The 112,135-nt window shown below is 39.6% G+C and overlaps 6 protein-coding genes across 14 annotated transcripts; 3 read left to right on the top strand and 3 right to left on the bottom strand.

The window, feature by feature from the left end:
• The first annotated feature begins 3,020 nt into the window (after nucleotides 1-3,020).
• On the top strand, nucleotides 3,021-13,670 carry adnp2a (ADNP homeobox 2a). Of its 3 annotated transcripts, none has more exons than XM_061254345.1 (4): nucleotides 3,021-3,273; nucleotides 8,426-8,543; nucleotides 9,579-9,671; nucleotides 10,166-13,669. In XM_061254345.1, the coding sequence occupies exons 2-4, from the start codon at nucleotides 8,436-8,438 to the stop codon at nucleotides 12,881-12,883; spliced, it is 2,919 nt and encodes a 972-aa protein (XP_061110329.1). In that variant the 5' UTR covers nucleotides 3,021-3,273; nucleotides 8,426-8,435; the 3' UTR covers nucleotides 12,884-13,669. The 3 variants fall into 3 exon arrangements, with proteins under 3 accessions (XP_061110329.1, XP_061110348.1, XP_061110339.1); XM_061254355.1 differs by lacking the exon at nucleotides 3,021-3,273 and adding an exon at nucleotides 7,294-7,402 and having other exon boundaries at nucleotides 10,166-13,670; XM_061254364.1 differs by lacking the exon at nucleotides 8,426-8,543 and having other exon boundaries at nucleotides 10,166-13,668.
• A 2,221-nt stretch (nucleotides 13,671-15,891) lies between these two features.
• On the top strand, nucleotides 15,892-21,564 carry rbfa (ribosome binding factor A). Of its 2 annotated transcripts, none has more exons than XM_061261499.1 (7): nucleotides 15,892-16,308; nucleotides 16,644-16,686; nucleotides 16,790-16,942; nucleotides 19,198-19,310; nucleotides 20,065-20,149; nucleotides 20,281-20,360; nucleotides 20,952-21,564. In XM_061261499.1, exons 1-7 carry the CDS (start codon nucleotides 16,058-16,060, stop codon nucleotides 21,328-21,330), a joined length of 1,104 nt encoding a protein of 367 aa, XP_061117483.1. In that variant the 5' UTR covers nucleotides 15,892-16,057; the 3' UTR covers nucleotides 21,331-21,564. The 2 variants fall into 2 exon arrangements, with proteins under 2 accessions (XP_061117483.1, XP_061117476.1); XM_061261492.1 differs by having other exon boundaries at nucleotides 15,942-16,308; nucleotides 16,772-16,942.
• Nucleotides 21,565-23,337: 1,773 nt separating this feature from the next.
• On the bottom strand, nucleotides 23,338-40,495 carry LOC133110445 (zinc finger protein ZFAT-like). Of its 3 annotated transcripts, none has more exons than XM_061220571.1 (16): nucleotides 40,233-40,495; nucleotides 34,477-34,644; nucleotides 33,631-33,897; nucleotides 33,303-33,488; nucleotides 32,559-32,712; nucleotides 30,555-31,945; nucleotides 29,779-30,011; nucleotides 28,939-29,026; nucleotides 28,457-28,606; nucleotides 27,301-27,474; nucleotides 26,894-26,982; nucleotides 26,457-26,595; nucleotides 25,942-26,066; nucleotides 25,390-25,510; nucleotides 25,125-25,273; nucleotides 23,338-24,980 (listed from the first exon to the last, which is right to left on the bottom strand). In XM_061220571.1, the coding sequence occupies exons 2-16, from the start codon at nucleotides 34,625-34,627 to the stop codon at nucleotides 24,756-24,758; spliced, it is 3,642 nt and encodes a 1,213-aa protein (XP_061076555.1). In that variant the 5' UTR covers nucleotides 34,628-34,644; nucleotides 40,233-40,495; the 3' UTR covers nucleotides 23,338-24,755. The 3 variants fall into 3 exon arrangements, with proteins under 3 accessions (XP_061076555.1, XP_061076545.1, XP_061076564.1); XM_061220561.1 differs by lacking the exon at nucleotides 40,233-40,495 and adding an exon at nucleotides 35,313-36,121; XM_061220580.1 differs by lacking the exon at nucleotides 40,233-40,495 and adding an exon at nucleotides 35,313-36,121 and having other exon boundaries at nucleotides 28,544-28,606.
• Nucleotides 40,496-41,081: 586 nt separating this feature from the next.
• On the bottom strand, nucleotides 41,082-49,855 carry LOC133130494 (serum paraoxonase/arylesterase 2-like). The gene is made up of 9 exons (XM_061245118.1): nucleotides 49,680-49,855; nucleotides 49,134-49,204; nucleotides 47,668-47,723; nucleotides 46,344-46,509; nucleotides 45,461-45,587; nucleotides 44,244-44,444; nucleotides 44,033-44,114; nucleotides 43,225-43,353; nucleotides 41,082-42,265 (listed from the first exon to the last, which is right to left on the bottom strand). Exons 1-9 carry the CDS (start codon nucleotides 49,823-49,825, stop codon nucleotides 42,104-42,106), a joined length of 1,140 nt encoding a protein of 379 aa, XP_061101102.1. The 5' UTR covers nucleotides 49,826-49,855; the 3' UTR covers nucleotides 41,082-42,103.
• A 1,109-nt stretch (nucleotides 49,856-50,964) lies between these two features.
• Nucleotides 50,965-74,245, top strand: dync1i1 (dynein, cytoplasmic 1, intermediate chain 1). Of its 4 annotated transcripts, none has more exons than XM_061220602.1 (17): nucleotides 50,965-51,215; nucleotides 54,853-54,966; nucleotides 56,054-56,168; nucleotides 57,445-57,502; nucleotides 63,988-64,047; nucleotides 65,236-65,351; nucleotides 65,745-65,834; nucleotides 65,940-66,102; nucleotides 67,187-67,286; nucleotides 67,390-67,515; nucleotides 70,513-70,659; nucleotides 70,892-71,005; nucleotides 71,331-71,464; nucleotides 71,782-71,926; nucleotides 72,443-72,583; nucleotides 72,845-72,970; nucleotides 73,360-74,245. In XM_061220602.1, the coding sequence occupies exons 2-17, from the start codon at nucleotides 54,859-54,861 to the stop codon at nucleotides 73,468-73,470; spliced, it is 1,854 nt and encodes a 617-aa protein (XP_061076586.1). In that variant the 5' UTR covers nucleotides 50,965-51,215; nucleotides 54,853-54,858; the 3' UTR covers nucleotides 73,471-74,245. The 4 variants fall into 4 exon arrangements, with proteins under 4 accessions (XP_061076586.1, XP_061076577.1, XP_061076603.1 ...); XM_061220593.1 differs by having other exon boundaries at nucleotides 57,412-57,502; XM_061220619.1 differs by lacking the exon at nucleotides 63,988-64,047.
• A 2,018-nt stretch (nucleotides 74,246-76,263) lies between these two features.
• Nucleotides 76,264-108,027, bottom strand: LOC133126844 (collagen alpha-2(I) chain-like). The gene is made up of 50 exons (XM_061239271.1): nucleotides 107,829-108,027; nucleotides 106,277-106,278; nucleotides 102,620-102,655; nucleotides 100,773-100,856; nucleotides 99,792-99,845; nucleotides 99,339-99,383; nucleotides 99,124-99,177; nucleotides 98,960-99,013; nucleotides 98,329-98,382; nucleotides 97,830-97,883; nucleotides 97,523-97,576; nucleotides 96,792-96,836; nucleotides 96,578-96,676; nucleotides 95,867-95,920; nucleotides 92,842-92,940; nucleotides 92,704-92,748; nucleotides 91,991-92,089; nucleotides 91,497-91,550; nucleotides 90,752-90,859; nucleotides 90,525-90,578; nucleotides 90,008-90,106; nucleotides 89,592-89,645; nucleotides 89,363-89,461; nucleotides 88,900-88,953; nucleotides 88,653-88,706; nucleotides 88,072-88,125; nucleotides 87,828-87,881; nucleotides 87,507-87,551; nucleotides 86,675-86,773; nucleotides 86,364-86,471; nucleotides 86,096-86,149; nucleotides 85,935-85,988; nucleotides 84,982-85,035; nucleotides 84,575-84,628; nucleotides 84,185-84,292; nucleotides 83,679-83,732; nucleotides 83,534-83,587; nucleotides 83,116-83,277; nucleotides 82,487-82,594; nucleotides 82,094-82,201; nucleotides 81,834-81,887; nucleotides 81,358-81,465; nucleotides 80,849-80,902; nucleotides 80,538-80,645; nucleotides 80,301-80,354; nucleotides 79,690-79,797; nucleotides 78,741-78,984; nucleotides 78,275-78,456; nucleotides 77,721-77,963; nucleotides 76,264-77,229 (listed from the first exon to the last, which is right to left on the bottom strand). The coding sequence occupies exons 1-50, from the start codon at nucleotides 107,896-107,898 to the stop codon at nucleotides 77,083-77,085; spliced, it is 4,050 nt and encodes a 1,349-aa protein (XP_061095255.1). The 5' UTR covers nucleotides 107,899-108,027; the 3' UTR covers nucleotides 76,264-77,082.
• Nucleotides 108,028-112,135: the final 4,108 nt, after the last annotated feature.

Genomic DNA, 112,135 nt, shown 5'->3' with positions numbered 1-112,135 from the left:
GACTGAACTGAAGAGGGCAGTTGATAAGCGCAAACCCAAGAATGTGAAGGATCTTGCAAGGATTTGCATCAAGGAATGGTCCAAAATCCATACAATTGTGTTCCTTAACCTTTTCAAGTATTACAGGAAAGGACCACTGTGTTGTCAATGCTGTTATTCTTGCCAGAGGTGGATGCAAGTTCCATCCATCATCTTAACTTGCTTATCCTGAACAGGGTCACAGGGGGGCTGGAGCCTATCCCAGCATACATTTGGCGAAAGGCAGGAATACACCCTGGACAGGTCACCACACACCATTCACTCACACACTCATATCCGCATGTCTTTCGACTGTAGGAGGAAACCAGAGTACCCAGAGGAAACCCACACGATTCAATGCCAGGACCTCCTTGCTGTGAGGTGGCAGTGCTACCTACTGCTGCTTGGTGAAATCCATTTTTTCTTAAATAAAAGCTTGATTTGAATTGGTTCCATTGAAACATTAATAAAGGACATTATTTTTCATGGTCAGCATTTTGAGTTTATCTCTGTAATCATATAGCTTTTTTTTTCCAATAATTCTGGAAATGTTCTTGTTTTAAATCACAAACATCTGAATGCCCTATACCAGGGGTCGGCAACCCTGGTCCTGGAGAGCCGCAGGGTGTGCTGGCTTTCGCTGTTACTTGGCATTAATTGATCAATGAAAGCCGTTGATTACACAGTTAACTCACCTCACCTGGTTTCTTGGGTCTGAATCGGTTGCTTATTTTAAGGTGGAGACGAAAGCCAGCACCCCCTGCGGCTCTCCAGGACCAGGGTTGCCGACCCCTGCCCTATACCAACCATTATAAAACCCCAGGGTATTCAAAACATCTAAAACATATCTAAAATATCCTTCATCACTTACAAACCCTGTCTGGGCCAACTGAAATACACTAAAACAGATATGATATAGTAAGAAAAAAACTCCAGAGCGTTAACTTTCGAAAGCAGGGATGGGCAAGGTGGGTCATATCTGTTTCTGGATATGAACAGTAACTGATAAATGTTTTTGTCTTGTAGCATTTTATTGTGGTCTACTTTACATTAGTGAACATGGTGCATATGGCTAATTAGCTGATTGAGCCAGGGTAACTGAAATGTAGCAAAATCCGGCATACACACTGGTCCTCCAGGACTGGAGTGGCCCATCCCTGCTATAATCCTGCATACACACTGGCCCTCCAGGACTGGAGTTGCCCATCCCTGCTATAATCCTGCATACACACTGCCCCCCCAGGACTGGATTTGCCCATCCCTGCTATAATCCTGCATACACACTGGTCCTCCAGGACTGGAGTTGCCCATCCCTGCTATAATCCTGCATACACACTGGTCCTCCAGGACTGGAGTTGCCCATCCCTGCTATAATCCTGCATACACACTGGTCCTCCAGGACTGGAGTGGCCCATCCCTGCTCTAAAGTATTTGTTTCCTGCAGATATTTGTCTTTTATGGTGACAATGCCCCCATCCCGAAAGCATGAGTATCTTCCTAGTTGTTTGAGGAGCGCAACACTGATTTTAGTCACGTGTCATGGTCATCTCAGTGATTAGATCTGAACTCAATTCAGCATGAGTGGGACATCCTGGAACAAAGCCTGAAACAGCATATTTATTTTGAATCTTGTAAATTGATTTCTGTCGAAGGGTAGCGTTGTATATCTCCTATAGAATTCCAGACACTATTAAATAATATTCCACAAAACATACAAGCCGTCTGGCTATTTTTTGTTTTGGTTCATTACCTTACAGTCAAGAATGTTACGAAATGACATAACAAACATGATCAAATTATTCTTACTACAGTAACAGTACGTTCCATGCAATAAAAGTGTTTAGTGCATTTGGTTTGTATAGAAGGGTGCTCCACTTTTGAAGAGGGAAAACTGCAATAACTAATAACTTGTGTGAATGTAACAGCATCAAATGATGCACATTAGTCAACTAATCAACATAAAATGCTTGAATGTGAGTAGAATATTGGAGAAGTGGTATGGTTTGTATGGTGAGAACAAAGGTTGATAGGGTCATGGAATTGTATTAAATTGAAAAAACATTTTCTCAAAACTAATACTCTATACTCACACTACACCAGGGTCCCTCTGACTCAGGTCTACCCTTGGCTCAGGTGTGTACCATATTTAAAGAGCACTTCTGTGAACTAATCACTGCTTGACTTCTGTTTTTGTATTAATTCAAGAATATTACTACTATTTTGGCAAACATGGTTATTGTGAAATGCTAATACTTGTAACTGGCGCAAGTTATCCTGTACAGAGCTTTCCATTTGAAATTGTATAGTCAAATGAAAATGTGAAACAAGACACATGTGGCAGCTGATGTTACTAAATTCATAAATACATTGTAAGGCCTTTGTTAACCACTTGTTAATGGCTTATAACAAATTAATGTAAATTCATCCTTGGTTTTGTTTTATTTTTCAATTAAAAAGACAGCATGTAAAACAATGTGGTCCTGTTATATGGCCAGAGTTTCCCATTCAGATGACCTTCATCAGAAACATCAGTAAATTTGACTATGATGAACTAAGAGTTCAAGTGACAAATTCCCCATTCCATGTGTCTCCATATTTAATACATTTCCCAATGTTATCATTGCCTTGTGTATTATTGGCTGATAATATATGGTAAGGTATGATGTCATGCCAAACTCTATTAGGCCCTCCCACTTGGTCTAGTCATTCAACACCACGTGACTTTTCTGGAGTAAGATTTATTGGACACGCCCAGTTTTAACACAGGAAATGACGTTTATTTTCACCAACCTTTCACCTTTATCAATTAACAATCAATCAAGAACGAATTGCTGTTGGGGAACAAAACAAATAGATTATAAACATACTTTTGGAGAGCGTTAACTTAGTTGTGAACCCTCAATATTATGGCAACTCATATTTTATTGGTGAACCTGAAACAGGCAGTATGCTAATTAGGAAAAATAACGTCATTTCCTGGTTATCTCGGGCGCCATGTTTCCTTTCAAGAGTAGGGTGAGGATGATGATGTTGTACAAACAATAGAAGTTGGCGCCGAATAAGATATTGCATTTAGTAACAACTGGTCATTTCTTCTAAACTGAATATTTGTTTAGAAGAGGCGGTAGGTTTAACGTTCGGTTCAAGTGCATCGAATTGCGCGTGTGCTGCGGTGACAGTGAACAGCTCGCGCCTCTGGATTGGTGAAAGTCGAGAGACACCAAAGCGCGAGCTCCCTCCTCCAGTACGCGAAAGGTAGCTATACGTAAACCTATCACAGAGGACAACTAGACCTCGTCTTTGATAATTGCGACATGATCGTTAGCTAGCTACTTCGCTAACATTTATTATCTGACCAGTAACTTCCACTTGAGTGGAACGTTGTGCATGCATACATATAACGTTAACATTTTGTTAGAGCCATGGCAACTTTCCGTGTAGTTAGCTTGCTTAATGATCAGCTTGAATGTTATCCATCATTCATAGTTGGCATAGATTTCGTCTAGTTCTCGAGCGAATTCGCTCGCTAGCTACGTTTCGTTCATCATTGACTGATGCCCAGCAAGCTATTTTAATGCACACCGCTACTGAAATGAAAGGATTGACGATTTCCTCAAGTGGATTAGCTAGCGAATTATGGCAGCAGTAGCGAACTTGCTAGCTGTCGATCTTAACATCCAGTTTGCTAGCGTTACCGTTACCAGTTTATTTTCGGCGAATTGGTGTAACGTTATATTAGCTAGGTTTATGTTGATGACGAACTGACGTTACCAGACAATTTAGGTTTGATTGCTGTGTAATGTAGCTAAGCCCATTTGTCATGAACTGTCATGAAGGCGAGATGTAACATTATATCGGATGTCTAGGCAGTGACTGCTTCAACTTTGCCAGACGCTGCAGTTCTGGCTCGTTTCATTTTAATCCCATCACATACCTTTATTACACGAAAACCTCACTGAACACCAGATGCATCCAAACTCTTTTAAATATAGTCTTAAGTTTTTCAAATACGATTGTAGCATGTTAATTTAGCAAAATTAGTGTGCAAGCTGACAGTATGTATGTGTGCCTGGTAAAAAAAACCCAACATTTTTATTATATTTTAAATGTTACAATTGGATTTTTGCATAACGTTATCATCGTTGGCAAGAGAGTTGCAATTTGCCGGATGACAGGACGTCAGGGACTTATTCTGAAGAATTTTAGCGCAGATCCGGGTTGTTAAAGGATGGTGGAGGACCTATAGAACCATATCCGCGCCAAATTTTTGAAATGAAAATGCAAACGTTAATGTAGCTAGCTAGATGTGCACTTTAGAACGTAAATGCAACCATATAAAGTCTACTTTATATTATATTCGCCCTCTACAACACAACCCTGTCAGAATTTAATGACAGTGATAAACCACATTTGAATTGGCAGTTTCTTATTGTAACCAACTTATCTTGAAATTATAATTCAGTTGGCCACTTGTCATTTTATTTTCATGTTTTTGAGGTGCAAGGGTGGCATGGCATTGCATCTGTTTGCATGATCAAAAACCAAATTGAAAATGTAATCCCTCCTTTTCATTTTCAAAGTCAAAAGACCTGTCATTCAATCTGTGTAGGCCACAAAGAAAAGGATGTTACTGTACAATCCAGTGTAATGTCTGCTGCTGTAAATACTGGCTAGCAAGAACTGCTAAGTTGTCCTAAATGAGCTAACTTTGTTAGTTAGTTGGCTAGCATCAGCACCCATCTTTGGTGAGAGGCAATATTTATAATCCATGTTGCTTTTAGTACTGTGTAAAATTTGTGATCAGGTTTTTTGCTCTGGTGAATGTGTGTATTTAGCTATCGTAACCCATGAAGCCTGTTGATGGTACACCTGACAGTGGTTTCTTGATGTACATTTACAATTGGATAAGTCAGTTATACTTTAGAAAATATTTCCTTACCCTTAACTTAGTTCTAATCTTAACCAATTTGAACATCGTTTTTTAATAATTTACATGCAATTTACGCTTAGTCAGTTTTGTCCAGTCAGTTCTCAAGGTACTTAACCACAGGTTATTTTAAAACTTAATACCCCAACATTAAGCTACTAATTTCCTGAGATTTGTACCAGTTTCAGTATTTGTGTTTGCGTGAGCTGGCGATTGGAGCAGTGGAGGTAACAATTGTTTGAGCCTGGATTTTATGGAATTGTAACATGCAACACATGGATAATGGAAAAAAGGCGAATGCTTGTTTCGTCATGTATTGGACCTGTTTCTTTAAGTTTGGTTTGTTTAGATTTTGGGGGCCAATTAACCAGGTCCTGGTATTCTGCTAAAAATAGTATTCCGTTAGCTAAGGGATACTACCCTAAGAAAGAGTCAGTTATGAGTAAATAACTGCCAGACTTATACGAGGACTAACTTGTCAAAGTAATGTATCTATGGACAATTTATTTTTAGTTTAGAAACACTTCATTGAAGTACAATGGTAACGGATGAAATAATAGTCCTTGTTGCTGAGAAAAAGAGTTTTCGCAGCCTAAAATTGCCAGCTGTGACTAAAAGCTAACTGCATCGCCAAAGAAAAGTTCACTAGCTCACCATCGCCAAATGGAAATATAAAGGCTATTAACTATGTTAGCTCGCAAAATGAGTGCAAGCAATTTCTATACATTTGACGCTAAATTCCAGACTTCAGTGCCATGCAATTGAATGGAGTATGGTTGGCCCTTCCTATTTTGAATTTGTATTAAAACAAAGCTTTCAGAGTTGCGGTGGCGCATGGCAAAAGTAACGGACCTTGATGCAGGCACACTGAGTCCCAGTCCTACCAAAGCTGAGTTTAGCCGGCTCTCGTGGAGCAGGATCATTTGCTCACCACTATGCTAGTAGTAGGATCACTGTGCACAATAGGGCACCAGGCACCTCAGAATAACCGTCACAGGCAAGATGATACGGCTTGAAGAAGGTGTGTAGTTTTCAGGATTGCTAGATCCATCTGGGTCACCGAGGGACAAGGTTGTCGATGGTGTATCCTCAGCTAATAGCAGTAATTGGAATAGATAGATAATTGGTACAATTGGCTGCCAAAATGTTTTTTTTGGTTTTTTTTAACAAAATTAGAAAGGGGGAAAAAAAAAAATCTTAAAAGAATGTTAAACAGGCGTGGTCATGTGCAGTATTTTCATTCTTTCAAGGTTCACAGAATGCAAAGATCATTGTTCCACATTAATATGTGAAAAATAAAGGAGTAGGGAGTCAATTAAGGAATGGGTTTCGACTAGATTAGGCTGCAAATTTGCCTGGCATTACTTTTTCTCAAAATCTTGACATCCTTTATTTCTAGACGGCTCTCATCTCGTAGTAAGGATTCATAAACCAGGTAGTCTGTCTTGTGACGTGGTGCTCATCAGGTAGGTTTTTATTAGTTTAAGTTTAGAGAAGGACCTCTCGGCAGTGGCAATGTTTAATACAATTTCAGCTCTGTAGCAACGTTGGGGACATGTTGGACTGGTGATTAATGAACAGGGTTTGTGTAATATATTTGAGCAGTGTTCTCTTTGCACTGAGAACTTGGATGATAAGCCTTCATACTGCCCAACGCATTTGCGGAGGCTCGCTAAAAGCTCACGCGGAACAGAAATTAAATTGGTTTTCATCTTGTCGGCCTGAAAACATGAAAATGGCCATTTAAATTTTTGTTATGGATAATGTGGCTACAATAAGGAACTGCTATTTCGAATGTGAATTGTCATTTAAATTGTGACAACAGGGTGGTGTTTTCTGAACAGAACTTTGCACTTACAGTTTAAAATTGTCAGATGTGTGTGTGTAAAGCGGGCGTTGGCATTTTCATTTGATTTATGTTTTGGTTTTTGTCCGCATTGAATTATAAAAATAATAGCTGATGTAGGATTTTCATTTCACTTCTGGTGCAGATACGCTTCTATTGACTAGGAAAGGTTGACCAGTTTATTGGACAAAGAGGGGCCTGCTGTTCTGTGTTATGCGGCCGAGACCAGTGCAGGCATAGCAGTGGTCACACAAGCCCTTTGGAATGCAGAACATTTGAAAATATGGGTTTTGCACCAATTCACTTGCGTTGTGATGAAAATAAAATGTTTTGCCTTAATATGCCAACTCACAATAATGGCACAATAAATATATGACGTTCATAATTGTATTATGACAGTTGCAACAGAAGTGGTAGAAGCTCATGTTTTGGTATTCTGATCTAAATGATAAACCCTTGGACCAATATGTTTCATTTATTGATGTTGCACAAGCTACCGGGCCCTAGACGTGATCATGAACAGCAGTACGTACCAAGATGTATAAATAACAAAACAATGCACATTGTGTTTATAAGATTTCCATTTTCATTTAAAAATGAAACTTTTGAAGGTAATTCACTTATGATTATCTGCTTATATAAGTACATGAATCATATAATATTCAGTATTAAATATTAAGTGTTTGTATATGAGTTTATACAGTTAAAATAATTCATTTTAATCATAATGTTGTGCCTAATATTACATTATTAGAAAATACTACCGCAAGTTAATTCTGATACTGTAGTAGCTAAAAAAAAAAGTTTTTCAGTGTAGCAGAATATGCATCTAAGCTAATGAAAGTGTTTTCATTAATTCAGCTGGCTACAAACCTGAAAGCGTTCTGTTCTGTTCAGCCGCTTCCCTTTGAGGAGGAAACCACATTTCTAAAATGGAGCACTTTGTAGCTGTAGGAGAGAGGTTTAGGCTCTAAAAATGAGCCTCTTTTGATAAAGACTCTTTTGATCGCTTGCTTCTGTTAGCAGAAAATACTGCCAACTTAAAACTCTAGGTAGCGTATTTGCCAGCCTTATTTGTTTGTCACTCATTTTTCACTGTAACATAACTAATATGTGTAAAAGTATGAATGTATGTTTGAGTATAACTCAAAGGAAAAAGTTTTTTTGAATTATTCTTCCATTTTGTTTGTAATTATACATTGTAGTTTCCTTTATTCTTTTTCATGTGAATTATACTTGTCACTGATGTTATGTGGGGTTGGGATTAGAGGAGTAAGGAGTGTCTATGCTGTCTACTTGTGACATCATTGGCTGGCGCCGGTTTGTGGTGTAGTTTCCTAAGGAAAATCGATCGGTTAGTTAGTCTTTAAATTAGGACAAAGTCTGGTCATATACTCAAATCATAGTGCTTTAAAAAAATTGCTGTGTGGCTTATTGTACAACGAACCGATTTGAAAACATGGATTTGCTTTAGCTGCCAAGAAAACCGTGGCTATCTACCTAATCCCATCCAGCATGCAGTCTGTACTAATTTTGGAGCCAGTTGTTGTGAAGCCCTGAGTACAAATGTCTGAATGTATCATTTTTGATTACTGTTCCATTTCTTGATATTGACACCTGTTTTCCTCTTGCAGGTAAGGGAAAATGTTGCAACTTCCTGTTGGAAATTTGGAAAAAATCAGAAAATCAAGGAAACGAGTAAAAGATGTTCTGTGTGATGTTGGACTTGGGAATTGCAAAGACTTGTTAAATGTAAGAATTTGTGGTATATACATAGTGTAAGCAGCTGGCCCCAGTTCACCAGCATTTATTTTTGATTATTGTATGATAGTGCATAAAATTTAAATTATTAAAACTAAATTACATATTAACATATTAAAAGTTAAAATTAACCAGGCTATATTTGTATAGATTGCTAGTACAATGGGATTGAAGATTGAACTAGCCGAAATGCAGTGAAATATTTCCTGTAAGAAAATGAAGGCACAAGACACAACCTCTTCAGGCTCAGTGGAAGGGATTTGATTGAGGTTTTTTAATGGAAATTCACCATTTTCAGGTTTAGTTCAGGTTTAAAAAGGCTGATAATGCAGAAAATATCTTTCAAAGACTTAGTAGAAGTTGCTCATAAACCCTTTGGTATGTCATTTTTCTAAATTAAAAAGGGATGTGTCCTGTTGAAATTCCCTGTTAGTTTATTCCCTATTAGTTTACTATCCTATGTCTGTGTAACCCTTGTGTTGTCTTCATATTGTATATATGTTTGCACCTCATGCCCACAGGATCATAAATGACTTTCTCTCAATACACCCCCTGTGATGAAGCCTCTTTTTTTTATTTTAAACCCTAAGTCAATGTTTTTAATGTAGAAATGACCACTGAATAACATTTTTTTAACTTGACAGTCCAGAGAGTCTGCCACGCTTGTTTTTACTACAAATTGCACGACACGAGAAATATGTAACGCATTTCAGGTACTCGTATAGTAGCCTGAATATTGTAAAAATATAAAAATATTCATGGAATTGCTGGAGCTCATGCATTACATTTTACCATCATTTTGGGGAAAATGCTTTATGCTGTCAAAAAATGTTTTGACAGTTTGATCAGCAAATGTGGGTGTTGGCGGGACAGCAAGTGTTAATATTGTCATTTTGAGTGGTGTGCCATGTGCTGTCAACTGCTGACTTGTATCAAATGGTTTTCTGTCCTTAGGAAAACATAATTCTCCAATCACAACTCATTGGCGGTTCCTGTAGTTTAACTTGATCCTCTTTTCTCTGTCAGGAGCTCCAGAGCTTTGATGTTGGAGATGAAGCCTTTGATAACACAGACTGGTTTGACTTCACTGAAGGATACCATGGGAAAAGGAGAAAAAAGGTATACTGACTTAATTGTATTTTGATAATGAAATATGCTATGGAAGATTTTTGACATGTTTGTACACACAATCTGTGTCACAGTAGTTTATATATTTTATGGATTGAAGCCACACCATGGTGGGAGTCAAAATAACTCCTTACAGATGAGCCTATGGATCTACCGGCAAAATGGCATAATTGTGTTGTGAATTAACACAGGCAAAATTGTTTGAAAGCCCAACCATTATTATTTTACATTCTTCTGGATTGTGAAATATTTACTTTGCATGACCGGGTATGTATGTGGGAATGATTCAATAATTTGCCTACTGATTGTCATGAACTATTTTTCTAAAGTAACTAATTAAATATTAGTAATAAAAAAATAAAATTCCAATTTCAAGTTAAATGTCTATAATATGACCTGTGGACCATGTTATAGTATGCAAAGTACATGCACAGAATGCTCCTGTACTTGATTTGAGGTTGATTGCCTCTGTTTTGTCTCTTCAGTGGCACTACCGCACACGGGGTCTCTGCTGCACCTTGTGTAGGTTTTCGGCACGCTCCTGGAACAGCTACAGGACCCACATGCTACGCTATCATGAAGAAGAGCAGGACATTGGCGCACTGGCTGTTTGCTCTTGTTGCTCATTTGTTGCCCATCCCAAGGTCGTCATTGAGCACTTCAAGACCTTCCATCCTGATTCAATGAAGAGCCCAAGTGCTCCCATCCCATCCGCAGGGGCTGCGAACACAAAAGGTGTCCCGGTCATGGTTGAAACCACTGTGACTGGAGACAGGTACTCATGTCGAAGGTGTGGGTACCAGGATTCATTGATTTACTGCATTAAGAAACATGTATTTGTAAATCACTACTCCAATCTCTTAAATCGCTATTTTGGGCAGCGGACAGATGCTGAGATAAACAGCGCTAATGGTGCCCGCACCTCCAAGTTTTACTGCAAGGTATGCAATGTGCCGGCTGAAAGCTCTGACCATTTGATCTACCACATCTTGACCTCAGAGAAACACAAAGAATTGGAGATTCATATCAAAGCCTTGATATATGAACACAGTAAATTTGGCAAGAAGTACTTGCAGCAGAAGCTCCCAAGTCTCGCCCCCAAGGTCATCCAGCAAAATGTTTACAATGTTCCGCTGGTCCATGGGGCCAACACCTCGCAGCTTGGAGGCACGGTGGCTAGACCCCCTTTTTCAGGCACTGTGCTGCGGGGCACCCCAAGCAACACAACCACTGTGGTGTGCAGCCCAGCGACTGGTCAGGCCTTCCTCCCAGGACAGACTTCTACTGTAGTACGACTGGCCAATGTAGAGGCCCAAAGCTTGATAAGAACCGGTCAGGCAGTGACCACTCTGAAAAATGCCCAACTCCCTAAGGGAATTTCCGCGGGGGGTGTGGCTACTACCCTGGTTCGGGCACCGGTTGGCACATTGCTGCCAACTGTTTCTCAAAATGGACCAAAACCACTGCCGATCACTTTGGGTGTCCCTACACAGACACAGCAGCCACGACAGGTCCTGCTGCCCCCGGGTGTTCAGGTCAATGTCCAAGGTAAGCTGGCCCTGCGAGGCCCTGGACCACAGCCCCTCCTGGTGACACAGCGGCTCCCAGTAACTCAGTCCACCTCACGTGGCACTGTGCTCACCACCCAGTCACTTTTCAGCCATCTGATCCCCACTGGAAACAAAGTAAATGGCCTTCCCACCTACACTCTTGCACCTGTCCAGGTCACAGTACCGGTCCAGTCCAACAGTGCCCAGGTGACTGGTAAAGGACCCGTGGCAGTAGTTCAAGGCAGTACTACAACCGTTACACCCCAACTAAACAAGCCACCAGCAGAGGCTGCTTCTAGCACCACTATTGTTTCAAGTACCACTGGGTGCGCACTGACCCAGAAGTGGGTATCCTGCCCTGTTTGTAAGGAGCTCTTCCCTGCTGATGTACACAAAGTCCATATGGAGACAGCTCATGGGCAGGTTCCAGTGACGAAAAAGGCCAGGGTGCATGGACTAGCTGCTCGGGCTCCCTTTTTGAAAAAGGTGAACAGTAAAATTTTAAGGTGTTTGACTTGTAACATTTCTCTGTCAGGAAAGGGACTTTTTGAACACCTATTGCATGGTCTGAAGTGCTTGCATTGCCCCAAAATGTTCTATTCGATTAAGCAGCTCCTGGAGCACACGGCCAAGGAGCATAGCACTTCACGGTTGGCTAATCGGAATTTCATGAAACAGGAGTACCATCTTCACATTAATGATCATGGCGACCTTCTGGTTCCACACTTTGACATAAACACAACTGCTCCCAAAGAGCTGTTGGGAGACAAGGAATTGAACCTTGCGCTGGTCACAGTCTCTCTTGACCTCATCTATGTGAAGTTGCTACCTGGTTCTGCTCAACCTGTGTGCCGCGCACCCATTAAAACTGTCCGTGCTGATTGCCCCTTCTGCCCTGAGAAGCCACAGACTGTGGAGGATTATGAACTCCACCTGAAGATAAAACACCACATTGTGCCCACCATACATGCAATCTTGAAATCCCCTGCTTTTAAGTGTGCATACTGCTCTGGGGTATATACCGGGAAGACCACACCCCAGGCCATTTCCACTCATGTGCAGCGATGTCGCTGTGCACCCAAGACTGCCAAGGATGTGGAACGATTGATTAACCCTGACCCCAAAAGACAAGTAGTTGCTGTGAATGGGGGGGTCTCGCATCCTGCTGCTTCAAAAATTGGGCTGCCTGCTTCTGAGGCAGAGGCCCAGATTCAGAGCAGGCTTGAGGCAGCAATGAAGGCAGCATTGGAGGCTAACAAACAGGAGAGGGATGCCAGAGCTGCCAAACGCAGCCAGTTGAGATACTCGCAAGAAAGCACGGTACAAAGTGAGGGAACTCCCATAACATCAGACACCACTGGCAAGGAAATGCTCCCCTTTGATGAACGAAATAAATTTCTCACTGACTACTTTCACAAGAACCCCTATCCGAACAATACAGAGATGGAAACATTATCAGCTCGCCTGTGGTTTACCAAGACCGATTTGGCCGGTCACTTTGACGCTAGGCGCTCCAAATGCATGCAGGCAATCCAAAAGCACAAGACTGTGGTTCTGCTGGGGTTCAACATGACCGAGCTGAAGAAGGTGAAGCATAACGTTCAGATCCCTGTTAAAGAACCAGAAACGTCTGCTGAAACGCTCTGCGTGTAATGTGTGTGAAGAGACTCCATCACGTAGAAGTCAGTGTGCTTGGATCATGCCTTCCTGCCATGCCATAAGCACTCGATTAGATGTCAATAAGTTTTACTGAGGAGAGACTATATTTGATTTTAAATTATATTTTGTAGAATTTAAGGCAATACTTCCTGGCCAATAAAATCTATAACATGAGCATCTTATTCAATGCCCCAAGTATGTAGACCAATAGGAATGCATTTAGAAATGGAAATATATATATATATATATATATGTGTATATATATATGTATATATATACTGTTGAAAATGAACATGTGTAAATATGAATATGCATAAATTGCGCTGGCTGTGGGCTTGATTTCCTTTTCATGTGGAACTTTATAGGAAATAATGGCTCATTACAAGAGACTGTTTAAAGAATGAAGGGTCCCTGGCCATCACACTTGGTTGGCTTATTTTGTTATTCAGTTAAATTTTGTGTATATATCCAGTTTTATACATGGATTTGTGTTCTTTTTTGTGTTGTTTTCACAAATGCAAACTACTTCAATATATTTCAGATTTGTACCTTTTATTCTTTATTTCAAGTGTCTGTTCAGTTTGATTGTCCTTAATGTTCTTGTTTTGTCATTTTTATTTCAAATGATACTGTATTCTGAACTGAGACATCATTGATAGTATCGTTCAGTTTATATAGTAAAGAAATTAAAATTACTTTGAAATATGGACGGATTTTCAGCCATTATGTAAACGCCCTGTGTATACTATTCACAGTATACTGCATATGCGTATTCTCTAAAAATATCGAGTCAAACATATGCCCACATACATTTTTATAAAAATATGTCCCAGTATAACTGGTTTATCTGTAAACACAAACAGACACAGACATTGCAATGCCCAGGTCAGGCATCTTAAATGCCTGTAGGACCAGCATGCACATGCTCTTCACCAGTGTTTCTTATTTGTGCTGTAATTGCATGCACTAGTGTGATGCAGCAAATATTTTTCATTTAAATGGTTTAATAGCATTTTTGATGTCTAAATTAAACTTGGCATATTGACAAAATTTAAATATATGGTTTTTAAAATTCTGATGAGGATCTGCAAATGGTTTGATACATGTTTAGTCTGCATTTATATCATGCACCACACTGAAGAAGCTCCACAAAAATTAATGTCCATAGCCTTTACATGACATTACATTAATGGCATTTTGGCAGACGCTCTTATCCAGAGCGACGTGTCCCAGTCATGTACCTTAACCGCTACGCTACAGGCCGCCTTGTGGTGTTATGACCACATTCAAGGTTACATTTGATATGTAAACTGAAGAAATCAAGCAGGGTCTGAATCGAGATGGGTGGATTGCCGAACAAAGCAGCAATGGCAGCTACTGTACACTATGGCTCTACAGTAGGCTGCCTGACAACACTTCGAAGGCATACGTTTTGATGGCTGTTAGGGCTCCATGAACATGAGTTTTATCACTGTGTTCAATTCGGAATTTTACATTGATGGCTTTCGTTGTATACACTCACTAAGCACTTTATTAGGAAGAGTAATGCTGTACTACTTATTCATGCGATTATCTAATCGGCCAATCATGTGGCTGCAGTGGAATGCATAAAATCATGTAGATACGGGTCAGACGCTTTAGTTACCTCGGTGATTTTGACCGTGCCAACATGACCGTTGGTGCCATATGGGCTGGTTTGAGTATTTCTGTAACTGCTGATCTCCAGGGATTTTCACACACAACAGTCTCTAGAGCAGGGGTGCACAACTTCTGTTCTTAATTATTTAATTGACTCAATCATATCTTATCTGAGGCGGCACGGATGGTGCAGTGGGTAGCACTGCCGCCTCACAGCAAGGAGGTCCTGGGTTCGAATCCCCGTCGGCCGGGGCCTCTCTGTGCGGAGTTTGCATGTTCTCCCCGTGTCTGCGTGGGTTTCCTCCAGGTACTCCGGTTTCCTCCCACAGTCCAAAGACATGCAGGTTAGGCCGATTGGAGAGTCTAAATTGCCCGTAGGCATGAGTGTGTGAGTGAATGGTGCGTGTACCCTGCAATGGACTGGCGACCTGTCCAGGGTGTATTCCTGCCTTTCGCCCAATGTATGCTGGGATAGGCTCCAGCCCCCTGCGAGCCTGATCAGGATAAGCGGGTTCAGATAATGGATGGATGGATGGATATCTTATCTGACATGTGTATGAGTACCGGCTACCGCTGAAGACTGCAAATCAGCTGTCAGCAAATGAAAAACAAGGCAATTGGTTGGAACAAAAACCAGTACGCTATGCACCCCTGCTCTAGAGTTTACTCAGAAAAAACATACAGTGCGAGACAGTTCTGCGGGCAGGAACGCCTTGTTAACGAGAATGGCCAGACTGGTCAAAGCTGACAGGAAAGTGAGAGTAACGCAAATAAGCACACATTACAACAGTGTTATGCAGCAGAGCATCTCTGAACACACAACGCGTCAAACCTCTTAAGTGGATAGGTTACAGCAGCAGAGGAAAAAAATAAAGTCGAATTATAGCAAATAAAATTCTCATTGAGTGAAGTACTCCCTAATGAATATGATCGCGTGAAATACACCACGAAAAAAGGCACGAAAGAAAAACGGGTTGGGATTTGGTGAGCTCAAGGTTGTCGAATACATCTGTTATCATTTGGTTTTCCCTGTGAATACTACATATCTCAAGCCCAACGGTGGAGCACAACGCATGTCGACCATTTCCTATGAAGACGAGTCCCGACAAAAAACATAGCCTACATTACTACTTTTAGTGGATACTCCGAAGATATGGTGGCAATATTGCAAACCCTCTTTAGAATTAAAATGATGGGAATGAGTGTTTTCTATGGGTGCTTATGTGGGAGTTAAAGGAAATGCTAGTTCACATTTGCAAAGCAGTAGGCCTAAATAAGAATTATGTGCATAGAACGGAAGCCTTAGCAAACAAATATTTGTTTTATTTCCGTATCTTCAAAGAGCTAAGTTAATTCAAGTAAGTCAAATGTAGGCTACGTTTTTTTGTCCACCTCCATTCCAGTAGGTGGTGGCAATGCACTTGTGTGTGTTTCTAACAACCACGAACAAGAAGAGGAAGACGATATATGCTAACGGATATTAAGCACAGAACTGTATACAGGAGTTAGCTACACGTTAGCGAGTTGGTCATGTTCATTTCAGTAATATCGACCTATTTAAAACAATGTATTTTTCGCCAACAATGCAGGATACACATTGGGAACAAATATATCCAAGAATCTACGAAAATGCATTGCCACCAGATTCTTCACAGAAGACGAGAGCTCACCTCGACACAAAACGGCATGCTTGTTTTAGGTTATTTGGGCAGAGCGAACATCCACACATCTTGCTTTCTGTATCGCAAAAATCTATTCAAGAAGTTCGCAAATAAATCGAAGTAAGTTGGCTTTAATGCAGGCAGCACCCATGCATGAATCTCGTAGGATTAATCTCCATGTGTGGTTTAACCTGTATGCGTTTTTAGGTTTTATTAACAACGTTTGAACAATTATCAAGCCGATGAATTGATAGTTATATATATATATATATAGCTGCTAATAAAACTTTCCACAAAGCAGTGGTTGCATTCCAAACATCATTTCAACAATTGAACTTCTGATGAATACATGTGACCAGTTCCTATATAACTGAACTTGAGATTCAGTTGGATGTATACTTTGAATATTACAAAATAAACACTAAATATTCTGTACTTCTAATCTGTCATTACAGAAAGAAACTGTGGTATGAATCCCCTACTTTCGGTCCTAGACAAGTAAGTTTAAATGTTATCATCAAATGTTCCACTCCTTCCTGTTGTTGCGTTTTATGTTTTAATCAATATTAATTATATGTGATAGATTTCGCCTTCCATTCAGATCGGCCCCTTACAGCACACCCAACCAAAGAAACGAGATGCGACCAAGCGAACGAGAATCCTCAACACGATTTTGTTCAAAGCTATCAGTGATTTTCTCAATTCATATGAAATCGGTGAAGAAATCTACAACCTCAATGTAGAAATTTCCAAGGTAAGATGATGCATCCCTGTCAGTGACATGACACACAATCCGGCTTTAAACCATCTCACACACGCGATGGTTACCTAAATATCGCTTTTAGGTTTTTACACTGATACGTTTGAGGACAAGGCACAATCACAAAATGTTAATATCTTGACATGACATTTTAATAGCTGCTGCTTTTGTGCTTACACAGCAATTCCAATGATACTGTCACTAAAGTCCATTATGTCTTGATTTGCCTGTATATACCTTTCGGGGCACCCTAATGTTTGGGACCCATGGCTTCACAGGTGTTTGTAATTGCCTCCATAAATCCCTTATAAGAGAGCTCTCAGCACCTAGTCTTTCTCTAGTTTTTCGATCACCTTTGGAAACTATTATTGCCACCAGTTGTGTCTATGAAAGTCAGAGAAGCCATTATGAGACTGAGACTTCTGATAGTGCTGATACAGGCAGGTTCCAGAAAGAATCTTCCATGGTCATGCCTACCCTTTAGATACTTATGGAGTTCATGAAATAATTGAACGATATAGATTTCAACGGCATGAAATATTATGTTTATCCAACCTTCTTGACCAAAATCTTAGGTCAGTCACTAACAGGAGCATGACCTTCTTGTTTCAAGTTTCCCTTTACAAAAAGTAGGGTACATAAACGTTTTAAGTATATGCTGTTTATGCCTACTTGAACTCTATACATTTTCACATGTTTAAGTTGGCAAATTCACAAAACGAATTTGTTATTTATTTAATGTAGCCTAATATGTAGGCCTACATGTAGCCGATGCAATTTATTCTAACATCTGCGTACTAAATATATATTGGTAAATAAGTGCTTGCATCCACAGCCTTGTATGCATGTATGCGTGAAAGTATTTTCTGTCCTTTGGTTGTAACAGGATTTAAACTGAATATTGAACAGACAAACCCAAATCAAAATTACCAAAATCATAACAAAAACTCGACAGCTGCGGCTGCTGAATGCCAGGCGTTCAATTGTGGAATTGGCTCCATGAATCCGATCAATGTCTCCCTGTAGACAATTTTTAGATGGCCTTTTTAGCTGCAATGAGGCCAGCCAACCATACACGTTTTTGAGTTGGAGATAAATCAAGTTTCAAATTGCCATTCAATATTAGTACTCGTGGACAGCATGGAATATCTGTGTTAACAATATTGGATAAAGTTGCTGCCACTTGACTCCACAACTGATTTGCATTGGGGAAGGTCTGTTCCCCAGGGGTTTGTTTATTTATTGTTTATATGTTCAGACATTATGCACATAATATTACACCACTATAAAATAAATACTCTACTCTGTCATTACAGAAAAACTGTGGTACATAATAGGTCATAATAGGGCCTGTAGCGTAGTGGTTAAGGTACATGACCGCAAGGTTTGTCCTAAACGTTGAACAAATGACAGACTATATCTTTCTTCATTTGTTTCTGAATGCATTCTTGATTCCTGCAGCTTTGTAAATTAAAAAAGGCTGACTGCTGATGGGGCCAAAACAAACTGCAAAAATCCTAGTTTTTAATTCTTATCCAAGAAAAAAGGGTGAGGGTAGAAGGGAGCGTGAGATCGACAGGCAGATCAGTGCAGCGTCAGCAGTAATGCGGGCGTTGCGCCGGACCATTGTAGTGAAGAGGGAGCTGAACCGGAAGGCGAAGCTCTCGATTGACCAGTCGATCTACGTCCCAACCCTCACCTATGGTCACAACCTTTGGGTAGTGACCGAAAGAATGAGATCACGGATACAAGTGGCCGAAATGAGCTTCCTCCGTAGGGTGGCTGGGCTCAGCCTTAGAGATAGGGTGAGGAGTTTGGACATTCGGAGGGAGCTTGGAGTAGAGCCGCTGGCCCTTCGCGTCGAAAGGAGCCAATTGAGGTGGTTCGGGCATCTGATCAGGATGCCTCCCAGGCGCCTCTCTTTGAAGGTTTTCCGGGCACGTCCAACTGGGCGGAGACCCCGAGGTAGACCCAGAACCCGCTGGAGAGATTATATATCTCTCCTGGACTGGGAACGCCTCAGGATACCCCAGGAGGAGCTGGAATGTGTTACTGGGGAGAAGGACGCCTGGAATACCCAGCTTAGCCTACTGCCACCGCAATCTGATCTGATAAGCGGGTGATGATGGATGATGGAAAAAAGCATCAAACTTTTGAGATTCGGTTGGATTTTTATAAAAAGTACATTCATTCTTTATGCAGTTCTCATAATTGTCACTTAATATTTTGTTTCCTTCTGTTGCTGCAAGGTGTCATTGCCGTCTGATTTTTCCAACTGCCGCATTTACTGGAAGACCAGTGGGACATTTGAAACAGACTGTCAAATTCAGCAACTATTGGACAAATGTGCCCCTCGTCTACGGTAATGCCTGTTTGAGCAAGCAACGTGGGCTCTAGGAACTGCACTGGAATATGTTGCATTTACAATAAAGCATGGATGTTTCAGCAGAACATATTTTTTGAATTGCTTATTTACCTTTTTTGTAAATAGGTTATTTAGTAGGTTTCGATAACATGAAAAGATGTCTCCATCTTGTGATTTATGGTGGGCGATTTAACGAAGCTAATCGATAACTGTATCATGTAAGCCAATATGAGCCAGCTTCCTTTTTACATTTTGGGCACCTGTTACTTTCCTATTCATTATTTAAACGTGCACAGTGAGTACATCCATTCATTCAGAGTATTTATTAAACCACAGTTCAAAGATTTACAGTTTTTCCAAATGTATCAGTGGGAAAATAAAATATGCCTTTGATGTTATGTTACTATGTTACCTGAACATGAGAGCTGGAGGTCTAAAATTGCCCATTTTGCAACCTCTGATACTGTTCACTGGTTAAAATGTACATTTTCATGTTACTTATGTACCCAACTAATGACTGCAAATGACCATCTTAAAAAAAAAAAATAATAATAATAAAAAAACATTTTATTAGGCATTGTAAGAATACATATTATATTTATATAGGATTATATTTATCTGATTTGTGAATGATTGTAACATGGCATCCCTCAGTATATTGCATTGTTTATTTTAGCGGGTGTCATGTTCATCATACACTGACAACGCTAACATATCAACACTAACATTTACACCTATAACTGTGTTGTAGGCACCTTCTCATTTCACACCATGTTCTGGGCAGTGTACCTGCCTTGGTATTCCTGAGAGACAAAGAGTATGCTGCCCTTGTTGAGGTACAGTATGGCTTTTTTTTTTTTTCATTTTTTACCCTTTATTTCATGCCTGAACTAAATTCCTTGCGTACATTCTTAGTGCTGTCACTAAGTCTGTTCTGAGTAAAGTGAGCTTTCCCCTCCAATACCAGATAGAAAATCTTCTCAAGATAGCTGACTTTGGTGAGGAAGAAAATGCTGAGATCTTGAACAACAATGTGAAAGATGGAGGGTGAGCATCTTTTTATGTTATCTACTTTTGTTTTATTTCCATGGAGCTTTTGAAAGGAGCGTTATTTCATTTAACGTCTTTATTGATGCAGTTTAATGGCAATACATTTTTGTTGTAATTATTTTGTTCACATGCATAATGTGAAGAACAATGGAACAAGTAAGAAGGACCATGTTGAACGTTAAATGGTGAAATGGCTCATGCACAAATGCACACGTTTTTTTGGCATGTTTCAACACCATGACATACAGTAACTCACAGGCACTTTTCCAAAAAAATGATTAATTGCTATCCACTTGGCTAGAGGGCTGCATTGTTTTAATGAACCTTTAATAGATGCTAGAGGCAGATGCCACCTGCCATACACTGTTAGAGAGGTGATGTTCCAGTGACGTCCTCATTTTCCCTTTTCTCTTTATTTTGGTGGAAAGTCCATTCAGACCAAAGTCCAAGAGATCAGTCTTATGTATATTTTCACCTACTCTTCGTAAATATAAGTTGAATGTTGTTGAGACACAAAGATTTGTCTGAGGAAAATTATTAGGATATTTTCCGATAGTTTCACGACTGTTCAACTCTGACTTTCTTCAGGGAATCTGCCCAGGCCGATGCTTCAGAGCAGTCTGTTCCAGCGAAAAGAGCGTCTCTGTTTGGCATCGATCACGAGGCCCTGAACAGACAGATCCTGGATTACAAGCAGCGGCCTCCAGAGGCCTGGCGCATGAGCAGCGCACCAGCACCGTCAGTCACTCAACAGCAGCTGGACGTGCTGGGGGAACTGAGGAAGCAGAAAGTGATGGAAAAGAAGAGGAAGTCCAGACAGCCTGCTGATGATGACATCACGCCTCGGGCTTACCTGCAGGCCAGGTACGACCAGGAGACAGACACTGAGAAGGGGGAGCATCCAGAACATGACGATGAAGAACTGCATGTGCAGGACGGCCTGGCAGGAGATGATCGTAGATCATAACTCGAAAGGATTGACTGGGTCATAGTGACTTAAAGGCTTTTTTTATTTAGTAAATGCTTATTTGTAATGTATAATTATCATTAAAAAGAGTGCTTGTTGGTGGTGGTGTGTGTGTACAGAAACTGACATAACTGCCACCTTGAACTTTGAAAAGCAATACCAATCAAGTATTTAAAAAAAACAAAAACAAACAAACCTTGCACTGTTCCTCCCCACAATAAAACATTAATGAAACGTTTTCAGAAATATGGTTTGGCTATAATTATGGGCAGATCAGGAGACCTCAATCATTCTGGAAAAGGGATACTAGTTGGGCCACATGTTGGGGGGAAACTTCAGCGATGGTCTGCTTAATTTGCAGATTCCACAAGGGGCAGTGTAAAGTTGTAATTTTATGCAACTCTGAGGGAAAACCTGAGGGTGAGAACATAGCCCATGATAATGATGTGCATTAGTTAGAGGTACAAGGCTAAATGGGCAATTAGTTAAAAGCATTTAATCAACTTATCAACTTCAACAAAATTATCATTAACTTATAATTAACAAAACTGTACAGATAGATTTTGACTGTTTTTTACTCTTAAAAACTACATTAGTTCATGCCAATTCCAATATAACATTATTGTAAAGTGCTACCATTACATTATTGGCATTTGGCAGACGCTCTTATCCAGAGCGACGTACAACAAAGTGCATACCCATAACCAAGGATAAGTTCGCTGAAAGACCCTAGAGGGAAGTAAAATTTCAACTGCTACCTGTACAACAAAGATAAGGACGAGGGCCCTTTTTTTTTTCTTTTTTTTTTTGAGAACAAACAAACAAACAAACAGAGCAAAAGTGACCAAAGTTAACTATCCAAACACTGCTTACCTAGCCAACTAAAAATACCGATACACAAAGCAAGTCACAGAGACAACAATTAAGGTTCACAGGGAGGTAGGGAGGGATGGGGAGAGGTGCTGCTTGAAGAGGTTTGTCTTCAGCTTGCGCTTGAAGGTGGGGAGAGATTCTACAGTTCTGACCTCAACGGGGAGTTCGTTCCACCACCGTGGAGCCAGAACAGACAGTAGTCGTGAGCGTGAGGTGGAGGTTCGGAGAGGGGGAGGTGCCAAGCGGCCTGTGGAGGCTGAACGAAGAGGTCTGGCAGGGGTGTAAGGTCTGATGATTTTGTGTAGATAAGCTGGGGAAGACCCTTTAACTGCTTGGAAGGCTAGCACCAATGTTTTGAATTTGATGCGAGCCATGACAGGCAGCCAGTGGAGGGAAGTAAGCAGGGGGGTGACGTGTGAGTATTTGGGAAGGTTGAAGACCAGACGAGCTGCTGCATTCTGGATGAGTTGGAGGGGTCTGATGGCAGACGCTGGGAGGCCAGCCAAGAGGGAATTGCAGTAGTCCAGGCGGGACAGAACCATCGCTTGGACCAGGAGCTGGGTCGAGTAGGGGGTGAGAAAGGGGCGGATTCTCCGTATGTTGTATAGGAAGAACCTGCATGACCGGGTCACCGCCACAATGTTCTCGTAGAGGGACAGTCTGCTGTCCATCACCACGTTGAGGTTCCTTGCACTGGGTGACGGCGTGAGTGTGGTATCCCCGAGGGAAATGGAGAGATCCAGATGGGGAGAGCTACCACATACAGTTATACCATGTGCTCTGTGCTGCTTGATGTAATGTGTCCTGCTTTTGACATTGCGGTGATGTACAGTAATATCTTCATGTCTTTGTATGCAAACCTGTTACTCACATGCTCCATTCCAAATTCTTAAAACAAAAATGAATTCAGAAAAAGGTTTTAATTAATCCACACAACTTACAAAGGTTGCCTGTTGTCAGGACCATCAAAAGAAGACTATATAGTCAACCTGTAGCATTTTCTGTAAGAATTCTGATGTGCTTGGTTTTCTTGGTCTAAAAAAGAGGCACGTTTCTCAGGCTGTTGTGGAGCTGACAGTATTTCAGAAAGACAAAAAAACATTAAACTGAATAACAGCAGACTGGACAAAAACCTGATGTGTAAATATTTATACAGATTAAAAGTATAAAGATACTGTTATGTTTTTCTAACCATGTAGAAATAAATACAGTTACTAATTGGGGCCATGGTAAAATATTTTGGTGTTTTTCTGAAAATCACAAGACAGTGGTGGTGTCCAATCCAGAGAGTTGGGGTTGTCTCCCAGTGGAGAGCACACACCTGGGTTGTGTTAAATCAGCCCAGGTCCTCACAGCTGTGCCGCTCTCCACAGCACGGAGCTGAGAGTGAGCCTTTGGGAGAGTTTTTACATTACATTATTGGCATTTAGCAGATGCGACGTACAGTTGATTACACTAAGCAGGAGATAATCCTCCCCTGGAGCAATGCAGGGTTAAGGGCCTTGCTCAAGGGCCCAATGGCTGTGCGGATATTATTGTGGCTACACCGGAACCACCAACCTTGCCTGTCCTTAACCACTACGCTACAGGCCGCCCCCTGTAGTTTACTCACATACTATTGGGTACATAAATTAAGTGCACTGGATGAGAAAGTCATTAAGTAGGCAAAAAGCTTCTCTAAATGTTATGTAGATTATATATGTATTTCCAGGGTTCCAATGAATGTTGTTGAACCTGAAACTACGGTGTCCTCAAAATATGAAGTGTCTATTTGTAAGAACTAAGTGTAAAAGGCCCTACCTCTTCCTCTATGATCTTTACAGTGCACTCAATTTACATATGCAATAGTAGGCAGGTAGGCTGATTCAGACATGGCCAATGTAGGTGCTGGGTAGCTGAAAAGTTGCTCAGCTGAGAAGATTGCCCAGAACCTGTGAGGGGGAAGGGTGAAGTTTTATTTGTTTTCATGTCTATGTGAGTGTGGAATGGACTCTTAGGTGACAAATTGTGGTGAAAACCCTGAACTGCCACATCCCCCTCACTGGAGTGTAGCACTGTGTGAGACAATAATTATCTCAGGATTTCAAAATACCAAAGTTGCTACTTCCAAGGTAACATCCCAAAAATACTTTATCATGGCTTTAACAATGCAATGTAACACAACATTTCACTGTGATCAAGTTGTTTTTTTTAAAAGTATAACATCTTCAAGAATAAAGCCCTTTATAAAAGCCAAACAAGTAAATGACACATTTCAAGACAAGTCCTTTTAATTGTGTGAATGTGTGACTATCTATAACCTGACATGAAATTCTTTTGCAGTCATATTGGCATGATATAGTTGTAGACATTGTTAAACTGGCAACCTTCATTTGACGGTAGACCTACCTACTGTTTCAATATAAACACATGATACTAACACACACTGTGCTGTTATTTTCACCACATACTGTAGCTACATCATTGGGAAGTGCGGAGGTTGATGTGCCAGTCCAATCCAAGCCAGTCTCTTTAACAGCTGGTTTACGATTGGTTGCTAGCTGTTGGACAGTTTAGGAGGTCTCCACCGTCTGCTCTGCTGCTTGCACTGCTTCCTGGACATAGACGATGAACTGCGAGGCGTCCTCACCCTGAGTGTACACTGTGACCGTCTCTATGCCCTCCACGTCGTCAGAAGATACGACGAGGTGGTGCTCTTCCCCCAGCCCCACAGAGGCCTGCTGGAAGGCGTCTTGGATCATCACTGTGTGGTTGGCCTGCTGCTCCTCTTCTGCCACCTGTAAGCAGCACAGGTAAGCATGGGTTACATGATTGTTTCATTGGGAACACAACAACAACAACATAATAGCAATCATGTGCTAAAAGGCTAGAGTTTTCCAGTTCAATAAATGACCAAGTTATACAAGAGTACAAAATCTCACCTGTTCCACTACAGTCACTGTGCCGGGAGCCATGGCAACCACAGAAGCGACAGTGGCGTCATGGTTCTCTGATCCGAGTTCAATGATCTGCTGGAGAATATTGACCGCTGTGGGATCCAGTCTTTCCCCTGAGGTGGTGGACACCACACCTGAACAAATCCCAGGTAGAAGAGACGGAAAAGGATCAGGCATTACACAAACCTATGTCCAAAAAAACAGACTTTGAAAACTGGGATAACCACAGTAAAGTTTCTGCATCTCGCACCATTTTCTGTGTTGTATCGCAGGTCCTGGAGGGCAGATACAGTAGCCTCAGTGCCCTGCAGGTTCTTGGTTTCTGTGATGTGGAGGTACTGGGTGGAGGGCTCCTCTAGTGACTCCACCACCTGGAAGAGAACAGACATGAAAAAAAGACAGCCAAGTGCTTTTGTTATTGTACCCTAAGATGTATGTATTTTAAAGTATTATATGTAATATATACCCTAATTGGGATATTGGTTTTGTGCCAACAGTGTTTTAAGAAATATCCCAAAAAAGACTTCCGCAAAGGATGCACTAGTGCATCCTCACTGAAGTCTTCTCCAGGAGCTTCCTCGCTCCTCCAAGGAGCATTTAACGGATTGGAATCTCCTTAAATATGGCAGACCTCCATCAATTTGTGGGTTACGCAAGGGCCGAGGAGACATGGATGGATAAAATAAGTGATTAGAATGAACCCATGGTTCAAGGATGTCTGAGAAAAAACACTTTAAAAATAATGGTGACCCTAATTATAAGAAAATCATTAAACAAGGACCATGTGAGGCAGTTCTTATACCTCCCACTGGTTCATCCCGATTCCATCATTTTCAACCAGTTTGAGGCCATGCTTGTTCTTGAGGTGTCGGTTCATCTCCCACTTGGTGCCATACACATTGACACACACCGGACATTTTACACCACCTGAAACAGACAGTTTTTCTCATTTCTGTCCTACTCCAGCTCTTAAGTCAATCAAACAAATGTGTTATACTAACACGGTCTGCATACAGACAAGTGTTCTTTGTGCTAATAACTGATAGCTTGAAAGTTACAACCAGATTGTGGGCATCCTAGAACAAACACATCCTAGAATTCACTTTGGTGCGAATGCCTCCATGGTGTAAACATTTTAACAGCTGGACTGAGCAGATTAAAATAATAAAAAGGTTCAGCAAGGTAATTTGTTATCTCAGAAATCAATGGTGTTCCAATACCAAGACAGGCATAAACCAGGCCCTTTGGTACCAGAATCAAGATCCATGAAGACTGAGACTAAGGAATATTTGGGCGTTGAGATGGTTTTAGACCCACCTTGCTGCTGGATGGCCTCTGCAGCGGGGATCCCAGGCCCCGTGTTACAGTACTGTTCATTGGGGTGTTTCTTGTTGTAGTGCCTCTTCAGAGTGCAGGACATGTTGCAGGAGTACAGGCAGTGTCCACACCGGAAAGGCTTAAAGAAGACCATCACATCGTTACCTTGCGTCACCATTTTCTACATACTTACACAGCTCTTCAGTGTGATGTGGCATACTGACCGAGATAATGTCAGCTATTTAACCTTTTCCCTTCAAGATATTTCCCTTCAGCTTTTGTTGTTGTTTTTGTTGGACATAGCAGGATATTACCAGCAGGCAAAAAAGGCAAGTTTGTACAAGGATCCTCATTTTTAAGCCAGGCCACAGGGATTTAGTTTGCTAGGATGATTCATTTAAAAAAAGAAGATCAATGACCACTTCTACTCAATCTACCTTGAAGGAGGCATGTTGTTCCATGTGACGCACTAGCTGGGGTTTCTGTGCAGCTGTGTAATCACACTTAGTGCATTTAAACTGCCGGCCTGAAAGACAGAAACAAAGCCACAGTTATGAGCAGCTCAACAAAGCTGATAAATGCCATTCTCTTATTATGCATTTCTCCTTCTGCAGGTGTAATGGAAAAATGAACACACGCATGTATAAAAGACATGCATGTGAAATATTGTCAAGCATACAACCATTATGAGCTCAAATTCAATCTCTCAAGCTCCAACTATGAGAATAGGCTAAATTTAACAATCCCATACTACATCCAAAATTTTTACAACAAAATTTATTTTAAAATGATAATAATGATAAAAGAAATTAGAATCATCCTAACAGTAAGTAAAGAGACTGACCATCGGCCGTGTGTATCAGCTTGTGGCTCTTCAGACTACACTTGGACTTCAACTTCTTCCCACAGAGATCACAGAGGTGGGTCTTTTCTGTGTTGTGCCGGTTCATGTGGACCCTTAGGTTGCTCTTACTGCGAGTAGCGTAGTCACACTGTGAACACTTGTAGGGCTTCAGTCCTGATACCACAGATCGAAAAGTTAATAAATTAACAATGAAAACCTGTAGGAGATGTATACCAATGTATAACTATGTAATGCTTGAATTAATATTCAAAACATCATGACAGATAACTCCACAAAAAATGACATTGTGGTTTTATGAGTACAAGATCAGTGTTCAGGGCAGATAGCCCTGAACACTACCGATACAATGGCACCTCGGCTTGGTCTGCTCAGAGGTGCTGCCTGCGATGCCCCACTGATGCCTACCCTCATGAGCCCATTCATGCTGCTGTAGTTCTGTGCTATTCCTCATGAGCCCATTCATGCTGCTGTAGTTCTGTGCTATTCCTCATGAGCCCATTCATGCTGCTGTAGTTCTGTGCTATTCCTCATGAGCCCAGTCATGCTGCTGTAGTTCTGTGCTATTCCTCATGAGCCCAGTCATGCTGCTGTAGTTCTGTGCTATTCCTCATGAGCCCAGTCATGCTGCTGTAGTTCTGTGCTATTCCTCATGAGCCCAGTCATGCTGCTGTAGTTCTGTGCTATTCCTCATGAGCCCAGTCATGCTGCTGTAGTTCTGTGCTATTCCTCATGAGCCCAGTCATGCTGCTGTAGTTCTGTGCTATTCCTCATGAGCCCAGTCATGCTGCTGTAGTTCTGTGCTATTCCGCATGAGCCCAGTCATGCTGCTGTAGTTCTGTGCTATTCCTCATGAGCCCAGTCATGCTGCTGTAGTTCTGTGCTATTCCTCATGAACGATGCCCCATTGATGCCTACCCTCATGAGCCCAAACATGCTGCTGTAGTTCTGTGCTATTCCTCATGAGCCTAGTCATGCTGCTGTAGTTCTGTGCTATTCCTCATGAGCCCAAACATGCTGCTGTAGTTCTGTGCTATTCCTCATGAACGATGCCCCATTGATGCCTACCCTCATGAGCCCAAACATGCTGCTGTAGTTCTGTGCTATTCCTCATGAACGATGTCCCATTGATGCCTACCCTCATGAGCCCAAACATGCTGCTGTAGTTCTGTGCTATTCCTCATGAAGTAGCTGTCACAGTAAGGGCACTTTGACGCTCGCTTGCCTATCAGCCCCTGCAGCTGCACCGGCTTCCCCAGGACCTCTGAGAAGGCATCCATGGACACGTCTGCAGTAGAGAGGGGATTGCCACATGGATCAGTTAAATGTGAGCCTTACAGTATATCTTGAAATTAATATCCTTGGTCCGCATATATGCTTCTTCATGGCAATACTAAAATATGTTTTCTCTATTATAAGGTGTATTTCTTCACTAGGAGGCACGCTGCTGACTCATATAGGCTTCAAGTCTTTATGCTAAGCTAACACGTTATGCCAACATGGAAACCGAGCCAGTGAATGCACAAAAAATAAAATGAAATCGAACATCTCGTCTAAGTTTGAGTAAGTCAGGAAAAAATGTATATAAACATTCTATAAACGTCTTCCCCTGTTTCTCACCTGGATGGAAAGCTTTGATATGGAATTTTATGAGTTTGTCCTCAGTGAATGACTCTCCACATGCAGGGCACTCATAGGTTCTCTTGTCCTGGAAAACGCAGGCATTTGAACACACATTACATGACATTATATTTAGCAGACACTTTTATTCAAAGTGATGTACAGAACACATGCATGCAGACACCCACAAGCACGAGAAAGACCATGCTGAAAAAGAAAAAGGATACATTGCCATGCATTTGCCCCCTTCCCGATTTCCTCTATTACTGCATATTTGTCACACTGAATGGTTTCAGATCTTTAGACAAAATGCCATTATTAGAAGCTGGTGTTCGATAATTTATTCATTCAATAAATTAAATCATAATAAAAAAAGGGTTTTGTATTCACTCAGGTTCCCTTTGTCAAATATGGTTCCCTTTGTCTAATATTACAATTCTCTAAAGATCTGAAACCATTCAATCCGACAAATATGCAATAATAGAGAAAATCAGGAAGAGGGAAAATACCTCTTCATGGCATTGTATGCCTTGATAAAAATCTTCCAACATCTTGAGATTTAAAGTTCATTGTAGCCGTGGGGATGGCCAATAATTAGTTGTCAGTATTAGTGACATTGTCAGAAGAAAATAAGAAGTAAAAACAGGCCACTAAGCCCTAGGTGGTTGACATTTTGATGAACATACATTAATGAGGATTTTCATTTCATGGCCCCATGCCTGTACTAAAAATAGAAATAGAAATATGGCAGTGCTTTGCCAATCTTTCATAATACATGGTATATAGTTGAGAGATGGTGCCTGTGTAGAGGAGGGCTGATGCCTATGTCATGGGACTCACCATTTCAGAGTGGGTCTTGAGGTGGATCTTCAGCTGGTACTTGTCCCGGGTGCAGTACTCACATCCCTGGCTGGGACACTTGAGCAGGATGTCGCTGTGCTTCTGGATCACGTGCCTCTTCAGGCAGTTCTTGGTGATGGAGGAATAGCTGCACTTGGAGCAGTAGTGTAGGTGCTCTCTTGTATGCGTGCGCACATGCATGTCGTAGTGCACCCGATACCAGAACAGTTTACCTGCCGAGGGTAAAACAGAGTGGGGACTTCAGCTTTGCTTTTTTCTCTTGCATACAAGTATCTGCAAAGTAAACTCAGACAGACTGGTTATGGACTTGTCTGTGCATTATAGAAGCTAGATCACAATGACACACAATGGTAAATGTGTGCCGCATTTGTAACAACTCACCATCAGGTGCTTCTATCAGGCCTCACATAAACCTATTATCTATTATCAAACCTTATCACTACTCCTGCTGGACCAATTCTTGTCTCATACTCTGTTCATCTTGTAGTCCCCACCCTAGAGTCCCTGCTCTCCATCACAGCTCTTCTCTACTCTCACTCCCTGGTGAATGAGCTACAGACAGGACAGCCAGGTCACCATCTTCTACCGAAAACTGTAAACACGCCTGTTTACACTGTATGTTACCTGAACTAACACAGAATTCACAATATGGCAAAATACATTTACATTTACATTTTAGTCATTTGGCAGACGCTTTTAATCCAAAGCGACTTACAAGTGAATAGGTTCTACCATAAGTCAAATAAATGTATTACCGCAGTATTCACACTCTAGATCTCCGTAGACTTTTCTTATCCTTTCAAAGACTTCAAGGTTGAGCTGGCGTTTCTGCATGCGGTCTATGATCTGCCTGAATGCTGTCCTTTCCTCTGAGGGAGCTAAGGCCGTGCCCCTATCTTCTCCAGAAACGCCACTCAGCTGCGGTGCGGCTGTCACTTCCATGCTCTTGTTCAGGTGGGAGGCAAATGAGGAGCTGGAGTCCTTCTCATCCCCCAGGAGCTGATTGCAAGACGATTCCTCTGGGTTTGTCAGGGGACTCTTCTCCAGAGGCACCTCCGGAGGGACTTGAATGGGCTGCAAGTCCATGACAGGGTCATTCTCAGTCTTATGGTCTCCTCCATCCTGCCTCTCATGGCTGACTGCAGGGATTTGGTCCTGGATCAGACCTTCCTCAGTCACAGGGGCCTCACTGGCTGGAGGGACGCACACTTCCTGAGGGAGCCCTTTAATCGTTTCATTGAAGGTTGTGTCCTGTACCAGCAGCTGTGCCTCCACAGCTAAGCTGCTGCAGCCCTGGTCAAGAGCCACTTCCCCGGATGAGTCCACGTTATCCATGCGCTCCACCTTCATATTGAGGAGGGACAGCTCCTTTGTCATCTGCAGCTCCTCCTGCTTCAGTGCGTCCCGCTGGATGTCCCCGCCCGGCTCCAGCAGGCAGAAACTGTGGTTGATAGAGTCCGAAAATGCAGCCACCTCCTCAACCTCTGGATGGGCCTGTCGCAGGTGCGCCCTCAGCCGGATAGAGCTGACCACTTCATGCAGGCAGAAGGCGCAGACGTACACGAAGGGGTGCTTGCGCATGTGCACCTGCAGACCCTGGAACTTTGTGGAGCCGTGATCGCAGAGCTCGCAGCCGAACGGCCTCTCGGTGCCGTGAACCATCATGTGACGGTCGCGTTCCAGCTGATTCTTGAACTTGCGCTCACAGACGGGGCAGTCGAAGAGCAGCTGCCTTTTGCCCTCCCGAGTCAGGAGGTTGAGCTCTTCGTAGGAGACCATGATGTTCCTGTCATCCATGTCGTGGCTTTCGCGCATGTGCTTCAGCAGGGTCTTGATGTCAGAGTACTTCTTCTTGCAGAAGCGGCAGTGCTGCTTGATCTTCTTGTGCACTCGCTCCACGTGCACCCTGAGGTGCCCTTTGCTCAGGCAGTTGAAGGAGCAGTGCTCACAGCAGAACTTCTCCCCCGTGTGCTTGCGCATGTGGACTCTCAAGTTGGCCTTAATTGCACTGGCATATTCACACTGGGGGCAACTGTAGGGCTTCTCATTGGTGTGGATCCTCAGGTGGGCCTGCAGTGAGTGCTTGAACTTGAAGACTTTGTTGCAGTACTCGCAGGTGAAGATTTTCAGCTGCGTCTGGCCCAACCTGTTTTGATGGAGAAGGGGAGAAATGTTCCTTGCTGTATATTCTGGTTACTTCCTGTCAGCAGAGGATGACTCAGCTCTTCTTCAGAGTTTGTCGCACAAAGAGTAGCACAGTTGGAACAATTTGCTTACTGCTCACAGCTAAGGTCATTCCAGTGGAAAAAAAACATATCCACAATTGCAAGATTTATCATCTGATTAGGACGTTGTGTAGAAAAGAATAATAAGTGAGCAAAAAAGGAAAAACTCAACAAAAACAACAGAAGTCTTTACTATGCATATTTTTTTTAGTGTCCTAATAAAATCATATTTTTTGCAATCATAGACATGACTTATCCACTGGATGACTGTAAGTAGTACGTTTTTCTTAGATTTCTACATGTTTTGAATCCTCTTAAAACTAAAGCTACTACATGAACAAAATGGCTAACAATAATAATGGAAAAATGAGAGTGAATAGTCTCAGAATTTTTCACTATTTGACACAAAATTGAAGAAAATATGTTTGGCCGCTATTTACGTTTGGAAACAAACCCTATGGAATGCATTAATAACCAATGTAAAATTGTAAAATGTAATTCTGAAGTATGAGACATACTACTCTACAAAAATACCTGAATGACTTGAGTGGCACTTCATAAGCAGCTTGTTGAATGGCATATTCCTGGTAGCCCCTTTTGACCCCCGTTGCCTGGTCACTGGGGGAAGGTTCTGTCGAGGGAGCAGTGTCTGCAGGAAAGGCCTCAATAGGAACAATCCTTGTGGCACCTGAGAGAACATTTGGACAAAAATATATTCCATATCTCTACTTAAGGCCATAATTAGTAGAGCATCTAAAGCATTATTCAATCTATGTTGTAGAAACAAAGTAACATCCACTAGCACGAATGTGGGTCCAATCAAGAAAATAGTTTTTGATGTTCTGCTTATCTTCACTTTCACTGAGATGAAGGCCTGAACAAAGTACTAAACTTCTTCCACAGGGCATCACAACAAATGTCTATTGCCAAATGGGGAATATGGGGGAAACTATACCCTCACTTCAAGCAATGACAGTGGAAAAACAGCAAAACTAAGGAATAGCATAAAGTTGAAATTAAATTAAGAAGCAACAGTAGGTATAACAAAAGCAAAAGTAATAACAATTGAAGTAGGACAGAAGTTGAATTGTCCCGCATCACTTAGTGCTACTGTCTAGGAAGATATTTAATGAGCTAACTAGCAAGTTCATTAAATATCTTTGCAAAACAGCCTTCAGGTTCTTTCTTTTGGACTGTGTGGTCACTAAAAACAGAAAGGTTTTTAATTTCAAGACAGTAACCCCATACCCAGAATGACCTCATACCCATCTCTCTTACCTGGAATGGCCTCATGGGCTGTCAGTACGACGCTGATTATGGGTTTTTTAGTGCTGTCTCCTTGATCCACGTCTTTAATGCTAGATAGTTTTTCAGAGCGCAGACCACGCGTCTTTGCGTTCTTTGAATGCCTCTCCCTGTCCTTCTCCCTGCCATGTGTTGCCAGGTTACCATCACTGCCATCATCTCCAGCACACAGAAATGAAATAAGAGCAATTAGATGACCACCTTTAAGATTCATCATACTCATGAGGCTCAACTCACTCTTCAATGTCAAAGAGACCAGAGATCACATAACTCATAAAGTAGACAGTACACCCCATAATACCATTATCTTCCTCTTCGTCACCCTCTTCTCTGAGTCCGATGAAGCAGATGTGCTTCATAATCTGGCGCCTATTGCAGAACTTGCGTTTGCATTTCTTGCAGTCCAGTGCATCACTGCTGTCATCCTGTTGCTCCTCTGTGGCCTGTGCCTGGACCTCAGGCCTGTGACTGGGCTTTGCATTGGGGAGGGTGCCCAGCAGAGTATCCTCTGTGTGGACCTTTTTGGTGGAGCCCTTAGGCCTGCCCCGTTTCCTCTTGACTGTACAGTCTATTAAAATAAAGTTACCAAGTGGAATTTTATTATGTACTATGTATTCACTATTGGCAGACAATCATATACTTACAGGGTTAATAATTCACTTACTGTATACTTACGTGATACAGTAAGTGCATATCATAGGGGCAAAATAAACAACAAAAAAATACAGTACTGTTGGAATCAGAGTAAATAAATATCAAGCTAACAAACAGATCAACCTTTGAGAAAAATGTAATAAATACATAAGAAGCCATTGATTAATGTGATGATTCTCAGGGAAAGTGATTCTGATCTTTAACTAATCAGTTTTAACATCTTTAACTATAAAGTTTTCTGTGCAACTACCCTCCCCCGCAGAAAACAGAATCATACAAACACATTTACACTATATGCTTCAGAATATTTAATTGCAAGTAAAGTCCCTGATAGAAATAAATATATATAAACTTTTGATGTTTGACTGGAGCTCTCCTTCACATCAGTATAGGGCATGTTCTGTAGCTGCTCATGGTACCCCTCATTGGGAACAAACCTCAGGATTACAAATACAGTTCCACTGGTCCATCTAAATGGAAGCAACTTCCTCACCTCCACTGTTCTCTGGTTGGACCGTGGTTGATAAAGGTCTGAGTGGAACTATGATGTTGTCAGGCGTGACACCCTCAACGGTGTGTGTCTCAGAGACATGAGTGAGCAGCCTTTCTTGACTGGGAGAGAACCGGTTGCAGATTTTGCACATAAATATTGAAGCGCCATCTGTGGAACAGAGCAAAGTATTCTACGATGACAACTTTTCAAGTGTACTCAGAACACAGTGTGAGTATAGAGGTGCGGGGATTATAAAATATTGTAGTCGTTTTTTAGTTTTAATATTCAAGTCATTGCATACTATATCGATAATACGAAGCTGCGTTAATCTGTTAACGAGCTAATTGACTCGGAGACTTGACGGAAGGATAAAATGACAACTGAGGCAAATATGTTCACAGCTAACTAACGTTAATGTAGTTTGCAACGCATCTTGTTGGGCGCAGTCAACTACACATCCCAAACGATAGTACACCGAGTGAGCTAGCTAGCAAAACACTTACGTTTTTCAAAATCAGTTTCGTGACGAAAACTCAACGGATGCGCATGAAATACACGAATTTAATCATCGCAACAAACGCGTCGCTAAGGTATTTGCTACGAACCAGCTCAACTATAGAAAATGATAGCCATTAAAATAAAAACTACAGACAATAGATCAGTATATATTTTATTTTTTACAAATGCAATGTCGCATATCTTCTCGGTGCAGTGTACGAACTAAGTATACCTACTACTTTTACCTTCTTCGCTCAACATCTAGCCAGCTATCCAACTAGCAGACTAGCTATCTGCAACGGCGAAACTAATACATTAAAGTTTTAGATGGTGCCTACCTGCATGCGAAGTATCCATGCTTCTTGGAATGAAAGAAAAATACTAAAACTGGATCATTACATTTAAACTATATATTTATATTTAATTACAGAAATAAATTATTTTATTCATATTGTTTTTAAGAGGCTTTCTGTCGAATCTGCGATACCAAACATGGCGGATGATGTCTCCTGACTTGGTTCTGTGGCGGATGCACAGGAACCGCCCACGTTATTTTTACATGGCGCCCTCTCTTGGAGGGATGTATACGGATTACAAAAATGAAGGTAACCCATGAGCAGTGGTCTCAAACTCAGTTCAGTTGCTGAATATGGGCTGTAGGTTTGCACGTAATGCATATAAAGTGAAATCTGTTATTTGTGTTGTCTAAATAACAGTTGCTTGTAGCATGCGGTTTAACCACTGAATGCATATGGATGAATGGCAAATGGTTGGCATTTATATAGCGCCTTTATCCAAAGCGCTGTACAATTGATGCTTCTCATTCACCCATTCATACACACTCAGGGACACTTCAACACACCCAGGATGGGATCGAACCGGCAACCCTCCGACTGCTCTTACCACTGCTCTTCAATGACAAATTGCAATCAATGAAGGCAGCATTCATTGGTTGGAATACAAACCAGCATACATATGGCCCTCTGTGGCAATGAACAACATATTCCTTTGCCAACCCTATTGGAAAAGAAGAAGAAGAAGAAAACTACACCCAGAGAGGCAGGCTTCAATTAAAGTGGCCTAGTCATTCAGCTGGGGCTGGTGTGCCTTATGAACAGAAGCAAGAATAGGCATCATGTGAATTGGAGGACTCACCTTGGCAGATCAACAAGCTCGGTTGAGTTTGGGTTGGGGAAAATATAATTGAAAAAGAAAGAAAGCCAGATGTCCCTTGCTTTATTTGACTAAGAGGCTAAGTTTAGACAGAAAATAGTTTTTCCAACAAATTCAATTAAATTATTTTCAAGAAAGAGATGTCATATTGCACTTAGTTGCACAGTGAGGCAAGTCTTGATGGTGACATCTTTAATTATCGTGTCTTGCATGTTTGAAAAACTTACTATGAACGCAATCCATAAAACAGTGACGTGTCCATATACAGTGCCCTCCATAATGTTTGGAACAAAGACACATCATTTCTTTATTTGCCTCTGTTATCCACTATTTGAGATTTGTAATAAAATAAATCACGTGGTGAAAGTGCACATTGTCAGATTTTAATGAAGGGCTTGTTTATACATTTTGGGTCAACCATGTAGAAATTACAGCAGTGTTTATACATAGTCCCCCCATTTCAGGGCACAATAATGTTTGGGACACAGCAATGTTATGTAAATAAAAGTAGTCATGTTTAGCATTTAGTAGCATATCCTTTGCACGCAATGACTGCTTGAAGTCTACGATTCATGGACATCACCAATTTCTAGGTGTCCTCTCGGTTGATGCTCTACCAGGCTTGTATTGCAGCCATCTTTAGTACATACTTAGTTCCCTCATTAGTTTCTCATCAGCATATGAAAGGCATGCTCAATTGGGTTCAGATCGGGTGATTCACTTGGCCTTTCAATAATTTACCATTTTTTAGCTTTGAAAATACTAATTTGTTGCTTTTGCCTGCCAATGAGTTTTGAGGCATTCACTTGTGCAGACAGGATGTCTACACACTTCACAATTCACTTTGCTACTACCATACTTAGCAGTTATATCATCAATGAAGATAAATGAGCCAGTACCTTCGGCAGCCATATATGCCCAGTCCATAACACCCCCATCCCATGGTATGCTTTGGATCTTGGGAAGTTCCTTCTCTCCTCCATACTTTGCTCTTGCCATCACAAGACCTTTTTCCAGAACTGTGGTTGCTCTTTTCAGTACTTCTTGGAAAACTGGAACCTGGCCATCCTGTTTTTGCGACTAACCAGTGGTTTGAATCTTGCAGTGAAGCCTCTGTAATTCTTTTCAAGAAGTCTTCTGTGGACAATAGTCATGGGAAATTCCACACCTGACTGCTGAAGGGTGTTTCTGATTCCCTTCTGAGGGATCTTTCTTTATTATGGAAAGAATTCTTCGGTCATCAGCTGGATCACATTTTGGGCCATGGGGTATTTTTCATTGCAACACCCAGCAAACTCTAAATGGCTCTACCGGGAAATCAAAATGGAGTATGAAGCTCAAGTTTTCAGGAATTTTATATTTCATAATCGTCTATCAACACATAGAAAAAGGGGTGCTGTGGAGCAACCTCTTCGAGTTGGCATGGAATGGCCCATAGGATATTTTATACATTCAGTTGCATAGGATGATTTCACATATTCTGTCATTGCACAATCTTTAAATACTGTAAATAGCCTATTACTCAAGACAAAATAAATGATATATAGGCCTATATCAATCTCCCACAGATGCTTAGGGAGTAAAAAAAATCGCTTGACAATCGTGCCTGCCATTACGAAGCAATCTGTAAAGACAAAAGCAAGCATAGCAGGTAAAAGAGATAAGAGGGTTCAAATGAGACAGTTAGGTCCATTTAAAAGAACCATCAACTTTTTCCATTTGTTTTGGTCTATAGACAGATAGCACTCACTCCTCTCCATAGAGCTAGAGGAAGCCTACAGCACTCACTCCTCTCCACAGAGCTAGAGGAAGCCTACAGCAGCAAACATCCGACTGAAAGCTCCACCATTTCCAAACAGCTTCCAGTCGGGGATGTTTACAGCAGCAGACAACCAGGAAGGGGCAGGTTGAGGCACTGCTGTACCCTTGAGGAAAAAGAATCTGAGCTTGAATTACTTAATTATTAACCAGATGTATAAATAGTGCAAGCACTACAAATCTTAGTTTATTTAATAGAAAGGACAAATCATTCATGTATTGAATGGAAATGGGACTGAGATCTCCTTTTCATGTGTACTTATAGGAGACTTCACAACTAAGTGATTTTGAAGACAGGATTAAATAAAATACAGATGGGTGTCTCGTGGCGCAGCCTGTAGAGCACTGACCGCATGCTCATTGCGAGCCGCGACATCGGCGGTTCAAATCCGACCGTCTGACATTTGTCGCATGTCTTCCCCTCTCTCTCGCTCCCATTCTTCCAGTCTCTCTATACTATATACTGTCCAATAAAGCTGAAAAAAGGCCTAAAAAATAAATAAAATACAGATCATGTAAAATAAAAAATACAAAAATCAGCCAGAGCAGTACCACAGCTAATCATAATCTGCATTAAAAAAATATTGTAGATGCAAAGAAAACATATTAGTTTTCAATGTTCTCGCTGAAAGGCTGAAAAAAATGTATATGCTTTGAATTTTTTAAAGGTGATTGTCCATAGAAAACCAGAAACCATAGAAAACCTGCTACTGATGTCCTAGTTCAGCTGGACTGCTCAAGCTCAAAGAAACGAACTATTCTTTACTTAGGCAGGGTATTTTGTCTGCTACCATTTCCTATAATCCTCACAATGCAAATTTGTTGTCAACAAATGGGCAGAACACATTTTGATTACAAAACAGTCAAATATGAAATCTGAAATAATCCGACTTCAAACATGTAGTCCTAGTTGACATTGAAACAATTAGAATCCAGACAGAGTCCTGAGTTTTTGAGCTTAAGTGTACTCTCTTAACACTGCACGTATACTGCAATTACAACAATTAAATGAAAAACCAGGAAAGGTTTCAGTCCCGTCAACAGCCACGAGAACCTTAGACATTTTAATTTTTAGAAAAGATTTAATTAAATTTAACAGCTTGAACTGTTAAATAAGATGGTATGTTAGCATTTCATTTAGTACCTGAGAGGTGTTGCTGCTGTTGCTTTTATTTCATGAGGTGTAAAATCCTGAATCACACTCATTGCTGAGGAAGACTGAAAAAAGCAAGGAGGATCATAAGGACATAAAATATGGTCTGTGCACCTGCACCATTCAGCCCAGACTTTAAGCAAGGTCTTTGCACAGGTACCAATTCCTTCTTGGCAGCATGTAACATTAGTCAAATCTACATTTCTTGGAATACTGTCATACAAGTTCTAAACAGTGTGTAGCTACTGGGACATTGGATCGTTATTCCGAAGTCTTCTTCTGTTCTGAGGGAAGCAGGAGGTAGTAAATGACTTCATGCTCTGTGCTCCAGAATGTCCCATAAAGGTTTAGATCTGGTGATCATGGAGGCCATCAAGGAATTTCAATTCATCACAGTATTCACTGAATTTGTGAAGCAGGGTGTATGGGAGCATCATTCTGCAGTACGGGGACACAATGAGGGTTATACCGTCCTGGTAGGTTTTCACTTCAACTCAAAGAAAGCACCCATCGTTCAACAGCTAGAAATCTTGTTGCACGGCCAATTAGGGTTGATGTGAAAAACTACAAGATGGTAGATCTCCTGAAACACAGTTGACCAGCCCTGCATTAGCCTAGGCAGAGGTGGGGAACTCAGACCAATTACCCTTTCCATTGCACAAGTGTCTGGAATTCATGCTCCTTACACCAGGTATTTACATTTACAAGCTTTGTGAACCTCACAAGTTTTTCTTCAGTCTAGGTCACTGAGGTGCGATTCAAATTCTTGGTAAATGTTGGTTGCAAAGACTAGTTTTGGGATTTAATAACAAGAAAGTTGTTATCTGCCCACCCTGCCAGTGCTCAGCTGTCCTGGTGGTGATTTCCGAATTTCACTTGGAAATGCCGATACAGTTCAATTGTGTTTGGTATATAATTTCTTGCCACGTTCAATAATTCAACAGTTTTGACGGATGCCCTGCAATTCAGGGACTGACGATTTGGCCTCAGGAACTCCCGTTACGTTGACTCGCGTTGCTTTCGAAACTCGAACATCAAAGTAAGCGAACTGATTTGTCAGACCTCGGTCATAGCTGACACACTCCAAATTGATATTCAACTTGTTACTACTCACCCGTATAGCTGCCCTTGTAAGTGTCATTTAGTTACTTCAAAAGTTCGTGCTTTTCAAGTGTTTTCGTTATTTTGTGTGACACTTTGCGGAGTAACTTTGCTTAAGTGACAGGCGGAATCCTTGCAGCGACCTCCATGTCCAAATTTTAATCCGGTTTTCTCAATGTAAACAAATTGAAGTCTAAGACGTGTATATCAATCGGACTATTTCAGCCCGTTTGAGATTACCCAACTCCGCCATTCCGTTTCCTTCCGTCCCTTTCGTCTTCGGTTTGACCTTTAGTTACCCGACACTGATATTGACGTAATTGTCATGGAAACACAGCTCCGCCTGCTGTACGCATTTATACGTACGTCCAAGAAAGTGACCACTGATAATCCTGAATAACGGTAACACCAACCCTTTGGATGTTTCCGTCAAGCAAGTCTTCTAAACTATTATATTCACGATGATAATGACAGTTTTTTTGATTACATTAAATCTCATTTTCAAAAGGAACAATGTCCAATGACGCATGCAATCCGAGTTTGTGTTTATGTTCAGAATTGTGAATAGGCCTAAATGCCAGAAAATTAGTGCTAATATGTACAGCCCCTGATGACATAGCAGTACTGTATTTACCGACTATCTTTAGCGCACAGACCTCCAAATGCTCCTATAACTCAATTGTAAAACCAGCTGTTCCAAAGTAAAGCAAAATTGTAAAACATACGGCAATTACACTGTATCCCATGGGTTGTTAAAGTTAAATTTAAAGTCTTCAATTTTTCATTAAAAAGCTAGAAATCCAATTTTATCCCATTTGTTAAAAAATGGTTAAATCTTTTGGTATATTGATTTCTTGCAAGCTTTTTCAATCAATCAAATTTTATTTCTATAGCAGATTTTACAAATAATCTCACAATATGCTTCACAGTATACCCTGGCCTAAATGCCTATACCAGGGGTTTCCCAACATTTTTCTGAAGTGACCCCAAATGAATGTTAACAAATTTACACGACCCCAACACCCTACCCACACACATCTTTTGCCTAACATTAAATTGCATTACATTACATGTAGACGCTCTTATTCAGAGCGACGTACAGTTGATTAGACGAAGCAGGAGACAATCCTCCCCTGGAGCAATGCAGGGTTAAGGGCCTTGCTCAAGGGCCCAACGGCTGTGCAGATCGTATTGTGGCTACAATGAGATTCAAACCACCAACCTTGCCTGTCCCAGTCATTTACCTTTACCACTACGCTACAGGCCACCCCTAACAACACCCTTTAGCCATGACTATACTAGAAATATACCACAACCTACCTCATTGCTTTATTATAGTTGGGTTGTTGTAATGTTAAACATGCAGTGGCCTCTATTCATTCACATATTTTAAAGAGACAAAAATTTTTCAAGATTTTCAGGCGACTCCATCCTGAAATCGAGCGACCACACATGGGGTCCCGACCCACAGTTTTGGAACCCCTGACCAAAACGGTGTTATCACTGGTAATACTGATCAGTGGTGATGATGGCAGAGAAAAAAAAAACCCTGCATGGCATGTAGGAAGAAACCTTGAGGAGAACCAGACCTAGCAGGTTCTGGAGTGCCCCACTGATGGGAGAGGTATGGCTATGATACAGTAGAAGAATGAGTGGAGATGGCAGGACAACAACTAGAACATACAGATAACCCGCACAGAAATAAGAAAGGCAAGAATCAAGTAACCTACAAAACATGGCAACATTATCATTTTGGTTAAGGATGAATGCAAGCCCAATTCTTATTCCCATAGCTGAAATGATCTATTCAGTAGTCTAATGATGAATTAGTTTCCTTTTTTTTTTTTTACTTGAGCAAAAGAAAAGAAAAAACTATTCAAGCATTTACTTCAGGTCGCAATACAGAGCTTTGTGATAGACTGTGCCAATGATAAGCTTTCCTTTATAAACTGAGGCCACGGAGGATCCCTGGATCACACTGCCATCATCAGCATACACCACAGTCACAGTGGGCTTCTCTGAGTGGATGTCCTGGATCTTAAATACCTGTAGGTTATACATTCAGAATGAGATCATAGATCTGACTACTGTTTACCGAATAAATATTTAAAGATTTAAATTATTGCCAAATTATGAATTTGAAAAAAGATGTACACTAGGAAAATAAATAACACTTGCATTTGCCAAATAATGTATTATGTCTGGGCACATCTGGACATGCATTGTGTATGGACATACTAAAAATACTTCTAACTACATTCTTTTTTTAATTGAATACATCAAAATTGAAAATTTTAAAATTAAAACAATGCAGGTGTCAATATATGGGGAAAAAAATAAAATAGCCTGAAATTGGCACACAGCCAGAAACAAAAACATTAGTTGGAACATATGTTGGATCATACAATGAGCTCCACTTTTTTCTTGCATTTTTTTTTTCTTGATTTGGCTCTCTATTCCACAATTCTTGATCACAATTTACATGTGGTTAAAGTGTAGATTTACATTTTTTGGTTTCACCAAGTATAAATTACAGCACATTTTATTCATAGTCCCCAAATATATAGTAATAGATACTATTTTAGCCATCTATTACTATGTACCCGGAGATGTCATTTTTGGGTATGTTTATATAATCTGTTTAAATTTATAAAACTACTCTTTAATAAAAGCTGAAAATTTGCACTTTACCCACCTGTTAATTACAAATCTTTATGTTATGTTATGTTATGGTTACAAATCTAAAATCAAGAAAATGTCTTAATCTTTAGACTTACTAAGCTCACTGAATTTTGCTGTATAAACAGATTATATAAACATATTAAAAAACTACATCTCCAAGTACAAACACATAGATACAGAGCTAAAAGATACAAGGTACAAGACAACTATTCAAAAGAAAATGCACACATAGAGATATGCAGATTTGTCTTCGTTCACACAATCTTCTGAAACAAATGCACCCCCATTCCTTAAATGGTTATGTTCAAGTGGATGTCACTTACCTCAGATCCAGGTGGGTCCTCTGGATTATAGGATGCAAGTTTCATACCATTTGGGTGACAACCTGTCCACAAGTCACCTGTTTCAGGATCCACCTCTATGTTGTCACACAGTGACCCCACAGGCACCGACTAAGTATGTATCAAGAATATATTCAATTACAAAAACTGAGACATTGATGACATTAATTAGATATATACTGATAAATAATAATGTGCAATCTGATGTTTGCTAAGAAATCATTACAGAAACTGAAATATAATTTACCTCTATGCAATTCTGCAATACCAAGACTGAAATATCTTATAATGATAATTTAAAGACAGTGATGCTAATGTAAAGCAAAGGAAACCATGTTTAACATTGTAGGTTAACCCTTATACAATGGTTTATACATTACCTAGGGGTGGAAACTAGAATATTATTGGAATATTATTGCTGATGATATCTGATAATGTTCATCAACATATCAAATATTAATATCAATAAGCAATCAGAAAAGCATTGCACTCACATTATTTCCAGATTTAAGTAACTATTAGGCTTCACCATCTCTGTGGCATCAGTCCTTATGTAAATTGTGTGCATTACATCCACAAGTAATTTACTCAATACATAACTTATGTATTATCCTGGTTCATACAACCCTCACCGTATTTCTCATACTGTGATACTTTGTACCACAGAAAATAATCAGTAAGGGGAAATCCTTACTGATTTATTTTAATTATTCTTTCAAAATATTTCCATATTTTTTCAAAATATTTCATTCTTTTTTAAAGACTATGAATGCTTTTTTAATTGTGTTACCTTCACATGGTGTAAGGTCTTGTTTTCTTGTATCTCCATGACTTTAAAGGCGTGATCCATAATATCTGACACGTATAAATACCTGAAACGGGTAAAGAAAAAAAAATGTATCCTCTTTTTCTTGAATGATACTTTGCTCATATCACATGCAGTTTGTAGATGGCTTCAGACACAAATAACAGAAAAGACAACAATCTCATTTCAAACTGACTTGTTATCAGGGGAGATGTTTATGCCGTTGGCTGAGTAGAAACCGCTTGCCACCTCCTTGACCTCCTCAGGGCTGTAATAAACTACAGTGCACCAGGGCAGCAGCAAACATGACCCCAGATCTCTCAGCATCGTGTTAGTGAAGTAGTGATCATTTGTAGCATAGAAGCTCTCTGGGCCCACAGCCACAATGTCGTTCACACTGCAAGAGACCAAATGGGAAGCTCCATTATCAAGAGTAGGCAAACACAGATCAAGAAAACCCAGTTATCAGCAGGCACCAAGACAAGTCAGTTAACTGTATTTTTTAAACTATAGGTATGTACCAACATAATCCTGACTGTGGAAAGGAAGCAGGTGTGCATCAAAGTTAGGAACTGTTCAGTCTTGTTCCAATCATGCACCAATGTTTTGTTTATTTGTGCAGCTATATAGGAAGTGTAGAATACAGTATACCTAAAATGTATTATATAGTTCTAAAGCAAAAAATATATCCTCCTATTGATTGATTAATTATTTGCACATAACCTGCAACCACTTTTGGTGGGGTCCAAAAGTCTGAGACAACCAGTGAAAATGTTTCTATTTTGGATTATTTTCTAACTGAATACAAACTTTTAAATCACAAATTATATCATCAGCAATTTGAGTGAAAAGTTAAATCATTGAAAAATGTACATGCATTTCATAATTTCTTAGTGTTTGCTTTAATGGCAGTGTGCACTCAAGCTGTCTTGGACTCCACAAATGTGAGCAAAGTAACTTTAATTTGTTTTAAATTAGGGCGACAGTAAGAGCAGTCGTCTGGCAGTCGGAGGGTTGCCGGTTCGATCCCCCACCCGGGCTGTGTCGAAGTGTCCCTGAGCAAGACACCTAACCCCCAAATGCTCCTGACAAGCTGGTCGGGGCCTTGCATGGCAGCCAATTGCCGTCGGTGTGTGAGTGTGAGTGTGTGTATGAATGGGTGAACGGAGAAGCATCAATTGTACAGCGCTTTGGATAATGGCGCTATATAAATGCCTACCATTTGCCATTTCAAAATCCTAAAACTTTGTTTATTTTGTCATTACAGATTTTCAATGCGGTCTCAGACTTTTGGCCATTTTTCATTACTCTTTCTCCCCTGGATGTCTGTCCCGGACAGGTTTCACTGACCATGTATTTATTTTATTAACAATGGTGCATTTATCATATGTCCCATTGGTCAGTCAGATATACCTGTGGAGAAATTCATGTTGGATTGTTTTCAGGTGCATAATGGCATTTTCCTCTTGAACCAATTTGAATATCTCAACCTGGCTTTTCCCCTCAGGGTGATTGACAACGAACAAGTGTACAGATTGATCTGGAAATGGATTAGAGGATATTGTGAGGGTACATACATACCCCAGCCAACATACAAATAATGGTTATTATTTATTCATTTATTGTTTTACTTGATGTAATGCTTCACTTTAGTGCAAGTAAATATCAAAGCTTGTCATCATGTTTAAATGGTTAAATATTGTATACTGTATTAAAGCATGCAATATGATGTGACCTTTCACAATTACAGTATTTACAATACAATGATTAGTTAAGTTTACAACATTTATTTCTCAACCCCTTACTTCAGTAATTAAAGCCACAATGCTTGCATTTTGAAAATGTTGACTTTTTGAATCATGGTAGGAAACCTACCATGGGAAAATACAAGCCAATAGTGGTAAAAAGAAATGTTAATCTAATTCCAGACCAACAAAAAGAGACAAAGTAAATTCCTCTATCCAAGTGGTTTAACATCCGCACTTGTAGTGATATATTTTTGCCCTTGTGGCTCCTTTAGTCTCTTTTTGTAGGTATGTAATTAGATTCAGATTTTTCTTTACCACAATTGGCTTTCATTATTAGTTTCCTATCACGATGCAAAAAGTCCAAATATTCAAAATGCAAATATTGTGGCTTTAATTACTGAATTAAGGGTTGATGAAGGTTGTAAACCCCTTAACATATGATTAATCATTATTTGAACAGGCAGCATTAACATACTGTGTTAACTATTCACCGGCTAGCAGAACCAATATTTTTTTTCATAACCTTTCCAATTATCCCCTACTGTTACCCTTCTCATCAGTGTAAATGCTGATTCCATGAGGATTGAAGGATGTGATGTCAAAGCCGCGTCCAATGCGTAGCTCCACAGGTTTCAGCCTCTCATCCTCCAGGTCCAGCATAAAGATCTTTCCAGGACCGTCAGAAAAGAACGGCATGCCTGGGTACTTCAAGCCCTAATGTAAAAAGTGGGAAAATGTAACTTTAATTGTAGCATTAAAAGTAGGAAGGTCACAAACTCCTATGTCTGACTGGGTACCTGTAGTGTATCTGCCAGCTGTATAAGCTGTGAATATCGCATAAAGTGCTCAGTGTACACTCACTGAGCACTTTATTAGGTAGACCTATACACCAGCTTGTTAATGCAAATATGTAATCAGCCAAACATGTGGCAGCAGCTAAATGCATAAAAGCATGCAGACATGGTCAAGATGTTCAGATGTGTTTCAGACCAAATGTCAGAATGGGGAAGAAATGTGATCTAAGTGACTTTGACTATGGAATAATTGTTGGTGCCAGACATGTTGGTTTGAGTATCTGAAAAACTGCTGATCTCCTGGAATTTTCACACACAACAGTTGCTACAATTTACAGAGAATGGTGCAAAAAAAAAAATCCAATGACCAGCAGTTCTGCGGGCGAAAAGGCTTAGTTAATGAGCGAGGTCAGAGGAGAAGGGCCAGACATGGCCAGACATAGCTGACAGGAATGTCAAATAACAGTGGTATGCAGAAGAGCGTTGCTGAACACACAACGTGTCAAACTGCGTAAATCATGTGATGTTCCAATTGATTGGAGTGTGCATGTTCTGTTGGTTTCTACATCACTCCAGAATGATGCTGCCTCAAAATGATACTTGATGATATCTTTCCTTGGTTCTTGTTTTTTTCCCCAACTCTCCTCTCCTTTTATATTTCCTTATGATGTGTTCAGATGTAAAGGAAACAAGGAAAACATTTAAACAATTTGAATGCAGCCTTGTTGCACTTGGACATTGGGTTTCTACTTCTGTAAATACTGCTTCCTCCTGTTACACTACTGAATCACTTCCAACACCATTGTTATTTTACCAAATTTCCGATCAAAGCACCAAGAAAGACTAATTTTGCATAGCTTCAGTCATGAGGCAAGATTGTTGAGTAGCTACAGGGTTGTATGGTTACCCTGTATCGAACAACAATCATTCAGATCTTCTTCAAATTGCCAATAAAAACAAAACACATTGGTACTTTTTTCAAAATATACCCAATAAATACTGGAAGTTTTAAAAAGGTAAACCAACAAATGGGGCTTAAACATGCTGCAGCCCGGCAAACTAACGTGCATAAACTTACTGTGCTAATAATAGCCAGCCCATTTGGAAGTATTTGGAGATCTTCCGAGCCATATTCTGAAAAATAAAGGGAAATTCTGTGATTATCTGCAAAGTGGATCTCCAAACAAAGATGATAACTGTGAAAGTCCTAAACAATATTAGTGTTTTCAGAAGCAAAACATTAAGGTGGGTCCATAAGATCACAACACTCCTCGTCAAGGTTGGGTTTAACAGATTTGTTCATTTTAATTAAAAACATTTTTTGTTTATTCATAATGAAGCCAATATCCTTCAGTACAAAGACTATTGCCACTGTGTGCTGGGTACCCTGCAAAGCAATATCTCTTTACATTCTTACTTTCAATATTTATTTGTATAGAATGTGCAAAGTATGACAAGTTAGTACAACCTGCACAACTTGCTTAGAAAAGATACAGTGCAGTATCTTAGGCAAAATGTAATATTCGACAAAGAGAAATGGAGTAATTATGTTTTTATTTGATTTATTTCATGAAAAAAGTTATCAAACACCAATATTACCCATAACATAACATAAATTTTAGCCTGTTCCTCTTTGCAGAACTTTTTTTTAGTTCAGACAAATTGTTAGGTTTCCGAGCATGTACTCTTTGTTTCAGGTCCTGCCACAGCATCTCTACTGGGTTTCAAGTCAGGACTTTGACTAGGCAACTCCAAAACTTTAATTTTGTTTCCAGTTACGTGACCGTAAACAGACTTTAGCTGAGGACAGAGAGGCCTGAAGTTATTTGGATCTTCTGGGATCATTTATGACTTCCTGGATTAGTTGTCGCTCCGCCCTTTGAGGAATCTTGGCAGGCTGGCCAAGGAAGGGAAGATTCACCACTATTCCATGTGCTCTCCTTTTGGAGATAATGGCTCTTACTGTGACTTTCACGATGAAAATCCTGCATAGTGTGACTTTAATTGGTTGACTGAGTAACTACTGAGGTAATTACATTTTTACCATGGGTGATATGGATGTTTGGTAACTTTTTCTAATAAATACAATAATTTTGTGTTTACTCAGATACCCAGTTTACCAAGATTTGCCTATTATTACATTTTGTTTGTGACAAATATGCAATTACAGAGGAAATTAGCAAAAGGCATATACTTTTTTTTACAGCACTGTAATTACATTGAGCTAATTTTGTAGATATGTTTTATCAGGAAAGTAGCATTGTTGCTAGTGAAAGAGAGAGCTGCAGTTATAGCCTACTGCAGGGGTCGGCAACCCTGGTCCTGGAGAGCCGCAGGGTGTGCCGGCTTTCGTTGTTACTTGGCATTAATTGATCAATGAAAGCGGTTGATTGCACAGTTAACTCACCTCACCTGGTTTCTTGGGTCTGAATCGGTTGCTTATTTTAAGGTGGAGACGAAAGCCAGCACACCCTGCGGCTCTCCAGGACCAGGGTTGCCCACCCCTGGCCTACTGGTTCAGTTAGGCCTATGCCTGGCACTTACCAAGACCTTTAATATGTTGACAGTTCGGCAGGTGATTTTGCCGAAGTTCTCCGTCTACCAGAGCTATTCTCCTGAAGGAAGATGGACATTGGCATGACAACATACAGCTTAGTTTATTGTCGTTACCATGGTATGAGAAAAATAAAACGTAGCCTAATGCGTAAGGCGCAGACGAGATCTTTATCGAATCTATTTGTATTGCACTTAAATTGCATTTAATACATGAGCTAATATACAACCAGCGAAAACAGGCAAAGGTAAACGAATTAAGTTCTACGTCGCAACCTTCAAACAGATCGATGAACCAACATCACAGTTCACCTCCGAAGTTCATTACTGTATCATTTAAATAGCCTGTGTTAGCCACGACATAGAACCGATACCAATATCTAACTAGATAACTAGCTATATTAATAGATTGCATGTTGTCTACATTACATTAATGGCATTTGCCAGACGCTCTTTTCCAGAGCGACGTACAAAGTTTAGTGCAAAGTGCATACCAATAATCAGTCTAGCGTCAACTTAACGAACAAACAAACTCACTTAAGTTCGAAGAATCTGTTTCCAATAAGAACCGCGAGAACTGCCAGAACAATACCAGACACTATTAGCCGACCCATATTGCTCATACACTTCACAGCCTTAAAAAGACTACGGACGGTATGTCCTGAACTCCCTCTCTGCAGCATGTGGGCGTGAACATCACTGTCTGGCCAGCCGCCAGAATTATGGACATACCTTATGCAGAAATGCACAGGTCTTCGCTGTGACCTGGGGGGATCTTGGGGCGGAGCAGCACTATAGGTGGATAACTTTTCCGCATATAAAAGTAGCGGTCCCCATATCTTACTGACTTTACTAGTTGAATCTATTCTAGTGTGTCTCTAACTTGCCATTGTCAACTCAAAAAGAACGCGTGCACACTACTGGAAATCCCACATAACAAGGGTTCAGACTTGTTACAATATGTTAAAACATATTACATTACATTACATTACATGGCATTTAGCAGACGCTCTTATCCAGAGCGATGTACAACGAAGTCCAAATCAAACACAAGTATAAGTGCGAAGACATATCCCTAACCCAGGACAAATGAGAGGGAGAAATAAAGCAAAATAAATTTAAAACCACCTAATATGATATGATTCATATGCATTCAATTTTTATTTTGCCAGATTAAATTCAAAAAGCATGTTATCAGCTGTCAAGTTCTTTGACTTTTATTGGTAAAATGAGAGAAACTAGCCAATGAATGAAACAGGAAGTCCTCCCTCTTCCCCTTTTAAATGCGGTATGAATTTACAAAATAAAAGTATTTCCTTGTCCACACAACCATGCAGTAGCCTATCTTTAAAATTACCTTCTTTACTATTATACAGATAAAATGCCACATATTCTTCTCAACACTTTGGTCACAAACAAGTAATAGTTTCATGTGCCAACTACAATGGCCATAGGGGTTGCAACCTCTTATGTTTCCCACTGAATACATTACAATGGGAACAGCTGGTAACAATTGGAATGCCAGTCCCATATTCCATGGATCCATTAAGTCTTATATGTGATGTCAGTAAACAACCACAGATTTATTGACAAATTGTTCTGTCATTTCTAATGGTCCTTTTTTGCAATGGACGTCCATTTTGAATAAAATTATGATGTTATGTATAAAATTATGAAATGTATTTATGAAAATATGCGTCAGTCGTGATTGTTGTCTGAATCATTATTAACACTTAATAATTATATTTATTTTGTCAATTTATTTTGAAAAATTCATACCTATGTTCACAGGAAGTAGGACGCTTCCCAAATCCCTTTTGTGGATTCTCAGCATTCGGCTCGCCATAAATCGCTAACCTGCTTTGTTGTCAGTCTAGATATTTATTTTTGCCAAGATAAATGCTGCTTGCAATAGATTATGTAGCCAACATAGTTTGTTCCTTCTAATTTCATATGAAAGTAAGAACCGTTATTATTGATGTTCTGACTGCATCTATTTTTCTGGGATGATTGTTTGAGCCTCGCCCCGCAGTGATACAGCATTTTTGGACAGCAAAATACCATCAAAATAAGGTAAGGTTCCTGTAGAGATGAATTTTGAAGTGCACGGCCATTAGAATAAAATGAATGCCACTGTCAGTTGTCAGTGAATTATATTAGGCGTTGTGTGCTGATATTTGTAGCGATGTATCTATAGCTCATAGGAGAGAAGTTGGTCACATCACGATTAGTCAGCCAACGTTATCCTTGTTAATGGGTCCAACAGCTAACGTTAGTGAACACATTTGGGCAAGATTAGTGTGGCTTGCCCCAAGAATACTTTAGGTCATCTAATATGATGTACATATGGACAACCAAATAAACAAGTTAGGGGGAAAAACAGGTTATTGTAAACATTTTTGAAGCTAGGTTTCTATAAAAACGAAAGCACTTTTTCTCGACAGATTTTTCTATCTGAACCAGCTGCAAGCGGCTTTGTAGGATGCGACGTTTATTGGGATATGTTGTGAAAAACAAACCATCTCGCTAGCTGTCGTTAGCCTGTATTGTATTATTGAGGCAGATTTGTTTGTTGGACAAGAAGCTCAATTGCACACCGGCTTGGCTGTACCGTTGTACTGTCGTCATTATCTTCCATTTTTACGTTTTCTTTTCTTTTTGTTTCAGACCAGTGTCTAAAAAGTATTTTTGTGTAGGAATGATATAGTGAAGTAAATATTTTTACATTTGGAATTTCTGCTCCATTACGAATACCAATTGAAAACACTAAACATTAACAGTTCAATTGAAAATGAGCTATTACTTCACCTACTTTTATGTTCCAAATAGTTTTAGTGCAATGTCCAAAGGCAATCGAATGCCAAAAATCGAGCCTGGACACAGCAAGCGCTCATACATGCACGAAGGAAGCGATTGAACACACCTAACTCATCAAAAACACACGGAGCTCAATAAACTGTGGGCTCCAGAATTATTGGCACCCCTGACTGGCAATACACAAAACACACTAACTTACTTAAAAATAATGTAATTTTTGAGAAACTCAAAATGCCAAAAAAAGAAAAGAAACGTTTCAATGGAACCAACCAAAATCAAAATCAAACATCGCTGGCCCATTGGATTGGTTCAGGCTAGTTGATTGCTTTGTCACTTGCACAATCAGGCCAGTACCTTAAGTAACGTAAGTCTTACATAGGTCGAAGAGAAAGTTGGCTCTCTCTGATATCCTGGTAGCAGTGCGAGGTTAACAAATAAATCGCTTAATTTGAATGAAAAGTCGATTATTATTATTATTATTATTTGATTAGCCTCTGTGGCCAGAATTCCTTTTGATCAGAGCGACAAAACATTAGCTAGCATATTTGTATCTTATTTCATGCCGCCGTTTCATTTTGCTTCTGTTTAGCTACAGGTCACCATTAAATTATGTCTATCTATTGTTTTATTATTGACACTGAAGATAGGCCTAATTATTTTTTATCAGAACGCAGGGGGCGGGGGGGAGAAGCTTTTGAAATGTCACAGTCCAAAGACGCTACGCGACCATGCAGCATCCTTTCTCTGCTGAAGCGTGCTTATCAATAGCCAATGTTACAGGTTTACGATTCCTTCTTTTTTGTACCGACACTTCCTTACTAGTACCGATTAACGTCTGTTTGAGATATTTACTCATAAGATATAAAGTAATATAGTAAAGTAAGATTAAACCTATAATATAGCCTTCTAGCCAACTCATAGGCCTATACCTTTATTTAGTAAAACGGCCAAGGCCTTTGAACGCGAAACGTTAAGCAGCTTTATTATTAAATGGCACATAATATAATAATGGGTAACAATTATTAGAATTGTTTGTGGGACTGGGCCTACCTGTTTTTAGCCATTCATTTTCATTTATTTTCTGGGTTGTTTTGTGATGTATTTTTTGAGTTGTGTTTCAAAATAAATTTTATTTCAAAACATTCATTTGGTTCTTTTCTTTGGCACAATTAATTTGATACCATTGTGTTTTTCCATTTTCCATGTGTTACACCTGTTCTTTCATTAAAGGTTCCAGGCATCATCACATGTTCCTCATTATGACCAGAACTATAAGCAGCAGAGCTGTAATAGATATGTTTATGAGCTCTTATATTAGTTGTGTGGTGGGTACCCCTCTCTATTGGAATCTTTATGTAATCTAATAAAGATTTTAGCATGAATTACTCACACATTGTATTCCAACTTGTGCTCTCTGGTTAGTGGGATACAACAGTGCAATGCAAAATAGTGTACACAATGGTGGTTTCATATTGTCAAATGCATGTATAACATACATACCAAACAATACAGTAGAGGTATTATGTGGCCATATGAAGTATTTTGAAAAACCACGATGGTCACAGTAAATGAAAATGTCCTAATCCTCATTGTCCTGCAGTTCTCAACAAACAGCCTGATATTTTCCTACTGCTTGTTTCAAACCTATCCCTAATTAAGCAGTACATCAATGCAGCAAGCTAGCTGCTTTATTATTTACAGAATGAAAATACTTGCACTTTCTAATTATCTGATTGCACCTGTTTCATTATCATCAATTTAATAATATTATTTGTTTTTTAAAGACAAGCCAAATTATATATATATATATATATATATATATATATATATATATATATATATATATATATATATATATACACAAACACACACCTTTTCTATTGTCACATTTAACTTATTTTCATAAATGAAATGTTCACCCTCTCATTACAGCATGTTCACCCTCTCATTATTTCAATACATGAAAAGTTACAATTTATGCTTTACACATTGTATCCATGATAACAAAATAGCTCTAATACATGGTGTTGCCTTCATTTATGTGAGTAATTGCTATATGGACTGATGTTGGTTGGTGTTGATTTTATTTCAAGGTAGAAAAGGGAGATGATGTGAAACAATTAACACACTTCCAGTACTGTACTCTGATCTTCATAACCTTTTCTATATAAAGTTTTTGGAATGTTGCATGAGGAAGATATATGTTCAGTATACAAACATAAATCTAAATTCATTTTCTATGATATCGAGACATGGTGGATGCAGGATCAGTGCTGACCTGTCACAAATTTACAGCATTTACCTCCTATAAAACTTGATCCTCATTGTTAGCATTGCCATGTCAAGTGTGACCTTGCCCAATATAATCTCATACTGAAATCAAGATCACAGGGTACAGTTGATGGTTAATTAAACAAATGCATGTCAGTGAGAACCAGAACTAATTGTGAACACTTTTCACCTGTCACTTGTGAATATTGGGGTCCTACACATATTCTGAAATGAGCCTATATTTTTCAGGCAGTGAAGATTAATTAAAATATGTTTCACCTCTAAATCCAGCAGTTCCAACAATTAATTCTCCTTTATAACAAGGACCACCCCATCTAAGATGACAATAGCGTCTCTTCATGGGCAAAGTCTGCAGGAGGTAATTCATAGATTGCAAGCCAAGAGTATCTGTTTGCCTTTGATGTTTGAGGGGGGAAGAGCAGCAGCATTCTTAGTAGCAATATAATACGGGCCTGAAACAAGTCTACAGGGTTTATCTCGCTGAGGCCTTAATCTCAGCACTCCTAATCTTACAAACTCTTAGAAACCTAATGTTACAAAATAAATATTACTTGTGTTTACAGCCAGGTGAGTATTGTGGATATAATGCTTCCTCCAACAGTGGAAGATGTCAGACAAAAGTGACTTAAAAGCGGAGTTAGAGCGCAAGAAACAGCGCCTGGCCCAGATCCGCAGGGACAAGAAACTAAAGGAGGAGGAAAGGAAAAAGAAGGAGGTAAGAGTGCTTGTCAGTAGCCACACCTGTTCACTAGTCTCATAATTTTAGCTCAAGTTTATTATAAAATGGTATACCATATAAGTTGGTAAGAAAGCATAATGGATATTTCACTAGTTCCCACCCACATATGTCAAAGCTATACATACATATGTCAAAGCTATACATGGTCAGGAGAGGAATTGCAGCAGCAAATACGCTCAAACCACAACACTGTTTATCCCACCCCTTCTCTCTGAACGTGCTGTACAGCTATACAAGTGCCGGCCTGTCTACTGCATATTTTGAAACCCGAATTTAAGGACTATAGACACAGGTAGAGGGTGAGTCAACATGTCAGTGAGCCTTTTTCAATGATAGGAAGGGATTTACAATGTTTTTGTAACAATATTTTAACACAAAAATCTATTGTACCTTTAACAACCCTATACAGTAAAGACACTCTTGAGTCTACCTTAGGTACACATACAGTACTGTGCAAAAGTTTTAGGCACCTGTATAACATACAGATAAGATTCTTTCTAAAATAATTCAATGAAAGGTTCTAAATGTACTATACATTTTATGTTACATTTTAGTAATTTGGCAGAATTGTTCGAAACTGAATCAAATCAATGTTTTTGTGACCACCCTTAGGCGTTAAAACTGAATCACTTCTCTGAAATAGCCAACGCTGTCTTGCAGTTCCATAAGACAATCAGCAGGGAGGTTGTTCCAAGCCTGTTGGAGAACTTGCCACAGTTCTGCAGGCTTTGGTTGGCTCCTTGCTTCTGATCTCAGACAGCCTTGATCAAGTTTTTATGTAAAAAGTAGTCAATTGCTTACAGTAATATGTTACTTTTTTAAATGAAATACAAACATGTCTCTGTAAAATTAAATCTTTTGGAAAATGAATATTGGGAAATCTCAAATGTGTGTTCTTTTATATTGACACACAAAAAAAAAAAAAAAACATATATATAATAAAGTCTAGGGTGCCTAAGACGTCTGCACAGTACTGTATATTTGATTCTGTGGAAGGAACTCGGAGCTGTGAATATTCAGTGGTGTTTTGTCACTGCCCTCCCCTTCCTATTGCAAACTCCAGTCAGAGATGCAGCAGAAGACGGAGACTGTTCCGGAAGATTCTGATTTGGACCGCAAGCGAAGAGAGACTGAAGCTCTACTACAGAGTATTGGGATCTCCCCAGAGCCCCCTCTAGGTACACAACCCCCTGGCTGCTGTTAATTTCCTAATCAACCAAATTGCTCGTTTGGCTTATCATTATTTTAAAACAGAAAATGATACATTATAGCTAAAAATTGTACCAGTACTATACTAAAATACTAGCCATATGCATATACAAATTCATTCTCACGTAGTTCAAATCAGCTAAAGCTAAAGGGTATAAAGCTTGAAAGTATGAAGAATTTTACTATATCAGTTAAGTGTGTTTGTATATACAATTAGAACAAAAAAAAAGTGCCCGAAGAAGCTACTCTTCTAGCCTAGGTTCTCTTAAAAACATGGTTAGACAGAAACATGGGGTTCCCGGGTAGCTCCAACAGGAAAGGCACTTTTCAGGAGTGCAGGCTGGTGCACAGGGAGGGTAGTCCTCATCTCTTCCTGCAACATACACTGGTAGATTTGGTACATGCAATCTACTTGCACCAGGTGTGCTTAATGTACTCCTCTGATGCAGTGACTTGCACAGCTCTCCTGCTGGCCTGCGCAGTAAAAGCAGCAGTTGGTTGCATGCATGCTAGTCTTCAGTCTCTCAAACAAAGGCCATGGCAGCAATGGGATGGGATTACAGATACTGCTCTAATGTGTGAAGGTTGGATAATGTCCAATGTGTAAGTTTGGGTTGTATGGCTTCACTTTAGTGACTGTAGAAATGAATTAACATTAGAGATGCACAGCGATATTCACAGGCTGAAGATGACATGAGCATGTACTGTAATTTGTACTTTGCTTTCTAAGGTTCCGTTAATATTTTGTTCTTTTTATCTTTGAGTAACACATTTTTAAAGTGTTTTTTTCACTTTGTTTCACGCACAAAAGTGTAAATCATATGTGTATTGCAGTTACAGTAGATTATATTCGATTTGGGATATGTTATCTAACCTATCAGTTTGCAATCTGCACAAAATGTAACTGCACTTTTACATTTTAAAATGTAATGTTGTAAGCTTTGTTTATGTTTGGTGAGTGCTATTAAACACTTCACTGGACTTTGTTTTAGGCACATATTGGCTTTTCTCCAGATTATTTACAATTGTAAAAACATAGGAATACATTTGACTTTCTTTCTCCCTGTTTTTCTTTGAATTTTTTGATTTGACCATTCCAATCCATCCTGTTGATTTGGAACCCTTTTTTCTTTGGCTGTGTCTGACACTGCTGGTCCCCAGTGCAGCCTCTGCAGCTCTTAACATGGGATACCTGTTATTTTCATTATTTAGTCCCAACCCCTATGTCTCCTTCTTCGAAATCAGTGAGCACGGCCAGTGAAGCCGGCAGCCAGGAATCAGTGGACGGGGGGACAGTCGGAAGGTACTATAATCTTTCTCACCTCATACCATACCCCACTACATGTGTTTCCAGGTAACAAGTGGGCTCATTTAATCCTTGTGGAAAGGTGTTTGGTTGTGACCATCAATGAAGAATGAATGTAGATTCTATGTTTTGGGCAGGGGTGTGGTAGTATATGTTGTCATCTTGAGTTGTAATGAGACGGGTGCAGGTTGATGCACACAGCCACAATGCAAGCAATGCAAGCTGTACACCAGCTTTTTAAATGCATACTATGCAGGATTTCTTTCCTTGCTTCACCCCCGTTTTACACGCAAAATATGTCTAAGACCCCATTCTCAACCCCGTCTACATCCCCATGCAGACTGCTGGAATCATGTCTCTTTCAAAAATGCAGTAATAACTACGTTCATAGCTGCCAGACAGTCGAAAATGTACCAAAATACTCAATTGACATATCCGATAGCAAAAATATATCCAGAAAAGTTACAGCGTATCTAACCTTCGCTAAATGTTTGTGGTGATTGAATGAACCAAGGCTAGGCACTGCTGCTAGCACAAGACCATTGCATTTCAGTCTGCTCTAGCCTGACTGGAAGGATGAATTGTACAATTCTGTAACAGAAGCATGCATACTTGCTAGCACATCAATTAATTTAAGCTTTTATTTAGACATCTCAAGTCTTCTGCAAGATTCTTGTGGATTTAGGCATGAGCATATAAGCAGTAGTACTGTACAGTGGGACCCAGCGATCATGGCTGACATACAAAACGGAATTTAATTGGCTAATAACTGCAGCGACTTAATGTTACCAAATGCTGGCCAGTCACTTGGCTAACGGTTAATCAATAAGGCTATCCCTCAAAACCCAGCTCATCACTATAGTACCCAATAGATACACATCACCTCTTGCTCTCCTCCTCTTCCTCCTCCTCCTTTTATTGGAGGTTTTTAGAATAACAAACACAAGCAGACATACAAGGTATTCTGGAGAAGAGAACACAGGCACAGGTTGCCAGTCTATCATAGTAATGACTGAGCATGTTTGTTTTATTTTCATGGTGAAAATCCTGCGTAGAATGCCTTTAATACAAATATCTAATCAGCCAAACATATGGCAACAACTCAATGCATAATGGTATGCTGACATGGTGAAGAGGTTCAGTTCAAACATCTGAATGGGGAAGAAATGTGTTCAGTGACTTTGACTGTGGAATGATTGCTGGTTCCAGATGGGGTTGCTTGATCATGTCAGGAACTGCTGATCTGTATGGGATTTTCACGCACAATAGTCCTTATTTCACAATTGTCACAGTGCCTACTTGATGCCTGATGTTGGTAGGATACAGTACAGTTAAGCAGCTTTTAATGGAGAAACAGCAGATGGGCACATTGTACTACAGTGTGACAAACAAATGATCAAACAAACTGATGGAGCCCTGTCCATAGTCCTCCCCCTCATCGGGTGGGGAAAAAAAATATCCAGCGACGATAACTCAAAAAACCATGCATTACAACAGTGGTATGTAGAAGATGCTTTATCTGTAATATAAATAGCAGAGTTTGCCGAGAATGGTGCAAAAAAACTAAAATCATCCAGTGAGCAGCAGTTCTGCGGGCAGAAATGCCTTGTTAATGAGAGTGGTCAGAGCAGAAGGACCAGACAGGAAGATGACAAATACCTAATAAAGTGCTCAGTGAGTGTGTCTATATATAACTCAAATGTATAAATATATAATAATAAGTATGCCTTTATGATATAAATTATCAGATGAATTCATGCAGAAATATGCAGTGCTATAAGTAAGGGCAGTGTCATTTTGTTGATATTTGGCTTTGTGCTCATGCAAAATGAATGTGAGGCTAAAGTGCAGACTGTAAATAAGTGGGTGTATCAAAAAGAACAGTTTGACACATTATTTGGAAGCAAGAATGCACTGGTGAGCCAAGATGTAGGCCTCAATCAGTTAAGACCACTATAAAGAGATGTAGTCCCTGGTGTAAAATGTGAATTGTTTGATTATAAATCTAAAATACCGACAGAGAGAGCCAAATCAAAAAATCCAGACATACTGTATGTCGCTACATATATTCATAATTATTTGCATTGGTAACTCAACAAGCCTTTATATTTATCTTCCATGTATGTGTATTAATTCTTGGGATATTTTTCTGGAAAGACTAAGTAATGGGATGTTTTGAAGCAAACTTTATGATGAGTTATTATTTGTTAGATTAATCACAAAGACAAACTGAGTTTTATCTTTGCTGGTCTGTTATCTGTACTGCTGGGCTGTGATTGCTCTATATTGCAATGTAAGGCTAACATGATAACCAAGGCAGGACTAGGCATATGGATTTTGTAATTTTTTATACAGCAGCATGCATTAAGTCCCATTCTCTTGTTCTTTACCTATTCAAATGGGGACATCAGATATAGGTAAGGAAAATGGTTGTATTGTTGGTGTTGTGTCAGTTTTTGACATTCAGTTAAATTTCATACTTCATATAAGGTTCAGTCATTACATTGTTTGATGTTTTTTTTAAATAGTTGATTATTGTGTTCAAATGCAGTAAAAGTACTGTTTATTGTGCAGTATATTTTATTATGCAATTAATATAAATCATTTTGATTATTATGTAAAGAATAATCCACGACAAGGTGGAGTACATAAATGGATTTATTCAACGCCTGCCATCCAATCAGAATCGAGTATTCACCGAGATCATTGTATAATCCAAATGACTCATCACAGCCCTTGTGTCATTGTATCATGTGTTTGACTTTCCATTTATCCTGCATTTATCATTTTCATAGATGCGACCAAGAAAGAAATGACTATACAGTGGTCCAATTTGTGAAAACAGGAACAGCAATATAGAGTACTATTAATGATGACTGATTTTAATTTATTGTGCATTAATGCACAATGTTTCTACAATTTAGGAAATGGCAAACAATGTTGGTCTTAAACATGGGGTTGTATGTTTTGGAGCAGCATGGTTAAAATAGTTTGGCATTTCCTGAATTATGTAAAGTTCTCCCTATGCAGGTAGGGCGATAAGAGAAAATGAGTAAAAGTGTGATTTAGAAATGGAAGATGACTTTAAATGAATATATCCAAAAGTGCTGCAGTAGTAAACAAGGAAAAGGATTTTGCAAAAGGGTTTTACATGAGAATATAACGGAATAGCAGTTGCTTCAGTAATATCCAGCTGTGTAAATAAATATTGTGTTAAAATTAATTAACACAAGCATTAGCAGTAGCATTGGCTAAATTCCAAAATCTTGCGTGAGGAAAAAGGAAGTCCTCCTAGTCAGAGACAACTGATGAAATATCCGAGTCTTTGGCTTGAACATGTAGTCATAGGGTTCAATCTGTGCTTGAACACTTTTCCTAACTCAACCACTCTGGAACCCTGTACATATTTCTAAAAATATAATTGTGCGGTGATGTCTGTACCTAATTTCAATCAGGGTATCAGTTCAACTAAATCCCCCAATGAGCCATACTTCTACTTGGTAGCTCCTTGGGCTTAGCTACTGTCTTCCAGTATGTAGGGTTTCCATATAGAGATGGCTATGATCTTGAAAGTTTCTTAAAAATATTTACAGTCCAACTATGAAAAAGTGAACAACGCTTCCCTGGATTTTTGCAATGGGTTTTTTGCAATGGGATTTTTGCAGTCTCCTAGACTTAAACTCTATTGAAAATGTATGCTTTGAATTGGAGGCAGTCCACAAGCACAGATGGAAGGATCTAAATGTTCTCTGAGCAGCATGTATTAGTATGATATAATACATATCATATACAGTGGTGTGAAAAAGTGTTTGCCCCCTTCCTGATTTCTTATTTTTTTGCATGTTTGTCACACTTAAATGTTTCAGATCATCAAACAAATTTAAACATTAGTCAAAGACAACACAAGTAAACACAAAAAGCAGTTTTTAAATGAAGGTTTTTATTATTAAGAGAGAAAAAAAAATCCAAACCTACATGGCCCTGTGTGAAAAAGTGATTGCCCCCCCTGTTAAAACATAACTTAACTGTGGTTTATCAAACCTGAGTCCAATTTCTCAAGCCACACCCAGGCCTGATTACTGCCACACCTGTTCTCAATCAAGAAATCACTTAAATAGGACCTGCCTGACAAAGTGAAGTAGACCAAATGATCCTCGAAAGCTAGACATCATGCCAAGATCTAAAGAAATTCAGGAACAAATGAGAAAGAAAGTAATTGAGATCTATCAGTCTGGAAAAGGTTATAAAGCCATTTCTAAAGCTTTGGGACTCCAGCGAACCACAGTGAGAGCCATTATCCACAAATGGCGAAAACATGGAACAGTGGTGAACCTTCCCAGGAGTGGCTGGCCGACCAAAATGACCCCAAGAGTGCAGTGACGACTCATCCAAGAGGTCACAAAAGACCCCACAACAACATCCAAAGAACTGCAGGCCTCACTTGCCTCAGTTAAGGTCAGTGTTCATGACTCCACCATAAGAAAGAGACTGGGCAAAAATGGCCTGCATGGCAGAGTTCCAAGACGAAAACCACTGCTGAGAAAAAAGAACATTAAGGCTCATCTCAATTTTGCCAGAAAACATCTTGATGATCCCCAAGACTTTTGGGAAAATACTCTGTAGTCTGACGAGACAAAAGTTGAACTTTTTGGAAGGTGTGTGTCCCATTACATCTGGCGTAAAAGTAACACCGCATTTCAGAAAAAAAACATCATACCAACAGTAAAATATGGTGGTGGTAGTGTGATGGTCTGGGGCTGTTTTGCTGCTTCAGGACCTGGAAGACTTGCTGTGATAAATGGAACCATGTATTCTGCTGTCTACCAAAAAATCATGAAGGAGAATGTCCGGCCATCTGTTCGTGACCTCAAGCTGAAACGAACTTGGGTTCTGCAGCAGGACAATGATCCAAAACACACCAGCAAGTCCACCTCTGAATGGCTGAAGAAAAACAAAATGAAGACTTTTTGGAGTGGCCTAGTCAAAGTCCTGACCTGAATCCTATTGAGATGCTGTGGCATGACCTTAAAAAGGCGGTTCATGCTCGAAAACCCTCCAATGTGGCTGAATTACAACAATTCTGCAAAGATGAGTGGGCCAAAATTCCTCCACAGCGCTGTAAGAGACTCATTGCAAGTTATCGCAAACGCTTGATTGCAGTTGTTGCTGCTACGGGTGGCCCAACCAGTTATTAGGTTTAGGGGGCAATCACTTTTTCACACAGGGTCATGTAGGTTTGGATTTTTTTTCTCCCTTAATAATAAAAACCTTCATTTAAAAACGGCATTTTGTGTTTACTTGTGTTGTCTTTGACTAATATTTAAATTTGTTTGATGATCTGAAACATTTAAGTGTGACAAACATGCAAAAAAATAAGAAATCAGGAAGGGGGCAAACACTTTTTCACACCACTGTATATTACTAATTCATTTCCAGACTTGTTTTTTTTGCATACATACTGTACATGCAGTGCATTCCATGGCACAATTTGAGTTGTTTTGGCTCTGTACCCCAACACATTTGAAATGAAACGATGATTTTTTTACGTGTGTATGTACTTGGATGATCCGTATAGGAATTACAGTCCTTTTCACACACAGTCCCCCAGATAGAGGACTATGTATTACATTTTTATATGGTGATCTTCATTCCTGGTCCTTCATTCCTGCTACATTCCAGGCCACAGGGTCTTGCTGGTTTTTGCTTTTGCCTTCATATCTACAAGCAGTTCAGACTCAAGAAACCTGCTTTAATTGATCAGTTAAGTGTCGAGTAACAACAAAAACCGACGCACCCTGCAGCCAGCCAGGACCTGGAATGAAAATCACTGGTGTCTATGTGTTGGAGACTTCCAGCAACAAATGCAAAGGATCTGCTACCACGTAGTAGATATGATATGTTTATTTCAGATTATGTTCATTGGTCACTATTAATATTGCTTTTCTAAAATGGGGGGGACTATGTATATAAAAGGACTTTAAGTCCTTCATGGATCACTGGATATGGAGGTGCCCTTAAATTAAAACAGAATATCTGCACTTGAAATTCATATTAGTTGTTTTATTTCAAATCCAATGTGCTGGAGCGAATAAGCAAAACAACAGAAAAATGTGTCCTTGTTAAATACTCCTGCATTTAACTAGATCACACACAACCATTTTCTTTTTATTTCTGTCATATCTTTTATGTAACATTTCCTGGTGATATTGTCTATAGTACGTATAATTTTTAATTACTTGCTCTATTTTTGAAAGATCTATTATTAGATCTTTCTTCTGCATTTGTATTCTGAAATACAGTTGTGTTTTTTTTTTCTCCTTGCTTCGCTTCAGTAAACATAAAGTTTATGATAGCAATTAATAAATTAATTATGTTCTGTGTCTCCTGCCTTGCATGTATTTTTGTGTTGGTTAGTTGGCAGTATATTGGCTAATGGTGCATGTTCTCTCCCCTGCGCAACACCTTCTGCTGCCCTCCCAAAGGACCCTACAGTGGGACACTGACCCCTCTGTTCTCCAGCTGCAGGCTGACTCTGAGCTCGGGTACACCTGCTCTTTCCTTTCTTCTTCCTTTTTTATGTGTCAGTTATACCCGGACATCCTGTATCATTTCCTTTTTTTCGACAACTGGGCTGTGAGGAAAGACATGGTGAGAGTATGGAATAGTCCTATGGAGATTACATTTGGTTTGCTCCATGTTGAAACTTGAATGGTGCTAAAGTTGTGTTGGACTTTGGATGATTCCATTTCAGCCTTTTTGGAGGTGGGTCAGAAATAAAATAAATTATCCAATTTCCCAAATAGAAGTCCATTAAAATTGTCTGAATTAATTGTGTAATGTGGTGCAAATTTGTTTTCGTTTCTTATTTTGTAAAAGGTTTATTTTTCTTAATTTCATTCAGTTATATAGTAGCAGGTGAAATCACTGGGGTTGTAATTTTTTAATAAGGCTTTTAATTATGGAAATCTGGTCACTGTAAAAAAACAAAATGTGAAGAAAGAAAAATAGGGTTATAGAATTGTTAGAATTGTGACATTTGAATTTGTCTTTGTTTGAAACATATTCCAATGCGTTAAATATATAAATGCAGTGTTCACAAATTTTGGTTTGGTAAAATAAATTAAATAAATGTAATTGTGTTGGATACAATTGAAACCTAAGTATACACAGTCCGATGTTTGTAGTTGGTACGGTTGTACAGTAACAGAGATGCAAGATAGATCCCTAAGTGTTCTCACTGCCAAGAACTGAAGACTGACTACTCACACTATCTTGGTTGGGCAGGGAATTGGATTTGATACTTTTATCCTTGTAGAAACTGTGCCTTGTCCTATTTAGGGGGGGGGGGGGGGGGGGTAGCTTGCATTTTGTCTCCTGGCTCATAGCAACGAAGAAATGGTTGTGAATGTAATTCACAGTGAGAGAGATTTCACTGCCAATGGGAAAGGGTGATACAAAATAACTGCTTGAAATGCACAGTTACATCTTGTTGCATAAATAAGGACAATGTATTTATTATTTGTTTATCTGTGAATTTACAACAAACCTAAGCAATATCAATGAAAATATTGTTCACTATTCTTTTCAATTAGTTTTGCACTCAGCAGGGTTCAACCCCCTAGTATTGCATTTGTGCACATACTGAATTACTGCTGAACCAAAACATCTTTCTTGTGTTTTGAAAATTGTGTGTGGTCTCTGTGGTCATTTGTATCTCTCTCCACCTTTAGCCGCAGGATGCATAGACTGGGGGCCTCTAAAATCACACAGGTGGACTTCCTGCCCAAAGAGGTAGTGTCATACTCCAAGGAGACCCAGACTCCACTGGCAGCTCATCAGTCTGAAGGTAAAAACGGATATATCCAGAAACACTCAGATTGCTAGTGGTATGGCTGGCTGTGGTTATTGAAGTGAGATCAAAGTGACTGATTAATTGCGTTCTGAGCTGAGACGGGTGGGTTAATTGGAACCATAATGCAGAATCTCTTTGATTTAGGCCATCTATGGTTATTAGGTTGTAAGGATTATAGGCTAGCTTCACTTTCAAGATGAGAGATCTGAAAAATGGTGTGAGGTGAGGAGCTTAGTCTCCTGTTAATTTATGATTCTCTCCCATCTGAAATGCCCCCAATGTCATAGATATTGTGACAGTATAGGTGACCCTACTGTTTTTTGATGTTGCATTTAGTTAGATTGTAGGGGACAGTCAGGGGTTCAAATGCCTACCCTTTGTCCTCAGAGGAAGAAGAGGATGAAGAAATCACTGAACCTAAACCTGGTCCAGAGATTGATCAGCAGGAGGAAGAGGAGAATCGAGAGACCAAAGAAAGTAAGGATTAAAGGCCTGACGGACTTAATGGCTGCTAGGGTCCTGGTGTTTTACTCACGCTAAGCATTGTGTGTGTGTATTTGTGTGTGTGTTTGTGTGTGTCAGTCCACCCGAGGGAGCTCACAGAAGAAGAGAAGCAGCAGGTTCTTCACTCTGAGGAATTCCTCATCTTCTTCGACCGCACCATCCGCGTGGTGGAGCGTGCGTTGGCGGAGGAGTCCAATATCTTCTTTGACTACAGTGGCCGTGATCTGGAAGACAAGGAAGGGTAAGATCATAACTTCTGTGACAGTAAGAGGAGAAAGCAGGAAGGGAGCTCTGATGGGACTGTGAAGCTTCATGAACCACAAAATGGAGGGTGCTACTACATGCCAATAGACACTCTGTATAAACATTTATAGTGTTTTCATATGGAGAGCAATCTATTTTTTATTTATTTAATGAGGTTTCTTTGAAGAAAGCATTGTCTAAGACAGTTTCAATATTTGTTTGTACTAATGGACATTTAGCAATTCAAGTTCAAGGGCACACAAGTAGTGTTCATCGAAGATTCAATCCTTCAGTTTGCTTGCATAGGTTCTGCCCCTAGAAATGAAGTAGCAATCTTGCCTATGAGAGAATTGTTCAGTTTGCACAAAGTGTGTTGTATGTTAATGGCCTGAGGATAAATAATTGGTTATCTGATATTACTCAGTGATCTCCATAAGTCTTGGGACAAAGACATTTGTTTTTGTCTCTGAACATGGTTAAAGTGCACTTCTTAGTGATGTTCCAAATGGTTTATTTTGGTAAGCCTATTGTTTGGCCTATTTCTTTGAGGTTTTTTTTTGTATTTGTATTTCTCAGCCTCATAATGCCTTCCATGACTGTTATGGGCACCAATCATGTTGACAAACGCCAACAGACTCCAATGGCAATCAAACGCTATAAACAAGACTAGATACTGAAAGCCCTCTTATATCTGCACTATGGAAGCAACTGAACACCCCTGACTAATCGCCTGTAAGGCCTTTTGTCCCAAATATTTTGGTGCCCTGAAATATGTATGAAAATTGCTGTCATTTCTACATGGTGAAACCAAAATGTGTAACAATACTGTGCTACAAAAGTTGAAAATCTGAACTTTAATCACATGTCACACATTATTACCAAATGTATTCATTTTATTAGTTTGTCCCAAGACTTGTAGAGCTCACTGTATATTCTTATATATTATATAGGTATAATTATTGTTATTGTTATTAAAAGATGCTATACTGTTCCAATGCATGCCCTCTAAAATGTCCCCTAAGTGTTTGGTACAAGTTGTATTACCATTGAATTAAATAATGTTAATGTTTTTTTTAACTCAGTGATGTTCAGGCTGGATCAAATTTATCCTTCAACCGCGTGTTCTACGATGAGCACTGGTCCAAACATCGAGTAGTCACTTGTTTGGACTGGTCTCCGCAGGTATTTCTGATCTATGCTTATACCGGCACACATCTAGAATCATTTTCATGTTTATCTGAATCTAGAAAAAATCTTACTGATTGTGTTTTTGTTCAATTCCCAGTACCCTGAATTGATGGTGGCCTCTTACAACAACAATGAGGATGCCCCACATGAACCAGATGGGGTTGCACTTGTGTGGAACATGAAATTCAAAAAGACCACGCCCGAATATATCTTCCACTGTCAGGTGTGTGCACAGTCCTCTCTGTGCTGTTGTGAAATATTGATCCGGTTACACTTTACAATAAGGGCACAATTGACATTAACTAATGTAGTTATTAACATGAATTGATGTACAAATACATTAATTAAGCATGAAATTAACATTAGTTAATGTATTTCTTAAATACTAACTAATGTATTAGTTATTAATATTTATATATTACAAACGATAGGATAAATGTATTAACAATGTATTATGTAATTAACAAATACATTAACTGTTTTCTTCATTCCAATATGAATTGGCATTAAGTAATGTAGTTAACATTACTTAATGATGTACAAATGCATGCACTTTACAGATTGAATTCTCACTAGGTAGTTAGTTACAACTACATTAATTAATTCCATTCATTCTGTCCAATTCATTGTAAAGTGTTACCAATAATCATGCAGTAGAACACTGTGTGGTCTCCCTGTCTGTGTGTGCGTATGTGTGCTTGTATTTTGTTTGTTGTGTTTTCACACCTACGTTTCACACATTTTTTCATGCCAATACTCAAAACACGATGCATATGAATCATATATTATAAACCACAATATGATTAAAAAATAATACAAATAATAATAATAATAATTTCCATGATAATAATAATAATAATTAAAAAATCAGTAGCCATTTTCCCACATAATTTCTACCCTCAAAGTACCCACTATGAGGGACATAGTCACAGAAAGTGTAGAATCAGAAGATCCATTTTAAGATGCAATGCCTATAACCATCTAGTTAATAACATTTACATGAATAGGGAAGTAACTACATTCCCCATCAAAGTTTTAAAATGAAAGCTTTTCAGTCTGAGATTATTGAATAACAGAGCCTGGTGACTCTCAGAATTTCCCTTGGCCTTGTGGTCTAGACAAATAGTAACAGTCACATTGGGTAATAAAATATGAGTAATGGTGAAAGACTCTTGTTTTGTGAGCTATTTTGAGAGTGGGATGGCGTGACCCCGTTTCTCCATCGACAGTAGTGTGATAACAGCTGCTGCAAGCTGTAATCTTGTAAATAGTACTCAGAGGGGTACCACCAATGGGTGGACAGAACAGAGCTGGCATTACAAGGCTGAGATGAGAGTCTGTCTCCTTTAAGCAATTTTGAGAAGAGCCTGATTACAGGTCTGCAGAGCCAACTTGATTTTCGTTCTTGAATATTGTACGTGTCACACAGTAATTTCCTCTGGCAATCTGTACTTTAAGCCTTCTATAACAAGGGCAAGGGAGAGTGTTCAAAGACTATTCACTTGCTCTGTGCCTTTTCATCTCTAATAATGGTTTGGCTTTGCTCATTATTCACTGCAGTACATTTGATTATTTTCAAGTACACTATTATTCTTTCTATGGTAAGCTCTTATTGTTAGAGAGTAAAGAGTAAGTCTAATGGATGTAGCAAAATTGATTTTCTTATCCTTTTGAGGGCTCTACCTTGGACTCTGTGCAATGCGTGGCAACCCATACACAAGTTTCTTTGCTAGTTTCTGTACTAGTTTCAGACAGTTTTACGGTCCAGTGCCTACGCTGTAGAAAATGAACATGCGCCTATGTGGGCCAGGTGGTCTTGATGAGGTGTGGTTATGTTAATTGCCGGCTTATTGCTATTTTGATGCAGCTGCAAACATTGAGTTTTTAGTCATATCGCAGCCTCATTGTTATTTTAATGCCAAGATAGTAATGTGCCTACATAGACGGGGGCAACACGTGTACACCTTCTTGTCTGTTATAGGGACATAAACAAACATGCATAAAAATATCAAGATTATTATGATCTATTTTCATAATTAATTATATGAATGCACCATCATAATGAATGGTTACTATATTCATCCAAATGAGACATTTGCAGTAATGACTAATAAAATTGTGCCAATTAATGACTAATAAAAAAGTGCCAATTTTGGGACATTGGTTATCCATTAATGGCGTCTGATGAAACATACAGTATATAGGGTATTAATTGACATTCAATAGAAAACTCATGAAAACACACTCTGCCACCTAATAGACCTAATGGAGTTTTACTGAAAATGCATGTCAGGTGGAAAGTGTTTGTAGCATGATGTGGCCAAAAGCCAAGGATCTGTTCATCTATTGCCTGATATGTGGGCGGGATGGTTTATTTGATTGACTAAAGTCCAAAGCTTTTTCTTTTGCTTGTATTTGGACATTTAAACCACCTTTAAAAAAAAAAAAAAAAGCATTGCCCTGTTTTTCAAATATGGTCCCAGGGATTTGCTGTGGATGACTTTAAATGTTTTTATTTGGATACAATTTAAAAAAAGCATTAATTGAAACTTCAACTGATGCAGATTTCAAAAAAATTCTTAGTTCTTCACATTTTTTAATTACAGTGACCAGATTTCCCAACGCAGGGGCAAACTCAGTTGGCATTAAAGGGAATGGAAGATGACATTCTGATTGGTTTATTGCATGTTACACCCAATACACATCTATGCCACTAAGTCCAGCCCTTTTGAACCGTGTACCTTACTTTTCTCTTGAACTATGAGCTATTGAACAATTGAAACTAGCAAAAGTGTGTCTGACCATGTCCTAAATGGACTTGCATGCTCGCTTAAGACTAGCACATAGACAATGATGATTGAGCCTGGAATCTGTGATCATATTGGTTGAATAATAATGAACAATAGCCACCAAAACAGTGCTGTTTCCATATTGTACAATGCATTATAATGCATAAATATTGCTTTTTATCTCTCTTTAAGTGTAAAATTGTGTTGTGCGATTAGGGTTCTGGGGTGCAGTTAATGCTTAGATTTAATTTAGATTTCTGATTAGGGTTAAACATGTACCCTATTGTCATTTGGGTAATGTGTGCAGTCATATTATAAACTGGAAACCTGTGTAATGGGGCTGTACACACTGAGTACTGTAGTAACTCTGTTTACACATCATCACCGTCATCATGGACTAAAACTGTGCCTCTCCATTTCCCTCCTTGCAGTCCTCGGTGATGTCAGTTGGCTTTGCCCGATTTCACCCCAACCTGGTTGTGGGGGGTACTTACTCGGGGCAGATTGTGCTTTGGGATAACCGCAGTCACAGAAGAACACCGGTGCAGAGGACACCACTGTCTGCTGCTGCGCACACAGTAAGCTCTATTATTATGACCGAGATGTTAATGCAGTGCTCATTCTTTATTAAATGACTTTTGGAATATTATTACAGTCTGTGGGCATCTCTTTTCCCCAAACACACACATACACATTAATAACTGCTTAACAAGAGAGCTAATAGAGAGCTAATCTGGGCATTTACATTAATTTAAACAACTGCTGATACGCTGCAGTTAAGCATATTTCCTCTCTCTCCTTTTCCTCCAGCACCCTGTTTATTGTGTGAATGTTGTGGGGACTCAGAATGCCAACAACCTGATCACTGTGTCCACTGATGGGAAGATGTGTTCCTGGAGTCTGGACATGCTATCACAGCCACAGGTGAACAGTAATGACGATGTGTCTCTACTGCAATAATTAAAGCTATGGTGTTTTACATAATTTATTTTATATGGTTGAATATTTACTGGAGCAGGTTTTTACACATTTAGTACATTGGCTAGCGGTACAACTTGAGCTCCACCTCAGATTTGGTATGTGATGTTTAAGGTAAAGTGTCTTAACCACTGATCATCTCCAGTGAAGTGTTTAGCTGTGAAGTGTCATTGGTGATTGAAACGGTTATTTCATGTGTGATGGATAGCGCGTTGGAGGTCCTCCCATAAGGGCTGGTAAAGTCTGCCTCTCATGACCGTTCTTCCAACAGGAGAGCATGGAGCTGGTGTACAATAAGTCCAAACCAGTGGCGGTCACAGGCATGGACTTCCCCACTGGAGATGTGAACAATTACGTGGTGGGGAGTGAGGAGGGGATGGTGTACACGGCATCTCGTCATGGCAGGTCAGTGGATCCACAGTGAGGTGGGAAAGAGGTGCACTCATGCTTGTATGCACATATCACATTTATTTGTATCTGTGTCATGATATTTTAATCATGTATGTGGACTAACATCTAACAAAACAAACCCTAGACAAACAATTTAGTGGAATGTATGTAGCACTTTTTTATTAGGCTGATTTATAAATCCTTCTGTTCACCCAACCACTTAGCTATCTAATAACTGGGGATAGGATCACCTTACCATGTGCCTTTAACACCTGGGAATCGCATTGGGCATTGCTGAAAGTTGTCTTCCTGCTCTGTTTTCTTCCCCTCAGTAAGGCTGGCATAGGGGAGATGTTTGAGGGGCACCAGGGGCCCGTCACCGGCATCAGCTGTCACAATGCAGTCGGCCCAATTGACTTCTCCCACCTTTTTGTCACCTCATCTTTTGACTGGACTGTCAAACTGTGGTCCACCAAGGTAGAAGAAAAAGTATGACTGGTGCTATAAATCAGGGAATTAAAAATCTTATGCAAGCATTAAATATTCAAATATTAAATTGAGAATGAATATCATTACGGGAATACACACACAAGTTCATGCTTTCTCTATAGATTTTACTCATCCATCAGATTGAAGACTATTGCTATATATACAATATGTAACAGCAGCATCTAATATGCATATTTTTTCAAGCCAAAGGCAGAAAGTTGTGCCTGGGTGCTTATTTTAGAGTCAAAGCTGAAATTCATGTTTGCCATGTAGCTCCTTATTGGGAAATATGCTGGTGCATTTTCTTTTCAGTTGTAGCTATGTTGTGTGGCTACATGGAATGATTTAAATGTCCACATTATTATGGATTTTTATTATCCTAATTATTATATATTATTATAGATTATGTATTTATATAATTATTATACTAATAATTCACATACTCACAGTATATAGTGCAGTAATAAGAGAAATGTAAAATGAAATTCTCTCCTCCATCCCCAGCACAATAAGCCGCTGTACTCCTTCGAGGACAATGCTGACTATGTGTACGATGTGATGTGGTCTCCCGTGCACCCTGCGCTGTTTGCCGCTGTCGATGGGATGGGTCGATTGGATCTGTGGAACCTGATCAATGACACAGAGGTGACATTTCTGTCCTTTATTTTATTGTGTTTCACTGATGTGATGCTTTAATGGAGAGCATCAATATCCTGGAAATCATTTTTAAAGTGGGATTATACAAGTGTTCATAGGAGCAGTTCATAGAACTGAGTTACTCATGTTCAATCAGTGGAGGGCCAAGGCTGACTTCTATGACAAACAGCTCTAGACAGGCTACAATTGACTTCACTGAGATGCTTATACTGTATGCAATGACATTGTTACATGGAATGTGATCTCCAGGTTCCCAGTGCGAGTGTGACCATTGAGGGTGCGTCTGCCCTGAACCGAGTGAGGTGGGGGTCAGGGGGCAGAGAGGTGGCAGTGGGCGACTCTGAGGGACGTGTCTGGATCTATGACGTTGGAGAGGTGAGGGGAAAAAAACTCTGTGATGAATGTACATAATGAGAACATCTGTTTCACTGTTCTGTGGGCATTCTACTGTTAAGGTATACTCGGAGGTATTGTCAGTTGGGGCCTGGGCTGTAGGCTGTAGCATGGCCCTTGTCTGCCTTTGATATCGAGTCGTCTGTAGGGCTTGCGGTGTGTAAGGGTTTAGTGTTTGAGGAGTACAGACAGAAGGTCTGTTTTTCTGTGGACTTTCTGACTGGGCTTCTGCATACAAGTCGCCAGAAATCAAGTAGGAAGAAACATACTTATACCCGTGCTCTAAAAATACGCAGTGCTTTGTACCTTTGTCGCAGATTTTATTTCAGTGTAACAATATTGAGGTTAACTTTGGATCCTGTCTCCCGCAGCTGGCTGTGTCCCACACTGAGGACTGGACTCGCTTTGCTCGCACTCTGGTGGAGATCCGTGCCAACCGGGGGGATGGGGAGGAAGAGGGTCCCATGGAACTGCCAGCATAAAGCACAGCAGTGCCACTGATCCAGCGACAGGGCTCCCTGCTTTCATTACTGCACTAGAAAAGGGCCCGCACTGGCAGCGGCACACAGGCTCACACACACACTTACACTGTAGATTCCCAGTCTTGACCTCTACTGTAATCCAAGCATGCATGAAAGTGTTTTCTTGTGTTTGTTTCATAAACAAATATCGTGGCCAAATGTTCTGTTGCATTAGCTCTAAAATGGCAGTTTATTCTGTTGTCTGAGCTTGTATTGCACTGTACAGTAGATTATGGCTTTATTTAATGCCTGGAAATGTATGGTGAAATATTAACAGGTTGTGCAGCTGCTAGGAAAATCATGTTCGGCTTTCAATGACAAATGTGCAAATGGGTTGCTTGCCCAGTGTAGAAGAGAGAGCCAGAAGTGATTAGCACTAGTATCTCACTTATGGCATGCTTGTAAAGTGTATATCTGTTCATGTACTTAACTCCTGCAGCTTGCTGCATAAAAAACTGTGAAATAACTGAAAATGTTGTTGTGCGAGATAGATGTTGCAGACTTTGCTCTCATGTGAATGTTAATAAGGTGAAAATTAAATTAAATTGTGATTAACCTGTTACAGTATATATATTCATGTTTTCAGTGGGCTGCAGTTGAGTATATTGTTTTGAACATTAGATAATATACGACTAAAGCTTATGTTTGAAATGAAGTTTCAGTATATAGTATTTCAATTGAGATATGGTCAATATACTGTAATGTGCCTATTAAACTTTTACCTGTATACACACTATGATAATGTGTATTTCAGTATGTACAGATGAATGCATACAGTATAATGATTTTCTAGTCTTGGTCTCAGTTAATAGAAATTCAGTAAATGGTTTAACATGAAATTACTACATTGGGTGGTTGTGACTGTACAGTATCAATTATGTGGCATTGTAGATTTTTTTCAGAGATTCATATCTAGTAAGTAGTAAATATATTTTTAATATCATGCTACCGGTGGACAAATCAATGTGCCATCAGAACTTTCCCCTTCAAGATTAATCCTCGCACACATGAACAAGCATGCACATACTCTATGCACTCTTCATATATATTTGACAGACATGCTCTTTAACTGTGTTTCATATACGTGCTCCTATTTCACATATAGTCTGGAGTTTTCCAATAGAGAACTTATGGTTACAGAGACAAGGTCAACCATCCCTCGGCCAGGATCCCGCAGAAGAATACACCATGGCAATTCAGATTTATAGATTTATTCATATAGCAATTTTATCCAAAGCGCTTTACAATTGATGCCTCTCATTCTCCCATTCACCCCTTCACACACCAACAGCAATAGGCTGCCATGCAATGTACCTATCAGTTAGTTGGGTGCAATTGGGGGGTTAGGTGCCTTGCTCAGGGACACTTTGACACACCCAGGGCAGGGGGTCCAACCGACAACTTTCTGACGGCCGAACGACCGCTCTTACCTCTTGTGGTGATGTCACCCTATAATATCTGATCTTTATTATCGATCGAGCTGAGGCAACAGTCAGGCAGTGCAGTGAAACTGAGAGCATGCTCCAGGTCCATTTTTTACTCCACAGATAATGTGTCATTCTGTGTGAATTTTGTATTGTGCTGCCATCAAGTGGAAGTTTAGCTGACGTAGGCCAATACCTCACTCAGTGGTTTCCATCCTGGTCCTAGGTCCTGGTATGCTAGTTTTCATTCCAACTACAACTGCAATCCCATCATTTTAACATGCTGTACATTTTTCGGAATCACTGGGGGTCACTTCAGGATGTCTCATATGCAATGATAGAGGAAATCAGGGAAGTACTTTTCATTGGCACTGTAGGTGTTTTCCATATTTAGAAGGATTATTTACCCTCTTACACTACACTAGATCAGAAATAGCTATGCATGCCATGAAGAATAACAGCTCAATGTCCACATTGTACTAATTTTGCTATATTGCCAACAATGACATAAAAATAGGTAAATTGATCCACATTGTTCAAATTTATCAGTTAAAAATGTTTGTTACTTCTATGTCATTGTTTGAAATATAGCACAATAAGCATAATGTGAACAAGGGACTTTTATTCTTCATGGTATGCATAGTCATTTCTCACAAAATGGGGGCAGTTCACCCGAAAAACTGAAATGCTGAAATGTAACATTGTTTTCGCAGCAGCTCTCCCTGATGAAACGATCCATCTCCATGTGGCCTCTAAGCGACAAATATTTGCACACTTTCCTGATATAATTCTGTAGTTACTCATGAACATCCACAGACCTTAATTTGTGCATCGTTTGATTGAGAACTTTCTACATGGCGAAACTAAAATGTATATCCTTTAGTAAAAGCTGAGGATCTGAACTTCAACCAGATGTGAATTGTTTGATTGCAAATCTAAAATTGTGTAGTAGAGGCAATACAAGAAAAAATGTCTTTGTCCCAGACATTATGGAGCTAACTGTGCGTAGTGTGTAAATGGCGGTAATAGGAATCAAATGAAGGTTGATTGATTCCACTCTCATGATCAGTGAAGTAATCTCAGTTCAACAAATAATGCCTCACAAAAATGTACAATAGCCTCCGCACATGTCAAACGAGTGCAGAGACTATTGCAAACACTATTATTAAATTATCTGTGGTAGGGTATTGTCTTCTTTTCTAATATGTAAATGTTGTTGATAAATATGCCTGTGTAGCCTATTTTGTTGTCCAAAATAATTGTTTATTTTAACAGACCACCAACAGCGATATTTTATACATAAACATAGAGCACTTAACTCAATGAGGGGTGTGTTGGAAAATTGGACGTGCTTTATTTCAGTTCTCTTCACAATTTATTTAAACATCTCACATATACAAAATAGGTACAATAAACGTTCTGTTTGTTTGAGACAGATAAAGAGGCCTTTTACCCATTTGAATGGGGAGAAATATACTTAAAGCATTAACACTGGGACTGAGGGAAATAAAGGGAGATGGGGAGAGAAGGTGTTACGACGCTAAACAAAATGAAACAAAATGAAACAAAACAAAACAAATGACTGGAATGATCCACCTGCTTAACAAGGGGGTTATCAGCAAGACAACTCCGTATCCTAGATGGCACAATGCAATACAGTAGAGTGCTTTCCTGTGCAGTTTGCACATATAGCACCATAATACTGCTTCAAGTTTTTGAGCCACATAATACTTAGCTTTGCACCTTTGACGGAGGGCTAACCTTGAGGCATTCCGACTCGTACACTTAGGATGTGTGGATCAGACTTAATACATACGAGGTAGCTTAAACCTTTGGAAGCTGTGGTTTTAAACTTCCTCCTCAGTAAATACACAAGGACCACAATTGACGTGTGATTCTTCCTGATCTTTATTACACTTTTCTTATTTTACAAACGATGGCATGTCCGCTTGACAAGGTGTTCCCTGTACGTCTCGGGCTGCTGTGTTAATTTGCATTGCACCATGCTCCATTCAGTCCAATTCTGTCTTCGCCAATAGGCCCCAGCTTAAGCACATAGATGAGTAGAAAGTGTGAACATTTGGTATCAAAATAACAGAGAGGAAAGGGGTTTCATTTTTAATTTTGTTTTAAGTTATCGTGGGTCCTTTCATTTGAAACAGACTGGGCCAATGTCCAAACCAAATTCCTGATCGTCTCCTCCGATGTCCAATGGTGCGATGTCCAGGATTGGGAGGCGGGTTGGTTTCGTCGTTCTGTACTCGATGACTGTCTTGGCCCACTGGCCAGTGTGCCTCTGTGGAGTCAGAAAATTGCAGATAGTATCAGAAAACAACTGTGAAAGGTCCCTTCTAGGTCGTGTCTTGTTCTCTAATGACTCAATAAGATTATTTTAAAAGTCTTCTGTAAACTGAAGGATAAGTGCCTAATTATTCATGGAAATGCATGGTTGTGGGAAGTAACCTGAGTCAACTGTAATTTTGGCTTTGTCAACTGTAATTTTGGCAGGAAGGTATGAGTGCACTTCTAAAAATGCAATCCAGGTCCTCATGCTAAATCTAGCCACCCGCACTTTTAGAAAATATCATTTTAATATTCTTTCCTGAGACCATTCTAATATATCCATCCATTCATTACTATTCTATTATTCATATATATCGTTTTTTTATTGTGTGATGTAATGTGTGGCGTGGCGTGATGTGGTTTATTCACACTGTGATTTGAAGTCTGATGTGGCGTGGTGTGGTATGGCTGTATGTAATGTGAGGGGCTGGCAGAGGAACGTACAGTGCACCCATCCTCCAGCACGTTGTAGGTGAAGCGGCTGTTGCCCTCGGCCCTCAGTTCCACATCGTTGGAGCCCATCAGCCGAACGGCCTTCTTCAGGTCACCGCCCTCGGCATCCATGTAGGCGATGCTGTTCTTGCAGTGGTAGGTGATGTTCTGGGAGGCACGGTTGGCCAGCAGACGCATGAAGGCCAGTTGTGTAGCCATAGACTGAGTGCTAATGGTGTCATCGTTGTATGTGAACTAAAAATATGAAAAAACAAAAATATAAAAATATATTCAATAATTTAATATATAACAGCTAAGATATTTTCATGTGTCGTTACAAATGGTAGTTGCCCTGAAAGCATTTAACAAAATGCATGATTCCTTTCCAGTATAGTGGGATGTCACAATGTCTGTGCGATCCTTATAGACATAGATTATGTCTGCCTTAGAGTGTTGTAAAACCAAATATCTAAACCAGCCACTGTGTCCATTTGAAATAAATTCAAATGAAGCTTCGTTCTTTCCCAACTTGGCATTTTAACTTGGGGCTGTTTCACTTGACGCACCTCTGAGCCACCGTTGATGGTCTCCCCAAAGAAGACATGGCTCTTCTCGGTGCTCTTGTACCAGTTCTTGCGGTCGATGCTGGCGGGCTTGGCGTGGATGCAGGTCTCTCCGGTGGAGAAGTCGCAGTAGGCCTGAATAGCGTCGCTGATACAGCCCTCATTGGGATCGATCCAGTAAAATCCTAGAGGGGGAATGACTCACATTAAGAGCTATCGAGCCAAGTGATTTTACCTGGCCACACCACATGCTATTTTGTTATTTATTTCTCTAAGACTGATTTTTATCTTTTTAAGCTTATTGATCATAAACCTCTCATCTCAGGGTCAGATGTGGGTGCAGACTTAAGTATTAATTTAGGTTATGGTACACTCTCATAAGAAAAGGTTCCAAAAGGCTCCTCTGTATCTCCATAGAGGAACCCTATCTAGTTGAAGTGTTCTTGTACACCCTTGGGCGGGGTCTCACCATTGGTCCATTCTGGGTGTCCGAGCCTGATGTCACGGCAGGTACGGGCGGGGTTCTTCCTTGAGCCTTCTGGGGAGAGAATGCTATCGATCTGGGTGTTCAGAGACTTGATAGTGGCATCAACCTCGTAGTCCTTAGCTCTGAGGGCTCCCTGGTCAGCTCTGTACTCATCATAACCGCCAAATTCATAGCTGCCGCCTGCGGGACCAGGAGGGCCAGGGACACCAGGGGATCCAGGGGGGCCCTGCAATCAGGTACAGCGCTATTACATCTGATGTCCCCCAGGGCTCAGACACAAGACAGACATGACAATCTTCTGTAGTGTTTCATAACTGACAACTTTTCTAGAAATGAAATTTCCTAAAGATGTTTATGTAGAAACATATGTAGAAAAAATGTTTAAAAGCTTTTTTTAATTATTATTGTTAAAAGATATAGAAGTGTTTATGATTTTCTCAGGTTGCAGAAATGTCCATAAAATGTATTTCTGTGAAAAAGCTTAGAAGTGGGATCTGGACCTTTTTACTAAGTAGCTGTTGAACTGGTATAACATTGTTATTAACCACAGATGTTTTTAAGTTACAGTAATGTTTTGTGCTACCTGGGTAAGTTAAATTTAGACTGTCTCCCTTTACCGGCAGCAGGGGAGCCATATGCTTCCATATTCCTGGGAATTCCAAAACTATAATTTGGTTGCTTGGTAACCTTAAGCTTTTGGAAAATCCCTAGTTTTATATTTTGTTGTTGGGAGTCTGGTGGTGTCGTTTCCTCACACTATGTATAATCTGAGCAGCCCGCTGTCCTCAAGAATGGCAATGGAGTGTGGTATACTGACAACACTCCGCAAAAATACAGTGTATAAATGCAGCCAAAACTCTGCTGCTTACAAACAATTCCTGCTTACAGATACATCTTCGGTTGTTTTCCTTCATTGATAGGGTGCACTTACAGCAGGGCCCATGTGACCAGCTGGACCACGGTGGCCAACAGGTCCAGAGGGACCATGAGGGCCAGCTCTGCCGTCCTTTCCGTGGGGACCATGGGGACCAACTGGGCCCTGTGAGGCAACAGTCAGGGGACTTTAAAGATACTTATCTATGGAAGATTGTGCATACATTGTTGTCACATTTAAAGATTGAGGATCTATATTCTTTACTTCATCTCACAGGAACATAAGAGAGCGCATTCACATATGAAGTGTATTTACTGACAACATAGCAGTATGATACAGTATACTTGACATGTGTGATCCAATATAACGGTATGTGAGATAATGCCCGTTTTAATCATTATGAGCAAAATTTAAAAACGGAAAACCAAAGGTTGTTTTCTTTTATTCTGCAGCTGACTGCAACTGTGATAAAACTGCAGAAGTGCATGTTTTGTAGAGCAAATGGTATTAACAATAGTTGAAGGTAAGTTTTAGAAATACGGAAAATTATTAGGAAAATAAGGAATGATAATACGAGCTTGAAATCAGATACCTTTTGGTTATGTTTGGTGTTCAGTGTTGGGAGTGTTTTGAGGGCTTTTCTACTCAGAAAGCCTATAGATACTTACTCTGGGACCGGAGGGGCCAGCAGAACCTGCAGCACCTGTCTCACCAGGAACACCCTGCGTTACAGAAGTGGATGAGTAACAGACACCTGGCAGAGGTCATGTATACAGAAAAGGAACCACAAAGTTTTTTTTAACAGAATAAATCAGTGGAAACCGCTGTACTGTAATACGGACAGGCTAAAATGCATTGCTTTTCAGGCAAAGCTGGTCTTTGAGTCGAGTTGAGAGGATACTCACAGCAGGCCCGTTCATTCCCTGCATTCCCGGGAATCCACGCAGTCCCTTCATCCCTCTGTCTCCCTTGTCTCCGCCAACACCCTTCTCACCACGGAGACCACCAGCGCCCTGAAACAGAGACAAACACACGGCTTAAAGTACTGGCCCAAAACAGACAATATAGCCTGTTCAGTGATTAAGCCAATCTCCAGCCCTGTGCACACTGAGCCAAGTCTCTATGGAAGGCAAATATATGTAATATGGTACATGTTATCTAATATGATATATTTACATGATTCAAAGACAGTTGCACCATTGACTTGGATACTTACAATTGCACCTGTGGCACCAGCGGCGCCAACAGCTCCAGCAGGGCCAACTGCACCCTAAAGAGAGGCAGAAACAACACACCACCTTACTCTCATGCTGTGGGACATTAGGTATTAGCTTTATGACTTTATCAGCAGTCGTCTGTCAGTCGGAGGGTTGCCGGTTCGAACCCACACTGGGTTAGTTTAGGTCTTCCCACCGAAGACACCTAACCCTCAATTGCTCCTGATGAGCTGGTTGGTGCCTTGCATGGCAGCCAATTGGTGTTGGTGTGTGAGTTTTTGTGTGAATGGGTCAATGAACAGTACAGCGCTTTGGATGAAGGCGCTATATAAATACAAACCATCATCCTCAATTTCCAGTGGTTAAAGTGCTATTGTGCCACTGGCGAGAACAGACAGACAGGTTGTGCCAAATGCTGTTCCCCTCAGAGGTGATAATTAAATCTGAAATGTTTTCAGAATGGCTACATTTATAGGTATACTATATCTTGGATGTATTTGAGACTTACAGGCTCTCCACGGTTGCCAGGTCTGCCCATGGAACCAGTGGGGCCCACAGCTCCAGGACTTCCAGTTGAGCCGACAACACCATGAGATCCAGGCTCTCCACGATCACCCTGCGGAGATACAGACAAGAACTTTTAACCACTATCTTACTCAAGGTTTTATCAGGTTGTGTAAGTAATTTTCATGCATTTATTAATATATCCTTTATATATTATCATACTTATCGGAGGAGCTTGATGATTTAGTATACTGGATAATAATTATTAAATTAAAATTCCTACAAAAATGAAATCCGTCTTATACATCTAACTTTGTATGTTCATCTAAGGATAGATACAAAGAAAGAAACTATTACTCCATCTGCATTTATGAATGATTTTCAAATAGAATAGAAGAAGATTAGTATCCCTAATTTAAAGCAGCGTTTGAACAGTCAGTGTTTGGGTCATTTATTTTGTATTCAGCTGTTCAGTTTTACCTTGATCCCAGCAGCACCAGGTCGGCCAGGTGGACCATCGTTGCCAGGGCTACCCTGAGGACGAACAGTAGAAAATGTCATTCCTATGCTGACATGCATGGATCCAGCTCCATGAACATTGTGGTGATGAGATGAATGGTGAAAACAATGGAGGAATTATATGTTTAATATTGATGGTCAACCTGTTTCCCGAAGGTCAACCTATGGGAACTATAGGCACCTACAGTGAAGGTCCCTAATTGTGCTGGTGTGATTCTCACCTCACGGCCAGCATCTCCAGGAGCACCAGTCATACCAGGCATGCCGATGTTTCCAGCAGGACCACGAGGGCCAGTTTGTCCAGATGGGCCTCCCCTACCGGGCTCACCCTGAACCACACAGGACACAAGATTGTTAGTACGAGTGTTAATATTATGTTCCAACTGTACTGTATTTTTAGCCATCAATCTCATTAATTGATCTTTCATATACAAGATAATGCCTGTAGAGTAATGACGAGTCAAATGCTGTAACAACTCCTTATCATGATCTTTACCAAGAAATATTTTCTGCAGATTGCATTAAGCTTTCTTCAGGGGATGGGAGGAAAACTGTTGTCTTACAGTGTACAGTACAGTGTCTGCTATCTGATTTAGTTTATTCACTGTACTCACCACAACTCCAGCACCACCGGGAAGACCACGTTCACCTCTTGTGCCAGGAAGACCAACAAAGCCCTGAGAACCGAGCACACCCTGGGGTCCAGGGGAACCAGCGGGACCCTAGAGAGAGGAGAGATGACAAGAACATGAGGACACAAGGCCAAATAAAAACACTTGCCACTAGTGGGGTGTCCTGCAAATGTAATGCCACTGATTAACATTTCTGAAATTAGACACAATACAAAAGTCAGGTGTGGCAAATACATGCTCACCATTTACACAGCTGTAAATGCACACCTTTTACATTGCATAACATTAATGCCATTTGGCAGACACTCTTATCCAGAGCGACATACTGTGCGGATCTTATTGGCTGTGCGGATCTTATTGTGGCTACACCGGGGATCAAACCACTGACCTTGCGGGTCCCAGTCATGTACCTTAACCACTACGCTACAGGCTGCCTCACCTGCCCAACCTTCAGGGAGTGTTACTTTGGATATTCCACCATACACTCAAGTCATTTCTAGCCAAGTGGAAGCGTTTTTTTTTTTTTATGTAGAAAGCAAACAGAGAAGATGAATACTGAAAAAGAGTGAAGGGTTAGCGAGCACATGTTGAGCAGCATTGCGTAGACTTACTGTGGCACCGGCCTGTCCAGCAGCTCCTTTCTCTCCTGCAACACCCTGAGGTCCAACCATACCCACAGAGCCCTGGGGACCGCCGGGGCCGGGGTCACCACGAGCACCACGGGGGCCATCCTTGCCAGCGGCGCCCATGTGACCAGCGGGTCCAACAATGCCCTGTGTGTACACGAGAGAGGGCCGTCACATTACTCAGTCCACATATCCAATTTGAGCTGCAGTGTGGCAAGAGATCGAGGCATATAACTAAGTAGATGCAAATCTGAAGCATGGCATCACATAATTGGGCATGAGCCTAAGCTGAATACACTAATATTGTGTGTAGATATTACATAAACTATGTGGTCTGACACTGATAACTGGAATGTGCTTTATTTGAGTGGTGTGAAACTTCAATAAAAACATAGATACGCACAGCTGGGCCAGGAAGTCCAGATCGTCCAGCAGGGCCTGGGAATCCAGTCAGACCCTGGGGTGGAAACAAACACAGGTGATCACCTGCAGGCTTTGTCCTCTCAGTTGAGCCACTGAAAACGAGGTTCTCTAAAATGGTTACTTACATGGGGACCGGTATCACCACGGGCACCTGGGGGTCCACCAGGACCGGATGGGCCCTGAAGAGAGGAGAAAAACATGCTAATACTCACATAGGCAATAGACAATGCACTGAAACAAGGAACATTGTCTTTGAAGAATCTATACCTTATGTTCAATAGTTTTCAGATATATAGTACATTATTATTTCATGATAACATCTATAGCACACAAGAGGAGCTCACAGGGGAAATGTTAGCATTCCTTCACACATTCGATCATAAGCCAGCAGCTGTTTTACATGCTGCAGGCCACATGGTACTACAGGACAATTAGCACCATTTTTATCAATCGTTGGGATGATGAACTAATACGGCAGTAAGTTCAGGAACCCTGAGAGCTTAAACTCATTCTAATTTAGAGATTAAACCAACTGTGTATCCCTACAAATATACATCTGTGTGCAGAAGAATGAACATTACCCATCTTCAGTGAACATTAATAACACCATGATATAAAAATGAAGCCTCACAGAAGGTCCAGAGCTTCCGGCAGGGCCAGCAGGACCAACAGCGCCCACTTCTCCCTTAGCGCCACCGGGACCTTTCTCTCCTCTGACACCGGTCTGGCCATTGCTACCCTGTGGAGGACACAAGACACATACCACTTCAGCAAACAGGTACACACCAACAAATTCCAATATCACAGTAAGCTGAGTGTGTGTTGGAGTGACAGATATGAAGAAATATAAATAAATTGCATAAAGATATGAATCTGTATGACTGTGTAGTTATGTGAACACATGAGGGGAATATACAATCCTCAATATTTTCAAGTGAAAAGTGCACAGTAAGTGTATCCCATCTTTAAGTTGTGGCCTTTATGTTCTTCTGTTGGTTGTCGCGTGTGAATGAGTACGTACAGGGGCACCAGCAAATCCAGAAGCTCCAAGAGGACCGCGTTCACCACGCTCGCCCTAGAACAGACAAAAACAAAAGATTCTAATCCAGTCCAAATCAGCATGAGCATTTTTGAATGGAAAACCAAATCCCACTATTTGTAGCCTGTCCAAATGCTTCAACATCTTCCATCTGTTCAGAAGATCATAAACTAGCGTAATGGCTTGCAGGTGGCTTGCTGCTTTGGCACAGGCAGTCTGCAGTTGTCTAACTGACCAGGGACAATCCTGCTAACTGAAGCCCTCCCTCGCTGGGAGATGCAACAGCCAGTTGTGTCCAATAGCACTTATTCATGGCGTGGCGATGATGAAACAGCGGGCCAAGTTACTTTGACAAAAAAAGAGTTTTAAGGCACAGGTGAAATACTTACAGGTGAACCACGAGGACCAGCAGGACCATGTGCTCCAGCAGCACCAGTTTCACCCTAGAACACAGAAGAACCCTGTCAAAATTGCTCTGATCAAACACAGAGACAACAACCACACAACCCATTGACGTGATTGACCTCACTGACATTGATATTAGATAGGTGACTAACTGTATTTTCCTTCCTAACTAATAACATCATTGGTGGCTGTTGAGTACTGTACATGTGCCAAGCTGCATCTCAAATAACACATGAATTCATGTGCCAATGGTTCATTTAGAGGTGAACATTATGCTGTCACTTCAATAATAGAGCTTACACAATATGTGTAGGAAAGGCTTCAGTATAAATATGTGTAGGAAAGGCTTCAATATAAATATGTGTAGGAAAGGCTTCAATATAAATATGTGTAGGAAAGGCTTCAATATAAATATATTCTAACTGTAACTTCAAAATGCATATGATCATTTTAAATTATGAATAATATGAAAGAGATATTCTAGTTTCTCTCGCATTTAAACTGTGACCTGAGATTCTTTGGTTGAATATCATGATTAGTGACATGATGTTCCTGCAGAACAGTAAGCCTGGCCTCACCATTCTGTGAACATTCCATGACAAACTATAGATTGATTTATCAACTTTCAACTGTCCTAAATTCCACAAATATATATATTCATATATTCATCCTTCAGATGTTTTATGGTTTAACAGATGATGCTATATGATATGAACAATTCTTCCCTGTGGGATCTCATTTGCCCAATGAGTTTTTTGTCTATTTTGCCTATAAACTACAGAAGTAATTTGAATGAAATAAAATTGAATTCTTGAATGACTCTCTGTCTTTCCCCAAGAACAAATTACCTCATTAACTGATAACCTTTCTCGTGGCATAACCTTTTCTTTGCTAACAGCACTTATTCCTCAGCACAGGATTCCCAGGTAAACTGTACCTTATCACCATTGGCACCAGAAGGTCCGGGGGGTCCACTGGGGCCAGCAGCGCCCTATAGACAGAAAGGGTAGGACTTTAGTTCAGCATGACTATCTTTTCTTTAAATAAGGGGATGCGTCATTACAAATATAAGAATGGTCTTATATTTAAAGTACTTACACGAGCACCATCTCTGCCAAGGTTACCCTCAGGCCCTCTGTGTCCAGCCTCACCCTGAAGGACAAAAACAAAAACTTTCAGCTTTACATTAGACTTATTCTGTAGAAGTAACTAAGTTATAAAGTAGCAGTAACTAAGACTAATTCGTTTTATTCCTTAATCATTCACTCAGCAGCAGGTAAGGCTTCATGTGGGCTGTCTCTAATGGTAATTTGCTGTCTCTATTGGTAATGTTCTGGCATCTTGGCACTGAACGACATGAGCTCACCTTCTCGCCTTTACCTCCAGGGGTGCCGGCTGCACCGCGCTCGCCGTGCATTCCGGAGGCTCCTTGGGGCCCAGCATTACCAGCGAGTCCAACGATACCAGCATCACCCTGAGGGTCAGATAAGCACAGTCAGTCCATCCAGCTAGCCTTGCTCATCTTAGCATCCAGGTTCAGTTCAGTTCAAAGGTGGTGCATTTTCTTAAGACAAACTTAGTCCAGAGTGTCTTACATTTCATATTGTATCTATTTATACAGCAGCATGGTCTCAGGAAAATGAATAATAAAAAGGCAATGTTAAGGTGAGTGCTTACTGCTCCTCCATCGACTCCGGGGGGTCCAGTGGCACCACGAGCTCCAATGGGGCCCTGAGAGCCAGTTGCTCCAGCAGGACCAGGGTTACCACGCTCTCCCTGAGCAGAGAGGAAGAGGAGGGTAGAGGACAGTTACTTCTTGGGCATCTGGCCTATATGCTATACATTCACGATAAGCATTGTTTGTAGGGTGCTAGTGTGGCATAACTGGCAAATATCAGAACCTGTGGGCTGAGGATTACAGGTCCTTTAATCGGTCAGCATTCACAGGGTAATAGCTGCTCTTGTTTCCTGGTCCGTGATCATCAAGACCCCCCCCCCCCTCCCTCAACACAGTTTGGACTACTTCTGCCACCCCCCACATCAGCCGCATCCTTCTGCCACTAAAATCCTAAGGCCGAAGCTTGTTTGAGCCTGGATTTTTAGAAAGTACACAGTATATACACTGAAATAAATCCCCCATATTTATACACCGCAATAATATTCAAATCGATATTAATTAATCAATTAGTATATGTTGGTATTAGTGTTATGATTGATCGTATTATAAGAATTTATAATATTATTTACATATTATTTATATGAATTATAAATGCTAATAATACTAATGATAAAAACAATTACATACATACATAATACCAACAGTGCCTTGTGATGCTAGCACTGGTGCTACACTGCATAATGCATCATGCTAAACAATATTCTGTAATTATAATGAACAGTATTTATTAGTCTATAGTATTTCAGAAGAACAACATTATTTGATAAAGAATATTCACATAAAATGTGTAGGCATAGAAAATGATCTAATAAGTGAGAACAACAGGGTTACCTTGGCACCAGCAGGGCCATGTTGTCCCGTCTCACCAGGAATACCCTAAAGAGAAACCATACAGATCAGGAAAAAGGATCAGCCATCTTAGAGCAGAGCAGAGGTGGAGATAATGAGATAAGAAAGAAATCTGTTATTTGTAGTGTTGCTGACTGAATGTAAGGTATTATGTTGGTCTCGGTTCCCTTATTCCATTGTGACTGTGAGCTGAGTAGCTATAGTGACTGACTGACCACTGTGTGTCAGGGTCGATGTAGATACGTATGGTAATGGGCCTTAGTGGGGTTTAACAGCAGTCAGACAAGTTCAGAGAACACTCACCCTGTTGCCAGGTCTTCCAGCCTCACCAACACCTCCAACTGGGCCAGGGAGACCCTAGAGAGACAGTAAAAACACTTATTACTAAAATGTATTACTTACTCACTCCCTCATAATAAAACACTAATTGACTCACTCACTGACAGTAACTCAAGCACTCGCCTTCTCGCTCAAAGCATGACATATATTGACCATACTTTAAAGGAATGTATTTTTGAGGTGACATATGATGAATATGATGGCTTACCTGGAAACCAACAGAACCAGCAGGACCTGATTCTCCCCTTGCTCCTGTGTTACCCTGTATTGGGATAACAAGATGTATTTAAGCATCCAGTTTACCACAGCTTCTCCTTTAACCTTCACGTTGTAGCATTATGATATACCTATAATATAGTATGTGGCAAATAGCAAATAATATTTTAGATTTATTGGGGTCCTTACTGCCATAACTGAAAAATAGAAAGCAGACATTAGGAATCTGTTGATTTCTCATAATATCTCAACACTTTTAAATTGGTTTACACAAGGTAATGACAATATGTTTGTCTGCTGTGGGAAGTCTATTTCATAATCAATATGACTTTCATGTGCCAATATATAAACATAAATAATTATTTTGGAAAACAGAACTAATACTGGGATATACTGTATATGGTATATAAATTCAAATATGGCCAAATACTTCCATCTTGGATTAAACACTGCACATGGGCAATGCAATTTGATGATTTACGTTACAACTGGAATCACAACTCACAGTTTAATTTTTAATTACTTCATTAATATTTATTTAAGGTGCATGGTTGCTGTGCAATCAACACTTACAACAGCTCCAATTGCGCCAGCAGGTCCGTTATTGCCATCAGGTCCGGGGGCGCCCTGACCAAAGAAAAACATTTCATTTAAATCAGTGCACCTTTTATATGTGGCTGAGCAAAGCTCCTCTTAATCAGTACACTAAAAGAAAATCTCTCTAGTGGTCATTTAAGAGGCCCTAAACAGTAAAATGAGAGTATATTGCATTGCATATTTGCATATTACAGCAGAACACTGACACCCATGAGATACTTACTCTTAAGCCAGCTGGGCCAGTTGCACCTTTGTCACCAGCCTTTCCTGGAGCACCCTGAGAAACAAAATTAAGCTCTTATGAAATTATTGTATCTTTTTGTACAGCTATGCCATGCATCTGACTTTGAAATGCAATAATTACAACAGATCAGACTATTTCCAGAGACAATGCAATTTTTACATACAGATTAAAATGCCAAAAAAGCAGTTAATAAAAGCACATTGGACAGGTATTTCTAGAATCTAGCATTCTACTATCTAGTATCTAGTATTCTAGTATCTATATATATATATAAAACATAAAATATAAAATATAATATTGATGTATATTTCAGGAAGAGGAAGAACATAGGTAAATATATTATGACCACGTATCATATTTCACGTATCTAGTATTGTAGAAAACATATTCAGTTCTATTCTATCAAAAAGAAGAGTTTTCTGGAGAACACGGCTGTACTTACACCAGGGCCCTTGGGACCGGGGAAACCAATGGTACCAGCCAGACCTCTGGCTCCAGTAGCACCAGCAGGGCCGGTGCGACCGTCAGCACCAGGGGCACCCTGGAGAGGGAGAGTAACACCACTGATCAGGAGGAGGTACATGACAACATATTCAACAATATGGCTTTTGAAAGAAAAATGCTGAGTCCTCGGACTGAAATGGTCTTCAGTAGAGGAAGTGCATACTCACCATGGGACCTTCCTTTCCTGGGGGACCTCCGACTCCAGAACTGCCAGGAAGACCCTGAGATAACACAACACCCTCTCAATAACAATACAACTGTGTTTTTTAATTAATTAATTTTACATGAAACTGTTTTGTGAAATCACTACATTTAAAAACAGATTCAATGGTGTATTTCAGACGTATGAAATGTGAAAATAAAATGCTTCATAAGTTCTGCCTGCCATTGTGATTGCTTATTGTCTGAAGTTTTGCCAAGAGCTACATGGAGGTGCTTTGACAGTATCAGAGCAATGGGCACTTGTTTCCTGGTTTAGAAAAACCATGGGAATACACAAGTGTCAATTACCCATTTAGTGTGTGCACGTGGATCTGGTACAGGATGCATGTATGCCCTCTGGTGGCCTAAGAGAGGTACTTACTCTTGGGCCAACGGCACCAGGCTCTCCAGCACGGCCTGCATCACCAGGGGGCCCGCGAGGGCCACCGCTGCCAGTAGCCCCCCGGGCACCGGGCATACCCTACAGGAGAAACAGGGGAACATCTCACATCTTTATGTGCATACCAACACCATAATGAGTCACCATAGGCAAAGAGAAGTTACCTAAATTTCAAAGGAGGAGCAAAGATTTCCATGAGGGTGATTGGTAGTGATGAAAGAAAGGGCTTTCATGAACCCCAATATAGGAGGAGCTGTCAGTCACTGAGTCTACAGCTAAACAATGACTGGCTGAAATTACTGAGTTACTGATAGCCAACGGTAGCTACGCCTAATTTCGCTGTCAGGAAGCCTCATTCTCCCCTCACAAATTATTGAGTTAATTTCATCCTTGGCAATTTAATTAATGTAGTGATCAAGGAGGTTCTGAAATATGCACCACTAATTGATTTAAACATAATCCATTCATGATAGAATAGTACTTATGTTCACAGACTTACCATGGGACCAGCTCTACCCTCAACCCCAGGAAGACCACGAGCACCAGGAACACCCTATTGTAAAAAAATAAAACAGTAATTACAGCGCCGATTAAGAAATAGCACGACACACAGTAACCATTTTCACAGAGGATGGGGGGGGACCTTAAGCCAAGTGGTTCAAAACAGCAACAAGTGATTCTAAGGAATCTCGGAAAAAGTTATCAGAAAGAAAACAAAGAACGTACTCTCTCTCCACGGCTGCCAATGGGCCCTGTTGGGCCGACCTCTCCAGTAGGGCCACGTTTGCCTTCCTCACCAGCAGGGCCGAGGGGGCCCTGTGGCCCATGACTACCCTGTATGGGAAACAGATTTTAGTACAGCTGCTGGTTCACAGAGAGAGAAATCCTGCCAATTACCCTGCGATCAAACCTTAACATCATTGGTTTTGTTAATAGGCCTACTAAAACCGTAGTATATAGTAACTTAGAACATCCATCTATCCATGGGGAGTTGAGGCAGGAATAGACCCCGGATAGCTTTCCAATCTATTGCATGGCTTACACACCATTCAGTCACACATTCATACAGTAGCTGAATTAATTCATAGCCAATTAAGAGTCTCCAATTAGCCTATTGCATATTTTGACTGTGGGAGGCATTTTAGACTAGTTTTATTATATATGGCTTGGCTAGATAGCTCTTTGCACTCCTTAACTCGACATTCTCAATTGACAAATAGGACCACAACGGTATAGGTTCAATTCTAAGATGGACAATTATACCCTTGAGGAATAAAATCCAACTGCGCAAATGGAAGCAATTATATTGTACCATATGTCACTCTGGATAAGGATTAAACAAAACAAAAACATAATAACTACCTGATCAACTGATAATTATCTTTCAATTGTGACATTCAATTAATATGTTTAGTATTTCCCATGCCAGTATGTCATTATGATAATGACCACAGAGACCTTGAATACTTACAGGCTCTCCCTTAATACCAGAGTCTCCCTTGGAACCAACTGCACCAGGATCACCCTACAGGTATAGTATAGAAAAGATTCATAAAAAGTTTAGATTGAGCATTTTCCTCAATTGATCTCATCCATAGAATATAAAGTCAGAACCACCTTGAATTGTATGCTGTGTGCCTAAAGTTCAGTACATACGACCAAGTGAAATATTCAATATGCACATTTTCTGACTAAAACCTTAGTTTTGGTTATGAGCTAACTAACCTACAGTAACTAATTCAATGAACAGGAAAGTCCTGAATTACGACTGTTAATAGATTCATGTGAATATTAATGTGACAGAAAGGTAAAAATGTCAGTGCTGTGGGTTATTCTGGTGATCTGATGACAATAAATTATATAATGTGCAAAAATACTAGCAATTGGCAGCATGTTAGATCTTAATAATGTGTGAAAGAAAAGTGAAGTGAACCTTGTGGTGTTCAGACTTGCGCTGGTACTTACACCCAGACCTCTAGCTCCAGCAGCTCCAGTTAATCCTTGTGGTCCAGGGCCACCGCGTGCTCCACCTAAACCAGGGGCACCAGCAATACCAGGGGCGCCCTAGGAAGGAACACAATCCCTCATCCTTAAACTCCAATCACAGGAAGTACTTCACCTTTGTCAAGTTGTATTTCCTGTTGAAACTCCTGCTTGCTTAAAGATAGCTGCTTTAAAAGATTCAAAAGTATGATACATATAATGCCACAATAGTTGATGCAATTGTAATTATTAATTATTAACATTCATGTAATCCAATTTGACCAACTACTTTTATAAATGTAACTTCATAATGAATAAACTATGAAGAGTTTTCATTTTTATATTTATTGTGGACAATATTTATAAGTATATAATTTTGTAGTATAGTAGCACATTAGCAAGAGTATTTGAATATATGAATATTTGATGATAAAGCTACAACTGCTCATTTTATTGTAAAAACAAATTATAGATTTGGTTAGCTTACACTAATGTAGTGTAGTGTAAATGTAGTGTTGACATCATCAATACTTTTTTTTACTGTATTTTATTTCTTTTTAAAATTTTAGTCTGAACAGGAAACCACTCTACTGATTTGATACACAATCTGTGCACATAGAATCCCATAAAATATCTGATCAACACTACCCATAATGTAGTGTATGCAGACCAGTACAATGCAAATTAATACTTACAGTAGCACCTTTGGCACCAGCCAGACCATTGTTACCAGGGTTGCCCTAAAAAGGTAAGGAAAGATGAGCAGGTTAGTGAGAGCACTTACTGTGACCACAGAGGCTTCACCAGTGATGCTGATGTAGGCAAATACGTACAGCGGGACCAGCTGGACCAACAGCACCATTGACACCAGGTTCACCTCTTGTACCTTGAGCACCCTGGGGGCCAGGGGCACCAACAGCACCAATCTCTCCCTGAAAAGAACAAATACACTCAGAAACAAAACACACTTTACTCCTGTATACATAATCTAAAATTCAAGCTCTTCCCTGTCCTTGTAATGCTGTTTTGGAAAATGTTCAATGTTTTACATGGTAATTAAATGTGGATTTCTAATTATACTAATTGTAATTTGGGGACAGTAAGGATCTACTTAATGCTGATTCATACAGTTTAAAGTCTATTTGAAAAATTCTGTTATTTCTGACTTGCAACTCTGGATTGATGTATATAGTGAGGAATTGTTTAGATGAGCAGCAGTGAATCCATGGGGAAGCTTTTTTCCAACTACCAAATTATTTAAGGGAACACTTAAGATAAATTAATAGTTAAGGGAAATACTTCAGTACATCCTTAAATAAATACATACAGTAAGTAGTGCTATGCAACTCACTTGAAGTTAAGTGGACACTTAATGGACAAGTTAGGGGGAAATCTAAGGCGATGTATGTAATCTTGACTTGAGGAAGTGCTTTTAAAGGTCCATGAGACTTCTGAGATTGTCATTTGAGACCCACAATCTCCAAAATATGTGGTCCATGATGAGTTGCACTTAACATGATTAGATTAGCTCATCACAACCTATGCCACAAGTTGAGTAGAGTTCCCATTCTATTGCCGTCTGTTCTTCATGATGAGTTTTATGAAGAACAGACGGCAATAGAATGGGAACTCTACTCAACTTGTGGCATAGGTTGAGGACATAATAATAAAATAGTCTGCAGTGGGAATCCGTTAAGCTTAAGCATAAGAAAAGAGTTCTAGTTTCATAGTTCTAGTTCCCATTTAAAAAAATATCTTAACAGGAACAGAGGCAATCAGTGATCAAGTTCAACAAAGTCATGAACCTTTAAAATGCTATGTTTCACGAAGGAGGTACAGTTTTACTACTTTACTACAGAAGATAATGAAAATATGTGGGAATAAATCACACAAGCTCATCATCTCACAACTGTGGCTCTTACGTGTAATGTCATTCTAACAATCTTTTATTGTAGGGTAACTAGGTTATAATGGACAGTTTCTTGCATTAGTAGGCTACATATTTAAATGACTAGTAAATACTACACATCTTATAAATGCATAAGCCAATTAAATGAATTATAGAGCTAGAATACAATAAGCCATTCTGAAAGCAGGTATTTTTAAAACTCTGGGCAGTGGGGAAATCAGCAGTTCCACTTCTGCCTCCATGATTAAAGCACCAAAACAAGGGTGTGTTTATGAAAAAGGTGCTTACGTTGTTCAGAAATACAAGTGATAAATATCTCAAGCCAGGATTGGGCCATAAATGCATTATGCTTTCCAAGCAGCATTCCCAACTTTCCAATTTCTGTTTTTTGTCTCTGTACTTGAGCACATTGGATTTTAAATTGAACAATGAATACCAGGTTAAAGTATAATCCCCTCCATTATAGGGGACCAAAAGTAATTGGACAGTTAACTTCTCAGCTGTTTCTGATAAGTCAGGTGTATTGCTTCCTTAGTGCAAGCATAAAAATTGTTTCACTATCTAGTCTTCATTCAAGGCTTTTGATTGCCTTTTCAGTCTGTTATTGGCGTTTGTCAACATGAACACCAGAGTCAATGACAGTTAAGGAAGGCCTGAGTTTTTATGCCACCATGCTTGCTAAAATTAACAGTTTGGAACATCATTGAGAAGAAAGAGAGCGCTAGAGTGCTCAGTAATTTCAAAGCAACTGGTAAGTCAAGGAAGACCTCAACAGTTCTGGAAAATGTCTTATGAACAGACAAGACCAAGACTGTCTTGGGTCAGAGTGATGGGCAGAGCAAAGCGTGGAGGCTATAAGAAACTGTCCCAGAAACAAAGCACACCCCTAATCTGTGAAACCTGGCGGTGGGGATGTTATAGTTTGGGCATGAATGACTGCCACAGGCGCTGGCTTGCCTTTATTGACCATTTTACTGCTGATAGCCACAGAATTCCAAAGTTTACAGATGCATCATATCTGCTCAAGTTCACTCAAATGCCTCCAAGCTCATTGAATGGTGCTTCATCCCACAGCAAGGCAATGATACCAAACATACACCAATACTCTCTTTCTTTTAATGTTCCTAATCGTTTTCTGTGGTAATTCTATTGTTTGGCCTATGTCTTTGACTGTCTTTTTTTATTTTCTTCCTTCACTTTCACTGGCACAACTCTGCTTCTTATGTTGACAAATGTCAATAACAGACTCCATAGGCAATAAAAAGCCTAGAATCCAGACGAGATACCGAAAGCTTTCATATACTTGTACAAAGGAAGTGATTGAATATACCTGCCTAATCTGAAATAGATGAGAGACCAACTGTCCAATTGTGGTCCCTAATATAGGAGGACTATGTATAAAACAGGGTTGTCTGCACTTCATATTCATATTCTTTAACCTTTCATTTAAAATCCAATGTGCTGGAGTACAGAGCCAGGAGAACAGAAATTGTACAACTGTCCAAATACTTACGGACTGCACTGTATGGTAAAACACAGCTATGTATGTCTTAGCTATCGAATAAGGCAAACCATTCAACATCAATGTGAGCAATTTGATAAAAAATGTAAGTAACTATTTATAGCTAATATAGCTACTTGAATTACAACCTTAGCTCACTAGCTAATCACAATTACTATCTGCAGACAACATTTTGGTAGAGACGATTAAATAGTAACTGTCCTGGCAATTAAGAGACATCAAGTATATGTGGAGGCAAGCAAAATTTACTGCCACAAAATGAATGTTGATCGGTTGCTTTTGTTTGATGCATGTAGATAGATGCAGATAATGATGCATAGATGGAGATATGATAGCTTACGGTGCCATTTTGAGCCTCATGCATATTTAATAATTATTTACAAGTTTACAAAAACTAAAATGTTGATTGTGACAGCATAATGCATACCTTAGCACCAGGGGCACCTGAGAAACCTGGAGGACCAGCTGCTCCCAGAGGACCCTGAACAGCAACAACAACAAAAACAACAAAACAGTTACACATATGCACTTATAACACTTATATGAGCATTTATAACACTGTCTGGAAAGTATTTATAAGCCAATGCACCAGCTGCAGTTCAGGGATCCAGAGAAAAGGTGTGAGTCTTTGCATCCTCTCAAATCAAAATTAAGTCACAAAACTACTACGATGATACTACTATCATTTTTAGCATTGCTCTAAGTTCCTAAGCAATAGGAATTTCTGTTTCCCTGACCACCTTGCAGTACATGCCTAGATCATTTCCAACAAAGCAAAAAGAAAGAACATACTGTACAATATATTGGCCAGTGAATAGAAAGCACCAAAACAGAAACTACTTAAATTAGGTTAAGGCTGAATTAAAAAGGCAGAATAGAGTCCTTTGTGTCCTTGAATGTATAATATGCCTTAGATTAATATATCAGTTTTACTTTAGTTTTTGTGGAAATCACAGTGAAAGTCACACTGCACTGTGACTTTTGTGGAAGTCACACTGATACTGGACATAGAGTCTAGACCAAGATCAGGTAATGCACTCACTACAGCATATCCTTACCTTTGTCACTATACACAGCAGTGGTGACACTGATCTTAGCAGAGCCATTTTGGACAATTTGTGCGAAGAGCAGTACTTACAGCAGGGCCAGCAGGGCCTGTGTTTCCATCGCTTCCTCTTGCACCAGCTGGGCCGGCAGGTCCAACGCGCCCTCTCTCCCCCGCCAGACCACGTGCCCCCTAAGCAAGAACAGAACCAAAGCGTGTTTTACAGACCTGCGGACACGGCCACGGTGCTCCGTCCTGTTTCAGCATACAAACAGCCTGAACTGCGTCGATCATCAGTGATACTTACAGCCTGTCCAGGTGATCCATTGGCACCACGTGCACCAGTCTCTCCCTATGGAGAATAAGATGAAAATAACAATGATTTCAACAGGATCATGAAATAATAATGAAATATTATGTGTTTGTTGTTTGTTGTTTTGCTTCTGATGTGTTTGCAGCGTATGTACAGAATCCCCACACCTTCTCTGCTCCTCACCCCTGCTCAATTACTTTTTTCTGGCTTCATTTTATTGCTTTAATTGGCATACAGTACAGCCAATTCTAACTTCTGTGAAAAATTACTCTGCTGCTGAATGAAATAACATTTTTCACTCTGGCATTGTCAGTTGTTTGTACTGTAAGTTGATTCAACAGAATCAGTATAACATTTTCCAAATGAAGTTTTGATTAATATTGCACTCTTAAGTAAAACATTTATCCTCTAAAGCAATTTTTTACTTGAATTCCATGAGGTGCATACAAAGCAAACGACTGACTGTCCCAAGGTGCAATAATCCCTCACAAAGTAGTCCTTGTGATATCAGGCTTCTAAGTGGAAAATATACAGCTTGCTATGTAGTGATGTATGTATTGCATGCAATATGTGGTGTACACTATGCTACATTGTAGCATAATGGTCAGGGAGAATAGTGCTTTTGATTCTGCCATTGCAAGGTGCTGAAACTGAAGGGCTTCTATAAAGAAATATCTAGTGGCATACATTTATTATATTTTCAAATAGAATCTGTGTCACCATACCTTGAGACCAGCTGCTCCGACCTCTCCTTTGCGTCCATCCAGACCATTGTAGCCCTGAGATGATAAAAGTCTATTAATTGTTTTTGTATTCTAATAGACATGTCAAGAATCCATAAAAACATATGGACTTGAATCTTTTAAATATTCAATAATCCATGTAGACTATCATTTTTTGACTGCAAAAATTATTCAAGTTATATGTAGAATTTTTGCTTTACTGTTTCCTGCTTAGTCATGTGAGATAGCAACAGTAACCAACAGCAGTACTAGGTCCTTCATGTACAAAAGCTTCCGGTCAGAAACTCACTCTGTGCCCCTTCATGCCCGGAAGGCCAGGAGTTCCAGGGAAACCACGGGCACCCTAAAGTAAACAAATAGGAGAAGCTGCTTATAACATCACATTAAGTGCAAAAAACATTTGAAAACGGTTAATTTACCATTGCTAGACACAAAGCTGCTCTATGGCTAATAACAACCATTGTATAAGGAGACAAAGCTGCCATGCCTTGTGTTGCTGAAATTGGAGTGTCAGCTCATGCTTAAATACTACAGTATGACTATAGTCTACACAATGTGTGAGTGCACACTAAATACTTTATAAACACTACACACTCAGTAAAATGATTACTATCCTTTTTACAGTACTCAACTGAGGAACACTTTTCACTCAAGCGCAAAATATCTCATAACGGAAAAAGTTAGCATTCTACAAGCATACAAACCCTTACAAAGTGTGTGACTTAAAATAATGCGAATGAGAAGTCGCATTAAAATAATTTTAGAAGACTACAGCAGCAGCGTCTCACCTGTCCTCCAGGTGCACCTCTATCTCCAGCCTTGCCAAGTCTGCCATTGTTACCCTGTGAAAGAAAAAGGAAACATATCATTCCATATTTCAATGTTCATTATAGTCCCATATTCTTATACCTACATGTATCTTTGTTTAAGCAATGCAACCTTCAGTGATGTGATGCTCATTGCTGTGAGTGTAACACTTCAGTGTACATTTATTTGACATAATCAAAAATAATATCAAACTGCAAGGTTCCTATCTATATAATTTCACTGTCCTCATGTTTAATGTCTATTTTTCTTGTTTGTGGAGATGAGTCTTAAAAATAGCCAATAAAGGTCCTTCTGACAATGGTTATGACAATAAGAATCCTCCAAGTTAGTTATTTTGTGCATCACGGTATTCACTTCCCAGTGCAACAGTGAAGACTGGACACTTTAGAAAAGTTTTAAGTCGGTTCTATTCGCTTCCTCTGTCAGTGGAGGGTGCAGTGGATGGGGATATGCCTCTAGTCCTTTGAGTCTGCAATCCTCTAGCTGGGCTATGTTGTGACTCTGCTAGAGGCAGCTGCCTTTTTGTGTGTCCAAAAGGCACGTTTCCTTCACAGTAAACAGTGAATCATTTGATAAAAGTTTAAGACTCACATCTTCACCAACTTTTCCAGGGGGTCCAGGGGGTCCACGTGCACCAAGAGGACCCTTTTGGAGTAGAGAAAATACAAAAGGTCAAAGGTCAAGATCAACGGTCAAAGAGACGTTACTGGAGTGGAAATCGGTGAGGGTGTGAGGTGCAGCAATGGCGCACTTACAGTCTGTCCAGGTTCACCAGGCTCACCAGCGTGTCCTGGGAATCCTTGAGAGCCCTGTTCGCAAACACACACAGTGAGAAAGCAGGCATGTAAAAACTGCACCGTGGAACATTAAGGCTGTTTGATGGCCTTCTAACCACTATGGAATCAAATTATATTTCAGGATGCATATTTGCAAATCACATATCTTCATGGTAACAAATCTATATACTTACAGGGCTACCAGGAGGTCCGGGTGCGCCCCTGCTTCCCATCATACCCTGATAATGAAAACCAGTGAATGAATATGCTCATGACATGAATGGATGACTTAATACATTAATTCATGGTATTCCTTAACACCTCCCATAGAAATGAAACCTCTTTTTGTGACAATGTTTTAAGTTAATGTGAAATAAATTCATCAGTAATAACAGTAGCAAATATTTATAAGCTTAGACCTGAATCATACAGAAAGCTAATACAAAGTAGGGCATTGAGCATTCAATCATTGGAGCAAGCATATTTATATGTACAACAGTATAAATAAAATGTATATCAAAAATAAAAATATTGTGAATAAAATTATACACACAGAACTGATACTCAGCATCTGTTACATTACTAATAGTCAATGTGGAAATAAGCACATCCTGCTTCTGACAAAAACAGTTCCAGAATATTCTTACCATGGGACCAGGGCCTGGGTCTGGGCCTTTTGCACCATACTGAGCAGCAAAGTTCTACAGGAAATGAGAACATATAAAAAATCAATCCAGTATATATATTTATATAATGAATAGGACGCGCCATATTGTTGTAATCAATACACTGTTGATATCCTTCTACTGTCAGTCCTCTTATTAAACATTGCCACCATTTCTACTCTTCCTTGCACTATTTCTTGCTCATTGGTTGTTACTGTATAACTCCATACAAAATGAGAGGAGCTGTAATAGTAGTTGAGGAGCCTGGACGCAGAATCTAAATCATGGGTGGGGTGCTCTTGGCCTACTCATCAAAACCAAACCTCAAACCAACTATATATAAACAGACTACAAAATATTAACTTGCAGTTACATTACGGTTTTCTATATAAACTGAATGCTTTGTATGTGCACCTGAGCAAATAACGCTGTGCAATGTACCATAAAAACATGAATTGGTAATATATACAATTTTTCCTGGTTTTACCCTGCTGATCCCTTAGAAACCTCTGGTCAAGTTGACTACATTCATTGTCATTAATAATGAAAAACAATTTTAAAAGGAACAATGCAATGTTCCTGGAAAAATTAGTCAAGTTTGTAATGAGGTGGTCTAAAAAAGCCACATATGGCTTTGTGATTTTTTGTCAGGAGTTCAGGTAAGCTTACTTACTTACTAACTACTAACTGTATGATATAAAAAAGAATCCCCGACCTGAACAAACTCTCTATAATGTTTTAGTTGTTTGGCTGTTGCAGTCCAGACAGTCCAGTATGCACAATGATGTGCCCACTCTAATAGGGTTTATATGAGCCCCGAGGGACCATACGCACCATATCAGAGTGCAATGTACACTGTCAGAGTTTCTGTAACACTGAGCATGTTACTATGCACTCTCCAGGCTAATAAAACCGTCAGTCAGGGGATGCAGGGATTGTCTGAATAAATTAGGTTTTACTTACTCCACCAAGTCCAGGGGGACCTGGGGGCCCTGGGGGGCCAGGAAGTCCGGGAATGCCATCTGCGCCATCTGGTCCCTGAGGGCCCTAAAACAGAGAGAACAGAGGGTGATGTTGTGAGAACCATTTTAGAATCAGTGAGGTACAGTAATGTGGTATGGTTTGTTATACACTCAGTGAGCACTTTATTAAGTAGACAGGTACACCAGCTTTTTAATGCACATATATAATCAGCCAATCATGAGGCAGCAACTAAATGCATAAAAGCATTCAAACATGGTCAAGAGGTTCAGCTGTTTGCCAGACGAAATGTCAGAATGCGTAAGAAATGTGATCCAATGATTGTTGGTGCCAGACAGGGTGGTCTGAGGATCTCAGAAACTGCTGATCTTTTCTGATTTTCATGCACAACAGTCTCTAGTGTTTGCAGAGAATGGTGCAAAAAAACATCTAGTGAGTCTTCTGTGGGCAAAAATGCCTTGTTAATGAGAAAGGTCAGAAGAGAAAGGCCAGACTGGTCTAAACTGACAGGAAAGTGACAGTAATGCATTCCACGCATTACAACAGTGATATGCAGAAGAGCATCTCTGAACACACAAGTCAAACTTCTAAGTGGGTAGGCTACAGCAGAAGAAGACTTAATAAATGAATAAAATAAGTCTAATATATACTTAATAAAGTGCTCAGTGAGTGTATGTGTACATGATTGTGAACACATGTACAGTACATTCTGAGGATGGTTTTACTGTTTATCTCTCATTCAATAATTTATAATCATATTGTAAAAACAAAGTACACTCAGAGAGCACGTCATTAGGTATTTATTAGACTTATTTTTCAGATGTATTGGTGCTACTGTAGCCTATTCTGCTGCTGTAGCCTATTCACTTAGAGGTGGACATGTTGATACGTTGTGTGTTCAGAGATGCTCTTCTGCATACCACTGTTGTAATGTGTGGTTATTTACTGTCACTTTCCTGCCAGCTTCGACCGGTCTGGCCCTTCTCCTCTGACCACTCTCATTAACAAAGCATTTTTATCTTTAGAACTGCAGCTCATTGGATGTTTTTTGTTTTTCGCACCATTGTCTGCAAACTCTAGAGACTGCTGTGTGTGAGAAAATCCCAAGAGATCAGCAATTTCTGAGATACTCAAGCCACCCTGTCTGGCACCAACAATCATTCCACGGTCAAAGTCACTTAGATCATATTTCTTTCCTATTCCGACATTTGGTCTGAAAAACAACTGAACCTCTTCACAACATCTGTATGGTTTTATGCATTTAGTTGCTGCCACATGTTTGGCTGATTAAATATTTGTATTAACAAGCTGGTGATTTTTTTGTCTACCTAATATAGCAGTCACTGAGTGTATATCTAGAAAGTAAACACAACAAACATTATTATTATTATTAATATTAATATTAACATTAATAATACTACTACTACTACTAATAATAATAATACTCATATAGTAATAATATGTATATTATTTATATTATTATATATTTATATTATTGATGTGAATCAAGTAATTAATTCGTGTTTTTTTTTTTAAGAATTGAAAATTGAAATGAATTGAAAGAAATGACAATACAAAACAATATAATGATGCAGTAACCTGCATCAATTACAAACAGAAAGTAAATTATCATAAATTGACATAAATCAAAAGACCTTCTCCAAATGTTCAAATTTGGATTTAAATGTAGGCCTCTGTAAGGAATGTGTAGTCCAATGTGACTGGGTAAACTCTTGACCATTGCCTTATTAATTTGTTTTTTTAAGGACATTTTTCAATGTTGGTGACAATTTCTGATGGGGACAGTGAGAAAGAGGTTTTTTAATTACCGTGTCACCTCTGGGGCCTTTTTCTCCGTATGGACCCTGCAAGGCACAATTACACAGAATTGGATAAAAAACAAAAACAACAACAAAATAATGAATAATAATGTTATTTATCTGACGCTTTTATCCAAAGCGACTTACAGTTGATTATACTAAGCAGGGGGCAATCACCCCTGGAGCAATGTGGGTTAAGGGCCTTGCCCAAGGGCCCAACAGCTGTGCAGATCTTGTTGTGGCTACACCAGGGCTTGAGCCACCAACCTTCCGGGTCCCAATCATGTACCTTAACCACTAGGCTACACGCTGCCTGTACAACATAGTGTCTGTATATAGTGTTCATAATACTAACATTCACATTACAGATTTTTGAGGATTTCATGCAGTCAGTCAATGTTTTCTACTTCTATGTTCTAATTTTCATAATTTAATTTAAGTTTATGTTCTCATTTAAAAAAGAACAGTGGTCAAAATGTGTCATTGAGTATAATAAATGCTCAATAATTTAGTCACAGTACAATAATACCAATAAGTGACTTAACTGGTAAGGCATGTGCAACACTTGCAACACTCTGTAACCTGTCTATGCACAAATACGATTTATACACTGGTTTTTGTATTATGTTGTTATCTTGTTTTATTATTAGCAAAATATTTTATATGAATGTAAGCCCGTATTTCACTACATTTTCATTTAATTGAAATACCATACTCAATGACTTGACAATGCACATAAATGAAGAATGCTTAATACTTAACATGATAAACATTGGTGGTGATAATGATGATGATACACAGTCACATATTCTGTGTGAAAGCAACTCTTACAGAGTACATATGGTCTCTATTGGTCTTTCATGTACTCTGTAAGACTTTAATTAACTTAATTTAATTAAATTAACTGTGCAACCAATCATCTCCAGCACAGCTTCATCATTGAAGCAAAACTGTAATTTAAACTGTAAATTAAAACTGTCATTAAATGTTTTAGGAAAGACACATCAATCCGCCAGGCTGCATGCACAGTTGATGCAAATAAACACTGCAATTAAGCTTTTTTTGCAATAAAAACCTTTTTCAAACTTATGACGCTGGTTGAAATCTCATTTTAGAAATGTATCAAATGTATTAATGAACTGGTGTCAGCTCCAAGCAATGTTTACTTATTGATAACAGTGCTTCAGTCAACAAAAATACAAGATGACAGCCAGGCAACATAAGATTCTATTGCAAATCATCCCCAGCCAGATGGGGGATAGCTTAAATATTCCATACTTCAAATCCTTAATTTGAAATGAAACATTTATGCTCACCTGTGGCCACTGGAATTGCAAAAAAAATAAAATAAATAAATACATGAATCATGTATTGTATCACTTTTTCTTTTTACAAATGTAAACATGCAAGCCATCACTGACATGCAGATTTATGTATTTGCTTGCAGGCACGAGAGCAAAGACATAAAATGACTGAATAAGTAGCGCACATGCATACAAATGCAGAGAAATAACTGCAATAATAATAGTCACAGTATACAATAATACCGCATAGTAATTTACAGAAACATAAGAAAGTAAGAAATTCGTAATACAGATAAAGAGAAAATAAAATAAAACATTATCTAGAAAGTTTCATTAAATAATGTAACCAATGTGTAACAATCTCAATTATATTACACTTAAAAAAACAAAAAACAATCTGACCTCATGATTTATATAATGCTTAATAAAATTTCCATAGCTGAAACAACCTTCTAAGCCAGCACACTTTTTCAAGATTCTTCTCTTCCATGGAGTTTTATTACTTCATAAAGTCCCGCCCCTCGAAGATAGTGGACAAGTGGGTGGAGTGCTGTTTGACTGACATCACATCTAGCCAACAGAACCAATATTATAATTTTTTTTGTATTAAAAAAAATTCTAATAATTTGGCACCCAACACGGGTCAGCGTATGTCCAATTCCCACCATAATTTGGAATGTCATTCCAACCCCATTCATGGAGAAGTTAATAAATTCCCACCCCTTGGAGGTAGTGGATAAGGGTGGAGTTTTGTTTGACTGACATTACATTTTTTCTATATAATTTGGCTCCCAACATGAGGCAGACTAATGTCCAATTCCCACCCTAATTTTGAAACCCATGGCTAAGCCATTCTCCCTACGCACCACCACCCAACTCACACACAGCGGAGTCAAAGGAAGTCCACTCACACACAGCTAACATGCAGCCTATGGGCACCCAATTCATTATAATACCAGGAAATCGACGGCGAATGAAATCATAGATACATTTTAAAGTATAAATGTTAAATACTGCTGGCATTATTGAGATTGTTACAGTTGGAAAGAGGAAAAATGTGAAGATATACTGATGTCAAAGGATTGAATTAGAAGATATAAAATTTAATAGAGGTGTACAAACCGTTTCATCTGTGAAATTAAACAGAAAGGAGAGGAAAAGAGAAAAATGAATACTTGGTTACAATTCAGAAAAAAATAATACTGTGGAACAAAACATCTGGAATGGACTACAAGCTTAATTTAGAGAAGAGCACATACTCCAAAAAGATGTTTACTGCTTAAAATCTACTAGATCGACCTGGAGACAATAATAACTACACCTTAATAAAATTATACGACTGTTCATAATTACAATTATATTACGTCCAGCAGTTGTCTGAATGCAATTTAATGGTGCTTGGGTTTGTTAGGCAATGGTGCCACATTTTATCAATTTGATTGCATTATTACAATGTAGCGACATCTTAATTAGCATTGAAAACATAATTAACGTTCAATTTGGAGTGTATGTTCTTACAAAAGCCAAAAACCAAACTTCAGAAACAACAATAACGCCTATACATTACAAAACCCATTATCTAAGCATTGCGTAACTGTAATATAGTCAGATGTGGAAACTCCAGGTTCAGAACGTTGGAACTACTGAAGTGAATTCAGCTGGCTGAGCTCGTGGGTGAAAAGAACGGCCTGGCAGGACTATTATTTTCAGACCCCTGGACTTTCCACCTCTGAAAATAGCACTTGCTTGATTTCAAACATAACTGCATTATGCTAAACTACAATGTAAATATATTAATAAATGTCCAATTAATGCAATGTGTGATCATGACAATTAATAATACGGTTAATATGCCACACTGACAGTTTAATACAAACTATTAATAGTCGGTTTCCCCCAATCACAACTAATCCCATGCATTTTCCACATCAATTTGCAGAGGTGAAAACCTTTCCTCCAAAGTACAGGAAGTCAGTTCGCTAATTCTTTATCTAGGTTACTGCAGCTACTGCTACTGAATGCTGTGCAGCATATGCTGGTAGCAGTAACACACTGTAGGCTCCTGATTGACAAGATGAGTCGCTATTAAGTGATGGGGGATGCGACTCAGTCTGAAGTGTCTCTCTCACTGGGTGATGGTGAGGCCAAATATATCTCCCAGTAGGACACTGCCACAGTGGACAATGGTAGAGTCCAGCCTGCAACTGCACATTAGTGTGATACGCTACGCATACACAATTCAACAGATGCCCCTTGTAATAGCAGTAAAGGTTTGGTGTTGAAATACCAAGTTAAGTCACTCCTCTGGTCAGTTTGGAGCCAGCTGTATATTAGCTGTGATGCTCTGACACACTGACTATACAGCTCTGCTGGTTGACTGCAGACTGAAAGAAATCAGTCGTTGGCATTCTGCACATTGGAGGAAGGCAGATGCCTGTGCTCTCCAAACGAGACCACTAGAAGGCGCCCGTAGTCTCTAAATAGCCCATCTACCAAAAAATGAAGTTATCAAATAGATATTTAGAAACGGCAAGCACTGGATAGCCATATTGTAGGTTAATCGCTCCTAGAGTTATAAAACTAATGTAGGTATATGGAAACTGTATAACTGCATCTTCCTGGTGATCTACAAGCCAGTAGGTTTTCATTCCAACCATAAAAACGCACCTCATTGAAATTGGTTGAAATTAAAACTTACAGGATGACATATCTCCAGGAACAGGGTTGGGAACCATTGCCCTACGCCATTAGTTATCCTGCGCACATTCTGAGATTCCAAATTAATATTTGGTTTTCCATTTTAATTACAGTGGATAATGGCCTAACTACTGTGTTGGTTGAGAGAGTAAATTATGCCTTCTCTGTGGCTGCATATCTTGGTTGTTAAAAGTGTTTTTAAAGCGTTTATAGCTGGTAGTTAAAAACACCACATCCCCCACACTGTGAATGTGTATGTTTGTTTTTGTTGGATTGTGCATGAAAGTGTGTGGTTGGTGTAAAAGTGTATGCATGCTCATCTGAATTGTAATTCATATAAATATATATATATATTATATATATGAATCCCGTAAATATATTAATCTATATTATAATTAATCTCGTTAGCATTATGGTGTCTCGACATTACGCTTACATGTTCATGTTGATTCATAATTCGTAGACTTGGAATAAAGCTAAATCTACCATTTAACAAACAGTAGCACATGCAATAATTACCAAAGTCACGTGAAAGCAGATTGGGGGAAACAAAATATATCGTATCTTTAAAGAGCCACTAGGTGGCGCCCGCAGACTCTAAATAGCCCATCGACCAAAATATGAAGTTGTCAAATAAACATTTAGAAACGGCAAGCACTGCCTAGCCATATTGATGTCGGTATAGGGTAACTGTGGCTGTTAAAATCAGTAAATACATTATAGCTAGGGCTACTACGTTATCTAAATGCCAAATATTGCGAAATCATGAAAAAGAAGCATACCATGCCAATTTCAACATCTGCGAAAATGACCTGCAGGAGGCGGTTTTCCTAAAATTGGCCTTCCTATGGCACATCCATTTAACTCATTAGACTTTCTCTTATATTTTCATTATAGCATCTGAAACAACTGAATCATCCCTGACCATCAACTAAAACCTGTGCATTCAGCCATATGGAAACTATTCTACCATTTATACTCCCTAATTTCAGATAAATCAATTCGTCAAGGCGTAATTGTATCCTTAGATCAATTGAAGATCCCATCGGATGAAGTTAATCCTTTTGTTTTACACGGGGAAATCACTCTGAAGCAGGTGACGCCGTCCATGAGATTTTTCAAGTGGGTCCAAAAATTCATCTCCTAACGAATTCTCTTTTAAAACAAGAAAAACCTTAAATCCTTCGCTTTAAAATACATATATGATTCAAACTTACATTGACATGTTGCAAGGTATGAAGTTACTGCGAGCAGCAACACAATCCGAGTATCCACAAAGCTGAGCATGTCTACTGGTCAGACATGCAGACTCCTTGTGATGCTGTGCGTTGATTTAGCTACTATAAGTACGCATGCAGTCTTGGTGAGCAGAGTAACTCCAAACTTAACAGAAACCGGCTGCCGGAATGCTAAAATCATCCGCTCTATTTATACGGCAGGAGGTTCCTTTGACTGCGTGTCAAAAAAACTGATCCTCAACCAATGGGAGCGGGTCCATTCTAAACCCCGCTCTTATGATGTGGTCCCTACCGTACCGCCAGCCTCCTCCAGAAATATTGGCACTGCTAACTCGGTGATGACGAGTGCAGCCGTCTAATTGGATCCATTCTCGTGAGGACGTGGACAATGTGGAGCTTAAAAAAGGAGAAACTGTCTTTTTTCCTTCTTTATACCTTTTTGGGAACGCACTAAGATTTGGCACATTGCGGATCGACCGTTGAGAGTGCAGGAGCTGTCCAGGTGCAACGGTATAGCCTATAGTGCCTTTATCCATACAAGCGTTACTCTGATCAACAGGTGCCATTCGATTATGAGTAGTGGGTGGCGCCTGATATCCCATAAGGCAATTCCGTACCTATATTCCGCTTTTTTTAATTTAAAGTTTGCTGGGGGATGATTTTTCACACCAGGTACAGGTATTTATCTTTTTTTCGAGTCCGTCTATGCCAGAAAAACGTTCGCGACGGCTGTGTGATTCGGATAGGTTACTAATCTTTATCTCATGCAGCGATTTAGCTTGAATTTGCGTCAAAAGTGTTGCACCCATTGCTAATGGAGGGAAGACGCTACGTCGCGCTGCGTTGTGTGCAACAATTTGTCAAAGAACTCTGGGACGTATTTTCCACAAATTTGAACAAAATGTACATTTTTTGAAACCATTTGGAATGTATATCATGTGATTCATGTCTATTCTCGCCATAAAATACATATTCCTGTGAAAAGCATCTCGCATAAATAGTCTTTATAATTCACAGAATTCACCGATATACCACAACAAAAGCGAGTCGGCTTATTGGCGTATCTATAATCACAATAGTCTGAAAATCTGAGCATACTGAGAGTGATAGGTCTGAACTGCAACAAAATTTATTAATGAAATACAGAACCTCCACCTGCCAAAATCCCCCCCCCCCCCCCCCCCACACACACACACAAAATAAGAATTCATAAATAAAATCAATGACCCTAAACTTTGTTCTCTACTCCATGGATAAAGGACCTTTAAAACACAATGCTTCACATAGGCAAAAGATTTTAGTTCAAAAAGGCAGACAGATGCATCTGCTTCAGATATCATATACTGATTTCATTGACAATATCACTGATATACAATTTCAGAACAATAAGAAGCTCATTCTTTAGAGTGCAGTAGCTACCATAGGGGCCTACATATACATATATTCCTTGTATATTCATACACCCCTCTTCATGGTTAAACCCAGTTAATAAAACAAAATATGTGCACACAAGATAAAGATGATTAGCACTGTCCTGATGGCTTCGGTGGCTTAGATATCAAATTCACAAAGTCATACTTCGTTGAAACTATTTGCTTGATTATATATATATATATATATATATATATATATATATATATATATATATAATTTATTTATTATTTTTTATTTATTTATTGTTTTCTCAACAAAAGAGCCTCTGTTAAATATTATGATACCTTTGACAGGGGATTACAATAGTCCTCAATAGTTTATATTAGAAAGCCAGGTCAAGGCTCATCTCACTGTGACTATAGAATATACTATTTCAGGTAAAAATGGATCCTGAGGAGGACTGTTCAAATTATATTTTTCCAATATTCCAATAATAGTTCTGATATGATATGACAAATATTTCTTGAAAAGTTGAAATACTATATGTAATTACCAATTTATACAATTCCAATTTATTCTGAATTTCTGTATAAAAATGTAAAATGTGAAGGAGACATTTGGGTGAAAAGAATGAATGGCCTTTTAGAACCAGTAATGTATAGTAATGCCAAACAATTACGCATTTAATTGTAATACACCTATAAGAGAGTATACCCCAAGGCACGGGAGGTCACTGACAGCAGTCTAAAGCTCACACAGCAGCTAAAACTGAAGCACCAGACCAGAGTGAAATAAGAAACAGAAAAAGGACCCCACATCTGCTCACCATTCAAACTCTATATTTCAGAGAAGAAAGAGAAAGTGAACTTTCATAATGTGGCATAAGGGGATATGAAAAGACAAGATGCATGAATTTAGGCGGATGATACTGTCGCACACTAAGTGTTTGTCCACGATGATCTCCACTCAGTCCAGGCTGAAGTGCCGTGAGAGAGAGTCAAAGAAGGTCACTAAAAGGGAACACCCTTGGCTCCCCTGAACACGTATTTAAGTCCTCTGCTCAACCCACATAATTCCTAGTCTGGTCAGCAAATGCACAATAACCATCCAAAAATATCCATGTGCCATGTCACAACCGGCACCGTTCCTGCCGATTGGAGACTTTTAAAATTGATCAAATTATTTAAGTCCAGAAATGGCCCAGAAACAATATGGTCTTCAATGATTGTAGTGTCAAATAAATACACAAATTGGAGCAGCATACTTTTCCCCACATAATGCTGTATATCATATTTGCTTATCCCATAATGCAATGCACATTAATAGCATACAGATCAACTGACCTCAACTGAGGAACTTCACACAAGACCTCTTCATTACCATTATTAAACAAAGTATTGCAACCATTCTTGTCATAGTTTTCATAGATGCTTGAAGGGAATGAATGCCTTTAAAGTAATGAAATTGAAATTCTCTCATTCATTGAATCTTATTTAATTTTACATGGTTCTGCATGATGCCCCTTATTTCACATTTCTTAGTATGATGTTTATTTATGTATTATCATTTTTTAAATGTTTTTGTTTGATGTAATATTGTGGAAGTAATGAAGCGTTGGAATTCAGAACTTATACTCACATATGCTTTTGAACAGCTGGATTAAATAAACATGGGCAGACACCGTCAGGAAACCATGCCATTTTTTCCTTCAGATTTTTCTTTTTGGGTTCATTCAAGGATAATAAAACATTTGAAATTAGTAAAACAATAAAAATGAAATCCCATAATGGGACCCATTGTTTAGGGAAGCTACATACCTAAAGCATCATGAAACTGTTGTGTTACAGACCACAAACAATTTTGCCTTCACTATACAATTACTGTCTGATTAACTGAATGGCTGGAAGACAAAGGTTCACAGCACAGTGCAGGATGTAAATCATTACCAGAAGTTTGCAGGTTCAAACTCTATGTGGGGTAATGCTGTCATTACCACAAGAAGGACACACTCAACCACAATTGCTTCCTTAAATTATTTGCTGTAAAACTGATTCAGTGAAATCCATTTCCGAACTAAAGCGACATGCTGAAAGAGTTTTATTTTGAAAAACTTGGGCTTAGAGATTTCAGGTTGCGATCAATCCCTCACCTTCTTCACATGGACACCAATGATAGGATATGAGGACAAAATATAGAAAGAAGGAGGGGAACGTTCTGGAAAAAGCTTGCATAAGTGGGCTGATGTGTTTTCATGCCCGTAGCCTGAATTAAGGAAGTAGTTCTGTTTTATATAAATATTTGCTCTGAAGTTTAATTTAGAAATACAAATCAATGCAATTATTAAATGTATTCTTCAGAAACAGAATATGGGTTCATTTTTGTCATGGATGGAACTTGCTAAATTGTATCGCTGATGAAAAAAAGCTAGATATCACTTATTACTTTTGTGTCCAGGCTAAAAACAAATGCTGATTGAATTCAGGAAATAGTGTAAGGGGTTATTTGGGAATCGTTTGTTTCAGTATTAACTCCAGCACAATGAAAGTGCAAAAAAAGATTGACTGGTGCAACTCTAAGTTACGCACATGATTATATAATTTCAGGATGACTTGCTGTGCCTATCTGAAATAGCATGACACGAAAGTGATTAAACATAAAATAATGATCATAATTGGAATTCATTTTTAAGATTATAGCACGTGTTGCTGTGGTACTGGAGCACAGAGCAGCACTCTCATACAGTGGCAAGGCCTCTTTATACCAGTTATTTCCCTTTACCTCTGTGTATTGTTGAATGGGTGGTATCATTTTTAGCTCACTCTCTTTTAATATTTGCTGTCACTGGATAGGTCAGTTTTAGAATTTTAACATAAATATAACTGTATTATATTAATTGAATAGTAAAACCTGAT

This window comes from Conger conger, chromosome 1 (assembly GCF_963514075.1).
Source record: "Conger conger chromosome 1, fConCon1.1, whole genome shotgun sequence".
In the NCBI taxonomy this organism is placed as follows: Eukaryota; Metazoa; Chordata; class Actinopteri; order Anguilliformes; family Congridae; genus Conger; species Conger conger.
Note: the sequence above shows the minus strand (reverse complement) of the source record. Positions and strands in the feature narration are given on the sequence as shown.

What these genes read in the sequence shown, in the direction of transcription:
- dync1i1 (XM_061220593.1), top strand. Translation starts at nt 54,859, where the DNA reads ATGTCAGACAAAAGTGACTTAAAAGCGGAGTTAGAGCGCAAGAAACAG. An exon ending in GTTTGGACTGGTCTCCGCAG is followed by an intron (nt 67,287 to 67,389) that starts GTATTTCTGATC and finishes TTCAATTCCCAG; the next exon opens with TACCCTGAATTGATGGTGGC. An exon ending in AATATATCTTCCACTGTCAG is followed by an intron (nt 67,516 to 70,512) that starts GTGTGTGCACAG and finishes CCCTCCTTGCAG; the next exon opens with TCCTCGGTGATGTCAGTTGG.
- LOC133130494 (XM_061245118.1), bottom strand. Translation starts at nt 49,825, where the DNA reads ATGCTGCAGAGAGGGAGTTCAGGACATACCGTCCGTAGTCTTTTTAAG. An exon ending in GGCTGGCTATTATTAGCACA is followed by an intron (nt 46,510 to 47,667) that starts GTAAGTTTATGC and finishes TTTTTACATTAG; the next exon opens with GGCTTGAAGTACCCAGGCAT. An exon ending in CATTTACACTGATGAGAAGG is followed by an intron (nt 45,588 to 46,343) that starts GTAACAGTAGGG and finishes ATCCATTTCCAG; the next exon opens with ATCAATCTGTACACTTGTTC.
- LOC133126844 (XM_061239271.1), bottom strand. Translation starts at nt 107,898, where the DNA reads ATGCTCAGCTTTGTGGATACTCGGATTGTGTTGCTGCTCGCAGTAACT. An exon ending in GTCCCCCTGGACTTGGTGGA is followed by an intron (nt 99,846 to 100,772) that starts GTAAGTAAAACC and finishes CATTTCCTGTAG; the next exon opens with AACTTTGCTGCTCAGTATGG. An exon ending in CAGGAAAGGAAGGTCCCATG is followed by an intron (nt 89,462 to 89,591) that starts GTGAGTATGCAC and finishes CTCCCTCTCCAG; the next exon opens with GGTGCCCCTGGTGCTGACGG.
- LOC133110445 (XM_061220561.1), bottom strand. An exon ending in GCGATACAACACAGAAAATG is followed by an intron (nt 25,274 to 25,389) that starts GTGCGAGATGCA and finishes GGATTTGTTCAG; the next exon opens with GTGTGGTGTCCACCACCTCA. An exon ending in CAGTGACTGTAGTGGAACAG is followed by an intron (nt 24,981 to 25,124) that starts GTGAGATTTTGT and finishes TGCTGCTTACAG; the next exon opens with GTGGCAGAAGAGGAGCAGCA.
- adnp2a (XM_061254355.1), top strand. Translation starts at nt 8,436, where the DNA reads ATGTTGCAACTTCCTGTTGGAAATTTGGAAAAAATCAGAAAATCAAGG. An exon ending in ATTGCAAAGACTTGTTAAAT is followed by an intron (nt 8,544 to 9,578) that starts GTAAGAATTTGT and finishes TTTCTCTGTCAG; the next exon opens with GAGCTCCAGAGCTTTGATGT. An exon ending in ATGGGAAAAGGAGAAAAAAG is followed by an intron (nt 9,672 to 10,165) that starts GTATACTGACTT and finishes TTGTCTCTTCAG; the next exon opens with TGGCACTACCGCACACGGGG.
- rbfa (XM_061261492.1), top strand. Translation starts at nt 16,058, where the DNA reads ATGTTCATTTCAGTAATATCGACCTATTTAAAACAATGTATTTTTCGC. An exon ending in TCAATGTAGAAATTTCCAAG is followed by an intron (nt 16,943 to 19,197) that starts GTAAGATGATGC and finishes TGTTGCTGCAAG; the next exon opens with GTGTCATTGCCGTCTGATTT. An exon ending in AGTATGCTGCCCTTGTTGAG is followed by an intron (nt 20,150 to 20,280) that starts GTACAGTATGGC and finishes CTCCAATACCAG; the next exon opens with ATAGAAAATCTTCTCAAGAT.